This window comes from Loxodonta africana, chromosome 8 (assembly GCF_030014295.1).
Source record: "Loxodonta africana isolate mLoxAfr1 chromosome 8, mLoxAfr1.hap2, whole genome shotgun sequence".
NCBI lineage: Eukaryota > Metazoa > Chordata > Mammalia > Proboscidea > Elephantidae > Loxodonta > Loxodonta africana.
The window spans coordinates 52,433,642-52,577,820 of record NC_087349.1 but is presented as its reverse complement, the minus strand read 5'-3'; the positions used below and the strand labels follow the sequence as shown (position 1 = coordinate 52,577,820).

The 144,179-nt window shown below is 35.6% G+C and overlaps 2 protein-coding genes across 2 annotated transcripts; one reads left to right on the top strand and one right to left on the bottom strand.

The window, feature by feature from the left end:
- Window positions 1–35,919: 35,919 nt before the first annotated feature.
- On the top strand, window positions 35,920–110,247 carry LOC111749764 (protein piccolo-like). Its single transcript, XM_064290402.1, is given in 6 exon segments — window positions 35,920–36,702; window positions 47,884–53,058; window positions 53,060–53,299; window positions 53,301–55,346; window positions 99,714–101,901; window positions 109,959–110,247. Coding segments are annotated over 6 exon segments (10,611 nt in total). The 3' UTR covers window positions 110,138–110,247.
- Window positions 110,248–119,045: 8,798 nt separating this feature from the next.
- LOC100665205 (zinc finger CCCH domain-containing protein 15-like) lies at window positions 119,046–121,018 on the bottom strand. Its single transcript, XM_064289932.1, has one exon. It carries the CDS (start codon window positions 120,936–120,938, stop codon window positions 119,658–119,660), a length of 1,281 nt encoding a protein of 426 aa, XP_064146002.1. The 5' UTR covers window positions 120,939–121,018; the 3' UTR covers window positions 119,046–119,657.
- Between the last annotated feature and the right edge of the window lie 23,161 nt (window positions 121,019–144,179).

Here is a 144,179-nt window from a genome sequence, read left to right as displayed (position 1 = left end):
AATATGTATACAGAAAGATTTATATCAAGGAAGTGGCTCACGAGATTGTAGGGTCTGGAACATCCCAAGTTCATGAGTCAGGATAGAGGTCTCTCCTGATTCATGTAGCCCTAGGGGCTGGAGAACCCAAAATTGGCATGTCAGACAGCAGAGCTCTGGCTCCCAGGCTGCAAAGATCGACGAATCCCGAGATCAGCAGGCAAGATGGCTGGTGAGTTCCAAGAACTGGAGCTCAAACGAACAGGAGCCAGGTAGAGGATCCAGATCAAGCAAAAGCCTGCAAGGCTGTGCCAGAAAGTCCACTTATATTTGATGCAGGCCATTACCCCCAAGGTAACTCCCTTTCAACTGATTGGCTACTTACAACAGATCCTATCACAGAGGTGATCATATTATATCAAGTCTCGTTATGGAAGTGATCACATCATCATACGACTGCCAGACTACATCATAACTGCCAAACCACTGATAATCATGGCCCAGCCAAGTTGACACACAACCTTAATGATCACAACTCTGTTGATCACAGAGTAAGTCAAGTAAAATTGGGGACCCAAACATAGGGTCCATGTGGTAGAATGTTGTAGTAATGTGCTCAGTGAGTCACATCTCCCAGAATCCAGCCTTTGTGTATTTGTTTGACCCTGTGACTTAAACTTTGGCTAATGGGATGTCAGTAAGTGTGATGCAAGCAGAGGCTTGATAAACACTTGCACTTTGGGGCTTGTGTTTTTGGAATCCTTGTTCTTTAGTCCTCCGAGACTGCCCTGATGTTCTGTGATGAAAAACATGGAGAAAGGGGCCCCACAGACAACCAGCACCAAGTATCAGACATGAGAATAACACGTCTGGGATTGTCCAACTGAGTACACACTCCCACTGAATGTAGCCACATGAGGAACTACAGCTAATACACAGAATCATGACAAATACAAGTGACTGTTTTTTTGAGACACTAAGTTTCTGAGGTTTGAAACTCAGCAATAAACATCTGTTTCTATCCTGGACATCCTTTATCAATTTGAGAGTAAAGGAAGACCCTCAGCAAAGGCTTGACTTTTTTTTTTTTTTAAATCAGACACACCTGCCAGTGTGTATGTTCAGTTATGTAACACAGAGTGTGAATTAGTCACTAAGGCTTTTATATATGCTAGAGTTTATTTTGTCACTGTAACATACACAGGTATTCCTTTAGAGAACTGGTATCACCAGATTTCCCTGTGAGGAATATCTAGGGTTCTGGATCTTTCTCTTTCTACAACCACCCATCTCAGAACCTTTTTACTCACAATTCCACTAACATACCTTAAAGCAGTGGTTCCCAGACTTATAGAAGTCATGAAACACTAAAATTGCAGGGAAAAAATGTGTTTGAAGAGTGTTTACCAAATTTTTGTTTTGTCACCTAAAGTCATAACAAGAAAAGAAAAGGAAAAAAAAAGAACTCACTAAATACTATCGTCATTATTTTCGAAAGATATGCATATTTTTTAACACAAAACTTTAGGAATGACATAATCTCAAAATAAAGTAGTATCTTTTAAGTTGAAAATATTTGGTTTATAAAAAAAGTCACTAACTTTTTCTTAATTACTCTGATTAGATTAGAATGTTGTAAAGTAAATGAATAAATAAAATAATGGTAGACACTAACCTCGAACCTGTGCATCGACGCCACTTCCGTACTCTTAGTTGATCATTTTGTTTGGCTTTTTCTTCTTTTTTCTTATGCTTATCAAAAAACTGAAAAATACCTTTGTAATGTGGTTGATTGTTTCCTTTTATAACTATAGATAAAATCAAGGAAAGTGTGTGTTTGTCCTTCTGCTCCAGAAATTATGTTGGCGTTGCAGAAGCAGAGCCTCCTTGGCATTTCATTAAATAATGAGAATAACAACAACAGCAACAATAACATAAAATAAGGATTGTTATTAAGAAAAACAGCTTAACAGTTATTATTCCAGGTCTTTGTGAAGAGCTTTGGCTTGACTACCACATTTATTCCTGTAGCAATCCTGTGAAGCAGATGTTATGTACCATTTTATAGATGAAGAAAATGAGAGTGAGGTTAAGCAAGTTGCTCAGGCTCACACACAACAGAATAGAGTCTGGAATTTGAAATCATGATCTGTCTGAATCCAGTGGCTGTGCTATTAGCAACTTTATATAAGACCATATCTTCCAATGATTGTATCAGTACTCTTATAGGAAATCAACCCACTCCACTCTGCTTCATTATATTGGTGAATGGCTTCAAACAGATACCTGTGAAAAATTAGTAATAGGATTTTTTATGGCATGGAATGGTAGAAGTTTCATGGGCTTTGGCATCACATCACCCACACATTTGGCGAGTTACTCAAATACTTTGAGTCTTAATTCCCTCATATGCAAAAAGGAGTTACTTGTTATTATTGAATAACAGTGCATGTAAACTATTTGCACCAAGTCTGATTCATAATAGTATGCAATGCATGCCAGCTATTAGTATTTTTGTTATTTTCCTCCCACTAATAGGCCAATCCAATGTCTCAGTTTTGGCTTCTAGAAACTACAGGGGGTCAGAAGGGAGGGTGTTTTATACTTAATCACTGCAACTCCTTTCAACCTAGGCTTATTGTTTTCCTTTCCCCTGCATGTTTGCTATTTTGTTTTTCTCTTTTGCCCCTGCTTTGTTCATCTTTTTTTTTTTTAAATCATATTTCAGTTTAACTCTTAGGTGTAGTAAGGATGTATCAGAGATTCAAAAATACAAATAAGTCTAAGACTACATATGTATCTCCCTTCTAGGTGACAGATTAGAATGAATTTAAACTTGTTCATTATTCACTAATGACAGTTTTCTGCCAGGTCTCTTGACCAGTTTCACCAGAATCAAGGAGAAATCTCCTTCATCAGTCCATGAATGTGACTGATAGGGGGACAGACATGTTGCTGAGATATGAGTGATCTCTATAAAATTGTCTGTGAGGTATGAGTTTGTGCCATGGAATTTTTTGTTTGTACAGCTCTACTTGCTTAAAAGTCATTTATGGATTTTTTTGTGGGGGGAGGGGAGATCCCTTATCATACTATACTGTAAAGTTGTACATATTGTTACTGATCAATTAGTATAGATTGCAGTCAGGCTTGTTAAAATAGTTATTCAAGGTGTGAAGGATAACAATCATAAAAAGAAAATCTTTTCCAGGTGTTTGCTTTTTTTTGTTATTGTTGCTTTGTTTTGTTTTTAAATAAAACAGTATGGTAGTGATATTTATGTCTATTAGTGAGAATATTATTCGATATAAGCAGGGAAGCTACTGGCTAATGGCTTTAGATTCAGTCTGGAATGGATCCAACAGTAATCAAACTTGTACTCTTCTGATGTAGCCTGTAATTTCTTTTCCTAAGATACGGTTTCTATTCTATCTACCTGCCCCATGGTAAGGATCAGCTGTTGCACTCTTACTCCTCGATTTAGTCTTCAGTGTTACCAGTGATAAGACGTTTTTCATTGAAGGCTTAGGTTTAATTATCCACTGAAGTGCAGTAATGACCCAAATGCGTTTGGGCTGTGACTCTTTAATTTGCATTCCCAAGTCTGGTCTTTGCTGCCTAAATCCTTTGATTCAAAATTAATTCTTGGTTCCTCCTTGGGCATAAATGGAAAAGGTATGAGACTGTTCTTTTTAACTTTACTTTTGAAAGTTTAAAACTTTTTCATAAAATTTTTACAAAAGCCTGCGAATCCTTAGGAATACTAAAAACCAGTTTGCTTCAAATTTACTGAATTCATTTAGCAAAATGTACTAACTGCTATGCTTTAGATGCTTAGATAGATTGTGTGTTTGTGTGCTTGTGTCTTTCCGTCCAAGTGACTGAGACCTAGAATACACCTACACAAAGAGAATATCACTGTCGTATAACGTCACTATAGTATGTGTAGGGTGCACTAATAAAACTCTGCTTTGAAAGACAGAACTTGGCTACATGTTGCTGTTAGGTGCCATTGAGTCAGTTCCAACTCATAGTGACCCTACGCACAATAGAACGAAACACTGCCTCATCCTGCCCATCCTTACAATCGTTGTTATGCTTGAGCTCATTGTTGCAGCCACTGTGTCCGTCCACCTTGTTGAGGGTCTTCCTCTTTTCCGCCGACCTTGTACTCTGCCAAACATGATGTCCTTCTCCAGGGACTGATCCCTCCTGACAACATGTCCAAAGTATGTAAGGTGCAGTTTCGCCATCCTTGCTTCTAAGGAGCATTCTGGTTGCACTTCTTTCAAGACAGATTTGTTCATTCTTTTGGCAGTCCATGGTATATTCAGTATCCTTCACCAACACTACAATTCAAATGCATTAGTTTTCTTCGGTCTTCCTTATTCATTGTCCAGCTTTCACATGTGTATGATGCGATTGAAAATACCATGGCTTGGGTCAGGCGCACCTTAGTCTTCAGGGTGACATCTTTGCTTTTCAGCACTTTAAAGAGGTCCTTTTTTTTTGTAGCAGATTTACCCAATGCAATATGCCGTTTGATTTCTTGACTGCAGCTTCCGTGACTGTTGATTGTGGACTGAAGTAAAATGAAATCCTTGACAACCTCAGTTTTTTTTTCTGTTTATCATGATGTTGCTTATTGGTCAAGTTGTGAGGATTTTTGTTTTCTTTATGTTGAGATGCAATCCATACGGAAGGCTGTCGTCTTTGGTCTTCATTAGTAAGTGCTTCAAGTCCTCTTCACTTTCAGGATTCAAGGTTGTGTCATCTGCATAACGCAGGTTGTTAATGAGTCTTCCTCCAATTCTGATGCCTTGTTCTTCTTCATATAGTCCAGCTTCTTGGATTATTTGCTCAGCATACAGATTGAGTAGGTATGGTGAAGGAATACAACCCTGACGCACATCTTTCTTGACTTTAAACCAATCAGTATCCCCTTGTCCTGTCCAAACAACTGCTTCTTGATCTATGTAAAGGTTCCTCATGAGCACAATTAAGTGTTCTGGAATTCCCATTCTTTGCAGTGTTATTCATAATTTGTCAAATGCCTTTGCATAGTCAATAAATGCAGGTAAACATCCTTCTGGTATTCTCTGCTTTCAGCCAGGATCCATCTGACATCAGCAATGATATCCCTGGTTCCACATCCTCTTCTGAAACCAGCCTGAATATCTGGCAGTTCCCTGTTGATATACTGCTGCAGCCGTTTTTGAATAATCTTCAGCTAAATTTTACTTGTGTGTGATATTAATGATATTGTTCTATAATTTCTGCATTCAGTTGGTTCACCTTTCTTGGGAATTGCATAAATATGGATCTCTTCCAATCAGTTGGCCAGGAAGCTGTCTTCTATATTTCTTGACATAGACGAGTGAGCACTTCCAGAGCTGCATCCGTTTGTTGAAACATCTCAATTGACATTCCGTTAATTCCTGAAGCTTTGTTTCTCGCCAATGCCTTCAGTGCAGCTTGGACTTTGTCCTTCAGTACCATCAGTTCCTAATCATGTGCTACCTCTTGAAATGGTTGAACATTGAGTAATTCTTTTTGGTATAATGACTCTGTGTATTCCTTCCATCTTCTTTTGATGCTTCCTGCATTGTTTAATATTTTCCCCATGGAATTTTTCAGTTTGCAACTCGAGGCTTGGATTTTTATTTCAGTTTTTTCAGCTTGAGAAACGCCGAGCATGTTCTTCCCTTTTGGTTTTCTGTCTCCAGCTCTTTGCACATGTCATTATAATACTTTGTCTTCTCAAGCTGCCCTTTGAAATCTTCTGTTCAGTTCTTTTCCTTCATCATTTTTTCCTTTTGTTTTATTTGCCCTGCATTCATGAGCAAGTTTCAGAGTCTCCTCTGACATCCATCTTGGCCTTTTTGTTCTTTCCTCTTTTTTCAATGACTTCTTGCTTTCTTCATGTATGATGTCCTTGATGTCATTCCACAGTTCACCTGGTCTTTGGTCACTAGTGTTCAACTGTCAAATCTATTCTTCAGATGGACTCTAAATTCAGGTGGGATATACTCAAGGTCATATTTTGGCTCTTTTGGACTTGCCCTGATTATCTTCAGTTTCAGCTTGAACTTGCGTATGAGCAATTGATGGTCTGTTCCACAGTCGGCCCCTGGTCTTGTTCTGACTGACGGTATTGAGCTTTTCCATCGTCTCTTTCCACAGATGTAGTCAACTTGATTCCTGTGTGTTCCATCTGGTGAGGTCCATGTGTATAGTAGCTGTTTATCTTGGTGAAAGAAGGTATTTGCAATGATGACGTCGTTGGTCTTGCAGAATTCTATCATTCGGTCTCTGGCATTGTTTCTGTCACCAAGGCCGTGTTTTCCAACTACTGATCCTTCTTTGTTTCTAACTTTCACATTCCAATCACCAGTAATTATGAATGCATCCTGATTGTATGTTCAATAAATTTCAGACTGCAGCAGCTGATAAAAATCTTCGATTTCTTCATCTTTGACCTTAGTGATTGGTGCGTAAATCTGAATAATAGTCATATTAACTGGTCTTCCTTATAGGCGTATGGATATTATCCTATCACTGACACCATCGTACTTCAGGATAGATCTTGAAATGTTCTTTTTGACGATGAATGTGACAATATTCCTCTTCAAGTTGTCACTCCCAGCATAGTAAATTATACGATTGTCTGATTCAAAATGGCCAATGCCAGTCCATTTCAGCTCACTAATGCCTAGGATATCTGCGTTTATGTGTTCCATTTCATTTTTGACGATGTCCAAGTTTCCTAGATTCATACTTCATACATTCCAAGTCCTGATTATTAATGGATGTTTGCAGCTATTTCTTCTCATTTTGAGTCACACCACATCAGCAAATGAAGGTCCCGAAAGCTTTACTCCATCCACGTCATGAAGGTCAACTCTACTTTGATGAGGCAGCTCTTCCCCAGTCATCTTTTGAGTGCCTTCCAACCTGGGGGGCTCATCTTCCAGCACTATATCAGACAATGTTCTGTTGCTATTCATAAGGTTTTCACTGGCTAATGCTTTTCAGAAGTAGACTGCCAGGTCCTTCTTCCGGGTCTGTCTTAGTCTAGAAGGTCAGCTGAAATCTGTCCTCCATGGGTGACCCTGCTGGTATCTGAATACTGGTGGCATAGCTTCCAGTATCACAGTAACACCAAGCACCTATAGTACGACAAACTGACAGACACATGGGGTTGGCTACATGAGGAAGGGGGAAAAGGACTTCTGGGCAAAGAAAACATGAAAAACATAAAGCTGTAAGAGAGAATGTGTATTCAGTGAGCAGTCCACTTCCATTTGTGTGGAACAGGACTTGTAAATGGACTATTTTATTCATAAGGAAGAAAGTCAGTGTAGGCAATTGCCACACCCAGATTTGCATTTTATCAAGATTGCTTGGACAACAGTGTGTAAATAACAAGAATTTTACCTGAATGTTGGGAATTTGGAGAGAAACGACCAATCATGGCTCAATGATGCAACACTGATGGGTACAGTATCTCTGTATCAATTAAGCAGCCTTGGACTCTGATCAAGTTTTAATTTGTGGTATTTCAGGCTCCAGAGAAACAGCTATTTTATTTTGAAAATTTTTCCTTTTACAAAAATATCATTAATGTTAATTGTAGAACATTTATAAGATACATGAAAGCACATAAAATATAAATGAAATAATTTATAACGTTATGTCATGGTTAGAATTGTGTCCCTCCAAAATATGTGTCACTTGGTTTGGCCGTGACTCCCAGTATTATATGGTTGTCCTCCATGTGGTGATTGATATAATTTTCCTATATGTTGTGAATCCTAATCTCTTCCTGTGATTAATGAAGCAAGATTGGATGTATTGAAGAGGATTAGGATTGGATGTAACATCCTTGCTCAGGTCACATCCCTGATGCAATATAAAGGGAGTTTCCCTGGGGTGCGGCCTCCACCACCTTTTACCTTACAAGAGATAAAAGGAAAGGGAAATGAGCAGAGAGCTGGGAACCTCATACCATAAAGAAAGCAGCACTGGGAGCAGAGCACGTCCTTTGGACCTGGGGTCCCTTCACCCATGAGCTTCTTGACCAGGGGAAGATTGATAAGAAGGACTTTCCTTCAGATCTGACAGAGAAAGCCTTCCCCTGGAGCTGATGTCCTCAGTTTGGACTTGTAGCCTGCTCAACTGTGAGAGAATAGATTTTTCTTTGTTAAAAGCATCCACTTGTGGTATTTCTGTTATAGCAGCACTAGATGACTGAGACAGAATTTGGTACCAAAAAAATATGGTGCTGCTCTAATAAAAAAAAAAATACCAAAAATGTGGGATTGGTTTTGAAACTGTGAATGGATAAAGACTCAGAAGGAATTGAGGAGAACTGTTAACACTGGAGAGGCACAGACAACAGAAGCAGAGGACCAGCAGCAGCAAAACCAGGAGACCAGCACCAGACAGCGCTGGAGCCGACCCACAGAGTGAGAGAGCTGAGTGCCTGTGTGCAGGAGGCTTCCTGGCAGAATGGGGTTCCTCTGGGCACTTATCAGTGGAGCTAGGCTTGCTGACCCATGGAGCAAGAGAGGTGAGTGCCTTCCAGCCAAAGTTTACTGGCGAAGTGAATGCCTCCAAGCACTTATCGGTGGAGCTGCAGAGCTTTGGAACACTTGCCCCAGCAGAGCAGATGCGGGTGTGAGGCCTAAGGAGCTGAGAGGCCAAGAAACCAGGAAACGGAAACTGAGGAGACAAAGAACACAAGACTCTGAGCTGCCTCAGTCTCAAAAGGTATGGCCATGACCTCAGGCATTTCAAAGAGTGGAGCCATGGCCTCTGGTGTTTCTAAGGGTGGAGTCACCACTCAGATGGACTAGGAGAATGGTGCCCCTAAAGCCCAGAGAGCAGAGTTGCTGTCCCATTGGGCCTGGAAGGTGGAGCTGCAGCCCAGGGCTGAGGAGCCTCCACTCAGAATCTAAGAATGTAGCCAATACCTAGAGTTTGGAGGGCAGGGTCATTGTGTAAATTGTCTCAGTGAATAGAATATTATTTTCAAAGCCTTGAGGGCTAATGTAATGTGTTCTGCTGACTTGCTTGGTGCCTGTTATTCCTTCTTTTCCTCCAGTTTTTCCCATTTTTAATGGAAATGTCTAGCTTGTGCCTGTTCTGCCATTATATACCTTTGGAAGCAGATAACTTGTATCTGGATTTCACAGATGAGGAATTTTAGAATTTTGGATTTGGAGTCAATTTAAGACTTTTGCTATGATATGATGGGTTGAATGTGTCTTACATGCAGCAAGACATGAATTTTGGGGGGCCAAAGGGTAGAGTGTAATGGATTGAATTGTGTCCTCCCAAAATATGTGTAACTTGGTTAGTCCATGTGTGGTTGTCCTCCATTTTGTGATTTTCCTGTGTGTTATAAATCATAATCTCTACCTGTGGTTAAAAAGGATTAGTGTGGGATATAGCACCCTTGCTCAGGCCACATCCCGGGGGTGTGGCCTGCACCACCTTTTATCTCTCAAGAGGTAAAAGGAAAGGGAAGCAAGTAGAGAGTTGGGAACCTCATACCACCAAGGAAGCAGCGCTGGGAGCAGAGTGCATCCTTTGGACCTGAGGTTCCTATGCTGAGATGCTCCCAGAACAAGGGAAGACTGATGACAAGGACCTTCCTCCAGAGTCGACAGAGAGAAAAAAGCCTTCCCCTGGAGCTGACGCCCTGAATTTGGACTTGTAGACTACCATACTGTGTGAGAATAAACTTCCCTTTGTTAAAGCCATCTACTTGTGGTATTTCTGATATAGCAGCACTAGATGATCAAGACAATATACAATTACCTCTGCATTGTCACTTGATATCTTACAGATTGCCTTTTAAATATTAGATGCAATTTTTTTTTTTCTATTTTTACCATCTTAGTAAATGACACAACGATCCATCAGAAGTTTAAGCCAGGAATTAGTGACTGATCTTTACACTTCCCTCTTCCTCACCTCTTGCATTAAGTCAAAAACAATTGCACTTTCTAACTTTCTCAGATCACTTCACATTTCTCATCTCTTCTTCCACTGTCAAAACCTAATTCTCCATCATTTCTCATCTGAGCTACTTCACTTTTGTCTTTCATCCACTTTTGTTTCTTGCTATGCAATTTTTCACATAGAGTGATGTTTTGAAAATTGATCAAGTCATTCCCTAGCTTAACATTCTTCAGTGGCCTCTAACTCTTTTTGATGTTGCTTAAAATCCTTCTTATAGCTTACAGGACTTTGTGCCCTAGGATCTCAACCTCCTATATCTTATCACTTCCACTCACAAATTAAACTCCCAGCTCAGCCATATTCCTCTATTTATCACTTAGTTCTTAGCTTATATGTCAGTTTCTTAGGGAAGACTTTCCCTTTCTCAAAGTCTAAGTTGAACCTCCCGTTTCAAAACACAGAGGACTTCTTCCTACCACTATCACAATTTTAATTAGATATTCATTTTATCATTACCTGTTTACTCTCTATCTGCCTTGCCACATTGTAAGCCCTCTGAAGATAGAAATTGTCTGCTTATTCACTGGTGTCTAACCTAGAACATATTAGGCAATCAATACATAATTATTGAATGACTAATGATACATTTCTAAAAAAAAGTTTGATCTACTTTAATGGAAACCTTTTATATTTGTGTTATGTCTTATATTGAGTCTAAGATTATTGTTTAACTTACCTCATGCCAGAAGGTAAAACTTCCTCTCATTTAAAAGTTTCAACATTTAACCATTTTTCAATAATTTGGACACCCTTACTTCAACCTTTATCTTCCAAGTTAATGGAGTATCATTGCATCATTTAATTAAACCCATTGCTGTCAATTCAATTCCGACTCATAGCAACCCTTTGGACAGTGTAGAACTGCTCCATAAGATTTCCAAGGAGCATCTGGTGGATTCGAACTGCCAACCTTTTGGTTAGCAATCAAGCGCTTAACCACTGTGCCATCAGTACCTTTCTTAATTTTAAATCTTCTCTTTTGCTTCTTCATAGTTTTTTCTGATTACAAGACATAGACTATTATCATATTTAAGTATTTCTTGTATTATTGCTTAATTCAACTATTTTCACCAATGATGAAAAAGAGGTTAAATAATTTGTCAGAAAAAGAAAAAACTACTACTACGTAGAAGAATCAGAATTTAAGTTCAGCGTTTATAAAAGCCTCCAAATCCATACTATTTTCTATTTAGTGTGCTCTTATTCTTGATCTGCTCCTGATTATGAAACAGAGAATCTACTACAGCCTCAGCTTGGTAACTGTCATGGACTCAGGGCAATGAAAGATCCAGAAATTAAGAATATCTTTATAATAGACAATGGTAGGTCTTTTCTTTTTTTATTAGATTCCACAGAAATATATTACATTTACTATATCTCCTTATGTAAATTTCACCTTTGAGTAATACACATGAATACATTTAACAAATGTAAGTTGTTCTCTATTGAGATATTCAGTCATATGGAATACATGATATTCTAAAAATACAATCTAGGGGAGTGAAAAATTGCATGTTTTTAATTCTATATAATGAGGTTTTCACCTTGGGTGGTAGGATTAAATACAACCTTTAGTCAATCTAAATGTATGGCTCGGAATGTGCATTATAGAACCAATAGTGAGCACATACGCTGATTAGCAGATGTATTGCCTAATTCAGGTATATTTTATAATTGAAGTACCCTAAAATACATTAGATGAAAATGCATTGATTACCAGATGATTCCTGTCCTCTTTCAGAAAGTGTTTGAATCATTTCTAAAACATTTTTAACATACGTTAAAAGAGTGGCAAAAATATAAGTGTCAGTATTTCTGAATATACAAAAAGCAAAATATCAATTTATAAGGAATTCTCATAAGGCATTGAGACTCATTAATCTAGTGTGATGACTTTAACATACTAGCTAAACAGAACATTCCATTATTACAACACACTATAGTAGAATCTTTGAACAATATTGGCTATTATTTTACCTCAAATAATTGCTGTTTTATTTGATATTAATTGTGGAGAGAAGCAGGCACATAGGGAGCAGCCAGTCATCCCCTTACCCCTGTGGGACAGCCTTCATGATTGTGGAAGGAAAGCAAGGAGGACAACACTCCATCTTTGTAGCTGTCTATGGAAAGAATGGCATAGATACTAAGACACATAATTAAGATGCTGTGAGACCAAACTGATTACAATCTATTTACCAATATTGAAAGCTCAGGCAAATAGAAACAAGTTGGTATTGCTTTTTCATTAGTAATTATTATTCTGACCATAATTGTTATGCAGGTGCAAAATCTTGCTTGAAATATGTAGGGAGGGAAAGAGCCCTGAATTCCTGAAACTGAAAGTATGATATCTTTCTTGAGCTAGCAGTAGGTTTTCATGTAAAATGCAGTTTTCAAAAGTGTGCAGGATAATACCATAAAGTAGTTTAAGAGTACAAATAAGCATATATAGGAGAGAAGTGGTTGCTCTATGAAACTACTTTAAGCAGTTGCTGGTACTGAGAACATTTTTACATTTACTTCATGAATCATTCCCCGTAAGAAGGGAGATTAGGAGTTGTTACGTGGCAACATGAAAATAGTGCAGTGCAGTATATTATTATTTCGTTTTCACAATGAATGGTGTTTCCTCTGAATAAGGATAAACTATATTGCTAGAAAGATTTTAAAATCATGCTATGATCCCAGAGTATTTGGAATATACCCCTTATCATGGTGTATATATTTGGAAAGTCTTTTAATTCTCAGTAAAAATTTTATTTAAAAATATTAAATTATCTCAGCACTAATGTAGTTACAAGCAAAGACTTTAATTTACAGGGCTGCTTATCGCCAGTAAGAATAGTGGCACCAAAACATATGCATAAAGTGTTAGTTAATAAGTTATCAAAATGAAAATGATTTCTACCATTATATCATCAGTGAGTTATGTTCTTAAAAGAAAATCAGTTAATTGCCATAGATGTAAATTCCCCAAATGACAAATGTGTACTTTTTTTCCTTTTGCTTATATAAAGGATGTTGTGAGGATAAAAATAGACAGGAGCATTGTACATTGTAAATAATTTAAATTAATAAAATATGTGTAAATATTTATGGCTAATTCTTGATATTAAATCTTAAATTGACCCTTATAACTTCTCTGTTACCTGACATATTTTATCATAAAATATGTCTGAAGATATTAAATTTATGTAATACATTTACATAAAATTAAGGAACCCTGGTGGCATAGTAGTTAAGTGCTTGGCTGCTAACCCTAAAATTGGCTGTTTGAACCCACCCAGGCACCTACTAGAAAAGACCTGGTGATCTGCTCTTGAAAAGATTACAGCCTAGAAAACCTTATGGACCAGAGACCTACATTATCCTGAGACCAGAAGAACTAGTTGGTACCCAGCCACGATCGATGTCTGCCCTGTCAGGAAGCACAACAGACAACTCCTGAGGGAGCAGGAGACCAGTGGGATACAGACCCCAAATTCTCATAAAAAGACCATACCTAATGGTATGACTGCAACTAGAGGAATCCCAGAGACAATGCTCCCCAGAACTTCTGATGGCACAGAACAGGAACCATCCCCGAAGACAACTCATCAGGCATGAAAAGGACTGGTCAGTAGGGGGGAGAGAGATGCTGATGAAGAGTGAGCTAATTAAATCAGGTGGACACTGGAGAGTGTGTAGGCAACTCTTGACTGGAGGGGGGATGGGAAGATAGAGAGAGAGGGAAGATGGCAAAATTGGCACGAAACGAGAGACTGAAAGAGCTGACTCAATAGGGGGAGAGCAAGTGGGAGAAGGGAGTAAGATGTATGTAAACCTACCTGTGACAGACTGATTGGAATGGTAAATGTTCACTTGAAGCTTAATAAAAATTAATTAAAAAAAGAAAACCTTATGGGACAGTTCTACTCCCTCACATGGGGTCACTATGAGTCAAAATGAGCTCAAGGGCACCTAACAACAATGTATACAATTAACATACAAAGGCATATCATCCCACAACATACAAAAATCAGTTCAATTCCTCTACACTAAGAAAGAGAACTCCGAAAAGGAAATGAGAAAAACAATACCATTTACAGTAACCCCCAAAAGGAAAAAATACTTAGGAATAAATCTAGCAAGAGATGTAAAAAACTTAGAAAACTACAAAACACTACTGCAAAAAAACTAATTGAGAGGCCTATGTAAATGAAAAAACATACCATGCTCACGGATAGGAAAACTAACATTGTGAAAATGTGAATACTACCAAAAGCAATCTATAGATATAATGCAATCCTGACCCAAATTTCAGCATTCTTTAATGAAATGGAAACACTGGTCTCCAACTTTACATGGAAAGGAAAGAAGCTCCAGGATAGCTAAGAATTACTGAAGAAGAAGAACAAAATAGGAGGCCTCACACTTCCCGTTCTCATAACCTACTATACAGCTACAGTAGTCAGTATAGCCTGGTACTGGTTCAACTACAGACATATAGACCAATGGGACAGAATTGAGAACCCAGAAGTAAATCCATCCAACTATGAACAGCTGATTTTTGAAGAAGGTCAAAATCCATTATATGGAGAAGAAATAGTATCTTTAACAAATGATGGTGGCAGAACTGGATGGCCATTTTCAGAAAAATGAAAGAGGATCCATAGCTTTGTCCTTATTTTTTCTCATGAACTTTATAGTTTTAGGTCTTTGATCCATTTTGAATTTGTTTTTGTGTACAGTGTGAGGTATGGTACAACCACTATAGAAAACAGTATGGTTCTTCCTTAAATAACTAGAAATAGAAATACTATATGATCCGACAATCCTTCTCACAGGTATATATCCTAAGGAAATGAGCTGTGACATGAACAGACATAAGCACACCCATGTTATTGCAGCATTATTCACAATAGCAAAACAATGGAAACAACCTACGTGTCCATCAACAGATGAGTGGATAAACAAATTGTGGTACATACATACAATGGAATACTACACGCCAATAAAGAACAATGATTAATCCGTGAAATATCTCACAACATGGATGAATCCGGAGGACATTATGCTGAGTGAAATAAGTCAACCACATAAAGACAAAAACTGTATGAGACCACTATTATAAAATGTCAAGAATAGGTTTACACACAGGAAGAAACATTCTTTGATGGTTACCAGGGATTGGTGGGCAGAGGGAGAATCACTAACTAGAGAGTAGACACATGCTAATTCTGGTGAAGGGAAAAGCAGTACACAATATGGGAGAAGTCAGCACAACATGACCAAAACAAAAGAAGATGCTAAGAGGTACGCAAGAATAAAAGGCAATTACAGTAAATCTGGAAACCCTGGTGGTGTAGTGGTTAAGTGCTACGGCTGCTAACCAAAGGGTTGGCAGTTCAAATCCGCCAGCTGCTCCTTGGAAACTCTATGGGGGCAGTTCTTCTCTGTCCTATAGGGTTGCTATGAGTCGGAATAGACTTGACGGCACTGGGTTTGGTTTTTGGTTTTACAGTAAATACTATAACATATACAATCCTGCAAAAACAGTAATAACAAATAATAATCTATGAGTGGATACATAGGTAGGTATGTATGCTAAATAGGTGTAGGAAGTCATATGCGAGCACACCTGCATGAGTTTATAGGTATAGTTACGGATATTTCTACATACGTATTTGTGTGTGCTACATGTGTATTCTAGCTCCTCTAGCATGAGCCCAGAAGAACTCGATGGTGCCTGGCTACCACTACTGATCCATCAGACCAGGAATGCGATAGAAGGTCCCAGTTAGAATAGGAGAAGAGTGGAGAACAAAAATCAAATTTATAAAAAACACCAGACTTTTTGATCTAATGGAGACTGGAGGAACCCCCGAGACTGTCGTCCTAAGCACCCTTCCAATTTGGAACTGAAGCCAGTCCCAGAAGTAACCATTCAGCCAAATAATAGACTGGTCAATAAAATAAAAAATAACACCTGCGAGGAATGTGCTCCTTAGAGCTATCAGCTATAGGAGACAAAAGACCAGACAAATGGAAATGGGGAACCCAAGGTGGAAAAGGGAGGTGAGTGGACGTATTGCAGGGATTGCAACCAGTGTCACAGAATTATTTGCATATGGATTATTGAATGGGTAACTAATTTGCTGTGTGAACTTTCACCTAAAGCAAAATAAAATGTTCAAAACATAAAAAAAGAGTTAGGAAAATGGTAGAACTTTTCTTGACAATAGGTAATTAATTGATCAGGAAATTAAAATGTTTTCTTTTCCAGTTCCTGTACCTCACTGGGTTCCTTTTTACCCTAAAAGTTCTACATTTTCTGTAAAGAAGAGAAAACAGCTGTTTTCCTCATTGAATTGCATTTGCCCAAAAAGTTTTTTCCTTTTCTGCAAAGAAGAGAAAACAACTATTTTCTTTCACCAGATCGCAACTAGCAGTAGTGGTGGTGGTTAAGAGTTCGGCTGCTAACCAAAAGTTCGGCAGTTGGAATCCACCAGGTGCTCCTTGGAAATCCTAAGGGACCGTTCTACTCTGTCCTCTAGGGTTGCTATGAGTCAGAATCGACTCCACGGCAGTGGGTTTGGTTTTATATATAATTTAGAAAATCAGTCTCTTGAGAAGAATATACCCCAAATAGGAAAAATTCTGATTCCACCAACTCAGTGTTACAAATAGGTTTGTGGTGACCCTAGAGATACAATTTAAGAGCTTTGTTAGTGAAAACTGGAAACACTTAAGTATGTAATAATTGAAGAATGGTGAAATAGTTTTTCTTATGTTCACATCCCCCACGTGTCTGTCAGTTTGTCGTACTGTGGGGGCTTGTGTGTTGCTGTGATGCTGGAAGCTATGCCACTGGTATTCAGATACCAGCAGGGTCACCCATGGAGGACAGGTTTCAGCTGAGCTTCCAGACTAAGACAGACTAGGAAGGAGGACCTGGCAGTCTACTTCTGAAAAGCATTAGCCAGTAAAAACCTTATGAATAGCAGCAGAACACTGTCTGATATAGTGCTGGAAGATGAGCCCCCCAGGTTGGAAGGCACTCAAAAGATGACTGGGGAAGAGCTGCCTCATCAAAGTAGAGTTGATCTTCATGACATGGATGAAGTAAAGCTTTCGGGACCTTCTTTGCTGACGTGGCATGACTCAAAATGAGAAGAAACAGCTGCAAACATCCATTGATAATTGGAACCTGGAATGTACGAAGTATGAATCTAGGAAAATTGGAAATCGTCAAAAATGAAATGGAACACATAAACGCAGATATCCTAGGCATTAGTGAGCTGAAATGGACTGGCACTGGCCATTTTGAATTGGACAATCATATAGTCTACTATGCTGGCAATGACAACTCGAAGAGGAATGGTGTTACATTCATCGTGAAAAAGAACGTTTCAAGATCTATCCTGAAGTACAACGCTGTCAGTGATAGGATGATATCCACACGCCTACAAGGAAGACCAGTTAATATGACTATTTTTCAAATTTACGCACCAACTACTAGGGCCAAAGATGAAGAAGTCTGAAATTGATCGAACATGCAATTAAGATGCATTGATAATTACTGGCAATTGGAATGTGAAAGTTGGACACAAAGAAGAAGGATCAGTAGTTGGAAAATATGGCCTTGGTGGTAGAAACAACGCCAGAGATCTAATGATAGAATTTTGCAAGACCGACTTCTTTATTGCAAATACCTTCTTTCACCAACATAAATGGTGACTATACACATAGATCTCGCCAGATGGAACACACCGAAATCAAATTGACTACATCTGTGGAAAGAGATGATGGAAAAGCTCAATATCATCAGTCAGAACAAGGCCGGGTGCTGACTGTGGAACAGACCATCAATTGCTCATATGCAAGTTCAAGCTGAAACTGAAGAAAATTAGAGCAAGTCCATGAGAGCTAAAATATGACCTTGAATATATCCCACCTGAATTTAGAGACCATCTCAAGAATAGATTTGATGCATTGAACACTAGTGACCGAAGACCAGATGAGTTGTGGAATGACATCAAGGTCATCATCTGTGAAGAAAGCAAGAGGTCACTGAAAAGACAGGAAAGAAAAGACCAAGGTAGATGTCAGAGGAGACTCTGAAACTTGCTCCTGAGCGTCGAGCAGCTAAAGCAAAAGGAAGAACTGATGAAGTAAAAGAACTGAACAGAAGATTTCAAAGGACCTCTCGAGAAGACAAAATAAAGTATTATAATGACATGTGCAAAGAGCTGGAGACGGAAAACCAAAAGGGAAGAACACGCTTGGCGTTTCTCAAGCTAAAAGAACTGAAGAAAAAATTCAAGCCTCGAGTTGCAATAGTGAAGGATTCCATGGGGAAAATATTAAATGATGCAGGAAGCATCAAAAGAAGATGGAAGGAATACACAGAGTCATTATACCAAAAAGAATTAGTCGATATTCAACCGTTTCAAGAGGTGGCATATGATCAGGAACCAATGGTACTGAAGGAAGAAGTCCAAGCTGCACTGAAGACATTGGCGAAAAACAAGGCTCCAGGAATTGATGGAATATCCATTGAGATGTTTCAACAAACAGATGCAGTGCTGGAGGTGCTCACTCATCTATGCCAAGAAATATGGAAGACAGCTTCCTGGCCAACTGATTGGAAGAGATCCATATTTATGCCTATTCCCAAGAAACGTGATCCAACCAAATGTGGAAATTATAGAAAAATATCATTAATATCACACGCAAGCAAAATTCTGCTAAAGATCATTCAAAAAATGGCTGCAGCAGTATATCTACAGGAAACTGCCAGAAATTCAGGCCGGTTTCAAAAGAGGACATGGAACCAGGGATGTCATTGCTGATGTCAGATGGATCCTGGCTGAAAGCAGGGAATACCAGAAGGATGTTTACCTGTGTTTTATTGACTCTGCAAAGGCATTTGACTGTGTGGATCATAACAAACTATGGATGACACTGCAAAGAATGGGAATTCCAGAACACATAATTGTGCTCATGAGGAGCCTTTACATAGATCAAGAGGCAGTTGTTAGGACAGAACAAGGGGATGCTGATTGGTTTAAAGTCAGGAAAGGTGTGTGTCAGAGTTGTATTCTTTCACCATACCTATTTAATCTGTATGCTGAACAAATAATCCGAGAAGCTGGACTATATGAAGAAGAACGGGGCATCAGGATTGGAGAAAGACTCATTAACAACCTGCGTTATGCAGATGACACAACGTTCCTTGCTGAAAGTGAAGAGGACTTGAAGCACTTACTAAAGAAGATCAAAGACCTTCAGTATGGATTACACCTCAACATAAAAAAAAAAAAAAAAATCCTCACAACTGGACCAATAAGCAACATCACGATAAACAGAAAAAAACTGAGGTTATCAAGGATTTCATTTTACTTCGATCCACAATCAACAGTCTCAGAAGCAGCAGTAAAGAAATCAAACGGCATATTGCTTTGGGTAAATCTGCTACAAAGGACCTCTTTAAAGTGTTGAAAAGCAAAGATGTCACCCTGAAGACTAAGGTGCGCCTGACCCAAGCCATGGTATCTTCAATCGCATCATACGCATGCGAAAGCTGGACAATGAATAAGGAAGACCGGAGAAGAGTTAACGTCTTTGAATTGTGGTGTTGGCGAAAAATATTGAGTATACCATGGACTGCCAAAAGAATGAACAAATTAGAAGTACAACCAGAATGTTCCTTAGAAGCAAGGATGGCGAGACTGCATCTTACATACTTTGGACATGTTGTCAGGAGGGATCAGTCCCTGGAGAAGGACGTCATGCTTGGCAAAGTACAGGGTCAGCAGAAAAGAGGAAAACCTTCAACAAGGTGGATTGACACAGTGGGTGCAACAATGAGCTCAAGCATAACAATGATTGTAAGGATGGCGCAGGACTGGGCAATGTTTTGTTCTGTTGTGCATAGGGTCGCTATGAGTCGGAACTGAGTCGACGGCACCTAACAGCAACAGCAACATGTTCACATACTGGGATACCATGTTGATATTTTCAATCATATAAGCGAAGAATTTCTAAATACCATCAAGTTTTTTTTATGCTTATGTTATAAGGTTAAGTGGAAATGGTAGGAAAAACTGTGTATGTACCAAATGAATATATAACTCCCCCACATGAATGGATGGATGGGTGGACGGACAGACACAGACAAATAGATAGACGTTGTTAGTTGCCGTTGAGTTGATTCCAATTCATGGCAACCCCATGTGTGTCAGAGAACTGTGACCCCTAGATTTTTCAATACTGTGACCTTTTGGAGGCAGATCACCCCAACTGCCTTTCTAGGTGCGTCTGAGTAGGTTTGATCTGCCAACCTTTCAGCTGGTGTCCAGTGCTTAACTGTTTATGCCACCCAAGGACTAGATAAATAGGTAGGTGGTAGATAGAGTATTGTATAAGTATTGTATGGTCTCAGTCTTTACATATACATAACCCAGTAACCCAGTGCCGTCAAGTCGATTCTGACATATACATAAACGAAGAAAAAAACAAAAACCAAGCCCAGTGCCGTCGAGTCGATTCCGACTCAGCGAAACTATAGACGAAGAGACTGGAATAAAATGTAACAAATGATGAGTGTATGTATTTTTCAAGTTTTCAATAATTTTTATTTACTGCCTTTAAAATACCAAATGGTATAAATGCATTTTATTTATTCTTGTTCTTTCAGAATTGTTAATAAATAAAAATAACATTTAAAAACTTTTGATAAACAAAAGGGAGAAATAAAATAAGAGTCCAGGATAATCTAATGTTGTATAAATTGTTGAAGAAAAGTGTATAAAACAGTGTATCTATCACCTGTTCATTTTGTTTAGAATTGTGTTAACTAATAAATTTAATCTTTAGGTAGTTGATGATATCTGTTATTTCTATGTCTTTCAAAATTGCTCTCAATCTTAGCTACCCTTAGTGAGTAACATGTTAATTATTTTACCTTAATCTTGCTTTAGTTCCCCCTGAAACTCCCATTCTTAATATCTAAGAAGGTACCTAAGAAGAACAGGCGTATCTATAAACCTAAGGACAGGGGAAGCAACCTGTCATTAATATTTTCCATTTTTTTATCTCGTTTTTAAATATATAAAAGCTCCCATGCTTATTGCTAGTTGAAACTGATTCAAATTCACTAGATGAAAAACATTTTTTCTGCAAACATCTTTGAATTATGATTTTTCTCCTGTAAAATTCTAGCATATTTTTAAGCCCTCCGATCAAGTTGGACCTACACACATCTGGCTGCATAATTTAGCACTAGTTAACATTGCACTTTCTTAGGCTGCTACCTAATGCTGAAACATTACTAGGCTAACCAGATGTCCACATGGTCAAATACTTACGCTTGCCTTAAAATCCACATTTAAAGTAAATATCTGAATCCTAAATTCTTTACTATTTTTTTTCTCCGCACACATAAATGTTACCCTGTTGATGTCTAGCATATTATGTATGTACCAGTTGTTTTGATAAACACTACATATGCATTACCTCATTTAATCCCATAAAAATTCATGGGATAGGCGCTGTTATCTCCATTTCAGAGATAAAGAAACTGAAGAGGATGACTAATTTTTAAAAAGTAAAATAACAGGTACATAGAAAAATTAAGACTTGACTTTGTCTTATCTATCCCAGAGTCTTAACTGCTTTAAAACCAAAACCCACTGCCACTGAATCGATCCTGGCTCATAGCAACACTATAGGACAGAGTAGAACTGCCCCATAAGGTTTCCAAGGCTGCAGTCTTTACAGAAGCAAAGACATCTTTCATCTTCCTTTACATCTTTACATCTTTCTCCCACAGAACGGCTGATGGGTTCGAACCACCGATCTTTCCATTAGCGGCCGAGTTCTTACCCACTGTACCACCAGGGGTTCCTTTAACCATTTTGCTATACTGCTATTTATAAAACAGTTAAAATGTTGGTATCCTTAGATTTATTTTTTAAAATGTCCTATGTTGTTAATTATAACGTGTTTCTAATTTATTTTGTTGCATATTTTATAATCTATTTGAGAAGAAGGTTGTTACAAATCATATATAAATGAGGCCATCTGCAAAGGGGTGCGTATTATAATTATAGTTTTTTTTTTTATAAAGACAGGTTTAAAAAAAAGATAATGTATTTTTCTGATTCTAGTGATTGTTTCAAAGTCATTGTGCAATTCTTACAATGCTTTTTTCTCCTTCGTCCTTCTTAATTAAGCATGTTATTTTGTTAAGTAATTCTAAGAATTATTTCATCAAAATGACTTATTCTGAATTATAATGTATTGATAGCCATAATATTAAAAGTATGTGAAAAATTAGATGAAATTTTACTAAGCATTTCTTTGATACCATTTCTCTTTCAAAGATAACACTAAATGGATACTCTTATTCTCGTAACAGCCTTTATTCAGACATATAAAAATGTAAAAAGTATACAAGAGGATAGACAGCAGCATTATTATCTCTAAATTTTTAAGCACTTTGTTGAAACGAAGATTGATTTTTAAATAACTGATCTGGGCATATTATGAGTTTTTTTAATAAGTAAAATGACTCAACTTTCTTCCTTTATTCACTCTTTTACTGAAGGATAACACTTTTTTTTCCCCCCCTTATCGGGTCTTTAGTATTTTTAGTGCTTAGTAAAAATGCATCTTTGGATTCATTTTGCTTTATTGTCACATTCATTGACAATTTTAATCAAATATTTACTTAAAATATTTTATAAATCTGTGATAGACACCACAGAAAAACAAAGTAGAAAAAGGCACAGTCCTCTCTGTTCAGCATATACCCTTGTTCAGCTATTCAACATTCACAAAATTATATCAGTACTAACCCTGGTTCAGCTAAATATTAAACATATGGCTCCTGAATTAATTGGCCACATGAAATATCTGCACGCCAAGTGCTTGTCATGGAGTGTAATCCTGAATTAGCCTCAGGTCAATATTTTTCTAAAGGTTGGCCAAAATAAATACCATAGAGATTTGCTTGAAGTATGCTCAGTTCATTCATTCCTCTTGAGCGTCTGCCATCTCCTCTAGGATTTAAACACAACATCAGAGAGCCACCTACCTGGACACCATTATCTTGGCTGCCCCTACCTCCACGCCTTTATGATTGCTTTTATTGAATTGATTTTGTCACTCTACCATCAACCTTCATTGAGGACATTTTCCGTAACACGGTTATTTCTGTGTCAGATCAGTAGGAGCTCTCTTCGGGGATTCGTTTCTAGTTTCATACTGTCATTAGTTTGACGAAATATTTTCGGCAGGGTATTATAGGACAAACTCTGGATTTAGAAATGATAGACTGGGATAAAGTAGAGAGAATAACTATAGTGCTCCTTCAGCTTTACCAGCAGAAACTATTCTTAGCTTCATGCTTGATTTTGTATGTTTCCAACTCAATACTTGTTATCTACTCCAGGCTAGTTATCAAGTAACCAAATCAAAAAACAATTATATCATTTAAAATAATATCTAGTCTAATAACTAGGATCCGACAACAAATTCAGATGTAACAAGAAACATGCCCAGGCCTTAGTGAAAGACAGGTTTCCCTGGTGATAGAGGACCCAGAGTAAGTATTGTGTTATGCTCAGGTAAAGCAGAAAATCAGGCTAATTGTAGCTAAGTGAACAAGAGTTTTGAGGGCAAGCTATGAAGAGCAAATAAACAAAACAAGCAGGTTTGAACCCATAGGTTGGGGCTTTATAACATGTAAATGATATACTTTTGTTTCTCAAGGTTGCCACAATAAGGACAAGGTCTCTGGAGTTATGCTCAAACCCCCTTTACATTGGCCTTTGGCCACAATGATGACCTTATTTTTATTTCTGTTTGTATACATGCACATTCCTTACTCTCCACATTAAATGTGCATGTGTTTGTGCACATACACATGAGTGCACACACGCATACACACATACACACACACCACATTTGAAATAAATTGAGGAGAAGGGACAGTTTTGACATTACCATAGGGGAATTAAATCTATAACAGTCCAAGACAGTAACTACTAGAAAGAGTTAATAATTAAAACAAATATGTCCCACAGAATCTTAATATTTTCAAAAGTACACCATAAAATTAAGTAACCTATAGAAAGAGAAAGAAAATTACGGTGTTAGAAAATAAACCTTTGAAATGGCCTGATATCTTGTTAGTATTGAGATTAGTTTTCTCACAAAACTAAATTTTATATATTATATTCATTGCTATGCCTGAAAAGAATGCCAAGTGAAACTGAATACAGCTTAATCTCAAGGTGTCGGTTTTTCTGTTTCTAATTTATTTTCATACTGGCTGCCAAAATATACTTGTGTTTAAAGTAGTCCTATTCAGTCGGTGATGATAACATCTTCAGTTGTTGTTAGCAGTGATGTGGTGTGATCATCTTGACTTTTACGCAGAAACTAGATTCCATTCCTCCTGTTGTTTCTATGTATGTATTAGTACACAGAACATCCATAGCCTTCTCGTTGCTTACTTGTATCTTAACCATTCCTTCTGTTTTAAAAATGGGAAAGAAGATATAAAAAAGTGTATTGAGCATCACTCTGAAATAACTGGTCTACGTAAAGTTTGTTACTCTGTAAGGAAGAAAGTGATAACTGCAACTAAATTTCTGCTTCAAAATCAAATGTCATTAAAAGCAATATTTTAACATGAAATTTGAATTTCATTCTACTGTTTCATCCAGTTTGTATATTTAGTTGTTTATACTCATCGCATACAAATGAAGCAATTTGCTTGAGGTATAGGTATATATTTAACCACAGAGAAAACAATTGGTTATATTTAGTTGGGCAAGCTACTTTAGAAAATCAAAACAATCATTGCAAACAGGAGCACATCCAAGAAAAATATTCAGAAATATAAATATATAACCAGAATACTTGGTTCAATCGTAAAAGGAGACATGTCTGCCATATTTTTTTTTTATTACGGTAAATATATGTGTGGCAAAACATTTGCCATGTCACCATTCTTCACATGTGTAATTAATTGATGTTGTGTTCATCATGTTCTGCCACGTGTTTTTGAGATATATTTTATCTCAGTGCAACATTTGGCAACGCTGCCTATCACTTCCTTGAAATCTCCTCTTTCTTCACTTGAGTTTACTAATATTTATCTTTCCTCCTATCTTCTTGTATGCTTTGCTGGCTTCTCAGCTTGTCTAAATTGAGCTATTTCCAGGAGCCTGCCCTCTGTCCTCTTCTTCTGTACATCGTCTTGGGGAAATCCATCCACTAACTCTGGTTTTAAGTACCATCTATCTTCATGGGTCTTTAGATCTAAATCTACAACTTTGGTCTGTCTCTAAAATCTGTCACTTACTAGCTTTGGATATTCAGGCAGGTATTACTTTTTAGTTTCTATGCCTCAGTTTCTTTATATGTATAATGAACATATTTATAGAAACTTTCTACTGAGGTTGTTATGAAGATTAAATGAGATAAAACATAAGCCTCTTAAGCTAAACATGTTCCAACCTATCTTACCCCAGAGTCTGTTCTTCCTCCTTCCTTGAGTTACCAGATTCCTTTTCAAATTAGGACAGGTTTTTTTTTTTTTTTTTTTTGGCAATTTCAATTCCCTTATTCAGTCTCTTCTACTGGTGCCTTGGGCATATATGCAAGCTTGTAACCTTTGCAACGCAATGTCATTCCTTCGGGTGAATTTGTTCTCTTCAAGAACCTCTTTTAAAATGCAGGTAGCTTTTAGGGAGGAAGTTACATGCTAAATGGAAATCAGTTATGTGTTAAAAATGAGAATTCTGTTTTATACTTCTGTTTTTCAGCCAAGAGCACTATATACACTTAAAGGCTCAGCAAGTACTGTCAATATTTTTTAGGGTATGTTTCTTTGTCATGTTCTTTGCAAGATGACAGATTTGATCATTCCACTTTATGACTCAAAAAACTTCATCTGATTCAGATGAGCATTCCAGGAGGGGTAGTTCCAACTGACATTCCCTGCATGTAGCAATTCTGTCTCTCCCATATTGAAGGGGCATCAGAGGGCCACGTAATCCTGGAAACATCCCTTCAGAATCCGCCTTCACAGTCATAGGTGTAAAAACTGGGAGTTCCCAGGAGTGCTTCTAACAAGACCCTCCCCTCCTCCCCTGACCCATCCCAGGACTCATAGCCTCACTGTCCAGAAAACACTGGGCAGGTTTGAGGATATGGTGAGAGTGAGAGTCCAGGTGACAAGGGTTGACTGTATTGACTCTTTATTTCTCCTGAATTCCAGTAAAGTATATTTTCTTTGTCATGCAAATTCAGTTTTGATATAGTCCATTATAATTATTTTCAACACACAGTCACATTAATGGAAAAAATATCATCACCCCTTGAATAGCAGTTGACTCAGCATGACTGTGTCACTTAGACTTTTATACACTAGGAGATACAGAATATATGTAATAAAGGATTCGTCACAGGGATTTGACCTTGTGCAATTGTGGAAGCTGGTTGAGCAGCCTCTGAAAGGCTGTTGTCTTCACATCTGCTGCTATAGGTTGAAGTCCCCAGGGCAGGTAAAGGAAGGAAAGGTTAATACAAAGTAAGGGAGTGCAAGGACAAGGTGGAACCCATGACCGTGATCTGCACCCCATGAAGATGGACCGTAATTCCTGTCTGTCCTTATTGCCTCCAATCTTGAAGTGGTGAAGAAACTGAAGGAGAATCCAGAGAAAAATGGAGCAGCTATATACCTGTCTTGTGTCCCAAGGCAACAAGCAATAAGCAATAACATATGTGAGCTACAAAATTACCTGGTGACCCTGCCCAACCTTCTGAGGATAAAAAACAGTATGACTGCTGTTTTGCTTCTGTCTTTCAAATCTTGCACAAAATTTCTGTAGTGGCATCCTGTAACGCAAAACATTTAGAGAAGGGAATTCTGGGAAATGTAGATGAGCCTGGCCAAGCTTGAACTTCACAAATTCACCACACTGATTCTTTCCTGCAGTCCAGGCTCCTAGTACTGTACTGTGTACTCTTGCATTGCTGGGGTGCTTAACATCTAGCCAATCTCTCCAACCACCTCTTACCCGTTTTCCATCATATACACTGTCTGGTGCAGAGCAGTCAGCCCTCCTATACATTTCAGACTCCCTCCTCTGTAAGATTATTTTTTGACTATTGTATACACAATGGTGCTTAAATTTAAATGTTGGGATTGATTTTTATTTATCTTGTAAAATTTTCTGCAGATTTCATTCAGCTGCAATGTGCTTCAATAACCTAGCTTCCAAATGTATATAACTTTGTAATCTTTACAAACATAATATTCCCCAGTGATGAAATCGTCATAATCTTGTTTTATAATTCAATCACTCATTGCTTATAATGCTGACTAGTGACCAAAAAAAAAAAAGTTTTTTTTTTGTTTTGATATAATTATTCACATATCTAATATCAATATATGGAGCCCTGGTGGCGCAGTAGTTAAGAGCTGTGGTGAGCTATGATTGCTAACCAAAATGTTGGCAGTTTGAATCCATCAGCCAGTCCTTGGAAACCCTATGGGGCAGTTCTACTCTGTCTTTTGGGGTGGCTATGAGTTGGAATCAACTCGATGGAGCAGGTTTGGTTTTTTGGTTTTGGTAAAATCAATACATGGGCCTTTCAATATGAATATAACAAAATACAACTCTAAAAGAACAGAATGAGTAGAACAGATTATATTAAAAAAAGGAGTTTGCATTCACAAAATTTTTATAAAATAACCAACTATTAACACAATTGCTTGTAATACATGAATAACCATCAGTCTAGAACTTAGTAAAATAGAACACATAATCATAAATAGAAGTACCATGAATTCACATATAAGCCTCTCCTCTGGGTGTTTTTAGAACAGTTTAACAGAAGTGAACCCAGTATATATATGGTTACCCATAAGTTTAGTGCATCATTGTTTCCCAGTGAGAAGTCATTTCTCTATTTACATCTTATCCACACAAATAAATATGTATTTGTATAATTATATAATCACACACACACACATTTGGTACTTGTAAAAGGAAGTAAGCTTATAATTTTCTTCAATGGGTTCTGTCAAAAATATGTTAATGTATTAATGCATAGGTATTTTAATTAATGCATTAATGCATAAATATTCAAATATTATTTATTTAAAACATCAAATGCTCAGATTACCTTCTTAGTTTAAGAATACATATATATTATGTATATATATTTCATGTTGTTGAAACCTGTTGCCATCGAGTTGATTCCAACTCATAGTGACCATGTAGGACAGAGTAGAGCTGCCCCACAGAGTTTCCAAGGAGTGTTTGGTGGATTCGAACTGCCGGCCTTTTGGTTAGCATCCATAGCTCTTAACCACTACACTGCCAGGGTTTCCATATAACATTGTGGAGAATGGGAATTACCGAACACTTAATTGTGCTCATGAGGAATCTGTTCATGGATCATGAGGCAGTTGTTTGAACAGAACAAGAGGATACTGCATTGTTTAAAGTCAGGTAAGGTGTGCATCAGGGTTGTATCCTTTCACCATACCTATTCTATCTGTATGCTGAGCAAATAATCCAAGAAGCTGGATAGTGATGACAAAGTGACCAGAAAAAATGATCATGGTTTGGTAAAAAAAGGAAAAAAGAATATCAAACATAATATTACATAGTCAGGGAGCCCTGGTGGTGCAGTGGTTAAGTGTGTAATGGCTGGTAACCAAAAGGTCGGCAGTCCGAATCCACCAGCAGCAACACATTTATTACATAATCGCATATAGTTGTTAATCCTAATTATAATTTAAATGATTCTGGTTGGAATTTGCCTATTTATGTAATATGTTTATGTAAATGTTTGTTAATGTGCCTTACATTGTGTATGAACCTACATTATAAGTTTCAAATGAATGAAGAAGAGACTTTATTTGGGTACATGGGAGTGTAGGAGTCTTTCAGAAATAAATATATGCAAAAAAGAAAAGATGATAGAGACTGTCTTAGACTGGGTTCTCTAGAGAAGCAAAACCAGTAAAGCATATAAATATATAAAAATATATTTATATTTATATAATTATATAGAGAGATTTATATCAAGGAAACAGCTCCCGGGATTGTAGAGGCTGGAACGTCCCCAGTCTGTGGCTCAGGATAGAGGCTTCTCCTGATTCATGTAGCCACAGGGGCTGGTGAACCCAAGATCAGCAGATCAGAGAGCAGGGCTCCTGTTCACAGGCTGTGAAGATCAACAAACCCCAAGATCGGCAGATAAGCTCAAGTCACAAGAACCGGAGGTCAGATGAACAGGAGGCAGCTGTAGGATCCAGAGAGGGCAAAAGCCAGAACGTCCACTTATATTTGGATGCAGACCACATGCCCAAGGAAACTCCTTTTCAACTAGTGGCTACTCACAGCAGATCCCTTCATAGGGATGATTATATATAAACACCGAGAATCACGCCCCAGCCAAGTTGACACACAATCTTAGCCATCACAGGGACAAAGTCACTGATCAATTTAGACCTATGAATGATAATCCCAGTATAAGACTCAAAGAGAATCTAATATTCTTTCAGGTTTCTTGATTGATTCCTACTCTATATTAAAAATTTCCACTGAAACTTAATATTAGAAGTTGACTATTTGTATTTTCTCATCATATGATGTTGTTCTAATATATTACTGTATAATTCTTATGTTTATAATTGCTTCATATGAAGAAAATGCAGGGCACTGATCATTCAGTTATGTATTTCAGACATAATTTATTCTTGTTTCCATGACTGTAAAAGGAAGAAAAATCCAAAGGAAGCTACATATTCTTATGAAAAAGCGTGCGATGTGGAATGGACCTAACACCTGTATTTATTCATTGTTAAGAGGGACAAAGTAAGAATGGAAGCACAAAGACATCCTTATGTTTACTTGTAAAGAGTAATCTCACCAGTGATCATAGATTTCTAATATCCGGATTGTATAGTCTAAACAACTTAAAAAAGGAGAGTATCACCTATGAATTCAATCCTTCTCCCTTTTGCAAATGAAAAAAAGGCAATAAATTTAGAAATTTTATAAGCAAAAATTCTGCTTGCCAGGATGTGAATTGAATGGTAAGAGTGAATGGGCCTTAGGCAAATACAAAAGCATAACTGCTGAGATTGTAAGTGACATTGATATAAATAACAAGTTACAGGAAGCATTATTCCTCAGATTTTAGATCTGTCAGTGAGTAAAATGGTGATTTCTAAGTAGATTATTAGTGTAAGTATTACTCTGCTTAAAAAGGAAATATCTCTGGTAAGCAGACAACCACACATACCAAAAAAAAAAAAAAACTATACAAATTTTAATGTTTACGCAAAAGCCTCATAGTAGGCAGGGAACTCAGTGGTATTGTCGTATCAATCCCCTTCATTGCTTGGCTTTCCTTTTCAGAAGGGGTTACTGAGCCTCTGCTTGTACATCTGTTAATGGAAACCATAGGAGCTCCGAAATAAGTCTAGTCTGTCTTTTAATGAAAATTTGTGTTGAAATGCTATTGCAAGATTTATCAGATATAAATATACATGTTCACATAGGGTTTGTGACCATCACTTCTCTGTCATTTTAATCTAAAGGCAAACTTTCAACCTGCTGCCGGTCTTATCATCATGCTTCAGAAAAGATACCTAGAAAAATAAATAGGCAGCCCTGAAGTTCTGAGATTTTCCTTAATGGTATTGTTGCTATAGTTACAGCTGAAATGTTATATAAAGCAAATTGCTTATTGATGGAAAAGTGCTGAGTAGAACAGCAGCATCCCTTTTCTGGGTTTTTATTGCCCTCATTTCCTCTTTGTAAGACTAATGGATTTTTAGAGGGTTGTTTTGTTTTGAACAAGCCTGATGATATAATTTTTTAAATGTATTCATTTTATTAACATGTTGTTGGGTACTAGCTGACAAATGAATATATTGGGGTATGTTCTGATCAACGTGCAGGTATTTTTTATGTACTCTTTGTTTATCTGAATTTTTCCAACTTGGGGAGACGTTACGTATGCTGGTTATCAATGTGAAAGCATTGAGTAAACATGTGATGGGTCCATAGTATGGAAAGCTTTATGAGTTTATTTAATACATTTATTAATAATAAAAAAATAAACTTATGTTTTATACCATTAGGAGATATGTATAATAGTGTACATAAAATACATTTAAAAATCACAGAAAAACAAACAGAAATGGCCTGAGAACATCCATAATGATGACTAACATGTTTTTGTTTTTCAAAGCCTATGTAAACATCTATATTTTATATTTTTCTATGTCCTAAACTCAGCAATATAATAGTAATACCTTTAATTGTTAAAGACCTGCATATATATTTATTTTCTGATTATCTCACTGACTATAAGGAAATATTGTAAGGGTAAAACCATAACTCACTTAATAGTTAACCTTGGAGGCAAAATATCCATAGTCGTGGATTCAGAAGTGCAAGTCTTATAGAAAGAGTTAATACTATACCTGACAATTCTTTTTATCTAGTAAAAGTCATGTTATGGTAGTGATATGTTATGCATTGAGTTTTTATGTAACTTCAGGAATCCTTGTTTAATATATTCCCAGACTGCTACTGGAATTGAAACATTGTTAAGTAATTAATGATGTGGCTGTTGAGTAACTAAGAGTGCTTATCACATTTTTTTGAACTTGGAACGAGAATACTTTCTAATTGACATTTCTGAATACAGTGATACAAAATCTTTGGCATTATTTTTGGTAAAGAATGTGATCGAATTGTGACCCACAGATTTTTACATCTTCTTATCTGATCATAGAGGATTTCCAAAATTGGTTTTTTGAAGCAAATTTTTCTAGTAATTGTGCTTGCAGTTGATGATATATTTGGGCCCATATTGCCCAAAATGAACTTTAGTGAATATTCATTTTACTCTTTTTAGTTATCATCAAACATTTGCCCTATTTTGCTTTTCTTAGTTCCACTTTTGATTTTACTCTGGCCTCTGTCTTTTCCCCTACTAATACTCTTGCCCTCCTTCTTAATAATAAAAAAATTAAATCTACCTGTTTAAGGAAATATAAAAATTTTAGTCTGAATATAGGTTTGTGGTTTCTCCCCCCATGTCAATTACTTATTGTTATTATAACTTCCCCTCCTTGCTGAATTTGCCGACATTCTAATCTTGGTTCTATGTCTGCAGAAAGGAGAGGAGACACACATATGAGACCACCAATTCAGCATTTTGATTTGCCTGTTTAAAAAATGCTCTGTGTGACTTACAGTTTATCAAATTCCTTATGTTCCATACTGAATTCATTTGATGTTTCTGTTAAATCCATCACATTCTTTCCATTTCCTCTAATAGTTTAGTTTCTTACTGCCACTAGGTTTAATTTCTTCCAATATAGGTAACCATACTCTGCTAGACCAGTCTTAAAATAGCAGATCTTTCTCTTTTACAGAAACTTTCACTGAATCCCAATGTATTTTACAAAGTGTCTAAGTTTCTTTATTTGGCAAAAAGTGCTACATAAGAGAGAATCTCAACTTGCCTCGTCAGCCTTATCTACCATTAATTATCCCCTTACAGGCAAGCAACGCATTTATTACTTCAATCCCATCTATTTAGCTGAATATATCTTTTTATTCGTTGCCTTTTTACATGGTTTTGCTAGTTTGCTTAAGAATTGATTGTCAGTGTAAATAGAATAAGCCTTAATCTGATGTCCTTAACTTTACACATTCACTAACTGCCAAAAAAAAAAAAAAAAAAAAAGCAGTCCATGTTTCTGTTATGTCAAATCATGACCATAAATCTTATTGGCAAAACACGGATATGTTTTGCATTCCTAATTTTTTAATTTGTCTATTTTTAGGGAAAATCTTGTAGCTCTCTTCTGAATTACCAAATGATATCTCTTCTTCTCTTTGACTTTACTTTTTTACTATATATTATTGTTATTTTGAAACATATCTTATTTCTTCTACTTGAATGTGAGTTCCTTGATGGAATAAGCCTTGCACACACACTTTCCAAATGGTACATATGCTTAATAGATATACACAAAATAGGTATATACAGAATAGGTATATGAATGAATTGTCATGTAATTATCATTATTTGACATACTAAAAATAGCAGTTTCAAAATTAATTTTGGTGACAGTTCCTCAAACCGTAAAGACAAAAGAATTAGTTTTGGCTTTATTTTTTCACACTGAAAATCAATCATGTAACCAAGTAACTAAGCATATAAAAAAATAATTTAATAAATAATGGCAAAGTAGCAGCAATCAAAAATGTTAGGTGCAACAGATGGATGGGAATTTAAGCCAAACATTTGAACTAACCAGTACGGATCTCCAGATAGGATTCTTTGTCTCTTAGATTTAAATTATTGCCTTTTCTTTGCATTGCAGACCTTAGCAATGTGTTGGGGTCATCACTGCTTGTAGGTTTACCACCTATTATTCTAAATTAGGAAAATGAAGCGTTTTATGTGACATAATAGATTAAATAGATTATACCTTTTATCCTATGATCTAAATTTCAAATGGTATAAACATAATAATAATAATGTAGTCTCTGGCTGGTGCAAGAGGTTAAGCTCTGCATTACTAACCCAAAAGTTGGCAAGTCGAATCTACCTAGAAGAACCTTGAAGGTAAAGCCTTGGCAATCTGCTTCCAAATGTCAAAGCCTTGAAAACCGTATGCAGTGTGGTTCTACTCCACCCAATTGGGGTCGGAATCAACTTAACGACAACAGCAACATAAAAATAACGAGTATACCACCTTGAAATAATCACTGCGTTTTATATTCTCAAAACATATTCCTTTTAATAATAACTGCATAACACTGACGTATGTTATAAGTAGCAAGAGATTACAACTTCGCAAGAAAAATTTATCAGTAAAATCCAGCTAAAATAACCATATTTTTCTAGTTACAAGAACTTCCAATGGACTGAAACCTGTTTCCCTGGTATTTTAAAGGTACTCTAACTTAACTTACTTACTTTAGGATATGGGCCTACTGGAATGCTCAGGAAATACCTGCATTTGATTTTTAGAATCCATGTGACAAAACAGCACAGTGGTGAAGCTGTTTGAATGTGTTTTTGTTTTAAAAAGAAGCCAAGCTCTGAATGAAAATATTCCTAAGATATGGCTCAGCCAAATAATGTTTTAAAACCATAGTACAGATTAAACTCGATTTTCTATAGGTATCATGGAACTGCCTTCTCTAGGGTCTGTTCAACACAGGAGCTGGGGCTTTTAATATTTTACATAAAGAATCAAATCAGTTTCTTTCCTGTGACTTTTATATAGAGGGAAGCCAGAGTTCACTCCAGGGCAGCTTAGACATGAGATTAAAAAGAATATTAGTATTGGGTGACCATACACACAAAAAGCAAATGAACCCATAATGCATACTAATGTTTTACAGGCAATATTTTACTGAAGTTAAATAATTGACTTTTATCTTTATGCTTTTAGATAGCAAGTAAGAGCTCTAATGGCTTACAGATTGTGAAACGGTCATAGATATTAAGCAACATTTTTAATGTCTCCAAAGAAGTTGGAAGCTGAAGTAAGGGATGAAACTTAGAGCTCTGGTAGTATTCTAGAACAATACATGATTTTTGTCTCTAAATAATTTAAGCTAAGCAACTGGAAGGTGTGAGCCAGTATGAAAAGTACTTTGAAATTGAACTTTTCCAAAGATAATGCATAATATCAATGCAATATTATTTCCATGACCCTCCAGCCCTGTGCCTGGCAGAATGAATACTCATTAAATGATAACAATTAGAAGCTACATGTACAACCTTTATTTCTTATCATAGCTGTAATATAAGAAACAAAGGTCAATATACATCAATATGGGAAGAATTCTGCAATATTATTAAACATAAACTGTGTCCTATGTGATGATTTATCATGTATTTTTAACAAAGAGTAACTTTTAGTCTTTAGTTTGCAAAAGATCATAAACATATCAACAGCAAGGAATTTTTTTTTTTTTTTGCGAAAGATTAATTTGAATGTTTATCAAAAAGCCCGATTTCTCTTTACCCACCCCTGGGATTCTGATAAAATAATTTTGGTGTGCTCCTAGGAATTTACATGTTTCAGGAGCATCTCAGTTGATTTGATTCAGGTGGTCCACAACTCACAAGTTGAGGAGCAGAGATATAAGGAAATGTTTTAGTCAGCAAATGAGAAAACTCTGGGGAAAAGATACCAAACAACAATTTGATCCTGTGAGTGCTCCTTGCCTAACTGCATGTGGAACTGTGATTTTAATGAAGCTTGAAATTATTTTCTTAATCCTAAAGCAGACACAGAATTTGCACAATGATTCTTAAATATTCTACTTACACGTGTAAAGCTCTACCCTGGTAGATAGAGCTACATTTGACACAAGTCAAGAGATAAAAAGAGAAGCTAAATTCTAAAAGAACTTTTGATTAATTGGTTGTTAAACATAAAAATCTTATGAAATCTAATAGTGTTTGAATAAATTTTTAATAGGAATACTAATTTTGAAGGCACTAACTTAAAAACAATTTTACTTGAAACAAATGCATGCTTTTCTCCCCCAAAATGGGTGTTACCCTGGGTCCATCTTTAATACAATTTTTCTTTTCTTTATTTTTTTTTATGGTGAGGACCGTGAGTTGCTAGTCTCTAGAGATTTCTTGTAAACTTTTTATAAATCATTATTTCCTTATTTTAAAAAACCAGTAACTCAACTCTGTATACAAGAAAAAAAAAATGCTAAATTTTAACTTGGTAAATGCACCAAAACAGATACATTATATTTATTCTATTCATTGCTATTTTATTTGCAGATTCAAGAATGGCTTTGTTTAAATTGCCAAACCCAGAGAGCGATGTCAGGACAGTTTGCAGATGTGGGCAAAATGCCATCTTCACAGTTGGGACCAGTAGCATCTTCTATGCCTACGCCTACAGAGCAACCATCTCAGAAAAAAGTGATAGCTGCCCAAGTAAAAGACAAAAAGAAAGAACAGGAAGTAAAAAGAGAAGCTGAAAAAGTAAAAGAACCATCAATTGAAACAATTCGCCCCAAAGCAAGCACTGATCAAAAACAGGAAGAGAGTAAGCTAGAGAAATGCAAAACTCCAGCCCCAGAAGAAAAAAAGCCACTCCCTGAAGAAAAAAAGCCACTCCCTGAAGGAAAAAAACCACTCCCTGATGAAAAAAAGCCACTCCCTGAAGGAAAAAAGCTACTCCCTGAAGGAAAAAAACCACTCCCTGAAGGAAAAAAACCACTCCCTGAAGAAAAAAAGTCAAGACCTGAAGACAAAAAGCCACATCTTGAAGAAAAAAAGCCAACTGCCAAAGACAAAAAGCCAGCCTCTGAAGACAAAAAATTATCTCCAGAACTAAAAACATCAGTTCTACAGGAGAAACAGAAACATGACTTACTTAAAACTCAGGCACAAATTGCTGAAGAAAAGCTCCAAGTCAGAGTGGCTCCAAAGGCGGTGCAAGAAGAGAAACAACCACAGACGAAGATGGAAGATTTACCATCTGACAAAAGTCAGGGTTTGCATAAGGGAGATGATGAAACAACCCAAAAAATAAAAGAACAGACAAAAGCAACATGCATAGCAAAATCTGATCAGGTGGAAACTAGGAAAGAAAAAACAGTAAGTTATGTTTTCTTAACTTTGCACAGCCTCACATATGTAATTTATTGATTTTTTTTTGCCCAAGCACACAAATTGCTTAATGGTAATTAAGTGAAAATGAATGGCCTTTTCAGAGAAGTATAACAATCGTTTGTTGTAATGAAGAACGTTGGCCTCTTGAGAGATTAGTTCATCAAATTTACATAAAACATAGCTGTAAAATGTATTTTTCTGTCTGTTATGCCTATCTAATAATTTATCAAAATCATATAGTGTGATAAATCAGTGTTTCTTACAATTTTAAATTATTCTTCCCCCCACCCTCCCCACTGGGAACATAAAATTGGTATCTGCCTTTAACATAAAATAGTTTGTGTCTGTATAAGTTTCTATCCACTTAGCAACTTGGTTACCCAAGAGACATCAAGTCTCTTCGAACTTTAAGCCTTTTAAGGTATGGTCGGCCATAAAATGGCTTAAATAATTGTGATTGCCAAAAAAAAAAAAAAAAAAAAAAACTGTAGCTAAAATTTAGAACAAAAATTATTTTAAAATTTACTATTTATTTTAAATAGTTTACTAAGTATTTAGCATGATTGTGATTTTAGCATACTGGGCTCTATTATGAGTTTTGTTCAATGCGTTTAATATTAAGGATTACTTATAATGCAAGCATAATCTGTAATATATACACACATACATATTTACATGCATACATATATATATACACTTTGCTTTTTCTTTAGTGAAAACTTTTAAGAGTATCCCATATTAACCAATGTTTGCATAAGCAATTATGTCGTTTGTAGAGTAATTGATTTTTTAGAACTGGAATAAATCTTACATCATATCTAGCTGACATTTTAATTCACAGGTGAAGCAATGACTTGCAGGGATATTAAATGATATTTTAATATTAGAGCTCTAACTAGAACTTATAACCCATTCTTCTGACTCTGGTTCACTTGGTTTTTTTGTTTGTTTACTGTTTTAATAACAAGTTTACTAACCCACCTCTAGGAGCTCTGGTGGCACAGTGTGTAAGTGCTCAGCTGCTCAGCTGCTAACTGAAGGGTCAGTTGCTCCATGGGAGAAGGATGTGGCAATCTGCTTCCTAAAAGATTTACAGCCTTGGAAACCCTGTGGAGCAGTTCTACTCTGTTCTATAGGTTCTCGCTATGAGTTGGAATCAACTCTTCCTTTGTTATTTGAATGAATCTTAAGTATTAAATAAAGCAGCTGCCTGTATGTTCTTCATTCTAATTCGTGAATCTAGCCAACACCACTGTCCTACCACCCACCCCCCAATGCTTCTGGCTACCATTTTGCAGAACTTGATAGTTTTTATCATTTCCTCCTTTTTGAAACTGCTCTTAGCTTCCCTGACCCTGCTTTCTCCTTCTGTTTTGTCTTTCTAATAAGCCACGACTTTGACTGTCTTCATGAGTTTTCGTTTTTCTTTTAGTCTCCAAACAGTGGTGTTGTCCTTTGAGTTCTGTGTTCTTCCCTTTAGGATGTCTTCCATGAGTAATTAATAAACCCACTTGTATACTTCCTGCCCCTCTTCTGAGTGTCAGCGCTGCATTTTTGAGTACAGTAGATAATTACACTTCAAAGCCTCAAAGTAAACTCAAATTCAACGATTCAAATTCCAAAGGTCTTATATACTTTTCAATAGAAGGATTTTCTACTTCTGACTTTCTGATAATGACACCATCATTCACCCAGTGGCTAGTGTCTTCATCACTAATCTTCAGAGTAATCTGAGGTTTCTTCTAACCTGTCCTTTGTTTTCCACATCTGATTTTTCACACTCCTATCCCTTTTTTTTTTTTTTCTATTCCTAAGGAAAGTACCCTACTTATGGCATTTATGACCATTCTGCAATAATTTGAGTAATATAGTTCCTGATCACCATGCCTTCTATTTCTTACCTCTTTGGTATAGAGTTATCAGGTCATTTTTCGCCAGGGTTTGGATAATTTGACTCCATCACTTGGATATTTCTAATAACTCTCTATTCCTTTTTAAATATAAGTTAAACAACAAGTCTCCAAGTATGTTGGTCATGCACCCCATCAATACTTACATTTTGCAACCTAAAACTGTATACATTTTTTAATTTATACATTGAATATGTGCACTGTTTTACTAATATATTATTTGTAGTATAAAACATTCACAAAGAATAGAAAATAAAAATCTATGAAATACACAAAATGATATTGTATTTATTTAACTATAAATATTTTGATCACATTGAAACATGATTAAAAATAGTATCTTTGAGAGTATTGGCTACAATATTTTTGAAACTCTTGTTCTATAACATTAGAGTTGTTTGAAATACTGCTTATTCATTAAGCTCATTTTGGTATTTTGACATGTAGTTTTAATGGCTATAATATTAGAAAAAGTTAATCCACAGGATATACCAGAAATGGAAGAAGTGGATGAAAGATTGCAAAGATTTGCCAAAGTCCTGCTACCTGACTAACAAGTATGGAGTTAAAAACTAATCATGAAAAAAATTGTGGAAATTCCACAAATGATAATCTCCCTTAATACCAATCATTTGTTCTTGCTAACTCATTAAAAAATGTGGTGTTTTAAAGCCCACTGAAGTTCTTAATCTAAAAGATTCTTAAAGAGATTACAATATTCTGTTTAAAAGTTTTAAAATGAGTAGATATGACAGCTTTTAAAGGTGACATGTCATTTTAAGAAGCATAATCACATTATGATTTCCAGATATCTACCTTCAAAGGGCTGTTTCCACGTCATCATATTCGTGAAAAGGCAGTATTTATTTACTTCCTAATTACCTATCAGGCATCACGTTTTTTTTTATCACGTTACTCATAACCAGTGTTTATTTTCTTTCTAAATATCTGATAAATAGCATACTGTCAGTAACCACTTTGTCATCACCAAAAAGTTAAACAACTTTGGATTTCTTCTGTTTTTGTTTAAAAATAATTAAATCTTCACATTTTACAGCTATGTTAAGTAATTTTCCATGAAATATTTGCTGAACCTCTGTGGTTAAAATAGTTTCATACTTATTTCCCATCTTATACAAAATATTAAAAATATTCTTCAAAATATAAAAGTCTTCTTAGTATATGATATAACACATCAGTAGCATCCTGAGGCACTGTGTCCAATTCTGGCTTACTTATAATAGATGCAGTAAATGAATTTGCTATCTCTCTAAACTTAACCAATATTAAAAAAAAAATAATTTTAATCAGGTAAGCCACTCACCGGGATTTTTTTCATTAAAAAAATTATATGTACATATACACATACATATATATGTACATATGTAAATATATACGTTTATTAAATAAGTCAATACTGAGACTTTTTTTTTTCTTTAGGGACTCACACAATGGTAATTTTTAAAGTATTTTATTATTAAAACAGAAATAATGAATACTTTTTTTTTTTTATAAGCTAACGTGTTAGAAATATCTGCACTTTGATTCTACTATTACCAAACCTTCCCCTACTTAAAATTTGTTCTACTCTTCCAGCTCCCGAAACCTTCCTAAATTACTTCTTTATTCCTTCCAACAATATTTTCTGCAAAGGAATGCAGTTAGGTTTGCCACCATATTGTTTTCCACATTACTTTAGCCTTTTTTTCATAGCAGAAATGACTAGTGTTCTCCCAATGGTGTATGACTTTTTTTGACTTTTACTATTAAATAAGAAAACTCTAAGAACATTCTAAATGTTTATTATTCATTTTAGTGAAAATTTGTAAAGCACTATAATACTCATTTGCTAAAAATTATAGAGGTTTATGATGGTGTCATGTCATTGGTTATAACTCCAAAGCATGTTATGTGTTTAGAGGATTTATTTGTGATAATGATATAAATATAAATTTCAAATAATTTTCTTGATAATGTCAAACATTTTGACCAGCTTCTTGTCAAGCTGAATTAAACTGGTCATCATTTTTTTACCTTGTAATGCTGTTGATGAAAAGCTTGTAACAATATGATAGCTTCCATTTCTTTATTAATGTGTATATACATGTGTGTCTTATATGTGTATTTCTTACATTGTAAGTATTATCTTTAACACATAATTTCTTTGCAGGAATCTTTTTTATGCAATTTATCTGAAAGTTGGTTTAGTTTAAAAATATAGGCTACAAATCTGCCTAAGTCAACAATAAGCTGTAATTCACTAAAAGTGAGCAAATGAAGTAATGATGGCCTCATTGTAATTTCTTCTCATGGTAAAACTCCCAGTTTTCTCCCAGGATTCCTCACAGAACCTGTGACCAACTGACATAAGTGAGAATACTTGTGCCAGTATACTTATTAAAATTAGTAAAAATTTAATTTCTTTCCTATGTCAGAGAAAAAGTCAATACAATAAAAATCCTCATGTTTTCTTGCTGTTTATTAGATCATCTTGCATATCTACCAAGTACCTGAAACCCACTGCAGAGACCCCTGTCTAAATGGCTTAGCTTGGCTCTCTCAATTCTCTGAAATCTGACCCAAATAAACTTTCAGTCATCCCTTAATGTACCCCACTAGTAAGAAATAAAAAAAAAAAAAAAACAACTGAATGTGACTATGTGTGACTCCTAGCCATAGCTTGGTACTTTCTCCCTTTTGATCCTTTACTCTGGAAGCATCCTCAATGTCCACTGACACTCAGCCCTCATGTTTCCCTATCAGAAGATCCTACCTGGACTTCCAGGTCACTCAGATAGCACCTCTTCCATGAACCTACATGATTTTCCCTTGTGGCAGGTACATTTCCTGCTGCTAAACTCCCTACTGAAATTTTAGATTGGTTTTCATTTAAATTCAAAATAATATTCTTAAATTACTTCTTACTATATTCTAGGCACTGAGTTAAGTCCTTTCTAACCATACAACTAATTGATGAGGTAGATATTACCTATCTGTTTCACAGGTGGGGAAACTAAAGTGCTGTGTTGAAGATCACAGAGCTAGATGGCCCCAGATCTAGGATTATAGTCCAGTTATGAAGAGCTATGTTCCTAACCACTACACATGATACTTTTTTTTCTCTATGATACATTTAGCACACTGCCCTTTTATTATTAAAATTATTTGTCTCTTAGCAGCTCCCACTATAATCCCAAATACTTGGTGCAATTTTTTACTTACATGTTTTATATTTTTTTACTCATTTATGTGTTATCTGTGTCATTCATATTATTACTATATGGTGTTTGGATTTCTTTGTTGTCACATCATTTTGTCTCTCCATCCATTCCTATCTTCAAAATATGTTTGTTGAATGGAATTAAACTTTATTCTGAAGTGGAATAAACAATTTGAAAGGTACATGCTTTTTTAGTTTAATATTTTAGAATTTTGTTACAATAATTTTTCTTTTTACCTGTGTTTAAACAAAACACAATAAAACCTGAGAAAGATAGAGGTGTGTAAACCAGAAACCTGTCAGAGAAGGAAAACTGAAATATTGTCCACTAAAACGAGCGATAGAAAAGTAGCAAGACTGTTAAAGGCGGAAAGCTTCTGAGACCAGGAAAAACAAGGCAGTCCTGTCGAATTCCAGCTCTCACAGGTTTTACTGCACTATTGAAGTCTACATCTCATATAACAGTATGATTCAAACACTGCAGCTCTCCTGATAGAGCCCAAAATTTGAACACCGTTTGTTTTGTGTGTACTTTTATTGCTGGTTAAAGTATTATTGCTGCTAAATCCAGGGCTTAGTATTTGGTTATATGGAGCTCTTCTGTATGACAGCTGCCTAAACATATAGGATGGAAAGAATTAGGTTCTCTGTATTAAAAGAATTCCTGTATTAGGGTGCTTCGGTGGGAGTACCCATTCTTTCTCTGTAGACTCAGTGAATTTTACAGATTTAATCCTTGTATCCAAGTTTGCAACACTCAGACCAGCAATCCTTGCTGACCCAAACCTTGTATAAATGTCTAAAGATTGTTCACTTGTTGTTGCTGCTTTTAATTTTGGTCCATCAAAAATAGATTACTTTGGGAAAACTTAAACAAATACTTTAATGTTATATTTTTTCTTTGTACAATTTTATATTTCACCTAGAATTCAGTTCTTAAGCCCAATAATATTTGAAAAACTTTTGTCTGCCTTCAATGTGAAGGGCTAGATTTCAACATTTGTGAAAAGGGACAGAACTAAGTTCGTCAGGGCAGACGTGTCTTAGCATATTCTCCACTACTGATGAAGTTGTGAAGATATGCCACCGTGGGAAGAGCTTCAGGTGGGGCTTAGTGCATCACTGCCTGTCTCTGACAGGTCCACAGTACAATACGTGGCAGTGGAATACTGGGGAAAAAAGCTAGTGGAATTCTTCAGCCACTGCTTTTAGTTCGTGAGTAAAAAATAAGTTCTAAGCCACTAGAGATTTTGAGAAACTGTTTCATCAGCTCAGATTAGAAAGACTCAGGTAGCTATAATTTCCTATGTGGGAAAAGTGAATACATAATGAAAATAAAAGTGTAATAGAGTCTAATACAAAATGTACTTTTAAAATCAGGGAAAGTGTGTCCCTCAGGGGAACTGAAAAATAACATTGCTATTTAAAATAAATGTCTGCTTAAATTATGGCTGTTCTCACTCACTGCCTACATCAGAAACGGCAAACAAATTCCTGTGCAAAGAGTAGATATTTAGAAGTTTATTCATATGTAAGCATTTCAGAGGTCATTCTAAATTGTATTACATGTAAAAAGTGAAAGGAATAATAAATAGCACCAACTCCTACTTACCTGTTCAAATGAGAATGATGCATAAATAAAAGTCAGCAGTATTTACACAAATATGTGTATGTGTGTGAGTGTACTATAGATATATAATTTTAGAAAGAACTATTTGAATCTATTCCTGTCATTAAACCTTAACATGTTACTTAGTAGCTTCATAGTCTTTTTTAAAAAAGTGCACAACCACATGTTTTTTATGTAACTGAGAGAAAACTCCCAATCTTTTACCCCTGGAGGTAGAGAAACACAGGAGAAAGTGAGCCCAATTATTCAGCTTTCACATGAATCCTCTGATTAAATTTCTCTAGATTTAAAGCCCTCCAGACACGATTTGAAGATCAAATAATTAAAGTAAACAAGACCCTACTTTTACACAGTGCATTTTGTGTTCTTCTCTGTTTCATCCATTCTCTTATTTGGTCCAATTATTGAGTTCTTAAGAAACATTGTTAATAAAGCAGTGGTATGTGGTGTTAAATCTGTATAGAGCCATTAAGTTGCCTGGGTACTGTTGTGCTAGTACTGTCACCCAGATATCTCACAAAGGCGAGTGGATAGCCACAGGAAGGAAGGGAAAGAAGGGAAGGAGGGAAGAAAGAGGCCCAACTAATCAGTGCCTCAGCCTGTGGATCTCTGTAAAGGGAGAACAGGTTTTTTTTTTTTTTTTCTGATTTTAGCAGCAACAAATAGAAGATGAATATGTAGGTGCCTTAATTCAGAGAGGCAAAGGGCCTGGTTAGTATGTGATCTGAAGGTTACAAACTAACACTGTAATGAAGAAGCAGAAGGACACTTACCTCTGCCAGCGGACTTTACACCTAAGCTAATAAGTGTCAGAAAAATTAACATTTTTGAGTATTTTCAATATATCATAGAAAAATAAGTACATGACCCATTGTTCCTTCTGATCAGTTCAGCCAAATGTCCATTGGTCAGCTTACCTAATTTCCTTATTAACCACTCCAGTCATTTTTTCTGGACCCACCAGCCTGTAGAGCAAAATCTTTGCAAGCTTGCCACCTCATAACGTGGAAGAGGAAGCGTCATTTAGGAAAGAAATCATCATAGCATCACCATAGGTTGAATCCTACGATGAGTGTGGAGAGAAGAGATCAGGAAATGAGTGACAGGAGGGAGAAGTGGGTAGGATATAGTACTGTGAAGAAATAAAAAATATGAACACATGGAGAAAAGGAGTATAAGAGGGGTTGTAGGGTAGGCATTTTTATATTTATGTTTACTAGTCTTCTGTCTAATGTCTCTTAATTTCCTTTGTTACATTATGTATGTCTGGTCCTAATCTTACTTTGGTAAAATGTCAGTAGAACTTTCAGATTCCATTGTATAAAGCTATAATTTCTCTTTTATACTCAACAAATTGTTGCATATAGTAATAGTCACATTTCCTACATGTATGTATAGTTTTTTACATTGTTATGTTTTACTATTTTTTTACTATGATTTTTTAAAATAATATTGTGCTTTCAGTGAAAGTTTACACAGCAAATTAGGTTCCCATTTGACAATTTGTCTACAAATTATTCAGTGACATTAGTTACATTTTTCGCAGTGAGTCAACATTCTCTTTAATTGCATTCTGGTTGTCCCATTATTGTTACATTTTATAATATATGCAGATACAAAATAAAGAATGCAAATGAGACTAGAAAAATTTTATTATGAAAGATCATTTTCTTGACCTTTTTTTCACAAGGAGCTTAGGTATCTGGCTCCCTGTATTGATGGTGTTTACTGTGATTTAGTGACATGCAATTTAGTGACATGCAGATGGGGCTTGGGTAATGAAAAGCAGACAGGGAAGGATATAGAAAGCATATTGTACTCAACAAATGTATTCTGGCATTACCTGGACATGTGAAGAGATAGGAATGACCCTCCACACTATCCACAAAGGTTTTATTTGAAGGCTACTTTACCTGTTCTTGTCTCTCTGATGTGTAGTTCTCAAGAGAAAGCAGTCAAAATGAACTGGGTGCTCATCAGCCATGCCACCATAGTCTCACAACTGCAGATAAGTAATCCTGTTCTGGAAAGACATCCATAGTGGCCCAGGACAGTTAATTCTTGGTATACCAAAGAGTAGGCATTGCTTTCTATACTAAAGTGGGTATGAATATATCAGATTGTCTTTTGAAATTGAGCATGTTGTGAATTCAACAAAAGCATTTTACTCTATAATGTACTCTTGGAATATCTTTAACCATAGAGAATAAAGATGTCATCTTAGTTTCTTAGCGATGTTATAACAGAAATAACACAAGTGGGTGGCTTTAAAGAAGGGAAATTTAATTTCTTACAGTAAGAAGCTAAAGTCAGAATTCAGGGCACTGACTCTAGGGGAAGGATCTCTTTCTGTCAGTTCTAGGGGAAGATACTTGTCCCCTTCAGAGTCTGACATTCCTTGATTCCCTGACAATTCTCATGTGGCATCTATTTCCCCTTTCCCTGTCTCCCCTCCCCCCATCCTGCTGTTTGTATTTGCTTTTCTCTGTGTCTGTGCTACTCCTTATAACCCAGAAGTGATTAGGTTTAGGACACACCCCACACTGATAAATGGACTCATTAACATAACAAAACCTTATTCCCAGTGGAATTACATCCCCAGGTTTAGGGGTTAGGATCCCAACACATATTTTAACCAAAAAAAAAAAAAACCCGTTGCCGTCGAGTCGATTCCAACTCATAGCAACCCTATAGACTTGATATTCATTTCAGTATATATCTGTTATGGATTGAATTATGTCATCCTAAAATATGTGTTCATATGTGTGTTGTGAACATATGTTTTAGGAGGATGTAATTCAATCCATACAGATATATATTGAAATGAGTATCAAGCCAACAGCATTTATATATAAGAACTCTGTAGTAAAAAAAGCAAAAAGGAAAAAGAAGAAAAAAAACACAATTTTTTTTTTTGGCATATTTTTGTACAACCTGGCATCAGTTGAATTGGACTATAGGAGGTCAAAGGAGCCTATACCCACATATCTACTGAAATGCCGAGATAGTTCAAAATACAGACTTAGTGAAATCGAAGTGGCCTCCTAAGCCAGAGTCAGAGGTAGAGCTCTTCCTCTGGTCCCTTCATTCCATAAGGCTGGAGGGCTATTGTGATACTTTCCTCTCAACATGGAATCTGATTAGATCAAAAAAAAAATCAGTTGGGTTTTATTTTGCTCTGCACCATAGGCATTTCAATGCAGACTTATGTAAACAATCTCTGTATTTACTATTTTCGTTTAAGATCTCTGATTCTTGAACTAAAATTGTTGCCATGGGCTCATCACAGCCTAAAGAATTCAGCAAGGTTAAGGCTATGGTGTGCTTGCTGAGCTTCTCTGTTGCCTCCTGACCTACCCAAAAAAACCAAACATGTTGCTGTCGAGTTGATTCTGACTCATAGCAACCCTATAAAACCCATGCTTCCACTCATGAAAAGTTAGTTTAGTTATTGTACTGCTTGAAGAGAGCTGACATTTAAATAGCGCGAAGATAAATAATTCACTAAGTATTTTGAAAATCAGAAGACATTTATGAGTGATATTTGTGAAATGCCTTTGAGGTGGAATGCTGAAAATATGTTCAATAAACAACTCCACAAAACAATAGCTATATTTTTCTCTTTAGCTGAAGTGAAGAGTCAGACCAGTTGTTGCATAACTTTTTTTAAAGTTTACAATTTCTAAACATTGATTCCAATGTTATAGGATTGATATAGGATAAAAAAAAAATTTTTTTATAGGGTAATAATTTTAAGAATACCAAGCATATATAGTATTTTAGAGCTTTCAGAGTATCTTGTAAAGCAGTCTCTTATTTGAATCACTCAGAAATCCTTTGAGGTAGATGGGGCATTTATCATTAGGGCCATATTACCTGATTGTTTTTGTTAAGAAAAAATTCCCAACATCCTGAAAACTTGTAGCCAGATACGAAGTTCATCCTCTGATTCTTTTTTTTTTTTTTTTTTTTGCCCCCTCACCCCCATGGGCTTTACCTAACCATATAATCCAAAAGTATTACTCGTGGTAATGGCAGGGTTTTCATTAAATTTTTTTCCTCACAATTTGAACTCCATCCTAGAGTCAGTGTACTTAGAAAGACGATCATATTTTTTAAAGACTGGTATTTCAGTGTAAAAAGATAGAGTATAAATGGAATAAAATCAAATGTCCTTCAGAATTAGCATTTAAATTAAACTTCAGTTAAGTGAAAACTAACATTAATATATTTAAACTATTTTTAGTTTTGTGCACATCTAGTTTTTTTTTTTTTAATACCAATGTATAGTTGACAAAATTTCCATAACGATCTCTCATTTCTTAATAGTTATTTGGAAGTAATGGAAAGGCCAGGTTATTAGTTTAATCATGTTAAGTTTTCCTGTGTCTTTTCCTTTCTGCTAGGAAAAGGAAGATGACAAATCAGACGCCTCAAGCTCTCAGCAGCCAAAAAGCCCCCAAGGTCTGAGTGACACAGGGTACTCTTCTGATGGAATATCAAGCTCACTTGGTGAAATTCCGAGTCATATTCCAAGCGATGAAAAGGATTTGCTCAAGGGCCTCAAAAAGGACTTTTTTTCCCAGGAAAGCAGTCCTTCCAGTCCCTCTGATTTGGCTAAGTTAGAAAGTACTGTCCTATCTATTTTGGAAGCTCAATCTAGTACACTTGTTGATGAAAAGTCAGAAAAGAAAACAAAACCCCAGGGAGTTTCTCCAGAGCAACCTAAAGACCAACAGAAAACTCAGACTTTTTCTGAAACGCTGGAAATTACTGTTCCAGAAGAGCCACCCAAGGAAAGTCAAGAAGAAAAGAAAGACACTTTTAAAAAAGATGACCAACAAGGCATCCCTTCCAGAAAGGACTATAAAGAAAAGTTTGAGTTTGTTGATGACATAGCTGGAAGAAGGCAAACTTATGATTCAGTTGAAGATAGCAGTGAAAGTGAAAACTCACCTGTTCCACAAAGAAAACGGAGAACTAGTGTTGGTTCCTCAAGCAGTGATGAGTATAAACAGGAAGATAGTCAAGGATCAGGTGAAGAGGAAGACTTCATTCGAAAGCAAATCATAGAAATGAGTGCTGGTGAAGATGCTTCAGGTTCTGAGGATGATGAGTTTATTAAGAACCAACTCAAAGAGATTAGCAGTAGTATAGAAAGCCAGAAGAAGGAAGAAACAAAAGGAAAAGGAAAAGCAACAGCAGGGAAACACAAGCGACTGACAAGAAAAAGTAGTGCGAGCTTTGATGACGATGTAGGGAGACGTCATTCATGGCATGATGAAGATGATGAGATGTATGATGACAGTTCTGAACTTAAATACAGAGAAACCAAAAGTCAAGAGAGTGAAGAACTTGCAGTTGCTGGAGGTGGAGGGCTACGTCGATTTAAAACCATTGAACTCAACAGCACAATCACAGATAAGTATTCTGCAGAGTCATCACAGAAAAAAACAACTTTGTATTTTGATGAAGAGCCAGAATTAGAAATGGAAAGCCTGACAGACTCACCAGAAGATAGGTCAAGGGGGGAAGGATCTTCTAGTCTTCATGCTTCCAGCTTCACTCCTGGTACATCCCCTACCTCAGTGTCATCACTTGATGAGGATAGTGACAGTAGCCCAAGTCACAAAAAAGGAGAGAGCAAACAGCAACGCAAAGCGCGGCACAGATCACATGGCCCTCTTCTACCTACTATAGAGGATTCTTCAGAGGAAGAAGAATTGAGAGAGGAAGAAGAATTATTAAAAGAGCAAGAAAAGCAGCGGGAGTTAGAACAGCAACAAAGAAAGACTTCTAGTAAAAAATCAAAAAAAGACAAAGATGAACTTCGAGCTCAGAGAAGGAGAGAGAGACCAAAGACACCACCCAGCAATCTCTCTCCCATTGAAGATGCTTCTCCAACAGAAGAATTACGTCAGGCTGCAGAAATGGAGGAGCTCCACCGATCTTCTTGTTCTGAATATTCGCCTAGCATTGAATCAGACCCAGAGGGTTTTGAAATAAGCCCAGAAAAAATAATAGAAGTACAGAAAGTTTATAAATTGCCCACAGCTGTGTCTTTATACTCCCCAACAGATGAGCAATCTATTATGCAGAAAGAAGGTGGCCAAAAGGCATTAAAAAGTGCTGAGGAGATGTATGAAGAAATGATACATAAATCCCACAAATATAAAGCTTTTCCAGCTGCAAATGAACGAGATGAAGTGTTTGAAAAAGAACCTTTATATGGTGGGATGTTAATAGAAGATTATATTTATGAGTCGTTAGTAGAGGACACATACAATGGATCAGTAGATGGCACTTTGCTAACAAGGGAAGACGAAGAAAATGGATTTATGCAGCAGAAAGGGAGAGAGCAAAAAATAAGACTTCCGGAACAGATTTATGAAGACCCTATGCAGAAGATTACAGACCTCCAGAAAGAGTTTTATGAGTTAGGAAGCTTGCATTCTGTTGTGCCTCAAGAAGATATTGTTTCAAGCTCTTATATCATCCCAGAGAGCCATGAAATAGTAGATCTTGGCAGTATGGTAAGTTCTACCAGTGAAGAAAAAAAATTATTAGATGCTGATACTGCCTATGAAGAACTCATGAAGAGGCAACAGATGCAGCTAACACCTGCATCCAGTCCAACCCAGCCCCCCATCAGGGACGATGTGACAGAGTCCACCATGGACTTTGATAGGGTGGCCGATGCGTCTTTGACATCAAGCATTCTCTCAGGTGCATCTCTTACAGATTCAACCAGCAGTGCGACACTCTCTATTCCAGATGTTAAAATAACCCAACATTTTTCAACAGAAGAAATTGAGGATGAATATGTAACTGATTATACAAGAGAAATTCAAGAAATAATTGCCCATGAATCACTGATTTTGACCTATTCTGAGCCCTCAGAAAGTGCTACATCTGTCCCACCATCTGATACACCTTCTCTTACATCATCTGTTTCTTCGGTTTGCACCACAGATAGCTCCTCACCTATTACTACCCTGGATAGCATAACCACAGTTTATACAGAGCCAGCGGATGTAGTAACTAAATTTAAAGATTCTGAGGGAATTTCTTCACCAACTTATTTCCCAGGCAGCATTATTGACTATCCGGACGAAATAAGTATATCGTTAGATAGGGCTGCCACAGCAGATGGTAGGACTAGTGCTGATCGTATTACAATTTCCTTATCTGATATGGCTTCTTCTATCATAGAATCTGTAGGAACTAAACTTGAGGCGCCTGTTGACATTATTTCCACCGACTTATCTATAGCTGAAAAAGCCAAGAAGGAAACTGGGAATGGAGTTATTCTAGAGGTTTTAGACGCTTACAGAGATAAAAAGAAGGAATCTGAAGCTGAATTAAAAAAAATTACCATATCTGAAACTGTGTTTGATCAACCACCTTCTTCTGTAAAAGCTCTTCCAATGAAGGAGCAGGTTTCAACCACATACTTTGTATCTGGAGAGGTATTTGGCCAAGTAAAACCCGAGTCTCAGTTACCATCTGGTAGTCCTTCTGTTTTCTCTCTTCCCACCAGAACTCGCCCATTCCTCCGGAGTTCTTCTTTGGACAGATCAGCCCAACCTCCTCCTCCTCCTCCCCCCCCTCCTCCTCCACCCCCACCTCCACCTCCTCCTCCTCCCCCTCCACTGCCTCCACCAACTTCACCTAAACCAACGATTTATCCTAGAAGAAAGGTACCAGTTACAGCTTCAGTGGCTCTAGCTACTACTGCTACCCCTCTGGTGGATGCTGTTGCTGCCGTAGAGACCCCAGCTGTTCTGAAGAGTAATGGGTTACCTGTAACAAAGATATGTACCCCTTCACCTCCTCCTGTTCCTCCTAAGCCGTCTTCAATTCCATCTGGGCTTGTATTTACACATAGGCCTGAGCCAGGCAAACCTCCAATTGCCCCTAAACCAGCGGTTCCTCAGCTTCCAATAACTACACAAAAATCAACAGATACACCTCCCAAGCCAAGTGCTTTATCTTTAACTTCAACTATGACACTGAATTTAGTGACTTCAGCAGATTATAAATTGCCTTCCCCTACCTCCCCACTTTCCCCCCACTCTAACAAGTCTTCACCAAGATTTTCCAAATCCCTCATGGAAACCTATGTGGTTATCACATTGCCATCTGAACCTGGGACTCCAACAGATTCTTCCGCTGGTCAAGCAATTACCAGTTGGCCCCTAGGATCACCCCCCAAAGATCTGGTTTCCATTGAACCGGTGTTTTCTGCTCCTCCTGTAACAGCTGCAGCAATTCCAAGTTCCTCAGAGCAGAGACTATACATGTCAGGAGCTTTGGAGACATTTTCTGCTATCCCTGTCACAACACTGTCTACATTTCAACCAGCCCCATCTTCAGCTGCAAAATTTCTCACAACTGAAGTTCCCAAAGTTGAAGTTTCAGCAGCTAAAAGTACAGTCCCTAGTATTGGTCCCAGCAGTGTCTCTATAACAATTCCTCCAGAACATCTTGCTCTAGATACCCTACATTTAGAGAAGCATCAGTATAAGGAGAATGGAAAATTGCAACCTGTTGGTGATATCATTGATCTGCGTACAGTACCAAAAGTAGAAGTTAAAGTAACCGAAAAATGTATGGATCTTTCTGCTCCTATGATGGATGTGAAAAGGCAGACCACATCAATTGATGTTTATGGGAGACAAATTAGCACCGTGCAACCATCCATTATAAATCTTAGTGCAGCCTCATCAGCAGCCTCATCAGTAGTGACCCCAATATCCCTGGTCACTGAAGCAGTGACAGTTGTCACATGCACAGCTAGTGCAAGTTACAGCACAGGCACAGAAAGCTTTATGGGTATAGAACCTACAATGACAACACCACTCCAGCTAACTACGTCAAAGTATGCTGAGCCCCCATATAGGACACCAAGTGGTCAAGCCTTTCCTACGCTTAAGGAGGAAGCACCAATAAACTTATCGCGAAGTACTCCAGCACAAGCAGCGACACTGGCTATTACAAAACCTGTCACTGTACCTCCTGCTGGTATTACAAATGGATGGACTGATAGCACCACATCCCAAGGGATCAGTGATGGGGAAGCAGTGGATCTCAGTACCACAAAGTCTCATAGAACTGTTGTAACAGTGGACGAATCTACTTCAAGTGCAGTGACCAAAATAATAGAAGATGATGAAAAACCTGTTGATCTGACTGCAGGAAGAAGAGCTGTGTGCTGTGACATGGTTTATAAGTTACCTTTTGGAAGGAGTTGCACAGCACAGCAACCTGCAACTACTCTTCCTGAGGATCGTTTTGGTTATAGGGATGACCACTATCAGTATGATCGGTCAGGGCCATATGGTTATAGAGGTATTGGGGGAATGAAACCTTCCATGTCTGACACTAATTTGGCAGAAGCTGGACATTTTTTCTATAAAAGTAAGAATGCTTTTGATTATTCTGAAGGAACTGATGCAGCAGTAGATCTAACTTCAGGGAGAATTACAACAGGTCAGTATGATGTGGCAGCAGACCTATCCTTGAAATATCATTATGGTGTTCCCCATCTCATTTCAGGATGAAAATGTGGTCTCTCTTCCAATTTTGTTATTTTTTCTCTTTCCTTGGATGTTTTGGCAACATATTTTGGATTACATGTGCGCTTTTGTTTTTTCATTTTTTTATTTGTTCTGCTCAAAATCGCCTGCATGTGCCTGCATGTTCAACGTTGCTTTTATTCTGCGTCTAATTAGGTTAACCTGTGGATTTGCATGTAGCCCCATTCATTATGTTCACCAAGATGAGCGGGCTTTCAAACCCAAAAAGCATCATTCATTCTGGCGACTGGACTATAACTCTGCCCTGTATTTCAGGTGAGGTAATGGATTATTCAAGCAAGACTACAGGTCCATATCCAGAAACACGACAAGTCATTTCAGGCATGGGGCTTAGTACCCCACAGTATTCCACAGCAAGAATGACTCCACCTCCCGGATCCCAGTATGGTGTGGGAAGTGTTTTGAAGTCATCTGATGGTGTTGTCTATTCTTCAGTAGCAACTCCAGTACCTTCTACATTTGCTATCACCACACAACCTGGCTCCATTTTTAGCACCACTGTGAGGGATTTTTCTGGTTTGCACACAGCCGATGCAGTGACTTCATTATCTGCCCTGCATCAGAGCCAGCCAATGCCCAGATCGTATTTCCTAACAACAGGTACATCTGAAACGGACATTGCAGTAACTGCTATTGATATCAATGCCAGCTTGCAAACCATTACCATGGAAACTTTTAGAGCTGAGACAATAGACACTGTTCCCACTTTAACCACAGCATCTGAAGTGTTTGCTGAAGTGGTGGAAGAAGAAAGTGCTCTTTTAATTGTCCCTGAAGAAGATAAACAACAACAGCAGTTAGACTTGGAGCGTGAACTCTTGGAACTGGAGAAAATCAAGCAGCAGCGCTTTGCTGAGGAATTGGAGTGGGAACGCCAGGAAATTCAAAGGTTCCGAGAACAAGAAAAGATCATGGTTCAAAAAAAGCTGGAGGAGCTGCAGTCAATGAAGCAGCACCTTCTCTATCAGCAAGAAGAAGAGCGGCAAGCCCAGTTTATGATGAGGCAGGAGACGCTGGCTCAGCAACAGTTACAGCTTGAGCAGATCCAACAGCTACAGCAACAGCTTCACCAACAGCTAGAGGAGCAAAAGATTCGCCAGATCTATCAGTATAACTATGACCCTTCTGGAACTGTCTCTCCACAAACCACTACAGAGCAGGCGATTTTAGAAAGTCAGTATGCCGCCCCAGAAGGTGCTCAGTTTTGGGGGACCGACGAGGCAACCACTACAGCTTCAGCTGTTGTGGCAATTGAAATACCACAAAGCCAAGGATGGTACACAGTTCAGTCTGATGGCGTTACTCAATACATTGCCCCACCTGGCATTCTGACAACTGTTTCAGAAATACCTCTAACTGATGTTGTTGTAAAAGATGAAAAACAACCCAAAAAGCGAAGTTCTGGAGCTAAAGTCCGTGGACAGTATGATGAAATAGGAGAAAATATGGGAGATGACCCCCGAGGTTTTAAAAAGATAGTGGACAGTGGTGTACAAACCGATGATGAAGATGCAGGAGATAGGAGTTATGCAAGTAGGAGAAGGAGAACTAAAAAAAGTGTTGATACGAGTGTCCAAACTGATGATGAAGATCAGGATGAATGGGATATGCCCAGTAGATCAAGGAGAAAATCTCGTGTAGGGAAGTATGGCGACAGCGCTACAGAGGCCGAGAAAACCAAACCCCTTTCCAAAGTCTCCAGCATAGCAGTTCAGACAGTGGCAGAGATATCTGTGCAAACCGAACCAGTCGGAACCATAAGAACACCTTCAGTAAAGGCACGAGTGGATGCCAAGGTTGAAATAATTAAACATATTTCAGCACCTGAGAAGACTTACAAAGGGGGCAGCTTAGGATGTCAAACAGAAGCAGATCCAGACTCACAAAGTCCTCAGTATCTGAGTGCTACATCTCCACCCAAAGACAAGAAACGCCCAACACCTTTAGAGATTGGTTATTCATCTCATCTTCGGGCAGATTCCACAGTACAGCTGGCTCCTTCCCCACCCAAATCTCCAAAAGTCCTTTATTCACCCATCTCACCACTTTCACCAGGCAAAGCCTTAGAATCAGCCTTTGTACCTTATGAAAAAACCCTCTCTGATGATATAAGTCCACAGAAAGTACTGCATCCGGATATGGCTAAAGTTCCCCCAGCAAGTCCTAAGACAGCCAAGATGATGCAGCGTTCTATGTCTGACCCCAAGCCTCTGAGTCCTACAGCAGATGAGAGTTCCAGGGCCTCTTTTCAGTATACTGAGGGCTACACGGTAAGAGTGATTCTCTTTTCAGTTAAAAGACAATTATGGGTTGATGTTAATCTGTTTGCATATTTAAGGGGGCAATAAAGCCCCTGGTACCTTAGAAACCTAATACTAAATTTCAGTGATGACTGTTTCTTTAGAAATTTGGGTAAAATTTTGCATGTAATGCATCACTTAAAATTACCCAAAAAAGAAAACATTGTGTGATGCAAAATGAAGAAGAAATTTATTATTTGATGAGTTAATGAGATTGAAAATTTTGTTCTAATATTGAAATCTCCCTAGTGCATATTGAAGATGGTGGTTTCAGTGAATTTAATTCATATTCGTAGTCAAATATGATGGAATAAATGTTGAACATAAACAGATGAGGTGAAAGATGGCCATAAATTTAGACCCATGGCTACTAGAATCCCAAAGCTGGTAGGCTCTCTGGAGATCATCTTGTCAGTCACTATTATGTTTTCATAAAAATGCTTAGAACAAACTTGGTCAATAGTGAGCAGGCAGGAGAAAGTTGAATACAATCATCGTAGTTCATGCATACTTATTTTGCTTCTGATGACTTTATTATTCTAACCTAGGTAAGCCTTAGTCCTAGTACTTAAATGTTCTTATTTTTCTTTCCCAGTTTGTTTAGTCATTGCCTGAATGAGGAGAATTTAGTATTGAATGGAGGGAAAATGGAAATGTAATTAAGATACCTTAACAAAAGATTAAGCCAAAACCAAATCCGTTGCCCTTGAGTTGATTCCAACACATGGCAACACCATGTGTTACAGAGTAGAGCTGAGCTTCATAGGATTTTTCTGGGCTGTAAACGTTATTGAAGCGAGTCACTAGGCCTTTCTCCTGTGGTACTTCGGGATCGATTCAAGCCACGGACATATCGGTTAGTAGCCAAGAGCAAACCATGTTTAGCCACCCAGGGACATAATGAAAGAATAATTAATGCTAAACAATAATAGTAGATTGATAGTCTAAATTGGGTTAGAATTTCAGAAGCTAAAAGAATTTTTATATTTCCCTTGATAATAGAAATTATTTTAAAATGCATAAATATGTTCCCAGAGGAAAAGAACATAGAGATGTTAGATACATTTGTGAAGATCTCTGTAGCTAAGAATAAGAAATGTTAGTAATCAGCTATGGAAGCAAGCGTATCCTATTTTAGAGAGTCTAATAAAAATCTTTCAGTTGGTTGAATAATGTGATAATTCAATTTAAAACAAGATTTATGTTCAAATTAAAAACTCCCCTAAAGTACTGGTTTCTGAACTCTAGGTCTCAGAATCCTGAAACTTTTTTACATAAGCTTTGTGGAGATATTGCTAGATTTCCATTGACCCAATATTGGCTATAGGCTGAATAACACGCCATTATATATTACTGTGTTTATTCATAGATGTATAGGCACATCAATGCTTATTATATTAATGAAATGCTTATTCATTTCTACTTTTTCAAAATTTCACAGTAGCATTTATCATTATGTTCTGTCTTAACCGTTGAATCTTAAAAGTAAAACTGTCCTCATGCGGGGGACAGAGGTTATAGCCAGATATTAACATTAAAAAACGGCTTTACACTGAGACAGTCCGGTAATCACTGCCCTGGTTGTTTAGATTTAATCCAGTTTACAGATGGTTACTTTATGTAAAGCTTTGTTTGTAGAAGTAAATATATTTTGAAATGTGGGTTTTAACTCAGTTATAATGTATAGATATTTATTTACACAGCTGTGGCCTATAGATTAACTTAAAGATTTACACTGAAAACTTTGAAAATATGATTTTTCACAATATTTTAAAATAATATTGAAGACTTTGTCATTAGAATAACAGACCATTTCAGCTAATGTAGTCATCGCTCACTTAGTAGAAGGTCCTGCTCTCTTTTTCTTTACCCGTGTTTTTTTGTTTTATTTCATTTCTTGTTGTTGAGAATATACGCAGAACATACACCAATTCAACAATTTCTATATGTACAATTCAGTGACATTGATTACATTCTTCAAATTGTGCAACATTCTAACCCTTCTTTTCCAAATTTTTCCTCCCCCGTTAACATAAACTCACTGCCCCCCTAAATTTCCTGTCTAATGTTGCCAGTTACTATTGCCAAGTTGATCCCATGTAGATAGTTCTTAAAAGAACACAGTGCTCGAAGCAGACATTCTTTACTAGTTAAGTTAAACTGTTTGGCTTTAAGGACACTTCAGGGGATGTTTTTGGTTTAAGGTTTAAAGATGATCTCAGGGCACTAATTTCAGGCCCTGTACTCTTAATTCAGATGACGCAGTTAAAGAAGAGATTCAAGATATATCAATATTTTTCCTCACAGTATTCACTTTGGATGCGTAAATATGGAATAAAAAATGTGGTGAGTTGTAGGGGTTGTATTACTGATTGTATCAGTAATACAGGTAGTCCCTGATTTACAATGGGGCTCTGTTCCAATGACTGTGTTGTAAGTTGGTTCTGACTAAGTCTGGTACAGCATGATTCTGTCTTTAAATGCCTTGAAACCAAGCATCAACTCTGCCTCTCTGAATATAAGCCCATTCTGGCATCCTTTTCCAAAACAAGCCTGTTTCATCCACTTTGAAAATCTTATCGTTAGTAATATATACTACCTACAATGTGGCAATGCGTAATTTGCTGAGGTCAAAAAAAAAAGTAAGTGTGGTTCATTGTAACTCAAATACATCATAAATCGGGGACTGCCTGTATTGGGTTGACTATGTAATCATAAAAGAAGTTGAGTAGAGCTACTAAATATTCTGCGTCTGAAAATTCTAGATGTATTGTACCTTGGGGCATAATTCAGTACTCCTTCTTTCAATTGGTCAAATCCAATGCTAAATTTAATGTGGAATATTTGCACATAAACTCAAATGTATTTTTTATTGGATCCACAAGGTAGACCATTTCTTATGCAGATAGTATTTTTAACACATTAGATCCTTCGAGTCTAAGATGTGACTTTTGTTTCTATGCAAATGTATAGATACGCTTTTAGTCTGTTTTAAACTAAATAAAAACAATTTCTTACTTATAATCATGGTTGATTAAGTATTAACTGCACTAAAAAGAATATTCTTCTAAGTGATATTCATAGTGATGTGAGTCTAATTTAAGAAGTCTAGCTCAGCAGATTATAGATTCCTAATTTCCACAGACCAGTAAAGTCAAACAAACAAACAAAAAATACCATTCGGTAGGCATTGAGGCAACACAGTAACACATATAATACAGCATGAAAGGTAAGTTTCATGCCATAAGAAATTCCCAGGTAGCATCCACTCTTCTTGGAAGTGTCAGGAAAGTTTCAAACAGGAGATTCTGAGACTCGAAGGTTGAGATCCCTGTCGGACCATGAAGGAAGAAATGGAGGTCATTATAAATAGAGGCAATAAAATGTGCAAAGGCTGAGAATGATGAGCAGACATAGAGCAAAGAGGAAGAGAAGAAGGTTTGTGTAGATGAAACAGTAAAGTAAATAGGCTCTAGTTTGCCATTTCAGAGTTTGAATTTACTTCCCTCAGCTATAGAGAGCCTAGTCCAGGTCACCGTCATCTTTTATTTACACTGTCCACTACCGTCTGCACTCCCTCCACTCTTGTGTTCTCTTCAGTGTTTTTCAAGTAACACCCAGGGTGATTTTTAAATGTAAATCAGATTATGTCACCTACTCCATAGATCAAACTCTCCAGTAGAGTCTCACCACACTCAGAATGTATTAGAATTTTTTTTCCTAGGCTGACATATCTGGCCTCCATCTGTTTCACCACTTCATCAGTCACTCCCCACACCTGCCCCACTTCTCATTCTACTCCAAGTACTGATCTTTGGATGTGCCAACCTTATCCCATCCAAGGCTTATGTCTAGATCTCTCTTTCCAGATCATTGCCTGGTTCTTTCCTTAGTAGCTTTCTGCTCAAATTTCACCTTCACAGAGAAGCTTTCCTTCTCTAAGTAAGTCTACTACTACCATGAACCCCTCCCCAACACCCTCTAAATTTGCATACAGTATATTACTTATCGAACATGTTATCAGGCAGGACCAGTCCCGGGGAAGGACATCATGCTTGGTAAAATAGTGGGTCAGCCAAAAAGAAGAAGACCCTCAACAACATGGATTGACACAGCAGCTGCAACAGTGGGCTCAAACATAGCAAAGATCATGAGGTTGGTGCAGGACAGGGCAATGTTTCATTCTGTTGTACATAGGGCCGCTACGAGTCGGAACCTACTCCACAGCACCTAACAACAACGACATATTACTTACTAATGTATTATGTCTTTTAATGAATATCATCTTTCTTCTTTAATGGAATGTAAACTGTGTGAGTGCCAGGATTTGCTTTGTTTGCTGCAGTAGTCACAAGTGCCTAGAACGGTGCCTAGCAGAAAGTGGTCCCTCAATATTTATCCTTGGTAAAATAGGCCCACAATCTGCCCTGTTTTAACAAGTCCTACTGATAACTCTTATGTTGGTATCTCCTTTCCTTAAAGTGTCAAGTCCACTTTGTTTATTTTTATATTGACATCTGAGACCCTGATCACAAGTTGAAGGAGATTTAGGTATTAGTATATTCAGCCTTCTTATTGATGAGGAAACAAGTTCCAGAGTATGCTAGTGACTTTTTCATAGTTCCTTATAAACCAGCAACTTAAGCAGAATTAGAATGCTAGGCTTCTCATGTTATTATTCTTATTAGTAGTTTCTTCTGAGAATTACTGAATATTTTCTGATAATTTCTTGCTAATTCACTGCCACATTTGATGTCTGTCTTTTTAACTTGTTATTTACCTCAGCTCTCCCTAAAATTCTGGTTTAAATCCCTCTATATTAGGTTTATTTGTTTTTTATGCATTCTTGCATTCATTCATTTATTATCTCATTCATTCATTCATTGCTGTCTTCCACATACTGTGGTAAACTCTAAAAGGAACAGGATGAATTAGAGAGGCAGGGTTCGTTTCATTTCCTACTGCTAGGAATATTTTGTTCTTTTTGCTTATGTAGCAAAGCATTTGGCATAAATATAAATAATGCCATATTTATGCCTATTCCCAAGAAAGGGGACTCAACCGAATGTGAAAATTATAGAACAATATCATTAATGTCACGCGCAATCAAAATTTTGCTGAAGATCATTCAAAAATGGCTGCAGCAGTGAATCAACAGGGAACTGCCAGAAATTCAGGCTGGTTTCAGAAGAGGACATGGAACTAGGGATATCATTGCTGATGTCAGATGGATCCTGGCTGAAAGCAGAGAATACCAGAAGGATGTTTACCTGTGTTTTGTTGACTATGCAAAGGCATTCGACTGTGTGGATCATAACAAACAATGGATAACATTGCGAAGAATGGGAATTCCAGAACACTTAATTGTGCTCATGAGGAGCCTTTACATAGATCAAGAGGCAGTTGTTCAGACAGAACAAGGGGATACTGATTGGTTTAAAGTCAGGAAAGGTGTGCGTCAGGGTTGTATTCTTTCACCATACCTATTCAATCTGTATGCTGAGCAAATAATCCAAGAAGCTGGACTATATGAAGAAGAATGGGGCATCAGGATTGGAGGAAGACTCATTAACAACCTGTGTTATGCAGATGACACAACCTTGCTTGCTGAAAGTGAAGAGGACTTGAAGCACTTACTAATGAAGATCAAAGACTACAGCCTTCAGTATGCATTGCTCCTCAACATAAAGAAAACAAAAATCCTCACAACTGGACCAATGAGCAACATCATGATAAATGGAGAAAAGATTGAAGTTGTCAAAGATTTCATCTTACTTGGATCCTCAATCAACAGCCATGGAAGCAGCAGACAAGAAATCAAAAGACGCATTGCATTGGGTAAACCTGCTGCAAAAGACCCCTTTACGGTGTTGAAGACCAAAGATGTCACTTTGAAGACTAAGGTGCGCCTGACCCAAGCCACGGTACTTTCAATTGCTTCATATGCGTGTGAAAGCTGGACAAGGAATAAGGAAGACCGAAGGAGAGTTGACGCCTTTGAATTGTGGTGTTGGCGAAGAATATTGAATATACCATGGACTGCCAAAAGAATGAAGAAATCTGTCTTAGAAGAAGTACAACCAGAATGCTCCTTGGAAGCAAGGATGGCGAGACTGCGTCTTACATACTTTGGACATGTTGTCAGGAGAGAGCAGTCCCTGGAGAAGGACAACATGCTTGGCAGAGTACAGGGTCAGTGGAAAAGAGGAAGACCCTCAACAATGTGGATTGACACAGTGGCTGCAACAATGAGCTCAAGCATAACAACGATTGTAAGGATGGCTCAGGACCGGGCAGTGTTCCGTTCTGTCGTGCATAGGGTTGCTATGAGTCGGAACTGACTCAACAGCACCTAACGGCAACAACAGCAACGAAGCACTATTTTGTACTTTTTGCTTGCTTACAGGGAAATGTGGACTTTTTTAATGTTTTTTATTTGTCCTTTTTCTATACACAATTTTTCTTTTCCTACTAGCTAACAAGCTTTTTGTACAGCTTTCGTTTATTTAGTAATTACACATAAAATCTTTCTTTCTGGAATTTCAGCACATTTGTCTTAATTCTGCAATTTGAAACAGCATTGATTTAAATCTCATTTACATTCCTTTTGCTAGGACCACACTTACATGGCTTGAGACTCTTTTATTCTCAAATCTCTTAGTAACTGTGTACCTTTCCTAATATCAGATTCCTGCTCTCTGTACGCATTTTTAAATTTATTGTTTTGGGTCGTGATGACTCCCCTGACTTACATATTTTATATTGAACACTACTCACCCTTCCTTCACTTTATGTCCCTATGCCTATCTTTATTTTTCTCTGTATCATCATCTAACATATAAGTATTCCTTTGTTATTTTATTTATTGTCTTTTTTCCCCCACCAGAATTTACGAGTGAGAATTTTTGTTTATTATCTTCACTGCTGTATCCCTAGTGCCCGTAAAGATGCCTGACCCCTAATGCGTGCCCAGTAATAATAAATTAATGAATTTGTGGGTGGATGGACCTCTTCGTCAAACTGCTTTTGCTTTCAGGGCTTTCATTTAACTGGAACAGAACAAGGGGATACTGCGTGGTTTAAAATCAAGAATGATGTGAGTCAGGGTTGTATCCTTTCACCATACTTATTCAGTCTGTATGCTGAGCAAATAATCCGAAAAGCTGGACTTTATGAAGAAGAACACAGCATTAGGACTGGAGGAACACTCATTAACAACTTGTGATATGCAGATGACACTACCTTGCTTGCTGAAAGTGAAGAGGACTTGAAGCACTTACTGATGAAGATCAAAGACTACAACCCACAGTATGGATTGTACCTCCACATAAAGAAAATAAAAATCCTCACAACTGGACTAATAAGCAACATCACGATAAATGGAGAGAATATTGAAGTTGTCAAGGATTTCATTTTACTTGTATCCACAATCAGTGCCTGTGGAAGCAGTGTCAAAATCAAATGACATATTGCGTCTTGCATCGTGCAAATCTGCTGCAAAAGACTTCTTCAAAGTGTTAAAAATTAAAGATGTCACTTTGAGGACTAAGGTGCACCTGACCCAAGGCTTGATATTTTCAGTAGCCTCATATAAATGCAAAAGCTAGACAATGAATAAGGAAGACCGAAGAATAGATGCCTTAGAATTATGGTGTTGATGAAGAATACTGAATATACCATGGACTGCCAGAAGGACAAATAAATCTGTCTTGGAAAAGTACAACCAGAATGTTCTTTAGAAGGGAGAATGGTGAGACTTAGTCTTATGTACTTTGGACATTTTATCAGGAGGGACCAGACCCTGGAGAAGGACATCATGCTTGGTAAAGTAGAGGGTCAGTGAAAAAGAGGAAGACCCTCAGTGAGACGGATTGACATGATGGCTGCAACAATAGGCTCAAACAGCAATGATTGTTGAGGGTGGCGCAGGATCAGGCAAGTGCTTCTTTCTGTTGTACATAGGGTTGCTATAAGTAGGAACTGACTCAACGGCACCTAACAAAAACATTTACTTGGAAAAACACTTTAAAGTAGTATACACTCACCTAAAAAGAAAATAATAAAATAAAAATAAAAGACCAGAGCAAAATAATAATAATAAATAAAATAAAACTATATTCATCATCTCATTATCTTTTTTGTGTAGTAGTCCAGTGTTAATAGTTTTTCCTTTTGCTTTCTTCTTTCTGTTATTCCTAACATTTCTTGAATGGTTGACACTATACTCTCTAAGAGTATATTGCTTTAATTTTTTTTTTGATCTGTTGATTGTTCGCAGCTATTAATTTTCCTTAAACCAGAGCACCCAAATGTGTTTCCCATACCCTTTGTCTTTTTTCTACAAAGTGAAACTGGTTTATATCATTACCCCAAATGAACAATAGCTTCACGAGGGAAGATGAAAGTGGCATGCATTCTAAAAAGTCTGAAGAGAAAGTGACATTATCCATTAGGAGAAATAGCAGTGTAAATTTGTTTGGAACTAGAAGGACCTAATTTGTTCAAACAGTATCCCTCTTGAAATATAACATTATTTTTAGAATTATTTATCTATCAAAATGATATGTATATTTCAGAAATAGCACATATTTTATTGATGATACGCACCCCTTTTTGCATTAAAAGAAGTTGCGTTTAAGATGTTATCGTCTCTATATGCCCTTAACAGTTCATTAAGCATTGAAACTGTTTTGTCTTGGCCTTCAACTTGTATAGTAGTTTCAGAGCTCTTTTTAGTAATAGGCAAGCTCTTATTTTCAAAAACTAAATCTTTTTTTTTCCTCTGGAGTTTAAACCAGGATCCTATTGCAAAGCAGATGGTATTGAAGAGCTGAATTATTACAATATGTTTTGCTTCATTGATTGCTATTTTGATAGCTATTTTTAAGATTTTAGGAACCTTTGTGTTTGGGTTGATGTGTATTTCTGAGAATAATTTTTTACCCTAAATTGGGAAATTTTATCTCTGTCAATTCTTCCAGAAAATAAAGATTTGAGAAAGAATGACTATGATGGCCAAGTGTGATTTGAAAATACTGTTTATCGGGTATTGATTATCATTACTGTCTTTGAAAAACAATGTAAGAAATCAGACTTTTAAAACTGACTCTGATGAAATAAGCTGTTTTATAATTGTGGTACTTATGTATGTCAGAAAAAAATTAGTCATATATGAAAGATTGGGTTTGTAAAGCCTGTTTTCGCTCTTACTTTCTCCATTACAGTTGCATTTATCTCAAGATATTTTTTCTTTATGATTAGAATCTTGATTCTTAAAATCCAATTGTTTTAAAATTAAAATGGAAAGTTCTATCTTGAAGTGTTTTTCTAAATAAATGAGAGTAAAATAATAATTCAGTATAATTAAGAGGCTATGATAAAAATCGGTTAAGGTAATGTATACACTTGTCACTGAGAGAAACCAGAAAATTTTTAAGTTGATCAATTTACTGTTCGGTATTTAATACTACCACTTCACTTTAATTGATATTTAAGGATTAATTTCAAAACAAATCTTTCATAGTGAGGGAAAGAAGATCAAATTATTTATGTTTGCCTTTCCAGACATCCATATTTCAAAATATGCAAATTAACACAATTATAAGAAATTAAAAAAAATTAAGTTATAAGAAATATTTATAATTCAAATATTCAGTGAAAGACTTCTGCAGAAAACATAACACTATTCTGATGTTCCACTTCAACTACCACAGTGGAGCTGTGAATTAATAGAGCATTATTACTGACACAGATTTAAAACAGAGCATTATTTAACCTTAATTCGCTCTTTAAGTATGTTACTATAGTATAAAGTTTATTTACTTTAGTATATTAGTTTCTTAACATGATGTACTCTTTTCTTAATACTTCTCTACTCTTAACAGTTGTGCAGTTTGTAACTGACTAAGATAAAGCTACACACACACTGTCTCTCAACTGTATCCCCTCCCAACACTCATGCACGCACACACACACGCTTTTGTATATGTTTATATTTCTGCAAATTGCTAATTATTTGGGATTCTCTAAACTCCCACATTTGTTATTACTGAGTAAAAAAAGAAAAGCAACTAAAATGATTATTGTATAAAAATCTGGAAAATTTTATAGTATAAAAAATTTGGGGTATATTTTGAGATATAAGGTGTATACTCACATCACAATGTATTCCAGTAGTTGCTTGACATTTTTTTCTTACCATTATATTCAACATCATCATATACCTGCATATACATACATATACATGTATGCATAAGATACTTAATACTTTTAGAGCCTCATAACCAATAAAACATTTTCACATGCATTTGTTCGGTTGAAATGTAAACCACTTATTTTTTGTAGCCTTTATATTTGTTTTATTCTGTGTTTTAAAGATGAGGAACCTGAAGCCCAGATCAATATTCTTTGCGCTACCACCTCAAACATTAATTCTATTTGCATCAAATGAGACACAAGTATTTAAGAGTATCTTGAATTGTATGGACAGTTTGAATTAGGAGAACAATAAAACACGTGTGGTAAGGTAAACTGACTCTTAAATGAACTGGATAATCAGACGTAGTTTAGCCTGAAGCTATGAACAACAAAAGGAATTATTATCAATTTTAATTTCACCTAAGAACAAGTTCCCACAGGTTCAGATTAAAACAATCGAAAAATTAATCTTAATAGCTGAAAACAATGTAAGATATCATTAAGCTAGCTTAGAGAACTGCTATCTCACTATTTTTTATTAGTGTTGTTTTAAAAACATAGAGGCACTTCTAGTACTGGGAGACAGCAAATAAAAACCTAGCCTTGTGAAGAACAAGAAATAATCTTTTCGAGGGAATGAAAGACCTATAAAAATAAAAGATATCACTCCCTCCTCCTTCCCCATCCAAGTGAATGATTAAATATAAGTGTATGCAACAACAAATGTACAAAAATTGTTTGGCTCTTTGATAAGCCATTTTAACTACATGAATAAATCACTCTTAATAGGTTGAACCAAATTTTAATTTCTGATCCATGAAGGTAGTATATAGCTTGACACAGACAAGGCCAAATTTTCAGGCAAAATTCAGCCCTAATCAAAGAGCTCAGTGTCCAGGCAAAGCGGCTACTTTGTATGGTTTAGTCACCCACTTCTTAAAAAAAAAAAAAAAAATTTTTTTTTTTTATTTTCTTGGAACCTAGGCTAAATTTGATGCTGAAAGTACTAATTAATGCTAAGTGTAGAGAGTTTTATAATACTTCATAAAAGACTACATCACAACATTAATTTTCCTTTTGACATGAATAAATGTGCATGGATTTCTTCAGTGTGACATAAGGTATTAAAATGATAGAAATATTTGTAACAAAACACAATGTATTGTACTTAGAAAAAGCTTCTTTTCTGGTGGTTTCAACCATTTTATGGCTAGAACCTATCCCTACAAATGCTCATTCAAATGCAAAATAACAAGCTCAGGTTTCACCAATTATTCTTTGGGAAAAGCATCTAATCACCTACCCAGTTATCCTTCTAGTGTCCTGTGTAGAATTGAGCATTTAAAGGAAAAGTTAAAGTCTTAAAATTTAGTAGAAAAAAAATTGTTATATAAGTCCATGACCTTTAGCTTTTAGAGGAGTGAGAAAAATATTTCTCGGCACTTATTTAATTTGATTTACCATATCTAAATCAGTAGTTAATAGCATTGTCTTCTACGTAACTAAATGGTTCTACAGTTTATATGCAAAAAGTGGTATGGCCAAATACTCTCCAAGAAAATGTTACTTAATTTAACTTGGGGAGAGCTAATTCACACGATTTGTTTATGAAGAAGAAATATTTACTTCACTGCAAACATGTGTAAAGGAATCTCTGAAGTATTCTAATAACATGTGTCATGATTGTGTTCTAAGTTCAGAACAATCAATCAATGAGAGAAAGGAAAAACAGTATCCCAGTTCCTGTGATTTTGTGGTTAGGCATTTCAAGGATCTGAGTATAAAAGATCTTTGTTATCTCAAGATACTTTAGTGAAGACTTTATGCTTCCATTAATAGTCTTTATATTTGGCATGGCATTTGATGGGTAGTTACGGAATCATCCTTCAAATTGCTAATGACATAATACTCCAGAAGACACAGGGTATAGCAATCATAATTCTAATACTCCACTTCTAGAAATGTAACATAGAGATTTACATTTTACGGCATTTGAAATAAAGTTAATTTAGTCCCGATGAGGGTTTATCAATAAAGAAATATTTTATGGAAGCATTATAGTCACTGCACTCTATCGATATGGATCAAGGAATTGTTCTCAAAATAGAATGATGCACAGACAAGCAGTACTGCAATATACAGTGTCCTGGAGAACAAAGGAATGGCAGGTGAAAAGAAAAAGGGGAAGTTGTAGTTTATGTTTTTGATTTACATTTATGTTATTGGGTAAATTTTCATTTTAATTCTTGAAATTTTGATTAATTTTATTATTCTATACAAGTTTTTTTTCTTTTTGTTAAACATAAAGTTGCCCACATAAACCATTTGTTAACTCCTTTTCTGATAAAGGAATATAGTTATTATCTCCTTGTAACATGTTAGCACTGTAAATGATTTTGTCCTTGAAGAAGGAATCAGCATTGTTGTATAGTCATACCTAGAAATTGCTACCCTAGTCCAGCACTATGGTATAATGGTTAAATGATATAGAAATGAGACAATGGGAGGTATTTCTGCTCGTTTTTGAGTGATCTTATCTCCTATTATTTTAATCCTTATATTATCATGTTTTCATAGCCTGTAAGATTTGTGAGTGCTTTTAAATTACCTTATCTTTATGCTCACTGGTCATTAGGCCTTCTTTCAGCTTAGCTAAGGGCATGTAGGCAAAACCTGTTCAAAGTCTTAAGTACAGAGTATTTTAAACTAATAACTTGACATTGGAAGACTAAAAGAAAGGAGGTCATCGGTACCTTTAAGCATTTTATTTTCTCTAAGGAAAAGAGTCAAAAAAATATAATGCTGAAAAGAGCAACAATCTAGTCAAGAAATATTATATTCTCACACAGCAATGTGTCTTTCTAATGAAAATATAAAATTTAGAAATATAATGTCTTCTAAGACCATTAGCATTAGCCTTGCTTTAAATTTTATATCCTTGTAGTTAGTAAACATTTCACTTAATAACACTTAAGTGTCAGAATGTCATGTTTCCTTAGTTATTTTAGGCAAATTAATCATTTCTGTATTGTTCACTGGAAACCCTGGTGGCGTAATGGTTAAGAGCTATGGCTGCTAACCAGAAGGTCAGCAGTTCAAATCCACTCAGGTGCCCCTTGGAAACCCTATGGGGCAGGTTTACTCTGTCATATAGGGTCTCTCTGAGTCGAAATAGACTCGACAGCAATAGGTTTGGTTTCGGTTTGGGTGTTGTTCAGTGATGGTGTGGTTGCTACCCAAGTCTACATAGTCCTTTGAAGAGGACATCTCTTCTGTTTATATGACGACTTTTGTCCACAGTTTTTTACGGCATTTCCAATGCCATGGCTCTTAAAGTTCTGTCTTCTGGCATCGCCAACCAATTAGACTTTAGGTAATCTCTTGAGGGGCTCCAGATGAGGCCTAGGACACAAAAGACCCTTCGAAAAACCCTGTCAACGTCTCACCTTCTTGTTTCCTTCCTTACTTTAGATACATATACACATAAGCAAGGCTAACTCTGGGTGAGCTTTGTAACTGAAACAGTCCTTGAGCAAAACTCTCAGATTTGGAATCTAAAGTGGAGTTATCTTAACGGGGGGAAAAAAGGGAGAATGCCTCTCCTTCTTTTAATCTCTTGTAGCAAGAAGAACAAAACATAATTGGATTTTTCAGTATATTATCCGGCCACGCCAATGTATCAGTGAAACACAAAAGTGAAGTTTGTGTGGCATTGGTTAACTCTATATAAAACTTTGTAATTCTGAGAGTTAATACAGTTCAGAAATTTCAGGATTTTTGATTTACTACTGAATAGTCAATCATATAATTAGGACTGGTGGAGTTTACTATTTTATACAAAGTAGGGCATAGAATTTCTTTTCAGATGCTAAAGACACTAAAAAGCCACTATCCTGAAATGTGACTTTAAAACATAATTTTACAAAATATACACCATATCAGAAGTAAAAATGTTTTAAAATATAAATATGTTTGTTTATATCCAAAATTTGGGGAATAAAAGTAATACTGTCTTTTTTTTTTCTTTAAGGACAATTTTATTTTTAATTTAGGTGAAATTTTTATAACATATCAACCATTTTAAGGGAAGAATAATTCAGTGTACTTTACTATATTCACATTGTTGCACAACTACCACTTCTATCTAGTTCCAAAACATTTTCGCCACTCCAAAACACCACCATATGTGTTAATCACTTATTCCTCATGCCCCTCATTGTGGTTTTGATTTGCATTTTTCCAATGACTTATGATGTCAAGGGAGCCCTGTTGGCACAATAGGTAAGAACTTAGCTGCTAACAAGAAGGTCTGCAGCGCGAATCTACCAGCTGTTCCTTGGAAACCCAATGGGGCAGTTCTGCTCTGTCCTGTAGGGTCGCTGTTCTACTCTGTCCTATAGGGTCACTATGAGTTGAAATCAACTCAACTGCAGTGGATTTGGTGTTTGGTTTTATGATGTAGAGCATCTTTTCATGTATTTATTGGCCATTTGTATATCCACTTTATGAATATAGGTGTAGTTTTCTTTTTTTATGGTGTCTGTGTATGGTTTGATCAGGATAATGCTGGTCTCATAGAACGTGTTAGGAATGTTTTCTCTTCTTCTATTTTGGAAGAGTTTGAGAATTAACGTTAACTCTTCTTTAAATGTTTGGAAGAATTCACCGGTGAAACTATCTGGCCATGGACCTTTCTTTGTTGGGAGGGTTTTTTTGCTTTTTTTTTTTTTAAATTGTGCTTTAGATGAAGGTTTACAGAGCAAATTAGCTTCTCATTAAACAATTAATAGACGTACCATTTTGTGACATTAGTTGTCAACTCCACAACGTGTCAACACTCTCCCCTTCTCTGACCTTAGGTTCCCCATTACCAGCTTTCCTTTCCCCTCCTGCCTTCTTGTCCTTGCCACTGGGCTCGTGTGCCCATTAAGTCTTATTTTGTTTTATGGGTCTAATCTTTGGCTAAAGGGTGAACCTCAAGAGTGACTTCAGTACTGAGTTAAAAGGATGTCCAGGGACCATACTCTCGGGGTTTCTCCAGCGTCTATTAGACCAGTAAGTCTGGTCTTTTTTTGTGAGTTAGGATTTTGTTCTCCAGCTCTGTCCAGGCCCCTCTATTGTGATCCCTGTCAGAGAAGTCAGTGGTGATAGGCACCATCTAGTTGTGCTGGACTCAGTACGGTAGTGGCTGTGGTAGTTGTGGTACATTAGTCCTTTAGACTAATCTTTCACTAGTGTCTTTGGTTTTCTTCATTCTCCCTTGCTGTAGACAGGGTGTGACCAACGGAGTATCTTAGATGGCCAATCACAACCTTTGAAGACCCCAGATGCTACTCACCAAAGTAGGATATAGAACATTTTCTTTATAAATTGTGTTATGCCAATTGAGCTGGATGTTCCCCAAGACCATGGTTCCCGCAGCCCTCAGCCCTCAGCCCAGTAATTCAATCTGTCAGGGAGTTTGGATGTGTCTATGAAGCTTCTGTGACCTTGCCTTGGTCAAGTTGTGCTGACTTCCCAGTAGTGTGTACTGTCTTACCCTTCAGCAATATTACCACTTATGTATTGTTTAGTGTTTTTCCCTCCTCATCCCTTCCCTCTCTCATAACCAAAAAAGATTGTTTCTCTCTGTGTATAAAACTTTTCATGAGTTTTTATAATAATGGTCTCATACAGTATTTGTCCTTTTTTTTTTTATTAACTTTTATTAAGCTTCAAGTGAACGTTTACAAATCCAATCAGTCTGTCACATATAAGTTTACATACATCTTACTCCGTACTCCCACCTGCTCTTCCCCTATTGAGTCAGCCCTTTCAGTCTCTCCTTTCGTGACAATTTTGCCAGCTTCCCTCTCTCTCTATCCTCCCATCCCCCCTCCAGACAAGAGCTGCCAACACACTCTCAAGTGTCCACCTGATATAATTAGCTCACTCTTCATCAGCATCTCTCTCCCACCCGCTGACCAGTCCCTTTCATGTCTGATGAGTTGTCTTCGGGGATGGTTCCTGTCCTGTGCCAACAGAAGGTCTGGGGAGCATGGCCGCCGGGATTCCTCTAGTCTCAGTCAGACCATTAAGTATGGTCTTTTTATGAGAATTTGGGGTCTGCATCCCACTGATCTCCTGTTCCCTCAGGAGTTCTCTGTTGTGCTCCCTGTCAGGGCAGTCATCGATTGTGGCCGGGCACCAACTAGTTCTTCTGGTCTCAGGATGATGTAGGTCTCTGGTTCATGTGGCCCTTTCTGTCTCTTGGGCTCCTAGTTGTCATGTGACCTTGGTGTTCTTCATTTTCCTTTGGTCCAGGTGGGTTGAGACCAATTGATGCATCTTAGATGGCCGCTTGTTAGCCTTTAAGACCCCAGACGCCACATTTCAAAGTGGGATGCAGAATGATTTCATAATAGAATTATTTTGCCAATTGACATAGAAGTCCCCTCAAACCATTTTCCCCAGACCCCCGCCCCTGCTCCGCTGACCTTTGAAGCATTCATTTTATCCTGGAAACTTCTTTGCTTTTGGTCCAGTCCAACTGAGCTGACCTTCCATGTATTGAGTGTTGACTTTCCCTTCACCCAAAGCAGTTCTTATCTACTGATTAATCAATAAAAAACCCTCTCCCTCCCTCCCTCCCTCCCCCCTTCGTAACCACAAAAGTATGTGTTCTTCTCAGTTTTTACTATTTCTCAAGATCTTATAATAGTGGTCTTATACAATATTTGTCCTTTTGCAACTGACTCATTTCGCTCAGCATAATGCCTTCCAGGTTCCTGCATGTTATGAAATGTTTCAGAGATTCGTCACTGTTCTTTATCGATGCGTAGTATTCCATTGTGTGAATATACCACAATTTATTTACCCATTCATCCGTTGATGGACACCTTGGTTGCTTCCAGCTTTTTGCTATTGTAAACAGAGCTGCAATAAACATGGGTGTGCATATATCTGTTTGTGTGAAGGCTCTTGTATCTCTAGGGTATATTCTGAGGAGTGGGATTTCTGGGTTGTATGGTAGTTCTATTTCTACTGTTTAAGATAACGCCAGATAGATTTCCAAAGTGGTTGTACCATTTTACATTCCCACCAGCAGTGTATAAGAGTTCCAATCCCTCCGCAGCCTCTCCAACATTTATTATTTTGTGTTTTTTGGATTAATGCCAGCCTTTTCGTTGTGAGATGGAATCTCATCGTAGTTTTAATTTGCATTTCTCTAATGGCTAATGATCGAGAGCATTTTCTCATGTATCTGTTGGCTGCCTGAATATCTTCTTTAGTGAAATGTGTGTTCATATCCTTTGCCCACTTCTTGATTGGGTTGTTTGTCTTTTTGTGGTTGAGTTTTGACAGAATCATGTAGATTTTAGAGATCAGGCGCTGGTCTGAGATGTCATAGCTGAAAATTCTTTCCCAGTCTGTAGGTGGTCTTTTTACTCTTTTGGTGAAGTCTTTAGATGAGCATAGGTGTTTGATTTTTAGGAGCTCCCAGTTATCGGGTTTCTCTTCATCATTTTTGGTAATGTTTTGTATTCTGTTTATGCCTTGTATTAGGGCTCCTAGGGTTGTCCCTATTTTTTCTTCCATGATCTTTATCGTTTTAGTCTTTATGTTTAGGTCTTTGATCCACCTGGAGTTAGTTTTTGTGCATGGTGTGAGGTATGGGTCCTGTTTCATTCTTTTGCAAATGGATATCCAGTTATGCCAGCACCATTTGTTAAAAAGATTATTATTTCCCCAATTTACTGACACTGGTCCTTTGTCAAATATCAGCTGCTCATACGTGGATGGATTTATATCTGGGTTCTCAATTCTGTTCCATTGGTCTATGTGTACCAGGCTGTTTTGACTACTGTGGCTGTATAATAGGTTCTGAAATCAGGTAGAGTGAGGCCTCCCACTTTCTTCTTCTTTTTCAGTAATGCTTTGCTTATCCGGGGCTTCTTTCCCTTCCATATGAAATTGGTGATTTGTTTCTCTATCCCCTTAAAATATGACATTGGAATTTGGATCGGAAGTGCGTTATATGTATAGATGGCTTTTGGTAGAATAGACATTTTTACAATGTTAAGTCTTCCTATCCATGAGCAAGGTATGTTTTTCCACTTAAGTATGTCCTTTTGAATTTCTTGTAGTAGAGCTTTGTAGTTTTCTTTGTATAGGTCTTTTACATCCTTGGTAAGATTTATTCCTAAGTATTTTATCTTCTTGGGGGCTACTGTGAATGGTATTGATTTGGTTACTTCCTCTTCGGTGTTCTTTTTGTTGATGTAGAGGAATCCAAGTGATTTTTGTATGTTTATTTTATAACCTGAGACTCTGCCAAATTCTTCTATTAGTTTCAGTAGTTTTCTGGAGGATTCCTTAGGGTTTTCTGTGTATAAGATCATGTCATCTGCAAATAGTGATAACTTTACTTCCTCCTTGCCAATCTGGATACCCTTTATTTCTTTGTCTAGCCTAATTGCCCTGGCTAGGACTTCAAGTACGATGTTGAATAAGAGCGGTGATAAAGGGCATCCTTGTCTGGTTCCCGTTCTCAAGGGAAATGCTTTCAGGTTCTCTCCATTTAGAGTGATATTGGCTGTTGGCTTTGCATAGATGCCCTTTATTAGGTTGAGGAATTTTCCTTCAATTCCTATTTTGGTAAGAGTTTTTATCATAAATGGGTGTTGGACTTTGTCAAATGCCTTTTCTGCATCTATTGATAAGATCATGTGGTTTTTATCTTTTGTTTTATTTATGTGATGGATTACATTAATGGTTTTTCTGATATTAAACCAGCCTTGCATACCTGGTATAAATCCCACTTGATCATGGTGAATTATTTTTTTGATGTGTTGTTGGATTCTATTGGCTAGAATTTTATTGAGGATTTTTGCATCTATGTTCATGAGGGATATAGGTCTGTAATTTTCTTTTTTTGTAATGTCTTTACCTGGTTTTGGTATCAGAGAGATGGTGGCTTCATAGAATGAGTTCGGTAGTGTTCCATCCTTTTCTATGCTTTGAAATACCTTCAGTAGGAGTGGTGTTAAGTCTTCTCTGAAAGTTTGGTGGAACTCTGCAGTGAAGCCGTCCGGGCCAGGGCTTTTTTTTGTTGGAAGTTTTTTGATTACCGTTTCAATCTCTTTTTTTGTTATGGGTCTATTTAGTTGTTCTACTTCTGAATGTGTTAGTTTAGGTAGTGTTTTTCCAAGAATTCATCCATTTCTTCTAGGTTTTCAAATTTGTTAGAGTACAATTTTCGTAGTAATCTGAAATGATTCTTTTAATTTCATTTGGTTCTGTCGTGATGTGGTCCTTCTCGTTTCTTATTCGGGTTATTTGTTTCCTTTCCTGTATTTCTTTAGTCAGTCTAGCCAATGGTTTATCAATTTTGTTAATTTTTTCAAAGAACCAGCTTTTGGCTTTGTTAATTCTTTCAATTGTTTTTCTGTTCTCTAATTCATTTAGTTCAGCTCTAATTTTTATTATTTGTTTTTTTCTGGTGCCTGATGGGTTCTTTTGTTGCTCACTTTCTATTTGTTCAAGTTGTAGGGACAGTTCTCTGCTTTGGCTCTTTCTTCTTTTTGTATGTGTGCATTTATCGATATAAATTGGCCTCTGAGCACTGCTTTTGCTGTGTCCCAGAGGTTTTGATAGGAAGTATTTTCCTTCTCGTTGCATTCTATGAATTTCTTTATTCCCTCCTTGATGTCTTCTATAACCCAGTCTTTTTTCAGGAGGGTATTGTTCATTTTCCAAGTATTTGATTTCTTTTCCCTAGTTTTTCTGTTATTGATTTCTACTTTTATTGCCTTGTGGTCTGAGAAGATGCTTTGTAATATTTTGATGTTTTGGACTCTGCAAAGGTTTGTTTTATGACCTAATATGTGGTCTATTCTAGAGAATGTTCCATGTGCGCTAGAAAAAAAAGTATACTTTTCAGCAGTTGGGTGGAGAGTTCTGTATAAGTCAATGAGGTCAAGTTGGTTGATTGTTGTAAGTAGGTCTTCCGTGTCTCTATTGAGCTTCTTACTGGATGTCCTGTCCTTCTCTGATAGTGGTGTGTTGAAGTCTCCTACTATAATTGTGGAGGTATCTATCTCATTCTGTTAAAATTTGATTTATGTATCTTGCAGCCCTGTCATTGGGTGCATAAATATTTAATATGGTTATGTCTTCCTGATCAATTGTCCCTTTTATCATTATGTAGTGTCCTTCTTTATCCTTTGTGGTGGATTTAAGTCTAAAGTCTATTTTGTCAGAAATTAATATTGCTACTCCTCTTCCTTTTTGCTTATTGTTTGCTTGATATACTTTTTTCCATCCTTTGAGTTTTAGTTTGTTTGTGTCTCTAAGTCTAAGGTGTGTCTCTTGTAGGCAGCATATAGATGGATCGTGTTTCTTTATCCAGTCCGAGACTCTCTGTCTCTTTACTGGTGCATTTAGTCCATTTACATTCAGCGTAATTATAGATAAATAAGTTTTTAGTGCTGTCATTTTGATGCCTTTTTATGTGTGTTGTTGACAATTTCATTTTTCCACACCTTTTTTGTACTGAGACGTTTTTCTTAGTAAATTGTGAGATCCTCATTTTCATAGTGTTTGACTTTATGTTAGTTGAGTCGTTATGTTTTTCTTGAGTTATGGAGTTGTAATACCTTTTTGTGGTTATCTTATTATTTAACCCTATTTTTCTAAGTAAAAACCTAACTTGTATCGTTCTATATCGCCTTGTATCACTCTCCATATGGCAGTTCAATGCCTCCTGTATTTAGTCCCTCTTTTTGATTATTGTAATCTTTTACCTATTGAATTCCATGATTCCCTGTTATGTGTATTGTTATTTTTTTTTAATTAATCTTAATTTGTTTGTTTTTGTGATTTCCCTATTTGAGTTGATATCAGGACATTCTGTTTTGTGACCTTGTATTGTGTTGGTATCTGATATTATTGGTTTTCTGACCAAACAATATCCTTTAGTATTTCTTGTAGCTTTGGTTTGGTTTTTGCAAATTCTCTAAACTTGTGTTTATCTGTAAATATCTTAATTTTGCCTTCATATTTCAGAGAGGGTTTTGCTGGATATATGATCCTTGGCTGGCAGTTTTTCTCCTTCAGTGCTCTGTATATGTCGTCCCATTCCCTTCTTGCCTGCATGGTTTCTGCTGAGTAGTCTGAACTTATTCTTATTGATTCTCCCTTGAAGGAAACCTTTCTTTTCTCCCTGGCTGCTTTTAAAATTTTCTCTTTATCTTTGGTTTTGGCGAGTTTGATGATAATATGTCTTGGTGTTTTTCTTTTTGGATCAATCTTAAATGGGGTTCGATGAGCATCTTGGATAGATATCCTTTCGTCTTTCGTGATGTCAGGGAAGTTTTGTGTCAGGAGTTCAACTATTTTCTCTGTGTTTTCTGTCCCCTCTCCCTGTTCTGGGACTCCAATCACCCGCAAGTTATCCTTCTTGATAGAGTCCCCCATGATTCTTAGAGTTTCTTCATTTTTTAGAATTCTTTTATCTGATTTTTTTTCAGCTATGTTGGTGTTGATTCCCTGGTCCTCCAGATGTCCCAGTCTGCATTCTAATTGCTCGAGTCTGCTCCTCTGACTTCCTATTGCGTTGTCTAATTCTGAAATTTTATTGTTAATCTTTTGGATTTCTACATGCTGTCTCTCTATGGATTCTTGCAACTTATTAATTTTTCCACTATGTTCTTGAATAATCTTTTTGAGTTCTTCAACAGTTTTATCGGTGTGTTCCTTTGCTTTTTCTGCAGTTTGCCTTATTTCGTTTGTGATGTCTTGAAGCATTCTGTAAATTAGTTTTTTATATTCTGTATCTGATAATTCCAGGATTGTATCTTCATTTGGGAAAGATTTTGATTCTTTTGTTCGGGGGGTTGGAGAAGCTGTCATGGTCTGCTTCTTTATGTGGTTTGATATGGACTGCTGTCTCCGAGGCATCACTGGGAAACTAGTTTTTCCAGAAAATCTGCTGACTCTTACGCTGGCTCCAGGCTCTGAAAACAATTGCTGCCTCTCCGTATTTGTTCGTTCTCCGTCTCTAAATCTGTGTTTGTTGTTCAGGGTTCATAGATTGTTATGTATGTGATCGATTCACTTGTTTTTCCGAGTCTTTGTTGCAAGAGGGATCCGTGGTAGCGTCCACTTAGTCCGCCATCTTGGCCCCACCTCCATATTTGTCCTTTTTGATTGATTTATTTCACTCAGCATAATGCCCTCCAGATTCATCCATGTTGTGAGATGTTTTGCAGATACATCATTGTTTTTTAGTGTTGTGTAGTATTCCATTGTATGTATGTACCATAGTTTATCCATTCTTCTGTTGATGGGCACTTTGGTTGTTTCCATCTTTTTGGTATTATGAACAATGCTGCAATGAACATGGGTGTGCATTTGTCCGTCCCTGTGATGGCTCTTATTTCTCTAGGATATATTACTAGGAGTAGGATTGCTGGATCATGTGATATTTCTATTTCTAGCATTTTAAGGAAGCTTTGTATCATTTTCCAAACGTTTGTACCATTTTGCCTTTCCACCAGCAGTGCTAAAGAGTTCTCTTCTCCCTGCAGCCTCTCCAATATTTTTTTTTTTTTAATTCGATGCCAGTAGTGTCAGGGTGAGATGGTATCTCATTATAGTTTTGATTTGTACTTCTCTAATGGCTAGTGATCAGGAGCATTTCCTTATGTGTCTATTAGTCTCCTGAATGTCTTATTTGATGAAGTATCTATTCATATCCTTTGCCCATTTTTTAAATGGATTATTTGTCTTTTTGTTATAGAGGTGTTGGATTTTCCTATAGATTTTAGAGATTAGGCATTTGTCTGATTTGTCATAGCCAAAAAATTTTTCCTAGTCTGTAGGTTCTGTTTTTACTCTTTTGGTGAAGTCTTTTAATGAGCATTAAGTGTTTAATTTTCAGAAGATCCTAGTTAACTAGTTTTTCTTCTGGTGTTTGTATATTTTTAGTTATGGATTATCTCCTATTTGTGCCATGTATTAGGGCCTCTAGAGTTGACCTATTTTTTCTACAATGATCTTTATAGTTTTGGTTGTATATTTAGGTTTTGGATCCATTTTGAATTAGTTTTTGTGTATCGTGTAGGGTATAAAGTCCTGTTTCAGTTTTTTACAGGTGGACATTCAGATTAAAAAAAAAAAAATTTTTTTTTTATTCAGATTTGCCAGCACCATTTTTTTTAAAAAGACTGTCTTTTCCCAATTTAATGGACTTGCGGTCTTTGTCAAAGATCAGGTGACCCTAGGTGGATGGATTTACATCTGCATTTTCAATTCTGTTCCATTGGTCAATGTGTCTGCTGTTGTACCAGTACCAAGCTGTTTTGACTACCGTAGCTGTATAGTAGTTTCTGAGGTCAGGTAGTTCGAGTCCTCCTACTTTATTCTTCTTCTTCGATAGTGCTTTACCTCTCTGGGGCCTCTTCCCTTTCCATATAAAGTTAATGATTAGTTTTTTCATCTTGTAAAGGAATGGTGTTGGTATCTGGATCGATATTGCATTGTATTTATAGATTACTTTGGGTAGAATTGACATTTTCACAATGTTGAGTCTACCTATTCATGAGCATATACCTAATTTGTCGGTGTACAAGTGTTCATAATATTCTCTTGTAATTTTTTTTTTTTTTTAATTTCTATAAGATCCTTAATAATGTCCCCACTTTTATTTCTGGTTTTTGTGTCTTCTCTCTTTTTTATGTCTTCTGTCCTTTTTGCCTTAGTCACTCTAAGCTAAAAGTTTGAAAATTTTGTTGATCTTTTCTAAGAACCAACTTTTGGTTTTGTTGGTTCAATCTATTCTCTGTTTGATTTATCTCCACTCTAATCTTTATTATTTCCTTCCTTCTGCTGGTTTTGGACTTAGATTGCTCATCTCTTTCCAGTTCCTTAAGATGTTGTTGTTGTTAGTTGCCATTGAGTCGACTCTGACTAACAGCAACCCCATGTGTTACAAAATAGAGCAGCCTCATAGTGTTTTCTTGGCTATAATCCTTATGGAAGCAGATCACCAGGTCTTTCTCCCACAGAGCCATTGGCTGAGTTCAAACCACCAACATTTTGGTTACCAGTATGTACCCGTTGGGCCACCGGGGCTCTTTTTAACAATATCTACTACTTATCGTGTGCTCTCCATAGACCGGTAGTACTGTATGTAAGTGATATCATATAGGAAAATATTTTATCTATTTGAAAATAACTGATGTGTATATTTAAATGCATAAATTTATGTATATATGTGTATATTTAGAAATATTTTTCTAGAGGAAAAACTAGACAGAGGTAGATAGAAAACTGGAGATCTAAAATTTGTAAGCAGCATATCATATTCCTTTTCCCCAGAACTGTTTTGGATAGTCTCAAGCTGTCATAATGCAAAGTAGAAAAGCTTGCTGAAATCCCAAATAACTTCAATTTAAAAAAATGAAACTGTAATTTCATATTAGACTACATACTTGTCAAGTATTTCATAAGCTTTAGAAAACAATCACTATATGACTTCATCTTGTAATTGTTGTTGTTAGGTGACGTCAAGTCAGTTTGGATCCGTAGCCCACCCTATATATAACAGAATGAAACACTGCCCAGTACTCTGCCTGCCTCACAATTGTTTTTGTACTTGAGCCCATTGTTGCAGCCACTGTGTCAGTCCCTCTCATTGAGGGTGTTCCTCTTTTTCGCTGACCATATCCTTTACCAAGCATGATGCCCTTCCCCAGGGACTGATCCCTCCTGGCAACATGTCCAAAGTACGTGAGACAAAATCTTGCCACCTTCACTTCTAAGGAGCATTCTGGCTGTACTTCTTCCAAGAAAGATTTGTTCATTCTTTTGGCAATCCATGGTATATTGAATATTCTTCGACAAGACACCGTAATTAAGAGGTATCAATTCTCCTTACTCATTGTCCAGCTTTCACATGCATATGTGGCAATTGAAAACACCACGGCTTGGGGCTTGGGTCAGGTGCGCCATCATCCTTAAAGTGACATCTTTGCTTTTTAACATTTTAAAGAGGTCTTTTGCAGCAGATTTGCCTAATGCAAGGTGTCCTTTGATTTCTTGACTGCTGCTTCCGTGGGTATTGATTGTAGATCTAAGTAAAATGAAGTCCTTGACAACTTCAACCTTTTCTCTGTTTATCATGATATTGCTTGTTGGTCCAGTTGTGAGGATTTTTGTTTTCTTTATATTGAGTTGTAATCCATACTGAAGGGTGTAGTCTTGGATCTTCATCAATTAGTGCTTCAAGTCTTCTTCAATTTCAGCAAGGAAGGTTGTGTTGTCTGCATAATGCAGGTTGTGAATGAGTCTTCCTCCAATCCTGATGCCACATTCTTCATACAGTCCAGCTTCTCAGATTATTTGTTCAACAAACAGATTGAATAAATACGGTAAAAGGATACAACCCTGACACACACCTTTCCTGATTTTAAACTATGCATTATCCCCTCATTCTGTTCAAATGATTACTTCTTGGCCTAAGTGTAGGTTCCTCATGAGCACAATTATGTGTTCTGAAATTCCCATTTTTCACAATGTTATCCATAATTTGTTGTGATCTACACAGTCGAATGCCTTTGCATAGTCAATAAAACACAGGAGAATATCTTTCTGTTATTCTCTCCTTTCAGCCATGATCTGTCTGACATCATCGATGATATCCCTTGTTCCATGTTCTCTTCTGAATCTGGCTTGCATTTCTGGCAGTTCCCTGTTAAAATACTGCTGCAGCTGCTTTTGAATGATCATCAGCAAAATTTTACTTGTGTGTAATATTAATGGTATTGTCTGTTGGATTACTTTTCTTTGGAGTAGGCATAAATACGAATCTCTTCCATTTGGTTGGCCAGGTGGCTCTCTTACAAATTGACATAGATGAGTGAGCACTTCAAGCGCTGCATCCATTTGCTGAAATATCTCTATTGGTATTCCGTCAATTCCTGGAGCCTTGTTTTTTACTGTTGCCTTCAGTGCAGCTTGGACTTCTTCCTTCAGTACCAACAGAACTTGATTATATGCTATCTCCTGAAATGGTTGAATGGTTGCCAATTCTTTCTGGTACAGTGACTCTGTATTTCTTCAAACTTCTTTTGATGCTTCCTGCATTTTTCAGTATTTTACCCATAGAATTGTTCACTATTGCAGCTCCAGGCTTGTAGTTTTTCTTCAGTTCTTTCAGCCTGAGAAATGCCGAGTGTGTTCTTCCCTTTTGGTTTTCTATCTCCAGGTCTTTGCACATGTCATTACAATACTTTGTCTTCTCAAGCCGCCCTTTGAAATCTTCTGTTCGGCTCTTTGACTTCATCATTTCTTCCATTTGCTTTAACTACTGTACGTTCAAGAGCAAGTTTCAGAGTCACTTCTGATATCCATTTTGGTCTTTTTTTTTTCTTTTCTTTTTTTTGTGCTTTAAGTGAAACTTTACGAATCGTCAGTCTCTCACACAAAAACCCATATACACCTTGCTACACACTCCCAATTACCCTCCCCCTAATGAGACAGGCTGCTCTCTTTTTTCCTGTCTTTTTAACGACCACTTGCCTTCTTCACGTATGATGTCCTTGATATAATTCCATACCTGGTCTGGTCTTCGGTCTTTGGTGTCCAAAGCATCATATCTGTTCTTAAGATGGTCTTTAAAGTTAGGTGGGATATACTCAAAGTCGTACTTTGGCTGTAGTGGACTTGTTCTAATTTTCTTCAGCTTCAACTTGAACTTGCATATGAGCCTTGTTCTGACTGATAATATTGAGCTTTTCCATTGTCTCTTTCCACAGACGTAGTTGATTTGATTCCCGTGTATTCCATCTGGTAAGGTCCATGTACATAGTCATTTATATTGTTGGAAAAAGGTGTTTGCAATGAAGAATTTTTTGTTCTTTTAAAATTCTATCATGCCATCTCCAGCATTGTTTTTCTCACCAAGGCCATATTCTCCAACTATTGATCCTTATTCTTGGTTTCTAACTTTCACATTCCGATCAGCAGTAATTATCAATGCATCCTGATTACATGCAGCAGTTGATAAAAATCTTCAATTTCTTCATCTTTTGCCTTAGTGTTTGGTGTATAAATTTGAATAGTAGTCCTGAAAGCTTGACTCCATCCATGTCATTAAGGTGGACTCTACTGTAACGAGGCAGCTCTTCCCCAGTCATTTTTTGAGTGCCTTCCAACCTGAGGGTCTCATCTTCTGGCACTCTATCAGACAACGTTCTGCTGCTATTCATAAGGTTTTCACTGTCTAATTCTTTTCGGAAGTAGACCACTAGTCTGTCTTAGTCTGAAAACTCAGCTGAAACCTGTCCGCCACGGGTGACCCAGTTGGTATTTGAATACCGATGGCATAGCTTCCAGCATCACAGCAACAGACAAGCCCCCACAGTAGGACAATCTGACAGACACGTGGGGGTTATCTTATAATAAGTGAAAGTAAACATTTTTAATGTGAAACTGTATGCCACCACTAAATCAAATCTAGGTTATAATTATCATTATAGGATCTTGATTGCCAATCTACATAAATAAATAATTAGATTATTTGAGGCACAAATGAATAATTGTGGATGTATCCATCCATGGCTTAATTTAATTAATATACTAGAATTAGCTTTCTTTAGAATATTTATCTTGCTGAATGTGCATCATTTCTCCTGGTCCTTTTTCTGGGCTCCTAAGACATAAAGCCCAAAATAAATTTTAATCATTAGGTACTTAGGTGGAAATTATTAGCTACCTATGACAGTCATAGGAGACTTCTCAGTATCTGAATGACCACCATAAGATGACCCTCTGTGTGCAAGAAAATTCCAAATAATTTTGCACGTTAAAATAATTAGTGATAGTAGTTTGTAAAAGTCATCTTGTAATATTACTTTTTCTGCAAAGATAACTCAAAGTAATAGCTGCTTTCTAAAAAAAGTCATGTTCTTGAATAGAGAAGTGAGGCAAACATGCGACATGATTTTAGAAGATTACTAGGCCAATGGATTACTAGGCTAAACCCACCAAATATTAATCCCATCACCTGACATTCCATTATTAGAGAATTTTTCCCCCAAAATTACATATTTAATTTATATCTTTATGAGAAAAAAATTCACTAATACAGTAAGAAGAATCACAGAGAGAACAAGGAGGACCATTCGTCCTCAGCTTTATTTTGACAGTCTCAAATTTTAGACTTCTGATGTTATCTTCAAATACAAGTCATTGTATGCTTGTATTTGTATGTATTTAAAATGTAATCTTTTCAATGTCAACATTCAAAGCATATAACAATTTTGAAATGTTTTGGAGAGGATTTCTTCAATTCTTATGTATCAGTAATATTAAAACAAGAATTATATTAAGTCAATATAGAAATTGGTTGAATTTTATTTAATATACAATTTGCCCCTCAAGGTAGCATTTCCACTAGGGAGCCAAAATGTTCCATAGAGGAAAAAACTTCCCAAGATTCTTATACCTCATCTTATCCACATTGCCATGGATGGGGGAACAGAGCAATGTTTATAGAATAACTTCTAGTCTAACCTTGGAGTTTCTGTTTCTCAAAACTGATTATATGTAGATAATTCTTCAGAAGAGCACAATGCCTAAGGCAAAACAGTGTTCACTGAGCTATTAACTAGGTTATTGTTCAACTTAAAGGTGACTTTAGGAAACCAGTTTCTTCAAGGCTAAAGGTTCAAACAAACATCTTAGGACAATGGCCTGGGTAGGTCACCCCAACTCCATGGACTGCAGAAATCTGGATTACAGAAGAATTGAAACTCTGTTTCTCAGGAATCTCAAAAAATGGAAATAGTCTGTGCCTCGTTTTTTGTTTTTTTTTTTCTCTTACCTGCCAGTAGGCTCTGAATGTGTTGATTTAGCCATGCATGTAAGAGGATGCCGTGAGGACTAGAGAATGTTCAGAAGACAGGAAAGCCTATAAAACACATTTTTGCCCAGAGCAAGCTGTTCTCTCAAATGGCTGTTCTTATGGAGGGTTAGCCATTAGAACAGTTAATACAATTTTCACTGAAAAATCTAACCTAGAAAATTGAAACCCTCAGAGTACGTTTCAAAATGCAAAAATGCTATGATTTCAATTAAAAGCTTGAAGTGCTAGAAAGACAAGGAAGTGTTCCCTTGATGTTTAATTAACAACATAATAAATGACCTTCATTTCTTAGAAACAAGGGGAGGACTAGGCTAATCTTACCTGGTAGAAACTGTCAGGCAGGAAAGAAGGCTGAGGCAGTAAAACAGAGGGGGACCTGCTGATTCCATAGTCAGTCATTTCTAGGCCTTGAATCAGAGCTTACAGCAGAACGTAACCTAAAAGGCAAAGTGAAACATGAAGAGCCTATACTTGTAGAAGAGCCTCTCCAGGGCAACATGTCAGAAGTGGATGGCCTGTCTGTCAAAAGAAGGTGAGACTGAACTGTTAGCAAGATGGACAAGCCACTACCCAAAAGCTCAGTACTGTGGAAAACTCAATAAGTATATTTGTTATCATCTATTGCTGTGTAACACATAACTCCAAAACTTATTTTTAATAAGTAAAAGGGAAAGCAAAAGGAACATGAGAAAGTTTGCTCTTCCCTCCAGTAACACATTTGCACTGAAAAGAGCAATCCAGCATGTTTCATCTACAAGTGTTTTTTGTGATTCCTCCTTTGTGTAATAGACTGATATCTTGCCATTGAAAATCCTATCAGGTCTGGAGTGACTTCAGAATCTTTGAAGATAATGATATATACAACCTAGTTTCTTCATTCCTTCACCTTCTTAAAGTTCATCTCCAGAAGTCATTACCTCTCCATTTCCACAATTGCTCACTGACCTAAAATTACCTGAAAATTGTCTAAGAAATCATAGATCTCAGTCTCGTCAATTCTCTATCTCAGTGCTTGCTTACTCCAGTACCTCCACTATATCTTTTCTTCAAATCCACATTTAGTTTAGTCTATTGAAGCTTCTTTCTCCCTGTTCCCCAGCCCTTATATCTCTATTGCTGTCTTAATATCATGTCAACAACCTTCTTTGCCATTAATCTAATCTTCTGTCTCAAAATCCTGGCATAGCATTTACCTGAGTGAATCCCAATATCTTCCTATTTCCATATAAGTATCTGGCCTAGCGAGCATTGCCAAAGGAAAACACAAAAACAGGAATATTGCTACAACTAGAAGTCACTTACCTTAGTCACATCCTTCCACTACCAAACACTCCTACAAAGTTTTACTACTTGGCTTTCTTTCTCATTTTCCACGTAGCTTAAATCCTTGATAAACTCTGCCTTGTTCATAGTAGATAAATGTGTTTCCTGCATTACAATGAAGACACAAGCTCCTTCAACTCTTAAGTCACCAAATATATAATCATCTTATATCCACTCAAGGGGTCTTCCTTGACTCTTCCTGCTCCTATATCCTTCACAAGCAGCCATAAAAATTGATTTATTTTATGTGATAGACATCTTCTAAAATGCCCCCCAACCCCCCAAAAACCCTTGCTATTGAGTCAATTCTGACTCATAGTGATCCTATAGGGCACAGTAGAACTGGCCCATAGTGTTTCCAAGGAGCAGCTGGTGGATTCGAACTGCTGATCTTTTGGTTAGCAACTGAACTCTTAACCACTGTGCCACCAGGGCACCCTAAAATGCTCCCCTGTGATCCCTAAAACCAAAACCAAAGTTGTTGGCATAAAATCAATTCCAACTCAATTTGATCCCATGTGTTACAAAATAGAACTGCTCCATAGGATTTTCTTTGCTGTAATCTTTATAGAAGCAGATCCTCAGGCCTTTCTTCTGTGACACCACTGGGTGGGTATGAACAGTGAACCTTTAGGTGGTTAGAAAAGTGCATACCATTTGTGCCATCCAGTGACTTTGATAGAATCAAGAAATAAATATAAGTAGTCCCCAACTTATGTTATATTCAACTTTCAAAGAACCATACTTATGATCAATCATTTTTTAAATAGTTTCATCCCAAAAGTGTGCATGTTCATGTGAGCCTTGAGAAAAAACATTCCTTTCAATATTCTGCTATACTTGATAATGCATCAGGGCATCCTTCTCACGTAGATGATCTAAATTTAGATGTGAAAGTGGCATACCTACCTCCCAATACAGCAGCTGTGCTTCAGCCTAGGGATCAAGGTGCAATCAGCAACTTCAAGGCACACTACCTACAGACTATGTGTGCTCAGGCAATAGCTGCAAAGGTGGAGGTACAGTAACATGTGACTTCTGGAAGAATATAATATTCTCCAGTGTATTTCATTTTCCTGGGAGGAAGTTACATGAAAATGTATGCAGAGGATATGGAAAAAAATGCTGAGTTATGTGAACACACTCCAAACATTTGATTAGGATAACAGGATGGAAGAGATGGGTGGAAAAATCACCCGTATGGCAAGAACACTGAATTTAGAACTTGACATTGCCAGTGTGGAGCAGCTCACAGATCATGAAGAAAGGGAATTGACAGATCAGGACTTAAATGGATTTTGAAGAGGAATGGAATGCTGAAGAAGAAAGAAAGAAAGAGAAAGAGGAAAGAAAGAAGGTGTCAAAACATTTTACAGTGAAAGTGTTAGCTGGAGTTTTTTCTAAGCTAAATCAGGGATTTAGATGCTTGAAAACATGGACCCAAATGCTAATTACTTTGCTAAAGTCAATGGGCAGATTTGGGAATGGTGATATGTTACTGTGAAATATATGAAGAAAAAAAGAAAAGGGCCATACAGACAACTCTCACTAATTGTCTGACTAGAAATGACATTCCTATTCCCAGGGATAATCCAGATGATCCAGAACCTTCCACAAGTGGAGTTATTACCATGACTGACAAAATGCTGCTGTCGTCCAACTCTTCTTCATTGTTGGAGTAAATTTTTATTTTTGTGTTTTTTTATGTATGTATTAAAATATATCTGTATGTTTATATGTAATGTTTCCAACCACCAAAGATAAATAAAGACGAGATTTATAGAGATACTGTTAATAAAAGGCAATAATAATGAAAACCAAAAAAAAGAGTCATCTTAAGGGAACCCCATTGTAAGTTAAGGCCTGCCTGTATATGATCAGTGGATGCCAAGGCAATTCAATGGAGAGCGAATAATGTATTATATGTGTTTAATAGTAAAATCTTGCCAAAACTATCACCTAACAAATTCATATTATTGTGTCATTTCTGCACTTAGAATCTTCAGTGGCTCTTTTTGACTACTTGGTGAAGTCTGAACTTAGCATGGCATTCAAGGCCCTTCATGGTCTGATACATTACTATCTAGCTTTACTTCCTGATACTGTTTCTCCTTCCATACATAACTGCTTCAATGCTTTGCATTAGACATTGCAGGTCTAGGGTCATATGTGCATCTGTGTTTTCTTGCCTTTGTTCATGTGTTCCTGCTACTGGGAATTCTTCTCATTATAGACTTGAGTTTCCCACTCAGCATTTAGGACTACCACACAGGTTATTTCCTAGATGCCTTATATACATCAGCCCAAACAGATATAAAAGGTCTTCTGTCTACACTCTGTAAGAACCACATATAAGCTTGTATTATAAGATTGATCATGCTGATTTGTACTTCTTGGTGAAACATCTTTATTTATTTTCCTATGCTCTGAAAGCTGCATAAAGGCAGAACCATTAACAGAGGCATTCTTCCTTACATCTCCATGGCCTAGAACAGGGCACCTAACATCAGTTCAGTAAATATTTGATGGATAGATTGACAGAGGAACAAATAGAAGTCACGAATCCCAAATATTTATAGTATACATTTAATGTTAGCCTCCTTGACCTGATTTTACAAATACTAGTAATTTCTTCGAATATATCCCCTAAAATTTAAGCAAATTCACATTATATGTAGAGAACAAAGAATGATAGTTTGAAAAATATCAGATAATCACATTAGGTATTAAGAATGTTGAATATTTTATACTGAAAATTTAGTCTGTTTCCTTCTCAGAATTATAATTATTAGCTTTCTTGAAACCTTTAAGTATAGCCTTGATTTTATGTATCAGATATTAATGAATGAACACATTGTCTTGACACGTACTCATTATTTATCGTATATGCTAAAATAGACATTTTCACCGAGGATTATTTTGATTTTTTTTAAATTTTTCTTCAAACAAATCACATTGTACTTAAACTTGAACATTAACATTAAGCAAACATGGATTCAAGACCCAGCTCTGCCACCTATTAGTGATATAAGTTTCCCCAAGTTAGTAGTGTCTCTAAGTTATAAATATCTGAAACTTGGAGGTAATAATAGCTCTTCTCTGATAAAGTTGTGTTGGAGATTTAGTAAGATATTGCATATAAAGCTCTTAATAATGCTCAATTTGTAGTAAGTTTTCATATACTTTAAATCCTTATCTTTATTACTATTGAAAAATATATTATCCCCAGTTAAAGGATATCATTATATAAAGACTTTGTCCATTTTATTTTCTTTCTTCTATGTCTTCAATCACTTCCCCTTCAGTGATCCTTACCCTCAAACCATATCTTACTGATGGTGCCTTTTCACTCCTAAAAAATACTCTTTCTTAAAACCAAACTACTACCCTGTATCTCTTGTTTCACCAGGCTATGAAAATAGTCGACCCATATTGTTTTTACTTTCTCTAATACCATTTATAGGAGCCCTGGTGGTGCAATGGTTAAAGTTATCGGCTGCTAACCAAAAAGTCAGTGGTTCAAACCTACCAGCCACTCCATAGGACAAAGATGTGGCAGTCTGTTTCTGTAAGATTTCAGCATTGGAAACCCTATGGTCAGCTGTACTCTGTCTTATAGGGTCACTATGAGTTGGAATTGACTCAGTGGCAGTGGATTTCGTTTTGTGTTTAATACAATATATTTTTTAACCTAATATAAGGACTCTGCTTAAACTGCTTTTCCAAGATCATCAATGACTGTGTAATGCATAAGTCCAAAGGATATTCCTCAATCTCTATCTTTATAATAACTATACAGTATGTGGTATGGACAACAAGTTACTTTTTGATTCTACCACCTTTTGTGCTTCATATATCCTCCAGTTGTCCACTTAAAAATTATCTGGCTCTTATTCCTATACCTGTGTCTAAAATACACATGTTTCTTATTACATTAATAATTAATTTCATTACATCACTTTTAACATTTTTCATTTTTTACATTATTTTTCCCTGTCTATAAATAGTTTCTTATCTGATGTATCTACTTTTCCTAGTGCTTCATAAATTTTGAATGAGTGAATCAAACAAAAAAACCAAACCTGTTGCCATTGAGTCTATGTATGTATCTGTTTATCTATCAGATGGCTATACTCCAAAGAATGTAAGAATGAAAAAAAAAAAAATTGTTGAGTAGATCCCGACTCATAGCAACCCATAGTGTTTCCATGGAGCAGCTGGTGTATTCCAGCTGCCGACCTTTTTTATTAGCAGCTGAGCTCTTAATCACTGTGCCACCAGGCCTCCAAATGAGTGAATACTGAGCCATAAATAAATAGATTATATAAAAATTGAAATCATTGATAAAATATAATAAATTTTATTGGTTGCACTAACCCTTTCTGAAATGTGTATCCAGTTGGCAGTGAATTTAGTTAACAAAGATAATATTCTATTGTTTAAACATTTATTTCAAGGAAATACAGCAAGCATTTGTTGAGTATGTTAATCACAGTACTGTGTGATATAAATTAAAATAAAAATTAAAAACCCGTATGTATTGTTCAGTAATGCTGTTCTAAATTGTAAATTTTGGCCCTTTTTTGAAAATTAGTTAGCCTGGCTTTCCTCTATTTACCCACAAAGAAATAATATAGTGCCACCTGAAATAATTAGCCCATTCACATGAGGACAATTTCCATAGAAACAAAGGAAGACAGAGAGAGTAATTTCAGTTTTGACATTAAAATTAGAGATTTTTTAGGGTTGGAAAATAAATTTAGATTGCCCCTTCCCCATTTTAAATGTTAAAACCATACAAACTTATGGCATGTGTTCGACCATATTCCTTATCTTCATTTTTCAGGCTTTGGTCTGTCTATCCTAGTTAAAAATATAGTATTTACCTGAAGACAAATTCAAGAAGCTTACAATTGAATATACGGAAAATATATATTTGAGTACAAAAAAACTCAATGCTGTTGAGTCAATTCCAACTCATATTGACTCTATAGAACCTGTAGGGTTTCCAAGGAGCACCTAGAGGATTTGAACTGCCAACCTTTTGGTTAGCAGCCGAATTCTTAACCACTACACCACATATTTGGGTAAGGGAATATAATATAAGTACATGCTGAAGAAATATTAATTGGCATATATAAAGATGATATTCAAAAAGAACAAGTAACAAAATTCCAAGTAATTTTGCTAAAGTAAGATTTCCGAGACCATCATGGGAAGAAAGAATCAACAAGATGGGTGGGTAAGCTTTTGCCAGATACTTGAAATCCAGACAAAACTATTTGGAGGATATATAACCATTAATAGAAAGATTGGCTTGCAGGGGGAAAAAATTGATAGCCTGAATGTGGTGTTTCAGAGATGGCTTAGAGTAAGGAGCCCCTGTAGAAAGTTGTTTACATTGTCCCATCATGAAATGGTATGACTCTAGACAGAAAGCAACTCTGAAAATGTAAAAGCATGAACGGATCTGATGATTATCCTAGAAAAGAATGAGCACCTCTTAGTGACAGATAAAGAGATAATAAACAGATTGATAAAAAGAATAGTGGTTATCTCATGAAAGACAAAGAATAGGCCAAGAATTATATGTGTGACAACTATTTCAAATCAATGTTTGTGATATAAATATTAAAAGTACTTGATGAAAACTCCAAAGGTGGTGTACAATCAATCCAAACTTTCTTATATTGCTGTATCTGCTGTTTGATTATAACGAGTTTCAGGAAGAATTCATCTTTGACTGAAGCCCTCTGAGTAAACCACTGCTCTGAGATTTATTATGAATATGAATATTCTTGAACTCTATATATGTGTGTGATATTTGAGAAAGTAGTTAACAATCAGAAAAAAACAAGAAAACCTACATATTGTGAGCATTTTATTTAACCATATCAAATAAAAGCACCATATGAGCAGAATATACTTTGCTCAATTCTTCCATTCAGGACCCTGGTGGCGCAGTGGTTAAGTGTTTGGCTGCTAACCAAAAGGTTCAGCACTTCGAATCCACCAGCCACTCCTTGGAAACCCTATGGGGCAGTTCTGCTCTGTCCTGTAGGGTCACTATGAGTTGGAATCTACTCAACAACAGTTTTTTTTTTTTTTTCATTCTTACATTCTTTGGAGTATAGCCATCTGATAGATAAACAGATACATACATACATAGATACACATATAAAATGTTCACCTTAAAAAACTTCTAAAGGGTTTTCTACAATACTTTATACAGATTTTAGGAAAGAAAAGAAATTAATCTCTTTGGGACTTTCCAGAGAATATAAGGCAATAAATGCTGCACAGACTGACATCTCTAATATTTCTGTCCAGTGAGGTAGAAACTAGTTTTCTGCCTGACTGCTCAAACCAAGAGCAATGACTTTCAGCAAGAAAACAAAACAAATCGGGACAAGAGGTGCATTAAGGAAAAGCTTAAAGATGTCTGATGAAATAGTGAGTGCCATTTTCACAGTATTAATTGGAGAAGATTTTTGTCTATACACTAGATTTTGAGAAATGACTTATAAGTGTACAACTTTTAAATATGTTATTTATTTCTATTCTGTGATTATTAACCCAAAACTGAACCCATTGCCATCAGGTTGATTCTGACTCATAGCAATCCTATAAGACAGAGTGCAACTGCCCCTTTGGGTTTCCAAGGAGCCGCTGGTGAATTTGAACCGCCGACATTTTGGTTAGCAGATGAGCTCTTAACCACTGTACCACTAGGGCTCCTGTGTTAATAGGGCCCTGTCATTTATTTTATTTCTTCTTCTTTTTCTTTTTTTTGGTTACAATAATTAGAGAAAAGTTACTTTTTAACAATTTCAGTTACACTCACAAATGGTAAATTCTTTCCTATGGTAGTACAGATTCAGGACTGTCTATTGGTAAAGGTGTCTACTGTTTTTCAGTAATTCAGAGATATTCTCATTGCAATGATGTTACTGACTATGAAGTGTTTTGGTTCATGGGAATGGTTACTAAACTATTCCACATTATTCTAGTTGAGAAATGTTATGGCCTTAACAGTGCACTGTTGCAGTGCCTAGTGGATTTTAAATGTTTTACAAGTATTTAAAAGTACTTTTCCATGAGTGTTAACCATTTATAATTTCGTTTTTATTTTTTATTTTCCTTGTGTGTCTTAAAGCAATGTAAATTCTTGAATCCTTACACTAAACATTTTGTATGTTTTAGCTCCATGTGGGGGTGGAAATGGGGCCTGGAGGAATAGTGGTAAATATGGGTCTATTCTGGAAAAACATTATTAATTTTATAGTGCATAGTATAAACTTCTGAACATTTCTACATTCAAATGTTATTTTCCCTCAAAACTGGAAACTGTTGATGTTAGAGGTGGGGTGGAGGTTGACCTTTTGAAGGTGTATTAGCGTTCTCATTGAAATTTCAGAGTGAAACTCTGCTTCCAGTCAGTTTACAGGGAAGGATATGTAAAGGCATATTTTCCATTTTGCAGCATACTTGCCTTACAACTTCATCACCATCTTATACCCTAGCTTCTAAAAGTTAAAGGAATATGTTGGACTATGCTTACACATTTTTAAGCACTATCTTATTTGGGGAAGTGGGGGTCTAAGATTTTCCCTCCCTTCCTAATGCTTAAGAGGCATAGCTCTGTATAGATATTTACAGTATAGAAAGAATGAATAGCCAGGAACGAAGTCGAAACAAAGTCAGAGAGCAGTATAGTGTGTGTGTGTGCATGTACTATTTTTCTTACCAAGACAAGGAAAGTACTTAAAATAATATTCAAAATAAATGCAAGCTTTAGATTAGGAAGGTTCAAGTAGGGTGAGAGAATTAGCTTTGAGTGCAGTTTCTCTTCTCCTGTTCTTTATGTTCTGCTGCTCAGTTAAAGGGAAGGGACTATGTCTTACTCATAATTATAATTCAGTATTTAGTACAGTACAAAAAAACACACGACTATTCCCGTCCTGTTGCCATCAAGTTGATTTCAACTCATAGTAACAGTATAGGACAGAGTAGAACTGCTCCATAAGTGTTTCCAAGGAGTTGCTGGTGGATTCAAACTGCCGACCTTATGGTTGGTAGCCAAGATCTTAACCACTGTGCAACCAGGGCTCCACATAAGTGTCTATTGCTTGTTAAACATGTTCTCAACTATTTTTTTTTCCACTGAGCTATTAAATAGTTTTTTGTGGTTCTAATTAACAAATTAGTTTTGTTCAGGTGGGTAAATTATTTTCAAGCTATCAGGAGTTTCTTAATTTTAAAAGTGGACCTAGCTATCTAATGGATCTCCCTTAGAGATTCTAGTATTGAATTTCTGAAACTAAATAATGTCTTCTCCTCTTAAGGTTATAGTCTGTTTTTAACTACACCATTGGCCCTTCTTTTAAACTTGGAATAACAGGCAACTTTTAACTAAGAGCTAGCATTTACACAGTTTTCCAATCAGACTGATAATTCCTCATCTTCTAACTTTTCCATAGATATTGTAGCTAGGGAAAATTTACTGTGATTTTTATGGGGTTAGGCTACAAAGATTAATTTTATACATAGAATGGATACATTCTCATAATTGTAGACACCTCTCTCCTCCCCCTTGCCCTCTGCTGTTGAGTCAGTTCCAACTCATATCCACCATATAGGACAGAGTATAGCTGCCCCATAGGATTTGCAAGGCTGTAAGTCTTTATAGAAGCAATCTGCCACATCTTTCTCCCATAGAGCAACTGGTGGTTTCGAACCGCTGACTTTTTGATTACCAGTGAATGCTTTAAGCACTCTGCCACCAGGGCCCCCGTCCCTCCTCCTAGCTCTGTAATAAAGCTATATTTTAAGAAACAATCTAGTTGAATATCTTTTGAATATTAAGTCACCTTAATTAAATAGTAATGATTAACCTATATGAGATCAATTTTAGAGCCATAAAACAAATTTATAATCAAGGCAAAATATTAGGCACATTTCTATTTCTATTAATTTACTCAGATGTTTAGTGAAGTCTAGAATGTATATTTTTCTTTCACCTAGTTCTCTTTTTCAAGGCACCATTCGAGTCCCAGTTCCCCTAAGAAGCCTACTTTTGGCCATTCAGACTAAAGCACTATGATATAACAATCTAGTGTTCTCTTCATCTGTAGAGATACTGAATAGCAATAGATCAAGGATTTCTTTCTGAAGACATTATCCAGTATGCTCTCTTATATTAGTGGTTATTTTGCCCAACAGGGACCTATGCCAATATTTTATTGACATGAGTGGGGAGGAGTGCTGCTGACATGTGGTGAATAGATACCAGAGGTGCCATTAAACATCATACAATGCACAAAACAGCCCCAGTTCAACAAAGAATTATCTGGTCCAAACTGTCAATGGGTGCTGAGGTTGAGAAACCCCACGCTGCATTGATACTGGGCCGTAAATAGCCATGGACTTCATGTGGATCTCTAACAAATTATATGACCGCTTACCATTCTTGTGGCCAAAACTATATCAATGACTGTGTCATGGGAAAGAATAAAATGCTCTGCTGAAGCCCTGCTAGATTATATCTATTGCTTCCAAATTATCTACGTTAACTGTCACATCATCCTTGAAGGAAATTAAGTTCGGCTGTCACAATTTCTCTTTCACAAAGCCACAATGATTGCTACACAGTACACTGCATTGCAAGTCATTGCCAATGATTGCACATTCGGTTTGATGGTTTACCCTGCTATTTCACATGATATTGGAGTTAATTTGACCAGTATTTAATAACCAGGGTTGCCCTTTCTATCTATAAAAGAAGAAAATGGATGAATTGAGATTTTTGATAGACATAAAGCTTTCAACTTGTCCTCCCTGGCCCCATTCTATACATTTTATTTGCTCTTCCCCTTTTCCTCTTTGCTTTGCATAGAACACTGTCTGGATGTATTTTCATCTCACAGGTATTAATATACCATTAGACTCATGTTAAACCAGATTATCCTTAGAATTTCCCTGAAATTTTACATCTCATTCTGTTTCCTCCACTTAGAAAGCATTCTCCTTTTGGAATATTATCCATTCTTCAAGACCTAGGCCTTTCACAATCCATCCTTCCTCCCTTCCCCAAGCTAAAAATAAAGACTTCTTCCTGAGGGTCGCAGTATACACTGTTTATATTTTCCTCTAACTCACTGACTGCCTTGTTTTATAGATGTTCATTATCTTTTAAGAAATTGTTCCCCCTTGAAGATTCTATGGTCTTTGTAGGTACCACAGTACTTTGCTTATTAATAAAATTTTGTGAAATTTTACTGTTCGAAAGTGAATTCACACCTTCATCACTTAAAAATAAAGGGTCTACCTTCATAAAATTCTTCCTACTTAAAGAACACACTTAAAAATACAAGATATTATCATGATAAACATGAACATCAGATATGGGTTTCTATATTAATAAAATGAAAAGTATATGAAATATATGAAAAATATATTTCTGTGTCTCTCTAGTGGTACAGTGTTCAGAAGTGTATCTCTGATGTTGACACCAAGAGCTATTGAGCATAAGACTTAGTTGTTTTCCTTTCTATATCATGCCTCTTAGCTCTGTGTGTGTGGTATCTAGAACAATGCATTTTACAATTATATATATATTTCACCATATTATATATAGTAATCAATAAATAATTTTGTTCTAGCATCTATGATTTTAAACAATAACCCCTACGTGTTTTAGCTAGCTCAGCTTTTTGAAAAAGTAGATATTCTTCTTTCTCATTCTTAGACTGAATTTAAACTAGTTTTACAATCAGATAATGCACATACATATATTTAAAATCCTTAGGATAGTGTACACATATACCCCAGCTACTGTTTTTTTATTAGTATCCCTGGCACCCCAGAACAAGGATGAATTCCTTTCTTTGCCGTATAATTTGCAGGGTATAAATGGACTTCTCTGAGAAGAATGTTGTTTAAGTAACTGGCCAGTAGAACTTATCCTGGAGGTCATTTGCCTTTTATCCCAATTACAACGTTGTTATTGCAATCTATAATTAGCTGTTCTTCTAGTCCTGCCTCAACATCTATTCAATTGTTAGGACTTTCTGTTCCTTTCCCTTTTTCTGCACTTTGCACAGCTATTTTAAAATATTTTAAGTTTTTATATATAGTACAAAAATCTTCTTAGTATAAGGGCACCAGATCTATCTAAAAGCAACTTTTATGAAGTGCTTTGTCTTCGTTACTTTGTGCTGCCTTAACAGAAATACTATAAGTGCGTGGCTTTAAAGAACAGAATTTTCTCTTCTCGTAGTTCAGAAGGCTAGAAGTCTGAATTCAGGGTGTGAATCTAGGAAGAGGTTCTTCATCTATTTCGGCTTGCAGTAGCTGCCAGAAGTTCCTGGATGGTACAGATAGTTAATGCGCTTGGCTACTAACCAGAAGTCTGACATTTCAAGTCTACCCCCAGGAACCTTAGAAGAAAGACCTGGTGATCTATTTCTGAAAAAATCAGCCATTGAAAACTCTGACGTAGACGGGGTCACCATGAGTCAGAATCAACTTGACAACAACTGGTTTAGTAGATGCTAACAATCCTTGGCACCTCGCTTTGTGTGTCTCTATGTCTATTCTGCTGTTTTTATAACTCAGAAGTGATTAGGTTTAGGACCCACCCTACAAAAGAAAAACCCCTATTTCCAAACAGGTATGGGGATTAGGATTTTAATATATACTACTTTGGAGAGACACAATCCAATCCATAATACCCTTCATCAAGAAAAACTTTATTATGCAGGCAGTCGCCGGGTTCTGAACATCCAACTTACAGACAGTTATATACAATGATTCGTAATAATCAACCCTGCACTACTTTGTGACGCTCCTGAAAACATTGTGAGGTTTGGAAGTGTTTCTTAAGTGTTTTATATGCATACAAAGGTAAAATATGTACTTTATGCTAAGACAAACATTTGACTAACACTAAATAAGAATCCTATACAGCTGTTCTGACTTACCTACAAATTTGACTTAAAGACAGACTTAGGAATGGATCCTGTTTGTAACCTGGGGACTGTACGTACACCAAGATTTTTTTCTTTATTGTTATCTTGTTATAACATGGACATGGATCCCCACTATGTCACCCCTAATCATGATAAGCTGTCTTTTATATATCTTTTGATCTTTTCTAAGTGATTGTATTGATTCGTTTTCTCTGTTTTTGGGTTCTGAACTGTATTATTTTACATTATGTTGATTGAATTGGAATTAAATGTAGTATTCTAAATTGGTGAGATATCACTTCAGATTCTCTGTTATATTTCTAACTGTTCTCTTAAGTGATACTAATCAATCCTTAAATAAAGTATACACACACACACACTTAAAATTTAAATCTATATATGTTAATGGTTCTACAGTTCAGGTTTTCTAAGTATAAAAATGCCTATTAAGTGCTTTGATCAGAGTGAGCACTTAATGAATATCTCTTTAAGTGAATTGGATGGTTATATGTATTTTAGGGAGAATAGCTAAGAAAACAGTGTGCTGTGAAGAAAAATTCATAAGTGATGAATCTTATCAAACTTAATGAAGTTCTGAGGACTGAATGCTATTGCATTCTCCTCATATTCTCCTTCATTGTTTAAAGGCTTTTGTTTTCACTCAACTAGAGAGTAACTCTGTGTTTGGCCCTCTGGGATTTCTCAGCGGGCACTCCACATATGCTAGAAAAATCTTCTTTAGATCAGAGGTTTCAAACTGTCAGTGAAGCCCAAAGTCTTGGATTCTTTGGCCTGGCATTTGGATTAGAAACAACAGTTTTAAAATATAGATTTTCTTCTTTAAGAATTACTCTTAATGCTACAAATAGTCTTTGTTGTGGCTTCTTATAGTTTTTCCACTAAGATTTCAGATACACTCTCTTTCCAAATAGTGAATTCTGGGAATTGTACCTCTTGACTCAGAACCTTTAAATATAGTCACAAGTCATTATTTTACCCTTTCATTTCTTCATTCTATAATTCAAAAAAAAAAAAAAGTATTTTACTGCTTTGTTCAAACACAATATTTTAAAATTAATTTTCTAAATTTATTTGTACACCCCCCCAAATTTCTTCTTTTTCTCTCTTTTTGCTTCATTCCATATTTAGATTATCTGTCTTGTGTGCTTTCTCTCCGCCGAGATCAGCATTTAGTTGTGCGTTAATTGGTGGGTGTTTATAACTTCTGATGAGAAAGAGTTCTTACTTTGAAATGTGTTTATATTATGCAGTACCGTAACAGCCTAGGTAATGAAATTAAGCACTCTTTTATTAAACCATTTTAAGGCCTCAATCATGAACACTTCTAATATTAATAAAAATTCTTATGCATATACCAAATATACTAAATACATGTTAAGGGTAAAGAAACAGTGAGTTTCAGCCTCTGAGGGAGCACTGTTATACTGAAAGAACTGAAAAGATATTGTAGAAATTTGTTTTCAAATAGAAAACTTGTATATCTTTGTTAGTGTTTTGGAAAAATATTAAGAATATTCTTATGAGGTCTTGTTTTTAGTTTTATTTCTACTTATTATAGTCAGTTTACACTCCAAGGTATGAGTTAAAGTGTTAATGTTTTTACAAATAAATATTTTTAAAAGATTTGGGAAATACGGATTTATCAAAAAATTATAGTTTTCTAATGTTGCAGGTAAAATGTTGCAGGTGTTATAATAATAAACATTTTCTCAAGAAAGGAAAATTTATTTTTCAGTTAATGGCATTTGTGACCAATACATGAAATTATACAAAAATTTTTATTTTAATATGTTGTAATAGCTAAAAAATATGTATGAAATCATTTTTATTTAAATATAAATTATAAAGCCTTTTTTGTCTTTTTTTTTTTTTTTTTTGCATTGATAATAACGTACTATTTTGTTTACTGAATTATAGACGAAAGGTTCTCAAACCATGACATCCTCCGGCACCCAGAAAAAAGTTAAGAGAACGCTGCCAAATCCACCTCCTGAGGAGACTTCCACGGGAACTCAGTCTACGTTCAGCACGATGGGAACCACTTCTAGAAGAAGGATCTGCAGAACCAACACAATGGCACGAGCTAAGATTCTCCAGGACATAGACAGGGAGCTTGATCTTGTGGAGAGGGAATCGGCAAAGCTTAGAAAGAAACAAGCAGAACTTGATGAGGAAGAAAAAGAAATTGATGCCAAACTACGGTACTTGGAAATGGGTATTAATAGGAGGAAAGAGGCATTGTTAAAGGAGAGAGAGAAGAGAGAGCGAGCCTACCTCCAGGGCGTAGCTGAGGATCGTGATTACATGTCTGACAGTGAAGTGAGCAGCACCAGGCCAACCCGAATAGAAAGTCAGCATGGGATAGAACGACCTAGAACTGCTCCCCAAACTGAATTCAGCCAGTTTATACCACCACAAACCCAACCTGAATCTCAACTAGTTCCTCCTACAAGTCCTTATACACAATACCAGTACTCTTCCCCTGCTCTTCCTACCCAAGCACCAACTCCATACACCCAACAGTCCCACTTTGAACAAGAAACTTTGTACCATCAGCAAGTTTCACCTTATCAGACTCAGCCAGCCTTTCAAACTGTGGCAACAATGTCCTTCACGCCTCAAGCTCAACCTACACCAACCCCACAACCTTCTTATCAGTTACCATCACAGATGATGGTGATACAACAAAAGCCACGGCAAACCACATTATATTTGGAGCCCAAAATAACTTCAAACTATGAGGTGATTCGTAACCAACCCCTGATGATAGCACCTGTCTCTACTGATAACACATATGCTGTTTCCCACCTTGGCAGTAAGTACAATAGTTTAGACTTGAGGATAGGTTTGGAGGAAAGAAGTAGCATGGCAAGCAGTCCAATATCAAGCATATCTGCTGATTCTTTCTATGCAGATATTGACCATCACACCCCACGAAATTATGTCCTAATTGATGACATTGGAGAGATAACCAAAGGAACAGCGGCGTTAAGCACTGCGTTTAGCCTTCATGAAAAGGATCTGTCAAAAACAGACCGTCTTCTGAGAACCACTGAGACACGTAGGTCACAAGAAGTGACAGATTTTCTAGCACCTTTACAGAGTTCCTCCAGATTGCACAGTTATGTGAAAGCAGAGGAAGACCCAATGGAGGATCCTTATGAGTTAAAACTTCTGAAACATCAAATTAAACAAGAATTCCGTAGAGGAGCAGAGAGCTTAGATCACCTTGCTGGCCTTTCCCATTATTACCATGCTGACACTAGCTATAGACACTTTCCAAAATCTGAAAAATACAGCATCAGTAGACTCACGCTTGAAAAACAAGCAGCAAAACAACTACCAGCAGCCATACTTTATCAAAAGCAGTCAAAGCATAAGAAATCATTAATTGACCCTAAAATGTCAAAATTTTCACCTATTCAAGAAAGTAGAGACCTTGAACCTGATTATTCAAGTTATATAACTTCTAGCACTTCATCTATTGGTGGCATTTCTTCCAGGGCAAGGCTTCTTCAAGATGACATCACTTTTGGCCTCAGAAAAAATATTACAGACCAACAAAAATTTATGGGATCATCCCTTGGTTCAGGACTGGGCACAATAGGAAGTACCATGCGGTCAGCTCTGCAGGATGAAGCAGATAAGCCATACAGTAGTGGCAGTAGGTCCAGACCTTCCTCCAGACCTTCCTCTGTCTATGGGCTTGATTTATCACTTAAAAGAGATTCTTCCAGCTCTTCCCTAAGACTAAAAGCTCAAGAGGCTGAAGCTGTAGATGTTTCCTTTAGTCATGCATCATCCTCTGGAAGAACTAAACCTACCAGTTTGCCAATTAGCCAGAGTAGAGGAAGAATACCAATTGTGGCCCAGAACTCTGAAGAAGAAAGTCCATTGAGTCCTGTTGGCCAACCAATGGGAATGGCCAGGGCTGCAGCTGGACCTCTACCACCAATATCTGCAGACACCAGGGATCAGTTTGGATCAAGTCACTCATTGCCTGAAGTTCAGCAACATATGAGAGAAGAATCACGGACTCGAGGCTATGACCGTGACATAGCATTCATCATGGATGACTTCCAACATGCCATGTCAGATAGTGAAGGTAAATTGGGCCTCAAATTAACTTGTTATTCTCGAAACTCAAACTCATTTTTTTGCATGTTTGATTTTCCTTCTCCAAAGATGTATTCTACTTTTCTTGGTGTGTCTTTTGCATGTTTACTTCGATTTTATTTCTTGTGAATGGAAATTTTGTCTTGTATATAGATTTTGTAGCATGCTTTTCTTTATTTCTTTTTAGTTTACTCTTTTATTGTTCTCTTTCTGGATTGTTTGCTTAATTTGTTTGCTGTCCACTTTTATCAAATAATTCTGTCAGTAAAATATGGTCATTCTTTAAATCCATAGTTGGGAAGTTTTTCATTTTATGTTTCTTTTATTTTTTTAATGAATTTTAAAAGTTATTGATCAGTTTCTTTTAGTTTGTGAGATTATTAAGATTTTGAACTATTAAATATTATTCTGTATTTTTTAATAGAAAATTATTTATGTAATTTTTTTGAGATTAGCAATAGTTAATTCAATGAATATTCTCTTTGAGAACTCTTGGAAAAAATCCTTGACTTTAGTGTAATGTAGAATTTTTCAATTATGCTTAAATAAAAGGTTTCTAGTTTATCTCCTTCACATTATAAATACTATAATTGTCGAGGTTGCACATTCTGCCTAACGTGCTAGAAAGCTTAGCACTAAATGTGGTTTTGAAAATAACCTTATGAGTATGTATGAAGTATTCTTTATATTTTAAATTTGAAAACTACTTTTATGAGTTCAGCAATTTGAATTGAAACTTCCTGTTGTACCCATTTAGCCTTTTCTCTGGCTTTTTTTTTTTTTTTGGTATCATCTCATTTTTTTTTTTTTTTACCTAAAATTTTCTGTTTTTCATACTGAAGAAGTGTTTTAAGACAAATACAGACTTAAGTAAAACCTTGTTTAAAGAAGTTTTTTTGGTTACTTTTTTAATCATATAGAATGAGGAAGGATTTTAGGAAATTATCTATCCCAAGTCTAATTTTTGAAAAAGAGGGAACAGTGGCAGAGAGATGTGAAGAGCCTTGCCAATGCTGAGAGGACTGATAGTGACTTTTGTTTCTTTTTATTTATTTTTCCCTCTGTGGGTTACATTTGAATGTAGGTATCATTGCAGACCTATAAATAAAACTTTTCTGATGAATTAAAAGCATTATTGCTTCATGCCATCAGAGACTCCAAAGCACTAGCCTAACATAAGCATCTCTCCTTTCAAAAATCTGGTATCTTCCCTGAGGACTCACAGGGAAATGTATGTTTTCATAAAAAGGATTTTCTCTGTGTCTGTATCTGGACACACATGATCTTAGAACTTCAGATCTGGAGTTGGACAAAACTAATCATTGGGTCTTAAGGGGAGCAAACTACTGTTTCTTTTGAAATTCCAATGGCCTAGTCACCTTCTTGTTTGTTTTCTTCTCTACAGGCTATTGGGTTGACCATTTTTATTGACAAGTAGATGATTATATAAAGCAATCAATTTGACTTTTTTTTTTAATTGAACCAATTACTTAAATAAATTGACATGATTAAACTAAGACATTATGTGGAAACAGCTTTTATCTTTTTTCTTTACTTCTTTTACAATGCACATTTTATACATATAAAATGAGTTGTTGAAGAAGAATAAGAAGGCTTTTCAGTAGTCATATCTGTAAAATAACAAAATAAGAAAAACTCTAGAGGGGATACAACATAACTAAACATCTAAAGGCTGCATGTACATGATAAGTATATATCTGGAGAGAATTTGACAAACTCAGTTATTCATCACAGATGTTTTGTCAACATGATGCCAGATAACAGATGTTTCTAAAAAAAAAAAAAAATTTCTAGGTATCCCAATATGTGGCATTTATTTACAGATAACCATACAAACATGATTGAATATTTTCCTACTTATATGTTTGAATAATGTGTACTTACCATCATCAAAGACCATATAAAAATATTGTTTTGATGACATAAATCATGAGAGATCATGCAATACACAAAATTATGACATGTTTAAAAATGTCAGAAAAAGTAAACAGTTAAAATACATTAAAAAAAATTTTTTTAATTAAAAAATTAAGCGGATAGCTTTATTCATAAAGATAGGTTTATATAGAATTAGAAAAATGAGAACTATAACAAATTGAATTATATATTTAATGTGTGTGACTTGTAGTGACTTTAAAAGATGTATGACATAAAATGTTATATATTTGCTTTTATAAAAAAAATTTTTTTTTTTTAAACATATTACTTTTTTTCTGATCAGCAATGGTCTGCTTTTTTTCTGAATCTTGGATCCCTTGGTTAATCGGGGGAAAAGTAGAAACTTATTCTAATTATATAACTCATGGAATTTATGAACTCATGGCATATTTGTTTTGTTTTGGTTTACAAATATTTACCAAATATATGCTGTACCTGTATATGAATCAGGCTAAAATAACTTTGAACAGTATAACAGGTTATTGACTGCCATGTAGACAAAACAGATTTAACTGGGTTAAAATTGTTTGTTATGTGCTTTCTCTGAATTTGATCAAATTCTAGGTTATAAGTTGTTTTTTCAGATGTATTCTATATGCCTCTGGAAACCCTGGTGGTGTAGTGGTTAAGTACTATTGCTGCTAACCAAAGGGTTAGCAGTTCGAATCCACCAGATGCTCCTTGGAAACTCTATGGGGCAGTTCTACTCTGTCCTATAGGGTCGCTATGAGTCGGAATCGACTTGACAGCACTGGGTTTGGGGTTTTTTTTTTCTATATGAATAGTAAACTTTGTAATATCCCACTCAAAGTAAAATCTAGGCAGACATAATTTACATTGCTTAGTGTTTATGGCCATCACCTTGAAATCCATAACTTGATATCTATGCGTGGGTAATTGAGGTAAATACAAAACTGGAGGTCTTTCTTCTGGGTCACATTGGAGGGAAGTCTGCCATAATTAAACTATCTCTATAACCACAAATCTTTTGTGGAAAACATTCTTCCAAAATGTACTCCATGCATTTAAAAGGAATCAATATATATAAAATCTTTTTTTAATGTTTTAACAATGTTTGATACTGAGAACTAAACTGTTCATGTAACTGTTGACAGTGAACAATGTTATGCCCTCAAAATTCACATTTAAGAAAAAAAAATGCTATCAGCTTAAAAAAAAAAAAGGAGAATGTAATTCTCTGTCAATATTTTAAAGTAGTTTAGAAAATATTATTGTCATTACTATGAAATTTAAGTTTTAAAATATGGCAGATCAGACAAATGCAATCATAAACAATTAACATTAATATAATAATCATTCTAAATGATGAAGATAGAATCCAATCAAAAATCAGATTCATTCAGTCTGGTTGCTCTTTGTTCATCTGTAAATTCCTATGCAAAGCATAGTAGATATCTTCATTTACATGTAGGATTATCCTTAGAAACAATTGAAGTTAATCAGTATTAGAAATAAATTGACAAAATTTGGATCAAGTTAAGATTCTGCCTTATTTGTAAAGACACATCCGAAGAAAAATGGACATGTTTTAGAGGATTGTATTTCATTTGCGTTTAGGAAAGTTAAATATTCAAGTGACATCATACACTAAATTATCCAGGATATTCATTTATTCAAATCAGTATAGATTTTTTTTGTTTGTTTCATGAAAAATATAAAATAAAAATATATAAGAAATAAGTTTAAATAATGTTAGTCGTGTTTGGGGATATTCCAATAAGTTTTTAGACTGAAGATTAAATAATGGATTTTGTTTGAATTTACTGATCGAGTTTTTATTACACTAAATTTTTTTTCGTAAGTTTAGTCACTTGATGTCAAATTAAGACTGTAAAAAACGTAATATTGAATACACTGTGAGAAAAGGTTTTGTAAGGGACAAAATGATACTTATTGAAAAGTGTGTTTATCATGATTAGGGTATTAACTTATTTCTCTAGTTTCATTCATTCAACAAATATTTACTGAATGTTTTTTATGCCACGTGCAAGGCATTGTTTTTAGTTTTGAGGGAGGAAAAAACAAAGAAGATAGAAGGTTTGCCTCTGAGCAGCTTAGAGTCTAATAGGGGAGATCAGACAAGTACATATGGAACCACAAACCAGGTATGTATTGTATTTCCTCAAATTTAAGATGGACTAAATTATGACATGTCGTCTATTACACATGTTTATCAAGAGGAAACTCTGAAGCTAATTAGCCACATTGACCAATGTCACAGGAGGTATAGAGGTAAGTAGTGAAATATATGCTGTGGGTTTACCAGCCCTGCCAACAACAACAACAACAAAATACTACTAATAATAATGAAATGGCCTGGAGAAAAATCCAGGGAGGTAGATTTGGAAGAAAAGAGAATCAAGGATACAGAGAAAGAAAAGAATGAAAACTATAATGAGATAGAGAAGAGAAGCTTGATAATATGACACTGGAAGCTAGAGTCTCAAGAAAGCATAAGGTCAACAACATCATCAATCCATCTTTCAGAATGAACACTTGAGAAAAGGATGCTGTATTTGCGTTTTAGGGAGTAATGAGGTATTTCCAGAGACTATTAATTATCCTTTTATAAGAAACAAAACAGTAAGTCAACTCCATATATTAGGTAAAATATTATTTTTAGTCATTATATAATTGTATTAAAAAGCCTCAGAATATGCTAAAAACAGAATGGGATGAATAATTTCAAACAATGATTGTATACTTTATATATGATTGCATTAAAAAAAGTTTATGATGTCAATTTGCCACACTAGGTTTAAAAATCAGTTCAATTAACCCTTCAACTGAATTCCTCATTCAGTGATCTCTTCAGAATTTTTTTTTCTATTTTGGTTAAAAAATTCTAATATATTGTCTATGTTAGATTACCAGGTGCTCCTCTTAGAAATTTTTTTTCCCCCTTTAGTCACGTTTTCACAAAATTCCCAGGTAATATTCAAATGTCAGCCCACTGTGTGGCTGGGAATCAAACCCAGGTCAACTGCTTGGAAGGCAGTTATGCTCACCACTATACCACCAACACTGCACAGCCAGGAGAACCCTGGTGGTGTAGTGGTTAGGAGCTAAGGCTGCTAACCAAAAGGTTGACAGTTTGAATCTACCAGCTGCTCCTTGGGAACCCTATGGGGCAGTTCTACTCTGTCCTTTAGGGTCACAGTGAATTGGAATAGACTTGAAGGCAACGGTTTGGTTTTCTGGAAACTCTGGTGGCATAGTGTTGAGTGCCAGGGCTGGTAACCAAAAGATTGGCAGTTCATATCCCCCAGGCACTCCTTGGAAACTCTATGGGGCGGTTCTACTCTGTCCTACAGGGTCGTCGGAATCGATTCAATGGCAATGGGTTTAGTTTTGTGTAAGGTTCAAAGCCAGCAGCTACTTAATTCGTATTGGGTTGATGTGATATTTTCCTTACACTTGGAGTGGTAGAGGGTGAGGAAGTGTGAAGGTGGTGGGAACTGATGGGCTGAGATTGAATAGAATGACTCTCGTGAAGAATATTCACTATTTATTCAGTCATTCACTTATTTATTCATTCATCAGCCCTTTTGGAGCACTTCCTATGTGCTAAAAATTATGCTAAGCCCTGCATATATGAAGCAACTTTGAAGCCTGAAAAAAATCAGAAAAGTTTTTGTACGGAACCGAACGGTTTCCCTTCTTATGTGTTTTTCAAATTAAGTAACTTTTAGAACTACTGTGTTCTACAGGATCTTTTAGAGACCCTGGAAAAGTAACAGCAAGAATAATGGATTAAGGAATATTTGTGAGTACTTAATAAACCAAAAACCCAAACCTGTTGCCTTGGAGTCGATTCCGACGAGTTGAGTAGAGCTGCCTCATAAGGTTTCCAAGGAGCACCTAGTGGATTCGAACTGCTGAACTTTTGGTTAGCAGCTGTAGCTCTTAACCACTATGCCACCAGGTTTTCCTGAGTACTTAATAGAAGATTAAAGAAAATTTATGAAGAAAGTATTAAATGTAGCCTTTTCTCAAAAGAAACTTAAGATGTAGTTGGGGGAGACTACAACAATTGGGGGAGACTAGGACAGGCATAATTAGAGTACAATGCACAGGCTGGGAACATACCAGTCACTACATTGCGGGGTAGAAGAATTTAGACGAACATGCTCATAGTAAGTACAGTAGCTATTCTATAGGCTTTCAAGGGAAATTGCAGAGAAAAGTGGGCTTGAAAAGCAAGTTGTCTATGCTAACTGGGGATGAAAGTATAATAGAAAATAGTAAGTGGGAGAAAAATGGGGCTTAGGGTAGCTATTTAGATAACTTTGATGAAATTGACAGATTACAAACCAGATAAGAAGGATATTTAATGATACAGAAAAATGTCCTAATTGGAAGAATTTATAGGAATGATGGGTTTAAAGTTTCTTTGAGGATTCTGGTGTCATGATACAATATGGCACACTTTCCAGGTGGAAATACTTCATAATTAAGTCGGAGGCATAGGAAGCCAAGCCAGTGTTATATCACATCTCAACAAAGCAATGCCTACTAATTTGTAATAAATGTTCATCCCCAACAAAGTTAATAGTAAATATAACCAAATTTATTTTTGTCACTGATTGTATTTGTTTATAAATCAGCGAATTAAAATGAAAATATGCAACGAAGTAATAAGTAAAATCAGAACAGTATTTTTTCTAACTGAAATTAAATTTTTAACAATTCAGAGTTTGGATAAGGGAGGGTATGCTAATGGTTAGCCAGGAACCCTTTTAGATTAATGTCTTCCCATTTCCCAGTGCTGTCGAGTGGGTTCCGACTCTTAGCGACCCTATAGGACAGAGTAGAACTGCCCCATAGAGTTTCCAAGGAGCGCCTGGCACATTCGAACCACTGACCCTTTGGTTAGCAGCTGTAGCACTTAACCACTACGCCACCAGGGTTTAAACAATAAATATTGGCAAAAAGAGTTTGCCATACAACAATTTGGAGAAGTGTAAAAGTAAACGTAGAAGCCTTGGTAGCATAATGGCTAAAAGTGCTCATAAGCTAACCGAAAGGTCAACAATTCGAACCTACTAGCCGCTCTGTGGGAGAAAAGACCTGGAGATCTGCTCAAATAAAGATTACAACCCAGCAAACTCTATGTGGCAGTTCTAGTCTGTCCTATAGGGTCATTATGAGTCAGAATCGACTCAACCACACACAACAAGAAAGTTAAAGGTGTCTTTAAGATGGAGCACCACTTCAAAATAATGGCAGTCTTCATTGTGCATCTTCAAGAGAAAGTGCTCCATCTTTTAAATGGAAAGACTTTCCCTCTGAATATCTTGAGGAAAAAATATATTAAATGCAAATTAAATTCCTAGATAATAGTAATAGATTTTAACCATTCAAGTCAAACAAAATTGAGCTATTCTAAAAGTGGCTTTTTAGATTTACTATATTAAAATATTAGTGTGTATGTAGCTCTTAAACATATTATTTTAATAAACTTTCTGCTTGGAAAAAATGAAATATTTTACCCCAAATTTTGTAACTTCTGAAAAAGTTAAAAAAAAAAAAAGAATTAAGTCAAATCAAATGTTGATTATAATTATAGAGGTTCTGAACATGGAGAAACTGATTTTTGTTTTTTCACAACTAAAAATTTTAGGAGTACTAGCAGATCTTTCTATTGTTTTGTTTAATGCACATTTGACCCTTTTCAATTTTACTGTGATTAGAAACTTTAAATAATTCCATGATAGCATACGTTGAACTTCTTATCAAAAAGATATTTAACTTTCAACATATCACTACCTAATTTCTTTTTTTACATTTTAAAAAATTTAAGTCTGTTTTATTTTGTTTTTCTCTGAGAGGTTGAACAGGTATGTGCATGATTTTTCTGTAGTTTATTCCATACTACAAAAGTTTTAGCATAATTTTATTTTTAACGATTCTGGAAATGATTTTTCTGGTCACATGGAGAATTGTGTTTGAAATGCATGGATGGTTAACAAGGTCAGTGCGTGTTGGTGTTGCAGACCATCTCTTGCCCTCTATCATCTGTATTAGTTGGGGTTGCAATGTTTGATATTTCCTTGGTCTCCAAAGCTTATCACCTACGCCGTGAAGAAACAGATTGGTTTGACAAACCCAGGGAGTCTCGTTTGGAAAATGGACATGGTCTGGACCGAAAATTGCCAGAAAGATTGGTCCACTCTAGACCAGTCAGTCAACATCAAGAGCAAGTAAGTGCTACATTTAGCCATCTCTCTTATATTTATCAATAAGAACAAAAACACCTCAGTTCTACCCTGGAATGGTCTCAATTATCCTAAAATGAATGCGTGGTTCATTTGTCAATCAAATTATCTTCTTTTTTTCAGTGAGTGAAAGTGGTAAGCACCCTACTTCATCTGTAATTAAGTCGTCAATGGTTGTTTGCAATGGTGCACAACTGTAATGCTTCTAACAACCAGATAATTATGTAATTTGTTCCTCTAGTTGATAATAACCGATTTTGTATGACATATCCAGCACTGTTATACAGGGAGAATACATGGAGCTCCTGAAGGGTTTATAACAATTCAGTGTAATAGGGTGATATGGAATATCACAGTATGTTCAGGTGCTAAGGAATGGCAAACAAGGGGATGACCAAACCAAGTCAGCTGGGAGACAAAGAAGCTCCACTTGGAGGGGTGATGGGAACTGATATTTTAGAGAGTCTGTTATATGGAAATGTGAGTTAGTTTATATTTATTACTGGATTATGTCTTTAGAAATACTCAGAAAAGGAGATATTATTAATATCATTTTATAGATGAAAAAACTAAAGCCTAGAGGTGAATTTCAAAATCTGACAAATATACTAAAACCCATGACCTTATGTCACATTAGAATAATGAGGTGATGTTTCAATTGAGTTTTGAAAGGCTCAGTAGAAGACTGACAGTGGATAAATTGAGGGCAATTTCTCTGGTAAGCCTAAAAAAAAAAACACTTGTTGTTGAGTTGATTCTGACTTGTAGTAACACTGTAGGACAGAGAACTGCCCCATAGGGTTTCCAAGGTGCCACTGGTGGATTCAAACTGCCCATCTTTTGGTTATCAGCCATAGCTCTTAACCACTGCACCACCTGGGTGGTATTAAGTCAATTGCCTTAGAAGATTAGATATTTGCGGGCTATATATTCATTATGGTTATTAAAATACTCAAAAAAGAGATACTCCGTTTATTTCACCTACATTAAGTCTTAAATATTCCTGTTTAGTGATTCATTGATATAAAAGACAACTATATTTTGTACAACTAAGTAGGGCTGTGTAAACTTAATATAATTTCATTCAGTTTTGGTTTTATTAAGTTATAAATGAAAAGAAGGCTGTTGCATGTATAAGTACCATGTAAAAGACAAATAATCCATACTAGAAGATTAGATTTCTCCCTAAGCAATTTCAGTTTTCATGGACAAATTTCTAACAGTTAAATAGAATTTCTTTTTCTCAGAATTTGTTCTATTTTGTTTTTCAATATGCTGTCTTATTGTGCAGGAATCTTGGGATTCTTCTCTATATGTTTTAAATATTCTTTATTACTAGTTTTTGCTATTTTTAATAATATTTTTAGGTTTCTGTTTACCTCTATAACCTTAAGTTTGCTTTTTTCAGTTTTGCTCTTTTTTTTTCAATATACTGTCTTATTATCAAGGAATTTTTGAATTTTCTAGGAATGTCTATTTTTGTGCTGAAAGTAATTTTTTACATTTTTATTTTGAAATTTAATATATAAACAAAAACTGCATATATGCAATTATCAAAACTGTAAATATGTAGAGTTATCAACTAGGGATGAAGTAAAATGTTATATAACCTCTATACAGGCCAAGAAAGGGAACATTGCCCCCAGAAACCCCCGTGTGCCCCTCCCAGATCATAATCTTCTCCTTCTCCAATATTGGTAACACATATGCTGTCTTTTGTGACAATCATTTCTTTGTTTTTCTTAATAGTTCCCTAAATAGAAGCTACATAGAAGACAGCACACACTTTGATTACATTTATATAAAGTTCATGCTGTTTTGCGTGAATATTTATCTGCAAATATTTTCTTCCTCATTAAACCATCATAACTATATTTTAATCTTGAGAGAATAGGAAAATGGCATACTTGGTTTGTTCACGTCTTTGCGTCTCTAGTCATAAAAAGGTAATATTGAACTCTTGATACCAATAAACCCAGCTGCTTTTCTTTGAAAACTTATGCACAACAAGAATTTACGCTCTTAAAAAGCTCTGGAGGCAAAATAATAAAAACAAATAGAGTAACGGAACATTAATTTGTCTGCTTTTAAAAATATTTTACATAAAAATCTAGCACATAAAGAGATAGAAGTATATTTCTGAATTTTTTTATTAGACTCACAATCATATTAACTAAAAAAATAAACCAAATGTGAAAATCCATCTGTTTTATTTTTTTAATGTATATATTTGTTTAACTTCTGTACTATTCAATGGAAATTCAACTCGGCTTTGTAAATTGAGTAGATCATGTAACCTCTTTTTTTAAATTTTTTCTTAGTCAATTTATCTATAAATAGAAATAATATCCTTCATAGGGTGATTGTAAAGGTTGATACTTCTTGACTAGTACAAAATGTTTCCACTCTACACTAATGCCCGTGTCCTCTGCAATTCCGATGCAACTACTACATGAATGTACATTAAGCTCCTCTGAAAGAACCCCAGTGTCTTTATTCTGGGTCTTTAAATGTTTTTCCTCTCCTTGGACACCATTCTCTCCCCTACGTATCTTCTCATAGCTAACTCTACTCGTCACTCATGGGTTCATGTACATGTCCCATCTTGCGAGAAGCCTTCTGTTATAGATTGAGTTATGTCCACCCAAAATATGTGTTGTAAATCCTAACCTCCATGCCTGTGGTTATAATCCCATTTGGGAATGAGTTGTCTTTGTTGTGTTAGTAAGGCAGGATTAGGGTAGGGTGTGTCTTGAGTCAATCTCTTTTGTGATATAAAAGGGATTAAGCAAGTGAGTGAAGTAGAGATGGGGAAAGAGAGATCCAAGCCACATGAAGATTGCTCAGGAGTAGAGGCTCAAAAGACACAAGGACGTTCCTTCAGAGCCAACAGAGAGAGAAAGCCTTTCTCTAGAGCTGGCGCCCTGAATTCAGACTTCTAACCTCCTAAACTATGAGAAAATCTGTTTGTCAAGCCACTTACTTATCGTATTTCTGTTACAGCAGCACTAGATAACTAAGACACCTTCCTTGTCACCACCATTTAGCCACCATTCCAGATTAAGTACTCTTACTTTGTGCCCAATATTTCCCCAGGCATTATGTCATTATGTTTTGTTCTATGAGTTCCTAGAGAGCAGGGTCTCCGTTTTCCATTCTATATATGTGTGTATATGTGTGTGTGTGTGTGTGTGTGGTGCTAGGAAACCCTGGTGGTGTAGTGGTGCTACAGCTGCTAACCAAAAGGTTGGCAGTTCGAATCCACCAGGCGCTCGTTGGAAACCCGATGGGACAGTTCTACTCTGTCCTATAGGGTCGCTATGAGTCAGAATTGACTCAACAGTGACAGGTTTTTTTTGTTTTGTTTTTTTTTTTAATAGTGCTTAGCACAGTACTTGTAGCCCAGTAGGGTACTCTGTCCCCTGAACCTGGCATAGTAGCTGGCCCGCGGTGAGGAAATAGATTTCAGTGAGAGAATGGATGAATCTCTGTATAAATAAATAGTATGTTCACTTTTTTCACATAAGAGTTATTATTTCGTAAGTATGAAGACTAGATTCAAGAAAATAATCCCTTATTGAGATATTGAAGCATAGGCAGTGAAAAAGAACAATCCTTTTTCTGGGAGGCATACGGGTGATAGTTCTGTCAATGCAGAATCACCATAGAATAGTAATATCAGAGACCACCCCCTGGGGAAGAAGTATGGGGCGCTACTTGATATCAGCTCTGCCATCTGGTCTTGCTTCTACTCTGGCTTGGCAAAAGTACCCCCCACCTTGTAGCCCATCTGATAGAGGATTCTCCCAACGTTCACCTGTGATGGCTAGAAAAAAATTTAGATCTATCTGGTTCATACATGACAGACAGGTGCCTCTGCTTTCTATAGATTCCTGGTCTAACTGATCACCATATCCCCACCCCAGTGCCGTCGAGTCGATTCCTACTCATATGGCAGTTTAATATTTTTTATTTATTAAATTAACTCAAAAAGCCAGTTGTGCATTCATAAAAATGAAGATGTGTAGCACCCCTTTCACTAACATCATCACAGGTATAAATTAAAAGGCAGTACTGCCTAGCTAATAAACTGTGATGAAACCTTAGGAAACCTGATTACTCTTCTAGTGTACTATGAGCTTGCATCAACTTATCTGCAGTTCGAAAAATTAGGAAAAAAAGACCCAAACACAATATCGTGTTTATTTGGTTTATTTTTTACCAAGAGAAAAAAAGACTTAAATATCATTATTAAGTAATACATGAAATTAGAAGATAGTAGAAATAAAATATCTCCAACAATTTCAATGAATTAGCTACAATACCAAAACAGAGTTCAGTTATATCAAGTAGTTGTTGAATTTTCAATGCACACAGTTAATTTTTGGCCAAAATAAAGATCTTAATGCAGATAAGGGAAGAAGGGAAGGAGGAAAGAAAAAAAAAAAGGAAAGTAGAAGCAGAATAAAACATGGAGGGAAGGAAGGAGAAAATGGCAAAAGAGGGAAAGAGGTATTGAGAACAGGAAGCAAGAGAGTGGGAGAAAGAATGAAAACATAAGCTTTAATTGTTATGAATATAAATGAGGTTTTCAGTGGATTAAAAAGTTCAAATTAGTATGAATTGTCTGGATTGGCTGTTCATACTGTCTTCGATATTTTTATAATCCTGCAATCAGTATTTTGGTTTTACTAGGGAGGATTTAGATAATACTCCTGGACTTAACAGGATTCTACTGTTGTTAGGGAGTATTTTAAGGTCGTCAGAGACCTGCTTATATTTATTTTTCTCTAAAGAAAATAAAACAAAAGACTATAATTGTAGCTTTTTTTTTCAATACATACTTTTAACATCCAGAATTCTATCAGTTTTACAGCCCATATTTACTAGGGCACATTGGGACCACACAAGTTTTCCAATGAACTTTTCTTTGCAAAATGTACATGTCTTTGGTTCTAAAATCTGCTTAATATTTTGTTTTTTCCACACATTCTTTTTAAACATATTCTAAAATGGATAGTATGAAATATATCTTTATTTTATTTACTTTATTCCATTTGCAATTTAAGTCAAAAATTGTCCTAAGGTGATAGATACAAGATTCCATGTTAATAAAATCCTGTTAATACAGATCTGAATAAATATTTTACTATTTCTACCTTCAATTATTTCACAAATCTCCTTTGAAAGCAAAGCTCTATTAAATATAAAGCATTAGTCTGCATTCACTGATTTACATTTGTTTCTGAGAACTCATTTCACCAGGTGGAAAAAGAGATAACATAGCTTAGAGTATTCTCATGTTGAAAAAGAGATAACATAGCTTAGAGTATTCTCATGTTGAAGACTCAATAATGAGAATTGAACTCACAGACCTGAAACAGTAGCTTTAAGTGTTGCTTCTTCTATCCTAAAGAATGTCTATAAAGAATGTCTATAGCAAATGAAAAATAACACTATCAATAGCACAAGCTTTGAATACAGAGAGGGCCTCAGAAAGTACTAGAATGAGCAAAGCCTTCATTTATTTACACAGAATTAATCCCAGCATCCAGTGTCCATTGAAAATATTAGATGAGCTCAGCAAAAGTACAATTTCTCAATAAAATCAAAGCAACCTAAACATAAAGCAATCCAGCGATAATTATGGCGATGCAGGGTATAAGGACCATCCCTAGTTTTTCTTTCTTTCATAGCACCATTTAATTGCTGAAAATTTTAAAATGCCTTTCCATCTCTAGGCTGTCCAGAGAAAAGTCAGTAGGTTACAATTTTCCATGTATGTCATTTATCCACTGTCATTGCTTATTGTCTGCTTACTACTGTAGTAACAGACATCCTTTAGAACTTGTTACATATTCTCTCATTAACTTACCAAATAAATCAGTTTGCAAGAGTAATTGGTTGTAAATGCAAAAACCATAATTGTAAATAAAACTTTCCCAAAAGTATCGTATTTTTACGCAAATAATGTGTGCCTTCGATGTTTGTTTGCCAACCATTCCCTCCCTTTGTGAGTTATTTTCACAAGCATGACTGTGCCAACTTTTTAACATGTAAAGAAATTAGCCTACAGTGCTGATGAAAATACCTTGTGGGAGAGGGAGCAGTTGGCAAACAAATGTAGAAAAAAAACCACATTATTTGCATAAAAATACTGTACTCAGAAACCAATGGTGTTATTATATAGCTAAGATGCTCAAATTCTCATCATTTAAAATTTTTCTAATATTCTTGTTGATTTAATCAACCTGGTTTTAAATAAGCACGTCTAATTCTGTGTGTTGTACTTTAAGCGGCTTTAACATTGATTTTTCACCTTATCATGTGTATGTCTTAGATTCTACAGACGAATGGGAAGACGGTACACTACATCTTTCCTCACGCAAGGATAAAAATTACAAGAGACTCTAAGGATCACACGGTTTCAGGTAAAGCAGATCAAATAAGCCAATCCTTTTTATTTTAATTGATGTATATATTTTGACTTCAGTTTAGATGATTTGTTGATTGTAGAAAACACCACCTTTTTATACAAAAATTTGTTCTTTGGAAAATGTAAAAAATAAGCAATGAATGTATTTGAACATAATATGCATTAATGAAATGATCTTTAATATGAGAAGTTGTCAAATGGTGCATATTTAGATCCTTCTTTTTATTAAGTGCAATTTGTTAAATATTCATGGGATTAAGTGCTCTGTAACCATTGTTCTATGAAGTAATATGGCCACTGTTTTTAGGACTATAAAATATTCTTATCCAAGATCAAGAAACTATCTTATATTCTTTTAAAGAATACCTACTCGATTTCAACAGCATTAATTAATGCTGGATATTTGTTAGTTTGGATCTTTTTGTAAACCAAAGTTGATGATGGATTTTTTTTAACTTTTTGTTTTTAAACAATCTTAGATTCCCAGAAAAGATGCAAAAATAGTACAAACAGTTCTCCCTCCCACCATTCACCCATTTTTCCTTAATGTTAAAATCTTACATAACCACTATAAATTTTTCAAAACCAGGAAATTAACATTGATGTGATACTATTAGCAAATTTACAAACTTTATTCAAATATTGAGTTTTCCCATTAATGTTGTCCTTTCTGATCCAGAATCCAATCCAAGATCCCAAATTGTGTTTAGTTGTCTTGATTCCCTAGCCTCCTCCAATCTGCTAGTTCCTCACTCCTCCTTTGTCTTTCATGACTGTGATGCTTTTGAAAGAATGGAATTTTTATATTGCAAATAAAAAATTCGATTATTTAAATATGTGAAATTAAACATAAATTTTTTGAGAGTTAATGAATTGTCAAAAGATGAATATTACCTATATTCTCATTCAAGTATATTCTTTATGTTTTATAGATACTGTACTTCAGTAGAACATCATATATATAGATATTTGTTTGTGGATATATGTATAGACAGTAGATATGACACTGTATATGTGCTGGGACTTTTTTCAAGTGCTGATATGGCAAGGAACAACAGGAGGTATTTCTTCAGTGTATCTGCTATTGTTGCTTGCAGATTTTAGACCATGTATCATGTGGATGTGGAATGCATTTTGATTGGAGCAAATTTCTTCTTTTATTTTCATAGAGAATGAATCAATTGGGAATCTAAAATTTTTTACCTTTAAGATTGGGTAAATTTTCTTCTGCCAGACACAAATAATTCAAACTTCATAGTTTTACTGCTATTCATACTGTGTTTTAAGTACTGATGAGATTTCAAGAGTGAGTCTTAAAATCCAGAGAGTTTTTTTTTGTTTGTTTATTTGTTTTGGTACAAGTAATTACTTGCTACAAATTATTTCAGTTTCCTCCAGCTCATAAGCCAAAACACCATAATGCTTTCCAGCAATGGCAAAATTATTCATTTTTTTGGAACATACAACAGAAATATTCAAACCATTTTTACTAAATCATCAGCATCCTATATCAATGTATTTTTTAGCTTTATTAATATTTTTATAATATATTATTATGTATCTGTTTTTTACCTCTATTATTCTTTTTATAGTGTATTACAGGAATAATCCCCTGATCTTATTATTTATCTTTTCAACACATTATTTTTATTTGTTGTCTTCACTATGACCAGGAAAAAGTTTTAAAGTATAAGCATAACAGAAATAAGTGATACTGACTTCTTGTTATAAATATTCTAGCCTCAAGACTAAATTCAATTTCCACTGTACATACAGATTTTGCAGAATGGGAAAAGCAGATTATTGTTATGAACAATAAATTTATTAGCAATATACTATATCATCTATCTGTGTTCCCCTTTTTTTCTCTTGATATGTATATAAAATAATAATTAAAAGTATTTTCTTATTATATTTACCCTGCATTGATTACTGCTGAATATATTTCCTACAAGTCCTAGCAAACATGATACCACATTTAATTAAAGGTTTTTTAAAAATCTGTGTTATTTTCAAATAAGTCTTTAGTATTTCTAATTGTTTTAAATTCTTGAGTATGCAAGGCTAGAGCCAGCAATGATAATCTCTGGCAAATAGTACCTAGAAGTTCTAATTCGGTGAATCCTGGCGTGGAATGTTGACAGCCCTGGCTAGTCCCTGTACCATTTGCTGTCCAAAGAAAAGCCTAGTTTGACTATTTAAATATTTAATGATATTAAGGATTTATAATTATTTTTTAGTTGTGATGCTTTGGTTTTTAATTAGTAGTATATCTTTTATAAAGACACATACTCACGTATTTACAGATGAAATGATACCTTGTCTGGGATTTACTTTAAAATTATCTAAGTGGGAAGAATGGTGGAGGTATATGAAACAAAATTGATCATGATTTGCTAATTATTGAGCTGGGTGATTAAACACATTAGATTTTATTATGCTTTTTGTTACTACTTTTTTTTTTTTTTTGCCCATATTTGGATTTTAATGTATGATGGTCTTTATTTACAACTTTATTGGCAAAAAGGAAGAGAGACAAGTTGAAACAGTTTAAAACACAGTATCACAGCTGATCCTGTCAGATCAAAGGAGTTTCATTTCAAATGCCCACCTAATTGTCCAAAGATATACAACACTGAATCTGCATACGCAATTTCCTTTATGAAGTACAGTGTTCATATTTTAGGCAGTCTTTTTAATACATAAATACAAAGGAAATAAAATCACTCATTAAAACTGCATTAAATGAAGGATATTTTATATTTAAGTTTATGTTGTTTCTGGTAATAACACATGCCCAATGAAAATCAAAAGCTGGAAAGGCAGTTACACTTCCTACTTGAGAGGACAGTTACAACAAGCAACCATTTTCTGAAATGACCATTATATTTCAATTTATCATGAACTACTCTGAACTTACTATGAGATGTAGTCAAAGTAAGAAGAGAAGACGTAGGGAGAACATTCCTTTTTTGGAGAGGGTAAGCCCTCCAGAATCAGCATGGTGTAAATAAACATATCCTGTTGAAGAATTCCAGATGGAAAAAAATTAATGTAGTCAATTTCAACTCATGCTGAGCTGACTTAATTTTTTCCTTAACTTGTTTGGTGTCATTCTTCTAAATCAAGTGTGTTTAATTCTTCTTCTAGTTCATCCAAATCTTCCCCAGTGAAAAGGTTTTCATCAACAGGAACAGCGTCGATGGCTCCATTTTCCTGTTCCTCCCCTTCGTTGTCCTCTTCCAGGTCACTCCTTTCCCCATTTTCAGCCCTACCTCCAGAAGCTTCACTTAATTTGTTTTCATCTTTTTCTGAAGTGTACGTGCTGAATCTTTCAAGACTGGCTACAGTAATACCTGTCTCATCTACATCTCTTGGAATGTACAGGCTTAAATCTATGTCATTTATGCTCACAGAATCATCAACCTCATCACCACCTGTTCCCTGCATGTAATGGGTATCATCTGCTTCCTCATCATCATCATCGACCAGTTCAGGACGAAATTCAAACACCTCACGACCACTGATCACTAGTGCTTTCCCTGCTTTGAAGTCTGCTTTCCTTCTTTCCATATCTTGCTCAAGTTTATCAATCTTTTCTTGTCTTTTCCTTTTTTTCCATGCAAGAAAAGATTCTAGAGTGATTTTGGTAACATTTGGACCTAGGGCAGAACGCTCTCTTTCAATGAGGTCTTCTAATGAAATTTCGTCTTCTTTCTCTTCTTTCTTTTTATCTTTTTTCAACACAAATCCAGGAGGAAGTGCATGACGATACATGCACATATCACCCCCTCCAGGGCATACCCAAAACCAGCCATACTTGTTGTTTTCAATAGCTTCAAGGAAATGCTTGCATACTATTTGAGTTTTTGGTTTTTTCTTTTCCGCCTCACCGTGCTTCTTGTTCACTACTTCTTCCAGTTTTTTTTCATCCCAATTATCCATGGTATCTTTTTCAAGTTCTTCATCTCTTGTGTCAATGTAAACACTTTGCTTTTCACATTTTCTCTCCAGAGTCAAGTCATGAGAGAACTTACACTTATCTCCTTTGGAACACTGTCCTTGCTTGAAGAATGCACATACCACGGACTTGGGATCTGCACCTTTACTTATTTTTTGAGCAGCAACTACAGGTTTGAATAGTTCATTTAGCTCCTGCAATTCCTTCTTCTTGTCATCCTTCTTCAATTTCTTTTCAGCTTCACTTTGTGCTACCTGACGTGGATTTTGTTGACCAAATTTAACTTGATGAGTGACAGCCTTGATAAACTTCTGTTGCTTTGCTCCTTTCTTATTCTTTAGACCAAAAGTTTTGTCTTCGATGATCTTCTCCTTCTTTTTCTGCTCCGCCTTTTTGCTGCCCCCGGCCTGAGCCTGTTTCTTGGGGGGCATTGCGGAGACCGGTGGCACCGGCCAAACTTAAGCGCAGCTGGACACCGTCAGGGGCTCCGGCCCCGCGGCAGGAGGAGGAAAGCCAGGGCCACTACTTTTTTATATATGTGAAATTTTGCATAATAACTTTTCTCTTTAAATTTCTATTTGTGTCTCATGTTTCGACAACAGCAGCAATATCCAGTAGCTTTATTAAAAGTGAAAAAGCCATCTCAGCTAAGAAATTAATGCTTTTGTAAGACAAAATAAGGATGCGAGAAATGAATCACAAATAACGTGTAGGATATATGCTGTCCCAAACAAAGTGGAAAATGAGCATCAATAAGTTTTCATTTTGGTTACATAAACCCATTAAAAGTAAAAATACTATGTATTTTTGTAATATTTTCATGGCCTGTTCTAGCTAGATGTAACATTAAAATGTTTCTATAATAATTATGTAAATTAAACACACCTCACAAAAGAAAAGAGAAAAAATATTTTTATATTTTGGAAGCAAAAATCATCTCAAAATAGGGTACAAGAATAGAAAGTATTTATCATTTCCCCCTATGTGGTTGTCAGTGTGTGGTCAGGAAAATTCTTACAGTCCCTGAGACTCTTTAGAGGATCCACAAGGTCAAAACATAGTAATGCTAAACCAGCACTTGCCCTTTTCATTCTCATCCTCTTATGAATATATAGTAGGGTTTTTCAGAGGCTACATGATATAGGACATGACAACTCACTGCATACAGAGCAGATATGAAAATTAAGCTGATTTCTATTTAAGCCCGATATTGAACAGACTTAGAAAAAATGTAAAACAATGCCACTCTTCTCAGTACTTTTTTTTGTTTTGTAAAATAGTTATTTTTTATAAAAATATATAATTTATGTTATCATAGAATGGGTTTATTATTATTTTTAATGTATTAAAATATATATTTTTTAATTCTCAGTTTTAATTTATAACACAGAAAATGTAGATATAAACCATATAAACAAAAGGTCTTTGGTGTCCTCAGTAACATTTAAGTATATAAACCACTCTTGAAACCAAAAAATTTGAGAAGCACTGTTCTAATTATACTTAAAGAGAAGGTAGATAAATAAATATTTAAGAAAGATGTATCTCTATGAAAATACATATAAATAAAATATATTTTAAAGATGATTCATAACTTATATTGTCTATGTATTTTTTATTTATTAATAGTCATTCATTGAGCACCATTATATGACTTGCATTGTGTTGTGTGCTAAGTTAATATAATGAGTATAACAAAGACACTGAACTTTAACTTACTCATAATCTAGTGGGAGGAACTGAAATGTAAATAATTACTATGTTAGGAACAACTGATATATGTATGTGTAAGTATGCATATGTACCATTACTTACAGTTTTGTAATGTATGTAGAGAGAAACATATGCATACAATCTAATATATAATCATTCATAATTTTTAGAGTATGGATCCTTTGATTTTTAAACTGTAAACTTTAAAGATGTAGCTATGTTTATCAACAACTGTACAATGGCTTTGAAAATCTTTGTTCAACCTAGTACAAGGCAGCAAAGTGGAGAGAATAGGCCACGAGTTTTGGAATCAGAATGACCTGGGTTGGAATTCAACCCCATCACTTATTAAAATTTTGAGACTAAGTTTGTTCATCACTAAAATAAAGCTAGTTTTATGTATCTCATATAATTGCAACTGAACCTAGCACAAAGCGATGTACTTAACTATACACTCAGTGAATGCTATTTTCCCTTAGAAAGGAAACATCAGAAAAAAAAAAAATGTAGAACAAAATGTAGTGCTCATGAATTGAGTTTCTTTCTTTTTTATTTAGAACTTCATCTTATATGACTCCAGAAACACAGCTGTTTGAAACAAGCCAAAGAAATTCTGATTTTAAAAAAGTCATTTGCTTATGTACAGGATCATAATGGACTGGCTACATCTGCAAGGCCTAAAAGACTGATTAGCAAGTGTTATGGTGAAGAACATTTAAAATGTTAAATTCAGAGGACTGAAGTATCTTCTATAGAAATAGTGGCTCATTTTCTATCCTCATTAATCCACCATCTTTGTAAGATTTTAGCACCAGCGTACAATTATAAGAAATCTCACTGAATCTGAGTTGGTAGCAATACCAAATGTGGGTAACTTTTTTTTTCTCTTCACTATTTAATCAGCTTTATTCTGATATAATGTACATGTAATAAAAGTTACCCATCATAGTTATACAAAGCAATGACTTTTAGTAAATTTATGAAATTTTATATCCATCACCACAATCTTGTTTTACAATTATATCATCCTAAAAAATTCTCGAGCCTGTTAGCAGTCAGTCGCTTCTAGTCTACAACCCACACCCTCTCCCAGCTGCCAGCTTGCTTTCTATCTCTAAGTTTGCCTTTTCTGCACATTTCATGTAAATAGAATTATCTGATATGTAGTCTTGGTGTCTGGCTTCTTTCACTCAGCAAAGGTTTTTGAGATTCATCTGTGTGGCAGCATGGATCAGTGGTTTGTTCCATTTTATTGCTGAAGACTGTTCCTTTGCTTGAATATTCTGTATTTTGTTTATCCATGGGATTTGTCAAAGTGTTTTAACATTTACATTCAAGGTTTTATTTGGACATATGATATTTAGGTTGAGGGGGTTCCTAGGAGTATAATTTCTGGGTTGTCAGTTAAGTTTCTATTTAAATTTTCAAGAAACTGAAAACAGTTTTTAAATATGGCTGTATCATTTTACATTCACACCAGCTATTTGTGAGGGTTTCATTTTCTCCACACCCTTTCCAACACAAATCTTTTGATTTGTTATTTTGATAATTTTTACAAAGCATTTCCTGAAACAGTAATAAAAATATCACATTCCTTTTTTGGGGGACTAATTCTTCAGTACCTATAAAATTGTTTTGGTTGTACAGTCTTCTGCATTTTTTAAATTGTTAAATTATTACTTATGCGATAAAACACAATATGAATATGTTGAAATTTGCTTTGAGGTAAGATATGTAGAAGTGATGATTTCTAAATGCTACATTACAATCTTGGTTTTATGATTTAAAAAAAAGGAAGCTGCAGGCCTAACACACTCTCCCTTAACCCCTACTCTGAATTACTGACCAGATGGCATAATAACAATTCTAAGTAAACAGATAAAACAGAAAAGAAGCAAAAACCCTGTAAGGTGTATTGTCCAGATATTTTATCAACATTTCATAACTGAGTCCATTATGGTTCTGAGAAAGATTGACATTCTCAGGATCCTAAGAAAGGTGGTGACTAGCTGTGACTATAACACAGTGAATCTTCCTTATTAACAAAAACAAAAAAATACGTTTCCATGAAGCGAATTCCGGCTCCTAGCAACCCTATAGGACAGAGAAGAACTGCTCTATAGGGTTTCTAAGGAGCAGCGGGTGGATTCAAGCTGCCAACCTGTCGCTTAGCAGCTGAGCTCTTAACCACTGCACCACCAGGGGTCTCTGCTGTAATTAAAAAAAACAAAACACTGCTGTCCAGTCGATTCCGACACATAGCGACCTACAGGACAGAGTAGTGCTGTCCCATAGAATTTCTAAGGATCGCCTGCTGGATTGGAACTGCCAACATTTTGGTTAGCAGCCATAGCTCTTAACCACTACGATAGAATTCCTTTCTCTCCTCCGCTTCTTTAATCCTCAGTGGAAGGCATTGTTGTTTTTTCCTAAAAGTTTAAAAAGTTGCACAGAAGTCTTTAAGAGCAGATTTAAATGCATACATACGTGTATACAAAATTCCACCGAAGTGAGTATGAGGGCCTGTGTGTTGAACTCTGTGTGTATGTATGCATGAATGTAAATTTCCTCTCCCAACAAAATGCATACAGAATCCATGCAATGCTTTTTCATATTGCAGGTGTTTGAGATCCTCATTGACTAATAAAAGAAAGTGGAAAGTGACCATTTAAATCTGCTAGATATAGGGTAGATATGGGAAAAACCTGCGGCAGGAACCCTACTTCCAAGAATTTGGGAGATATTTAAAGAATTGAACTAATGCACATGAAACAATATATTGAATATTAAATTATGTGTCATAAACTATAGGTACATGTATGTATGTACATGTATAACTTTTTTTGCTATTATTATTTTTTCTCTTTTTATTGTGCTTTAAATGATAAGGTACAGTTCAAGTCAGTTTCTCATACAAAAACTTACACACACATTGCTATGTGACCCTGCTGTCCCTGTAATATGACGGCACACTCCTCCTCTCCACCCTGTATTTCCCATGTCCACTCACCCAGCTCCTGTCCCCTTCTGCCTTCTCATCTCGCCTGCAGACAGGAGTTGCCCACATAGTCTCATGTGTCCACTTGAGGTGAGCACGCTCCTCACCAGTGTCATATTATGTCTTATAGTCCAGTCTAACCTTTGTCTGAAGAGTTGGCTTTGGGAATGGTTCCACAGCCTTGGGCTAACAGAGAGTCCAGGGGCCATGTCCTGTGGGGTCCTTCCAGTCTCAGTCAGACCGTTAACTCTGGTCTTTTTACTAGAATTTGAGTTCTGCATTCCGCTTTTCTCCTGCTGCATCAGGGATTCTCTGTTGTTTTTCTTGTCAGGGCAGTTATTGGTGGTAGCCAGGTACCATCTAATTCTCCCAGACTCAGGCCAGTGGGGTCTCTGGTTTATGTGGCCCTTTCTGCATGTACGATTCCTACACTGCATTTCTTCTCTTCATTTGCTCAAATAATTTTATCATTAGGATAGAAAACACATCCTTCCCTATTTTCTCATGAAGATTTCATTACCCTGCTTCCTCTCAGTAGGAGAGATCTCAAAGGCAGACTTCCAACCTAGTTCACTGCTGTCACACAGATGCACTTAAAGTTGAGAATATATTATAGCATAGTTTATGTGCATGTTTTAATTTAGTGTAATTACCAAATACAGGTATTCTCCTGTTACTTCAAAAATTTCTTCACAAACAGAAGTTTAATGACTTGATTTTATTAGATTGCATAGATATTTAATTATTCCTCCATTGTTGGACATTTAGATTGTTCCCTTCTTTTACTATTTATTAGCAATGTCACAGTGAAAAAACCGCTGCTATATTTTTATTTCCTTAGACTATATTCCCAGATGTAAAATTACTGGATAAAAAGGAAACCATATTTTGGATATTCTTTAGATGTTTTGTCTAATTCCTTACCAGAAAGACTCTACCAATTTGTGCTCCTAACCTAAGAACATAATGTTTTCATATGCAGTTCACAATATGAATTTAAAATGATGCAATTTTACGGAAAAACACTGTGTTTTTAATTTAGTTGAGAGGCCAAATTTTATATTACATTGATTTAAGTGGTTTTTCTTTGATTAATGAACAGGTTGACCTTTTTTGCTATGTTTATTAGCCTTATTTACTTCCTTTTCAGTCATTTACATGTAAAGTTAATATGCAGGAGCCTAATTGTTATTTGGTTTGGTTTGATTTGGTTTTGTTTATTATAAAAAAAAAAATTATAGAGCATATAAAAGAGCAGTGGTAGGTTAGGATCATTTCATGGTGGGCCAGGTAGACAAAAGAAAGAGCTTGAATTTAATTCAATAGGCAATATGGCCATCATTAAAATCATTAAAGATAAATCGGTTTCCTTCTTGAGGTTTTTTTTTTTTTTTAGTTTATTTAGTTTGTTCTGTCTTTTTATAAGTTTGACCACCTTTGTTTGAGTGTACTGCTCTTCTCAAATCTAGTGTGTCAAATAAACAAACTGAGGCAAAAACATGGGAGCTACTCCACGTGGTTTAGATAAGTGATGACTAATAGTTCCCCAACATCATTCCATGAATATTTATGAGAGAACTTTTTTTTTTTTCCGTATCAGGCCAACTCTGAGAATAGAAAGTGTTAAAAAGATTTTTCCATCTCTTTTGCTTCTTGTGGAAAATCAAGAGAAAGTATAACTGTCATCTTGAGAACATGAATGTTCCATCCTAATTGCTGGAACCTTTATGGAACTGAACACATTCCACGAAGTGTGCCTTGACACCTAAGTTTTTCCCTCTCCACAGAGGATGAATTTTGCTCTTCTATTCTTATTTTAATGGTGCAGTTATACATGATAATTTTTTTCATTGTAAGCTTCTCAAATTCCTTTTAGGAATAAATTGAGCATAGAACTGAAGAAATAAAATGAAGTTTGAAGTGAATCTCTTGAAATCACGATTTCTTCATGGTATATTTTGGTAAAAACTTGCATTCATTTCCTCAGTAATAAGGGAAATGTTTATTACCAGGGCTAGTTCCACAAAAACTTCACCACTTCTCCTGACATCTGTCAGGATTAATATTGCTTTTATATTATGTTCATGCTAAGGAAGTGGCACTATAGGGTTTGCTTCAAGCTAAGGATAGTTTAGCACATTTTTCTATTCACTCTTATTAAAATAAAATTAAAGAGGAGAGCAACTGATTCTATAGGACGAAGGTGAAGACATTCAGGATACTTATAGAAAATGAGGATAAATAGTAATATTAATGTGAAACTTAAGAGTAGAAATGGAAAATGTGTGTGAATAGGTCATGAAGAATTGGCAAGAAGAAACTGGATTCAATTCAAACATTAGGATTTATATTGGTCTTCTAGAATATTGTCTTAAAATTAGAGTGATGGGGGAAGAACGTATAAAAAGAACAAGGATGTAAGAATCAGAAAAAAAAATGTGATTCTGATCTCAGCTTTTGGGCATGCTAGACAACCTATAGAAATTTCTAGCCTTTGTAAACCTCAGTTTCTTTATCCTAAAAATGGTATGGATATTACCTAACACAAAAATTATAGAGACAATTAAAATAGGTAATGCACAAAAGCTGCAGAATAGTGTGGGACACAGACAAGGGACTCAAGAAATGTTAATTTCTTTCTCTTTCTTTCCATCCCTGAAGATGACACTGAAGAGATTAGGAAAAATCAAATCATGTATTAATTATTTAAATAATATTGGCCCAAGGAACAGAAACCAAATAGAATCTATCTACTCAAAATCATATATTTTGAGATGTTTTGAAAATTAAAAGATCAGTAAATCCACTGTAATTGAAAATAAATAAAAACAACTCACTTTTGTTTAAAGTATAATTTCAGGGGATAATTGAATAATCTTTTAGGCCCATCATCTAACAACATGTAACACATTTCTATTCCATATTTCAATAAAGTTTTAACAGAATAATGAAAATAACAAAAAATAATTGTGATAACTCATTTTGTAATGAAAAATATTCCCTAATATATATGAAAGACAGAAGATACATTGAATACCTACTTAACTGATAGCAAATTGATTTTGTTGAGAACGGGTTTAGCTTACAGTACAAAAATAATCTGGACACCTGGATTTTGTTTATATCCTTAAAGTGACTCAGCAAATTTGGAGTGTTTCTCTTTGAATTAATTTCTTAACTCCCCAAACATGTAGTGATTATTATAATAACTACCAGAGCCCTGGTGGCACAGTGTTTAAGAGCTCAGCTGCTAACCAAAAGGTCAGCAGTTCGAATCCACCAGACACTCCTTAGAAATCCTAAGGGGTAGTTGTACTCTGGCCTATAGGATCACTATGAGTCGGAATCGACTTGATGGCAATGAGTTTTTTTTTCGTTTCTTTCTATTTTATGCTACCAGGCCAATATGCACTTCCTTCTTTATAGATTTGCATAACAAGATATATAAATATTAATCCAATTATTTATTCATTAAACAGATATATATATAGTTTGTATTATATTGTAAAATGCTAAAAGGTGTAATACAAAAAATATGAATTACATCTTCATAATCTATGTAACAAAGATATAAAAATGGCATAAAATTTTATGCAGCAAAAGAAAAATACAAACTATAATGACAAAACAAGCATAATCTGTTCTCAACTAATCAGTTGTAGATTAAATTGTAAGGTGTAATTTATGGATTTCTTCCCTCAGTCATGACTGAGAGGCAGTAGTTCCCAACACCTTTTTTCTTATCTTGGTTGTTTCTTTAATTATCTAATAGCAATCTCTTCTACCACTGCCAACTCTACAACTGAGTGGGCAAAGGAAGAGTTGGATTGGGCTGCTTTCAAACTAATACCTTCCCATTCCAACCAGGTGCACTGCATTAACCAGACAGGAGGGTGCACTGCTAAGTGGCTCATTTGGAGTAGATCATGGGTTTCACTCTAGCTTCCCCGTAGGTGTATCCCTGAGCAATTAACCTTGCTAAACCTCATTTTCCTCACATGTAAATGGAGGGATTTTGTTTGTTTTAAGATCCAATGAGGTAGTGTGATTTTAAAGGTATTTTCTGAAAGTACAATACAAATGTATTCTTTTTAATATCATTACCATTGATGCATTAGACCCACTTGGAGAAAAATAGTCATTTCCATATACATCCATTCATTATTAATTCAGTTATATATTTAGTATTGCCTAGATGCCACATACTTGCTATGCATATTATACCAGAACTCCAGCATTGCAGAATGGTACAACAGAGCTCTTTCTCTCCGATTACGAGAGCAAATGATTTTTCTTTCATGGACTATTTTCCCTTTCATTTCTACCCCCTGTGGCTGACTCAGTCACTGTCGTAGCTAATGTAAACACAAATGTTTTACAAGTCTTGTTAGCAAGATAACGTCCATATATATTGTGTCTACAAAAAAACTCAGAACACGACTTTCATCCATGTATTAGTTTTCTATTTCTGCATAACAGATTGCCACAGATTTAGTAGCTTAAACCAACAGGCATTTATTATCTCAAGGTTTCTGTGGGTCAGGAGTCCAGGTGAGGCTTAACTAGGTCCTCTGGTCATGGTCTCTCTAGGCTGCAGTTTAGGTGTTGGCTGGATTGTGTTCCTTTCTACAGCTTGGAGTCCTCTTCCAAGCTCATAACATTCTTAACAGAATTCAGTCCCTTGCAGTTGTGGGACTGAGGTCCGTTTCCTAGCTGGCTGTCAGTCAGAAGCCACTCTCAGCTTCCAAGACCACCCATACTTATTTGCCAAGTGGTCCTCTCTGAGGCCCTCTCACAGCATGGCAGATTACCTCTTCAAGGCCAGCAGGAAAATCTCTTGTCTTATTCTGCTAAAACAGAGTCTTATGTAACATATTCAAAGCAGTGACATTCTGTCAGCTTTGCTATATCCTATTTGTTAAAAGCAAGTCACAGGTTCTACCTGCGATTGTGAATTACAAGAGTAAGTATTTTTCTTCCTATTTACATTTTATAAAAGTGTAACTGACATTTACTTTGAAAAGCACATCATAGCTTTGCACTAATATAAGTTTGAGCTATTTTCTTTTGAATGACATTTTAGGGTTACATAAATGTCTCCCAATAAAATATTTTTCTTTAACAAACATAGTAAATCCCTCTCCCCATCCTGGCCTGCCATCAGTGAGATCAGTATCTAAGTCCGGATTGAGGCTATGTCTGTAACACAAACCTATCTTCTCATTAACATCCAATTCCACATCAAACAATTGTTTTGGACCCTAGGAGACTGGTAAGTGGAATGTATTTATTTTTGATTGCCTAAAAAAAAAAAAAAAAATTTTTTTTTTTTTTTTATATAGAAGGGTCAGTCAAGACCTTCAGATTTGGTCTTTGTGATTCCAATTCTGCAATTCTCTTATAAAAGCTAAAACAAAAAAAAAGAAAGAAAGAAAATCCATATGTCATTTCATGAATGAAGATGTATTCACATGCATGGCCATCCTGGGAAATTTTCTTGATGATAATAAATCCTATGCATTTTAGTAAATACACTTTACCAGCACACTCATCTGTCACTTGAATGGTGTTTTTCAACAAAGTTAGAATAACAGCATCCTTGGTTTTATATTTTTGACCTGTCATTCTTGTCTCCTACCCAATGACCATTTCAGTCATATATCAGGCCACTTTGGCTCATCTCATCCAAGATGATGTGAGTATGGGTGGCTCTTTTACATGTTTTAGACCCACATGACATTTTTACCTTAATATTATTTATACTACATTAGAAAAGACAATTGGAAACTTTTATTCATGGAAATATGAGATAAAATTGTCTTTTCAAATCCTTCTTGTACTGAAAAGATGCATATTTAAAACTAGGAAAAAGGGATGTTAGAAAATACTTTTCATCCCTGGGAGCAATTGAATGGATAAGAAAAAGCTAATGAGAATAAAAAAAATTTTTTTTTTTTTTTTTTAGCTACCTAAATTTGTATCTTATATACTCAAGATTAGAATCTGATTAGACTTGGCATGAATATGATGTTTCAAGTTTTTTCTGGAAAAAGTCAAGTGTGGATTGCTGTTAGGAAGATTGATATGAATTGTGTTTATAAGAAGGTTTTTCTTACAGTGAGCAAAACTTACTAAAGAAAAAGAGAAAAAGTAAAATATTCTTTAAATATTCAGGTTTGAGTATTCATGGAAAAAAAATGGTAGCATTTGATAGGACACAAAGGGGAAATTACTGAGGATCTTTTTAATATATTTGGTTTATTTTCTTAAATATTTGCATGAATAATTTATAACTGAAATTAGTAGGTTAAAGAGTATAAAAATACCATCATGACTCAGGAGTATAATTAATGTGTAAACTACATAAAAATACATTTAATTAAGGTATCTTTTGAGACTTTCTCCATTATCATTGGCATTTCAAAAACATTAATATTACTATAGACAATCTGTCTTCTCGTCCAACTGATGACATGACTAAACTATGCCATATATTTTTATACGTGATAACTTTATTGTTAATAATAAACACTCTTGATTTAAAACATAGTATGTTTGTTCGCTAATAAAAATTTTGCTTTTCCTTGATGTTTAGATATAGGATATAGCAGTATTGAAATGGAACTTGTGTTTTAGTTTTGTTCAAATTCAATGCTCTAATTATAACCTCATTATATTTTCTATATTATTTTAATGATCAAAATAAAACATTCTTTGTTATGCTCTAAAATACCATAGATTTTTATGTAACATGTTAATGAACTTGTAAAATTAAAGTAGATTTAAACTGCAAATTTAAATGCAAATGTAGCGATTTTTCCTTAGTATGCTCATGTTCATTTTATGCACAGCTTATTTTAAAAGTGACTGCATAATGGTATATTTATCAAATACTTGTAATATACATAGAGACTTGGAAAGACCAATGCATTTAAATTGCAGCTCTAAGGTTAGTAGAGGTAATACTTTTTCTTAATAGTTTTGCTGCTTTTATCATTGAACTTCTGTTTCCTAAAAATATTTCCAACTTATTTTAAAGGTTTTCTGTAAGTTAAAATTTCCTGCTAGACTTGCTTAATCACAGCTATGCTTGTAAGTTGTGAAATTATTATAACTTTAATTTTTTTGGTAAAGCACTTACATTCTCTATAGTATATGTTTGCTTACATAGAATTCTATTCTGCTATAATGTGAATACAAGTGCAAGGCCAGTGCATTTCCACAGCATCTAACTGAAGAACCATTTTTATTAGTTCTTCTAGAACGAACAATTGTAGAGAGGCAAAAGGAGATTATGTTGATAAAGAATTGTCAAAAGTTGATGAACGATGATGCTATAAACATCCCTATCAAGGCCTATTTCAACCTAAGCATTTTACTTCAAAATTAGTATTGCTTCTTGATGTCCCCAAAACTTCTTTGACATTCTGCTTTCTGGATTTATGATGGATGCTACATTTTTACAGAAACATTTTTGGTTAATTCATAATATATCAAAGTGCAACTATATAAATGTGGTATAAATTCTTAGAAAATAGTGTCAATTTTAATCATATTCATTGCATCCAAACTAGGGTACAAGCAACTACTGTAAAACAAATTAGAAATGTTTTCCTTCCTGGGTATTCTTATTTTCTACCATGTTATTGTTTCACAAATTTTTAACAATTCTGTGTAACTCTGCAAGTGCCTGGGTGCTGTAAACAGTTAACACATTTGGCTGCTAAATGAAAGGTTGGTGGTTCGAGTCCACCAAGAGGCACCTCAGAAGAAAAGCCTGGTGTTCTACTTTCAAAAAATCAGCCATTGAAAACTCTATGGAGCACAGTTCTATTCTGCCACACATGAGGGGCCATGAGTCAGAATCAACTCAATGGCAACTGGTTTTATGTAACTTAATGTATACATGAAAAATAACAGTAGCAATCACGCAGAGTCAACAAGAGGAAAAGCATTTCAGAGAATTTTCTACACATGAGAAGAGTTTTCTATGTGTATAATCTCATTTCTCATAATAAAGTCATGACTAAGTATTATAAAAAAACCCAATTATACTGAGGTTTTAAGATATATTTTAACAGTATTTTGAGTACTGAACTTACTAGCATGAAACTATATTTTTCAACATGAATTATCTTGTCTATGCTACTTTATTAAGATAAATAGAAGTATGGTTTCTAACTACTTATCCTTTATCACAGGGTTTTAGAATGTCCTCTGTCAATAAAGTCAAATGGTACTAAGGACCCAACTATTTAACCCTGAAGACATTTTCATCAACAAAATGAAAAATAACCACATTTAAAAACATCAATTATTCTAGTTAATAGATTTGGAAATTCTATACCCCTGTTGCCAGCCTTTACAAAGTATAACAATCATAAGTCTAAGGATATGTCTGGACCATATCATATAGTATTAAAATTAAAATTATATGGTGTTAAGGTTATTTTTCTGGGCCATGTTTATATTCTAATTTTTAAACTTGGAGAGAAATATGTAATGCCAATGTCCTGGGTTATCTGCTATACTCTAGCACAAAATATGTTATATGAGAAATTTTGGCATTTAGATTTAGTCTCAAACCTGCCTCTTCATACTAAGGAAATCATGTGAAGCACCTTGTGGGATCTCAGACTGACCATGTTTTAAAATTGATATAAAAGAGCCACACCAGAAATTACCAACCAAATTTATTATTTCTGTGAGTTTACATGAAATTACACGTGAGTCAAACTTGGAAAGGGATAACAAATCTTTGGTTAAAAATCTAAAATGTTTACCCAAAAATTTCAGGGAATAGCCCTTTATTTATAGCAAACTATTTTAAAATCCTCATTTTGTAAATTTCAAAATGTTCTCCATACACAAAAAATTAGGCTAAACTGTTAAGTAGGCCCTGACGATTGAAGAGGTGCTAATAAAATTTCACCTGCTACATTTATTCACGTGTTTCTGATACCTTACTAAGTAGAATTGGTTCTGTTGATTCATTAAAGGGTAATGTCTAAGAATTCAACTATTTCCACTAAGACTTAGTTGAGGACTTACAAAGTCAGGTGCTAGATAATGCTCCGCATTCATCTGGTTATGTTCAATTTATGTCATAAATTAATCTCTGTTAATAACAGTAATGCTGGGTCAAGAAACTATGCCAGAAAACCTCCAAAGGTAGGCCAAGGTGAGCAAGTCTTCTGGTTAACTATGAACAAATAACATCAGCATGATGATTAAGCATATAATTAATTGGTTTTTGTTTTTGAGACTAAACTTTCAGAACACTTACCCTGGTCAAAAAGCAGAGAGAGAGGGATTGGAACTGGGGAAGGAGAGGGAGAGAAGAGGGAAACTTAAGAAAGAAGGGAAGGAGGGAAGAAGGAAGAAAGAAGGGAAGGAAAGAAGAAAGAAGGGAAGGAAGGAAGAGGGGGAGGGAGGGAGGAAGGGAGAAAATTCATTTGGAAGCATATCAAGTAGAAAGAAGAAGTGAAGTGTTACCAAAATATGTCCTTTATTGATAAATGACAGAAGGGTTAAAACTCCGTGTTACTGGTTGTTGAATGTTTGAATTTTGTAGATGGTGACTAAAGGGAAAGAGCTGAAAATGGTGCTTCAATTATTCTAATTTTAAAAGATAATTTTGTCTTTTTGAAGGTAGTTCAGCTTTCTTTAGCATTTTCATTGTAAAATACCATTGATATTTGTAACAACAAGTTCCGATTACTAATGACTCCTTCTGAGTCATGCCGCATCAACAGAAGAAGGTCCGGAAAGCTTTACTCCATCCACAATCATTAAGGTTGACTCCACTTTGAGGAGGCAGCTCTTCCCCAGTTATGTTGTGAGTGGCTTCCAACGAGAGAGGTTCATCCTCCAGCACTATATCAGAGAATGTTCTGCTACCATCCATGAGGTTTTCACTGTGTTTTGTTGACTACACAAAGGCATTTGACTTTGTGGGTCATAACAAATTATCACTTACATTGTGAAGAATCGGAATTTAGGAATACTTAATTGTGTTCATATGGAACCTGTACATAGACCAAGAGGCAGTCAGTCTAACAGAACAAGGGTATTGTTATGAATTGAATTGTGCCCCCTAAAAAATATGTATTATAAATCCTAATCTCCATACCTGTGGCTGTAATACCATTTGGGAATGGTTTTTCTTTGTTATGTTAGTGAGGCAGTGTTAGTAAAGGGTGTGTTTTAAGTCATTCTCTTTTGAGGTATAAAAGGAGCAGATTTAGTAAGCAGAATTGGGAGAAAGGTGCCATGCCACATGAAGATCACCAAGGAGCCAAAGAACAGAAGCTGAAGAGACAAAGACCTTCTCCTAGAGCCTACAGAGAGAGAAAGCCTTCCCCTAGGGCCAGTGCCCTGATTTCAGTCTTCTAGCCTCCTAACTGTGAGAAAATAAATTTTGGTTTGTTAAAGTCATGCACTTGTGATATTTCTATTATAGCAACACTAGATAACAAAGACAGGGATACCGTGTGGTTTAAAATCAAAAAAGGTATGTGTCAGGGTTGTGTCTTTTCACCATACTTACTCAATCTGTATACTGAGCACATAATCTGAGAAGTTGCACTATATGAAGATGAGTATGGCATCAGGATTGGAGAAGGACTGATTAACAACCTGCAATATGCAGATGACACAACCTTGCTTGCTGAAAGTGAAGAGGACTTGAAGCACTTACTGATGAAGATCAAAGATTACAGCCTTCAGTATCAATTACAACTCAAAATAAAAATCCTCACAACTGAACCAGTAAGAAACATCATGACAAACAGAGAAAAAATTGAAGTTGTCAAGGATTTTATTTTAATTAGTTGAATAATCAACACCCATGGAAGCAGCAGTCACGCAATCAAACAACCTGTTGCATTTTGGGCGAATCTGCTGCAAAAGACCTCTTTCAAGTGTTAAAGGGCAAAGATGTCACTTTGAGGACTGAGGTGCACCTAACTCAAGCTATGGCCTTTTCAATCACTTCAGATGCATGCGAAAGCTGGACAATGAATAAGGAAGACCAAAGGAGAATTGATGCATTTAAATTATATGTTAGCAAAGAATATTGACTATGCCATGAACTGCCATAAGAACGAACAAATCTGTCTTGGAAGATGTACAGCCAGAAAGCTCCTTAGAAGTGAAAATGGCAAGACTTTGACTCAGCCTCCTTGTACATGTTATCAGGAGAGCCTAGTCTGTGGAGAAGGACATCATGCTTGGTAACGTGGAGGGCCAGTGACAAAAAGAAAGACCGTCAGTGAGATGGATTGACACAGTGGCTTCAACAATGGGTCAAACGTAACAATGATTATAAGGATGGCCCATAGCTGGGCAATGTTTTGCTCTATTGTATATGGGGTCACTATGAGTCAGAACCAACTCCACAGCACCTAACGATAACAATTTTATAAAATAAAAACTTAAGTACCACTAGTTTGTATTTAGGTTTGTAATTCTCAATCTATATTTCATTTAGCTAATTAAAGAAAAACTTGTTCTGTGTAGTAAGGAACAGTTAACAAACTTGGTTATCACTCAAGAATGATTTTATTGTGCTTTGTAGTAAGTGCAATGTTCTTAGTTAATAATTAAGACTGTCATGCCAGTAATAAGTTGTGATTATGTTTATACTTTATTGATTGTGATCATTTCTATATTTGGGTTGTGTCTTCTCAATTACGATAGCATTACTGTGCTTCTATAAGATAGAGTTTTCCTCAGTTTTGTAAGTGAATTGCTTGCTCTTGAGGTTTCTTACACAAGGAACATCCTTAAACATTTTCATCAAATAGTGGTCAAAAGTTGACAAGGCCTTAGTATGTGGCTGAAAAGGTTATTCAAAATTAATTTGTTAATATTAGGTTAATCCTTGTAGATCCTACCAAGATCTCAGGAATTCCTATAACATATTAACTATAATTGAACTCAAAACAATGTACTCTTCTTATTGGTATCCAGTTCAAGATCCATATTATGTTTACCAGAAGCCAACGTGAAACTTCTTTATTATGTACCTTCTAACTTGTGATAACTCTTGTCCTGTGTTAGATTACTACTAACAATTTGCAATTTTTTTTTTTTAATACAGGAAATGGATTAGGAATTAGAATTGTGGGTGGTAAGGAAATTCCTGGACATAGCGGAGAAATCGGAGCCTACATTGCCAAAATTCTTCCTGGGGGGATGGCAGAACAGACAGGGAAGCTTACGGAAGGTAAGAAAAAGGCATTTAAGAGTAAATTAAAATGAATGTACTCATATTAAATATATTTTAATTTAATATGCAGATTTTCTCTTCCTTTACTCTCTAGGATAAACCTCTCTCCTTAGGGTTGATTGTGAAATTTTGATATAGTAAGATAAAAGAAGATGTGTATACTGTTATACTCATTTTACTATCAATTGCATTGTCCTTTTTGGCAGCTGGTTAGCTATGGAACAATCTTGTTTAAAAAACATTAATTATTCTAGAATTTTTTCTGACTGGGGCAATTTTATAAAAAAAAAATTGGCTATCTGGTCATTAATGTTTCGTAGATACTGAGACAAACCATATTGAAATCAGAATTGCAAAAATATCAAAAGATGATTTAGTACATGCTAAGATCAGCTAACTTTGTATGGCCTGCAGACCAAACATGGCCACCACTTGTGTTTTATTGTAACATAGCCACACTCCGTATTGAAAATGGCTGCTAATCCACTCCAAGAGCACAGTTTAGTTCACAAAATAGACTGTATGGTCAGCAATGACTGAAATGTTTACTTTTTGGCCCTTTACAGAAAAAGTTTGCCAACCCCTATGCTACATGTTATCCTTCTTCTTTGTCTTAGAGAAAGAATTACAAGTCTCTTTAAAATTAAAATTTTTTTTTATGACAAAAGAACATTTTGCAAAATGGGAAACACAATGCTGGGAGAAATCCAATGAAGCGCTGGTGGAGGGGGGTGGGTACAGTGTTACAGAGGCTAATAAAGGCAAAAACCTCAAACAAGGACGGTACAGCTGGAGTACTTCCGATTGGTTGACATTTACAAAGTTGCAGGTGGAAGGGTCTTAGTTTACCACCCTTACAGAGGTTGAGCTCCTTTGCAAGGGTGGCTCCAGATGACAGAATTTGGCTGACCATGAGTTTCCCAGAACAGTTTAAAATATAGTTATCTGTAAGTACAGAACATTGTAAAGGGGGTCAAAAAAAAAAAAAAATTTTTTAGAGGCATCTAGGGGTAATTTGGCTTAGCAACTATAGTCCCATGTTTAACATCATGTCTAATACCTGCACCAATCTTCTTAACATTGGCCATTTCTAGCCACAAGTTTGTCCTTCAGCAGAACAGGATAGACAAGCTGCATTTTTCTGTAGAATTACTGATTTCTAGGTCAAAGGTACAGTGGAAAATTTTACAGAGATGACAGACTGCATTTAAAAATATAAAATATAGTCAGTCACTTAGGACAAGTTGTCCTAGTCCTTACCCAAAAGTTTTGGTCATGTCAAGGGCCTTAGTTTTGGAATGCTTTTCTTCAACTTTTAGATACTACTATTACCTTATTACACCAAAAGAATTTTCACATAGTCATGAACTTTACAGATATAGCAAGCTAATGGGCCGTAAAATACATGCTTCATCATATTCTTTCAGAAAACATTCCAGCTAGATTTTCATAATATGTAATGCTAATTTTCAATTGCCAATAAGATAATATGGTCATTCACATTCTCCAAACTCTCTAACATAAATGCAGTTTCCAAGCTTTTGGTGATACTATTTATAATGATTATTGTTTATCATAAAGTACCTGCAACTTATCTTTTCTTTAATCCTAAAATAAATATTTATTTGGAAAAATTTTCTGTCATTTCATAGTTTAATAAAATTTTGCCTGTTGTCACTTAAAATGTTAATTATGCTAAAGTGACTTGCTGTCATTTTCTTAAATTAAATTGTTGGGTCCTACCAAAAAGTCCCTGAACATTTTTAAAAACTATTAGAATGAGCACAAACTTGAAGCAGAATTTATTTCTTACAGTGGTATGTTGGAGCCAGCTTTCTCCAGCTCACTTTGGTATCCAGTGTGTATCTCTTCTCAAGCCCACATTCTGTGACGTCACATTGATAGCTTAAGTCATCCATGGTAGGAGTATTTACACCATGGAAATAGGCAAATACTACAAATCAGGTCTATTTTGTTTAGTTGCTTGGTTTTTAGAATGCTGGTTCACTATCACACCACTAACTTCATAACTAAAAGCATCTTATTAAAAATATACTTCTGGCATCAATAAAACAAGGAAAGTTAAGAGAGCTAGCCAGATAGCTAAATGAAGAAAAAGACTATATAGATCAAGAAATAACAATTATGAGCAGGCCTGTATGATTGTCCTGTGGCTATAATCCTGTCATGCCCAATGTTACTCTTTTGGTGTTGTATTCTAGTTAAGCTACATGATTTGAGACCCACTTTTAAGGATGGAGGTGATTTGATCATTTTCACATAGTGTTCTCCAGTAGGAAACCGAAACGCTGTTTTTGTTTTAAAATAAAAATTGCTGTACTACCTTTGCCTGATATCGTCTGAAAAAGGTACTTGAAAATTATATAAATAAGATTTTATACTTCACCCAGAAAATCGGCAAATGTTACAAATGAGGATGACACTAAAGGCAATTTCAGTGAAGTAAATTGTGATGAGATTATATACTTTCACTTGGAAACCATGTGGCCTTTTCTAAGTTCATAAGTTTAAATAAAATAACAGATGTAATTCATTCAAGAGGGAAAATTGAAGTGAACTTAAAATTACATATATCATTTTAGAAACTCTAAAACTGCCCCTGAAGTCCTTTTATCCTATTTTGGAACTAGAAATTTTGCAATTTACCTAACAGATTTAAGTGAGAAATCATTGAAAAACTACATACATATGATTTATGACTTCATTTTTATTAATTTTATTTATTCATTCTCCCAAAGTTTTGCCAAACGCCAAGATAGGCCTTCCTATGAACTTGAATCCTGTAGATGGAGTTTAGTGTTGTCTTTCTTGTATAACTCACACCCGTGATTGGTTATGTATGATCTAGGTTTGTTTTATTACTTATGCAACATCATTCTTTGCTAAAAACACTTTATAGTATTTCTGTTAGATTCAAGATGCTGTATTTTACTGTCCACATTTAAATACTGTTTTTGAAACATTAAACTTTTAGGGGAATAACATGATATTTGATAAAACATATCCTTTCTTCCACCTGTAAAGGTAGTACCTTTACCACAGAAAGGCAATGTTCTGTGCCTGTCTGAAAGATAAAAGTTCATTCGTTTTATGTACAAAGTTGAACTGGCTAGAAGACCATTGGTCTACATAGATATGGACAGGCATTCATCAAGTTTAGACCAGTAAATTTTCTGTTACTTTATATAATTGTTTTTGTTATTGTCTATAGTTGTATGCTTAAGTTATACATAATATCCTTAAGGCCCTCACCCTCACCCCCTAACAGATTATCAAACTCCGAAGCAGTTTATTGATCTAGACACAATGGTGATTTTTATGCCTGATGTGAGGCATCCTTATAATAATACAATATTTAGAATGATTTACCACTAGAGAATTGTTTTAATTTTTTTGTTTGTGTTTTGTGTGTGTATGTGTGTGTTTTATTTCATGATCATTGGTTTATTTTATTTATTCAAGAAACTAAAGATGATTAATTCCTCATAGTTTATATGTAATTCCTAGGGAGAATCATATGTACATGTACATACTGATTACCAAACTCATTGCCATCAAGTAGATTCTCACTCATAACAACCCTATAGGACAGAAGAGAACTGCCCCATAGGGTTTCCAAAGTCTGGCTGGTGGATTCGAACTGCCGAACTTTTGGTTAGCAGCCAAGCTCTTAACCACTGTGCCACCAAGGTTCCATATATGTACATGGATATATATAAATAAATATATATCTGTATGGAGGCCTGGTGGCGTGGTGGTTAAGGGCTCGGCTATTAACCAGCAAGTCGGCAGTTCGAATCCACCAGCTGCTCCTTGGAAACCCTAAAGGGCAGTTGTACTCTGTCCTATAGGGTCGCTATGAGTCGGAATCAGCTAAACGGCAGTGGGTTTGGGTTTTTTGGTTATATATCTATATAAATGTGTATATATATATAATTGAATTCCTCCACATGTATAATGAATTTTATATAGACTTAAGAATTTATCTCATCCAGGTATGCCTTTTCTTTACGTATTTCTGAGTATAAGAATTATTTAAAATGAGCCCTTATGAATTAAAAAATGTGTTTTATTTGACTTAAAACATGACTGTCAAGCTGTTTGGTTATAGAATTTTTGTACTATACTTTCTTCCACTCCAAACTACAAAGCTGCTATTTAGAAACAGCTTGACTGGATCTTTTCTAAATTTATTTCTGCAATAAGTGAATTGTGGGTCTGACATTTTAACACTTTTGTCACATTCAGTAAGAATAACTGTGATTGTGTTGATTTGGGTAGAGCAAGAGTGCTTTTAAATATGCTAAAGAGTCAACAGATTTATCAACTTAAAATTATTTCATTATTTTTATCTTTTTCAAATTATTTCCTCTGTAACAGGAGATTACTCTCAGATATACATCCACCATGATTAATGAGAAATTTCTGTCAGCATTCTTTGTGTCTTATAAGTTAATTCTATATGGTTTTAAATTTTTAGCTAGAATCATACACGTTAAGAATGTTGGTAATGGTGAAGCTACATAGTAAGTATGTAAGGAAGGTTGTTAGGATTGAACTATGTCCTCTAGAATTTTGTGTTGTAAATCCTAACCTCTGTGCTGTGATTATGATCCCACTTGGGAATGAGTAGTCTGTTATGTTAATGAGGTGGTATTAGTGTAGGGTGTATCTTGAATAAATTTCTTTTGAGATATAAAAGAGATTATACAAGGAAGCAGAGATGGGGAGGAGAGATGCCACGTGAAGATTGCCCAGGAGCAGAAGGTCAAAGAGACAGGGACCTTCCTCCAGAGCCGAGAGAGAAAGCCTTCCTTTAGAGCTGGCACCCAGAATTCAGCCTTCTCACCTCCTAAACTGTGAGAAAGTAAATTTCTGTTTGTTAAAGCCACCTACTGCTTGTATTTCTGTTACAGCAGCACTAGGTAACTAAGACAGAGGTCATTGTGTCATTTTCTTTGTATGTATTTAAAAATTTAGGTCATGAAATTAAAAATACATAAAACCTCAAATGTATTTGCAGTTTATATTTTCTGTTTATTTATATATGGCTGATATGCTTCATCTTCCCAAGGTGCAATACAGTAGTTAAGGTGAGATAGTTCATAATGTAGGGGAGCTAATATAAGTTTATAGCCATATAGCAAGGCTGATTTTTTTTTTTTTTTTTTGTATCATGAAGAAAACCCATGTGGTACATATACATATTTTTAAAGATAATGTTTTTCGTTTTTTTTTAATTAAGTACAATGATTGCTGTAGAAGAATGGTTTTAAAAAGCTAACAGGGAATTATACATTTAAAAAATATTTCTGGAGTTCCATATTTTTGGTTCTCTACAAAAAGTTGTTATTCAAAAACAATTAACCCTTGTGAGTTTTGAAGTTTCTTCCCTTCCCCACTCTTCCCACCCGAGTTGGGCCTTATCAGATAACAAACACAAAGGCTCTGATTGTCATGAAGTATCAATAATCATATTACAGACTTCCCATTTGTGGATGGCTGGGGTACTAATTTGAGGATATATAAAGGGAGTACTATTTTTAATGGCTAAATAGATTGTGAATCTAAACCTTCCTAAAATATTAAAGATATTGTGAAGGTTCCACCAAGTACATTAGTCTATGGAAAAGAAAGTTTATTATGTAGGAAACATCTACTTTTTGAGACCATTAGTTAAGGTATTTATATTATATTTATATCGTAAAATAAATAAAGTTTGTACTCATTTATCTAAGGATAAAGATTTAAAGTTGAAGCAGCAAATTGTGAACATACTTTCAAAGTCCATATCATATTCTAGTGTACTCTTAGATGCTCAAGTTAGTTCAAGAGAAATACCAATGCCAAAGACCCCTATGAGAAAAAATATTATACACCATTTAAAACCCCAACTTTGGTGAGTATTTCACAGCCCTGACACTCTTGATCTAAAAATTGTTAAATTTTAATCCTAAAGCAAATAGCAAGAAGCAGTACTTTAGAAACATAATTAGATTTGCAGTTAAATTCCCCAGATCTTTTGTCTTCATTTTTCAATAATACAAAGACTAATCTTATGCAAGTAAATGGAAAAATAATAGTAAAAGATCATTCTACCTACAGTAGTTGTTCAAGAATGTTTCCTGAATGTTACTGGGAAATAACATTCCAGTTTTCTAAGTTTGGGTTCGTTCAAGTACCTGATTGCCTGAGGTCTTTCAGATAATTGTTGTAGATTGTTATAAAACTAAAAGATTGATTCAGGAACTTTTGATTAATGGAATTCTCTTTAGCTGCATTTTTTTTTTTTTAAGGAGATGGCGCACAAGCTAAAATTAAGTGTGTTTAGAAAAAGTAATAATCTAATGACTATGCAATAATAATTATTGCTAATTCTTGGAGTTCTGAAACACAGCATTTATTTATCAAGATAGACAGCCTTGCACAGAAAGTTTTATTTTAAAAAATGAATAAATTTTTTTTTGCTTACTAATAACCATTTTTTTTTTTTTTAATAACCAGAGCAGTCACTAATAGAATATACTGGGTATTATTATTTTTTTTTAATTTAGCATTAAATTAAAACAAGCAAGTACTTTCAAAAGAGCATTCAGCTCGTGAGCATCAGAACGTCTATATAATTGATCAGTATTTTTGGTTAGTAGGTTGAAGATCAAACTTCACTGATAGTGTCCACTGTATGTAGTACATATTACTAAAGATGTA

Coding starts and splice junctions, on each gene's coding strand:
- LOC100665205 (XM_064289932.1), bottom strand. CDS start 120,938: ATGCCCCCCAAGAAACAGGCTCAGGCCGGGGGCAGCAAAAAGGCGGAG.